This window comes from Mauremys reevesii, linkage group 15 (genome assembly GCF_016161935.1).
Source record: "Mauremys reevesii isolate NIE-2019 linkage group 15, ASM1616193v1, whole genome shotgun sequence".
Lineage (NCBI taxonomy): Eukaryota > Metazoa > Chordata > Testudines > Geoemydidae > Mauremys > Mauremys reevesii.
The window spans coordinates 14386721-14511108 of record NC_052637.1 but is presented as its reverse complement, the minus strand read 5'-3'; the positions used below and the strand labels follow the sequence as shown (position 1 = coordinate 14511108).

Here is a 124388-nt window from a genome sequence, read left to right as displayed (position 1 = left end):
CAAAACTGGCTGGTGACAGGACCAGCAGGAAGTCAGGAGGCCCTAAGCCCCAGGCAGTACCCATGGCCATCCCTGGGCAACACAGTGTGTAGGGAACAGCACTAGCAGGAAGTCCCCTGTGATCACAGCTGCCCCTGGGGAACCCCATAAAGGGGGATCCCCACCATGAATGGGAAGGTGCAGAAAATATCAAACAGCCCCAGGTGATACTGCCTTTTCCAGTGAATCTCCACTAGGCTGAGAGAGGGACAATGGGTGTCCCCAGCTCTGGCCCATCCATTCCCCTCACCATCTGCTGTCGGATCCATGGAGCACACTCTGCAGGGGGGTCAGTGCCACAGAAACCTCTGAGCCCATTCACATGGAAGCAGAGGACCCTGGTGCAGAGGTTTCCTGTCAGAGCAGATCTGGGCAGGGGGACACGAATCATCTCAGTATTTGGTAACTTTTCTTCATACCAGTTTGTGTTGAAAGGCTCCTTGTCTCTCCAGGCAGGAATTGTTGTAACCTTCAGACTTTACAGCAATAAATAATACGGGTAGCACCATAAAACGTTCCCTTATCAGGTCAACGGTTGCTTGATGGCCAGTGACAAATTAACTGTCTGGCACTTGGGAAGTTTCATTCTTAAAAAGAGAAGGAAGAGAAGTTAGAAAACTTCATCTAACGTTGAACAATGTAACAATAGCGGCAGATACTGGCTCACACAGGGGACAGGATAAGGGTACAGAACCCCTCATGGGGCAAGCTCTCACCCTACCCCAATCAACCCATCTCCTGCTGCCACCCACGTGCCCCTTGTGCCCTCTCCCAGTGTCCCACCCTTCTCTTATCTTAGCCTGTTCCCTTCTATCCTTGGCAGATCCAGCCTCAGGATCCCCCCACGTGGTCTGTCTGTTCCTGATGCTGGGAGCGGGAATCAACACTCCTCAGCTCGATGCTTCAAACCTGTGAGCCCCCATCCCACTCCCACTGGGTGAATGGTTAAAACCCCCACTGACATCAGTGGGGGCTGCAGCCGGGCCCCATGTGGGGACCTCCCATGTGATTGCCAGTGGCTCAGTATCACACATGGCACCAGAGAGATGTCAGGGCAAAAATCCAGTCACCTCAGCCTGTTTGCCCCCAAAATCCAGTCACCTTAGCCTGCTGTCCTCCCTCTACAAGGGCAGAACCAGGCTTTTAAACCTGGTGATTAAATGGGGATGTCCCCTCCACACCGTGTTTACACCATGTCAGCAGCTCAGTGACATGCAGGTTACTCCCCAGGGTGGAAATACCCTGATTGCCAAGCAGGAGGACACGAGACCTTCACTGTCTGCTATTTCTCCCAGCACCTGGTAAATAATTTGCCTGACTGATCTGACCGCACCCAGTCTCCCCACCCAGTGCAAAGAAACACTCAAACTGAACTTTCCCATCATCCTGTGTCATTTGTGACCCGACTACAATCTGTGATTCTGTTTAACAGCAGGAGACGGGAGCAGGTGGCAAAGGAAGGAGTGCAGACAATGAGCAGAGAGGTGTAAAAGCTGAATATACCCTGTAGCTCGGGATCAGAGGCGGATGCATAGCTCACATTCACCAGTGAGTTAAAAGTGCACTGAGAAGATTTTTCTTCTTCCTCAGGAGAGGCGGGAATATCACAAAGCTTATGTAGGCAGTCAGGGTTATGGAAGTTTTGGAAATTTCTGCCATTGTAAATGCTACAGAACACTAAGGATTCAAAGCCCCTCCCATTTCCAACCTCCCTCTGCTTTCTAGGGCAAGCATTGCCCAAATTCTCCTGGCCTTAGTCCCTGAACTGTCCTTGCATGCAGTGAAGGGACTCTGCAGACCAGCAATACAGACAGACTTGCACAACTGATATTAAATTCCATGTTGGAAATGTCAGGCAGATTTTGCTACCAGTAGCAGTTACTGACTTTCATGGTGCCCTGTCACAATTTGCTACACCTCCCTCCTTTCTAATGGCTCTAAGGATAGTAAATTCTAACAAATGAGGGTACACCTCTCAAAAATTTTTACCATCCCCATCCTCTGGTTCCATGGTAGCAAATTGTGACAGGGCCTCAACCATCTGTCACAATTTGCTCTCTCTCATCTCCAGTGTCCTCTGCTCCAGGGGTAGCTAATTGTGATGGATTAGGTCAGGCAGCTCCAGTTCACATGGAGGATGGTCCTCTGGGCTCCTGACTCCTTCATTGGCCTGCCTGCCCTGTCAATCAGGTTGACCTGGAGAACTTGGCCTCTCCCCATTGGCCCTGGGGACTGCCAGTCTTAGGATCTTAATTTCTCTTCAGCCTTTCCCCTTTCTTTCCAGAGAGTGCCAAACCTCCAATAAGTTTCAGTACAGGGCCAACAGCCCCTGTATAGTCCCCCATTTCTGCCACATCCAGAATGTCCACATCAGTACATCCAGGTCCCACATTAACAACATTTACAAGCATTTTATATATATAAACATTTAACATATTTAACATTCTGTGTCCACTTCTTTATCTTACACATGATAACATTCACTAATACAATGCACAAAACCAATAACATAATCATCTGCAAATGTAATGGATCGGTCACCTTGCTTAGTTTCCTGGAACCATCTTAACAGTAGTGGTTCATTACCCATATTTTCTATTCCCCGTCCCTGAGTAACACTGGGTCAATTTGAGGGATCTGACCATTTTCATCAGGCTTTGGGTTTGCTCTACTCTGTTCCCCTTGGGACTCAGTTTATGTGACTAGAACCACACTCAGACTGGTTTCAGTCTCTTCGGGGCACACTGATCTGTGCCCCCTGTGGTCCCTAATCAGACTAAGAGTGCAATGTTTTAGCTGGTCCCTAGGCACTACTCTCTCAGGACCTCTTCCTCCAGGCCGGATGGTGTAAACTGGCAGATTGAGGTTGTTGTGAGAAAGTACAATGTGGAGATTTGACTCCTGCTTGTCCTGTATTTTATTACATCCCCAGTGTGTATGGTTACGAATTAGGACAGGGTCAGCAGGTCTGACAAGAACCCCACTGGTCTTGTGATCAGAAGTCCTCTTCCTACTTTGGGCTGTGTCTTCAGTTGTGCTGGGAGCAACTTCACAGGTTGTCTTCAGCCTGTCATGGTGACCTTTGACCCAGTCCTCCGAACTGGTCAGCTCATCCTTAGAAAAGATTGTTGATGCTTCTCTAGCAACATGCTTAAGGGCTAATCTACACTAGAAGCTCTACGTCTAGTAAAGACTCTCTATGGCGATGGGAGAGAGTTCTTGTAGGCATAAAACTCCACCTCTATGAGAGGCTGTAGCTCTGTCAGTGGGAAAAATTCTCCCACCGATATAGTGCTGTCCACACTGGTGCTTAGATCAAAGTAACTACATCAGTCAGGGGGGTGGCTTATTCACACCCCTGAGCAATGTAAATTATACTAAAGTAAGTGATAGTGTAGACAAGCCCTAACTTAACCATCTGTGACAGGAATCAACTCTTGCAGCTCTGCTTGAACTGCAACTGGCAATTTGTTCTTCATTCTCTCTTCTTATCACTCGCAGCTCATCTTTATTCTCTTCAAAGGTCATCTGCACCCGAGGAACCACATCCGGTGTACCTCAGCAACTCTAATTCGAGGATACAGCTCCTCAGCCTTCGCACTTGAGTTTAGAAGACTCACTGGTATTCTTCCTTTCATGGCATTTGTCAGTACATTGGCTGGCCAGAACCCATTAGGTTGGCTTGCCCAAGATGCGAGCTTTACAAGCACTTGATATCCACCAGTATTTCCTGGTACTCAGCAGCATTCACAAAGGATCTTCCCTCTCCAGGGAGGAATAGCCACCTTCCAGAATAGCCACCTTCCGGATGACTGGAAAAAGGCTAATATAGTGCCCATCTTTAAAAAAGGGAAGAAGGAGAATCCGGGGAACTACAGGCCAGTCAGCCAAACCTCAGTCCCTGGAAAAATCATGGAGCAGGTCCTCAAGGAATCAATTCTGAAGCACTTAGAGGAGAGGAAAGTGATCAGGAACAGTCAGCATGGATTCACCAAGGGCAAGTCATGCCTGACTAACATAATTGCCTTCTATGAGGTGATAACTGGGTCTGTGGATGAGGGGAAAGCAGTGGATGTGTTATTCCTTGACATTAGCAAAGCTTTTGATATGGTCTCCCACAGTATTCTTGCCAGTAAATTAAAAACGTATGGGCTGGATGAATGGACTATAAGTTGGATAGAAAGCTGGCTAGATCGTTGGGTTCAACGGGTAGTGATCAATGGCTCCATGTCTAGTTGGCAGCCGATTTCAAGCGGAGTGCCCCAAGGGTCGGTCCTGAGACTGGTTTAGTTCAATATCTTCATTAATGACCTGGAGGATGGCATGGACTTCACTCTCAGCAAGTTTGCAGATGACACTAAACTTGGAGGAGTGGTAGATATGCTGGAGGGTAGGGATACGGTACAGAGGGACCTAGACAAATTAGAGGACTGGACCAAAAGAAACCTGATGAGGTTCAACAAGGACAAATGCAGAGTTCTGCACTTAGGACGGAAGAATCCCATTCACTGTTACAGAGTAGGGACCAAATGGCTAGGCAGCAGTTCTGCAGAAAAGGACCTAGGGGTTACAATGGATGAGAAGCTGGATATGAATCAACAGTGTGCCCTTGTTGCCAAGAAGGCTAACGGCATTTGGGGCTGTATAAGTAGGGGCATTGCCAGCAGATTGAGGGACGTGATCATTCCCCTCTATTCGACATTGGTGAGGCCTCATCTGGAGTACTGTGTCCAGTTTTGGGCCCCACACTACAAGAAGGTTGTGAAAAAATTGGAAAGAGTCCAGCGGAGGGCAACAAAAATGATTAGGGGGCTGGAGCACATGACTTATGAGGAGAGGCTGAAGGAACTGGGATCGTTTAATCTGCAGAAGAGAAGACTGAGGTGGGATCTGATAGCTGCCTTCAACTACCTGAAAGGGGGTTCCAAAGAGGATGGATCTAGGCTGTTCTCAGTGGTACCTGATGACAGAATAAGGAGCAATGGTCTCAAGTTGCAGTGGGGGAGGTTTAGGTTGGATATTAGGAAAACCTTTTTCACTAGGAGGGTGGTGAAGCACTGGAATGGGTTATCTAGGGAGGTGGTGGAATCTCCTTCCTTGGAGGTTTTTAAGGTCAGGCTTGACATAGGCCTGGCTGGGATGATTTAGTTGGGAATTGGTCCTGATATTCTATGATTCTATTCTATGATTCTATGATTCTTCTGTCTTCCAGCCACTTTCACATTTCCAGTCTGCCCCAAGGGGCCCAGGGAATGGCTGTCTCTCTGCTCAAGCCAGTACCCTACTCTGCACAGCATTCTCCTTAGAGAGCCTGTGACAGTTAGTCCTCCTGGTTCCTTCTCCTGGCAACAGTAGCTCCTTCAGCTCACTAATGATGTGCATCCCTAGAATCCCTGGGACTCCATCTCCCAGATTACTTCCTTCAGAGACCTTGTGTCATAAACAGATAGTTAAGGGTTAATGTCTCTTTTACCTGTAAAGGGTTAAGAAGCTCAGTAAACCTGGCTGACACCTGACCAGAGGACCAATAAGGGGACAAGATACTTTCAAATCTTGGTGGAGGGAAGTCTTTTGTTTGTGATCTTTGTTTGGGGGTTGTTCGCTCTTGGGACTAAGAGGGACCAGACATCAATCCAGGCTCTCCAAATCTTTCTGAATCAGTCTCTCATGTTTCAAACTTGTAAGTAATAGCTAAGCAAGTCGTGTTAGTCTTATTTTTGTTTTCTTGTAAATGTTCCTTTTTGCTGAGAGGATTTTACCTCTGTTTGCTGTAACTTTGATCCTAAGGCTAGAGGGGGTTCCTCTGGGCTATATAAATCTGATTACCCTGTAAAGTATTTTCCATCCTGATTTTACAGAGATAATTTTTACCTTTCTTTCTTTAATTAAAATCTTTCTTTTTAAGAACCTGAGTGATTTTTTCCTTGTGTTAAGATCCAAGGGGTTGGGTTGGTGTTCACCAGGAACTTGGTGAAAAAGCCTCTCAAGGCTGCCCAGGAAGGGGAAGGTTTTGAGGGGACAGAAAGTGATCCAGACACTGAAATTTCTGGATGGTGGCAGTGTTACCAGATCTAAGCTAGTAATTAAGCTTAGAAGTGTCCATGCAGGTCCCCACATCTGTACCCTAAAGTTCAGAGTGGGGGAGGAACCTTGCCATCTTGTCTTTCTGGATCAAAATACATTTTCCTGGCAGTGTCTGACCCATGTTCTCTATATCTGTTTCAAGGCACCCTACCACTGGGATTGCCATTCCATTAGCTGCTGTTAGATGTACAAACCATGTACTGTGCGTGGTCAGCTCCTTGTCCTTCAAATATTTCTTAAAATGCGACTCAGTAATGGTGGTGACTTCTGAGACAGCATCTCACAAACATCTGGTCTTCACCTCTGCTATAAGTACTTCATCAGTTAAACAGTCTCCAAATGTTCGCTCACAGAAGTCACTAGATATGCTGGCGCTGTTTATGTTTCTTCCAGCACTGTCTGCCGAGTGATTTTCCACCAAGTACAGGCCTAGGAATCCTTCTGCCACTGCTTGGCCTTCTACTGTAGGTGGGGCACCAGGAATGAGTTTTGGTTTTGAGTGCCTGGCACTCTGGTCTCCTTCTCAGTGGACATTCTTGGCTAGTAGGCCCTGGCCCTTCACAAGCGTAGCAAATGTACCATAAGGCAGCTTATGTTGACCTAACTATGAAGGGCCATATAAAAAGGAGCAGCAGATCAGGGTAGAGGGCTGTTGGGTTGTGTAGCCTGATTTGGAGTGTGTTAGTGGTGTTAATTTAATTTACCCACTTAATTTAATTTTATTTAATTAATTAATTTACAACTAATTGATGATATTAATAATAATTATTGGATATTAATTAGTATGGGTTTGGCTCACTGTAGTGAGGCGGCCTGGCTCCCGGACGCACCTGAGAGGGAGGAGCCGGAACAGCCGCCCCAGTGGGCGGAGCTACTGCCACCTGTCCCCGCCCCCTGGAAGTCAAGGGGCGGGACAGGAAGTATAAAGGCCCAGCCCCAGCGCTCAGTTGCTGCCTGGTGGCCGGAGAGGACAGACGCTCCTGACCGAGCTCCTGCTGGACTGAGCCTGCCCCGAGCCCGATACCCTGAGGAGGACTGGCCGAGCCTGCCCCGAGCCCGGTACCCTGAGGAGGACTGGCCGAGCCTGCCCCGAGCCCGGTACCCTGAGGATGACTGGCCGAGCCTGCCCCGAGCCCGGTACCCTGAGGATGACTGGCCGAGCCTGCCCCGAGCCCGGTACCCTGAGGATGACTGGCCGAGCCTGCCCCGAGCTCAGTACCCCGAGGAGCTGATCGAGCGTCCCCCCCGACCGGAGTCCTGAGGAGCAGCCCGAGCTAGCCGGCTCTCAGCACGCCGAGGAGCCCATGGTGTGGGACCCAGCGCTGGACACCAGTACTGAGCAGGTACCCATGGAGGGGGAAATGGAAAGTAGCCAGGGGGTAGCTGACCCCAGTCTGGCTACAGCAGACTTTGAGCCGATGTTGGTGTGTTGCGGTCAGGACCCCACTGACACAGCAGCAGACTGACTGCTGCTGTTAGGGCCCCGGGCTGGGACACAGTGGAGTGGGTGGGCCTGTGTCCCCCCCTGCCACCCCACTCACGGGTGGCAGTTTCCCCCTCACACCAGCGCTCAGACAGAGAAGTCTGGACTTACTGCTGTTTGCTCAGCTCCTGCTTGAGGACCTGAGCCCTTGAGCTACTGCTTGTTGCCCCGCCCTGACCCAGGGCTTGGGCTTTACTGACTGTTTGTTTTGCTCAGCTCCTGCCTAAGGACCTGAGCCCCTGAACTGTTTGGTTTGCTCAGCTCCTGCTTCAAGGACCTGAGCCCCTGAACTGTTGTACTGTTTACTGCTCAGCCCTGCCACAAAGGGCCTGAGCTCATTGAACTGTGTGTTGCTCAGCCCCTGCTCCAAAGGGCCTGAGCTTAAATTACTGTTTATGTTGCTCAGCCCCTGCCTGAGGGTCTGAGCCTAGAACTGATGCCCCGCCCTGACTGAGGGCTTGGGCTTAAATTACTGACTGTTTGTTTTTGCTCAGCCCCTGCCTGAGGGTCTGAGCCCTTGGACCTTCGGAGACTGAACTGCTGATTTAGGCCATGTAGTGACGCGGCCTGGCTCCCGGCCGCACCTGAGAGGGCTGAGCCCCCATACCGGACTCTTACACTCACCAATATGTTTGATCAGAAGATAAAGTTTGTCCTGATCAGGCTTCACAGAGTTTATAAAAGGAACTTTGGGGTCATGACAGGAGCTTACACTGAGACAGATATAGTCATAAAGACCTTTTTATTAAAATCAATGAAATGGTAAGCAAATGGTAAAACAGTTAGGATTACAGAGTTACAAGAATCACAGTTCTTTAAGAGATATATCTATGGTAATACAATATTATAATCTGCAAACATGGTTAATACTCACACTCTGTTTTAATAAACTGCTGGAAGATACAGGCCACGCCTGTGGCAATTTCCATTTTCACACCTCTGGCAGAGGAAGCTATTGCAGAGCTATTTGCTCTCTATTTTAACTATGTATGCTTTCTATAAAATGAAATAGAGACTTACAATTTGAAAAGGAATAATAATATGGCCTATTAATAGTTAATAGCCGTCGTAGATGAATAGCATCAATACGTAATTGAAGGTGAAGGCAATGAAGAGTAGACGAGAGCAGATAGATGGGTAGATTGCCTGCCTAATGGTGAGCTGCCTCACCTTTTTATAGGGCGACGGAAATCCTTCCTCCTATGCCCAAATTTCATCCTTCCCCCATGGAAATGTTAGGGTACCCTTGCCCCATAGGCTAGTATGTATGTGCATATGAATGACAGGCATGTACACATTTGTGGTGTACTTGTTAGATTTGTGGGCAAAAATCCCCTTTTTCCACCCTTTACTGTTATTGGTTCAGTCAAAGGTCTCTAGACATCTGCGTAGGTATTTTGTCTATTATTACTTTTCTGAGTAAGGGTCCAAAAATGTGCTAAAGTTGCTTCAGCGTCACATACAGGATGTTTGGCCTGTAGGTCTCTTGCATTACAGCCAAACTTATTCTTAATATAAATCTATAAGCCTATTACATTAAATACCCAAATTTATTAGAAAGATATATTTATACAGACCAGCAGATTAATCCTTAGGGCTACAGTTTAGCTGCTACTGGGAGCTGGAGGAGAAAGGACCACATGCCAATACATCCCAGAATGGTGCTCACTTTGTTTTCCAACAATATTACTTCATTGACTCATATTCAGTGTATGATTCATTCAAACCCCCAGATCATTTTCTGCAGTACTCCTTCCTAGGCAGTCATTTCCTAGTTTGTATTTGTGCAGCTCATTAGTACTTTGCATTTGTCCTTGCATTCATCCTATTTATTTCAGACCATTTCTCCAGGTTCTGAAGATCAATTTGAATTCTAATCATAATCTCCAAAACACTTGCAACTCCTCCCAGTTTGGTGTCATCTGCACATTTTATAAGCATACTCTCCACTCCTTTATCTAACTCATTAATGAAAATATTGAATAGTACTAGACCCAGGCCTAACCTCTGCAGGACCCCGCTAGGTCTGCACCCCCAAATTTGACAGTGAAGCATTCATAATTATTCTGAGTGTTTTTTCAACCAGCTGTGCACCCACCTTACAGTAATTTAATCTAGATCACATTTTCCTAGTTTGATTATCAGAATGTCATGTGGTGACTGGTCATATGCCTTACTGAAATCAAGATATATCTTTGCTGCTCCTTCTCCCCATTCATTAGGCAGGTAACCCTGTCAAAGAAGGAAAAATAGATTGGTTTGGCATTATTTGTTCTTGACAAATCCATGTTGACTGATACTTATCAACTTATTTTCTTCTAGGTGCTTACAGACTGATTATTTACTCCATTATCTTTCTGGGTACTAAAGTTACCTGGGTTGTCCTTGTTTGGCCTTCTCCAGTTCTCTGGGACCCCAACCATCCTCCATATATTCTTGAAGATAATTGTTAATTGTCAGAGATAGATTCAGCTAGTTCCTTAAGTAATCTAAGGTTACGTCTACTCTTGCAGCTGCAGGGTGCCTGGAGTTAAATCTGCCCTCAGAGACAGCAGCAGGGAAAGTGCTGCCATGTGTTCACACTGTCAACTCCAACCGCAGTGGTGTGGCCACATTTGCGGCACATGCAGCGGCTTTCGGAACAGTGCATTATGGGCAGCTATCCCACGGAGCATCTCTCCCCATTCTGATTCTGAAGCTGGTGGGAAGGGAGAGGGGGGTCGCGGGGCATTCTGGGTCCTGTCCCAATGCCCTGTTGTGCATCGCTTCGAATCCCAGCAGTCTGTTTGCTTCCTTCTGCATTTGGCACCATCTTTCAACTGCTTTTGTACAGCATGCGCTGTCTTGGAATGGATCCCGGACTGTTCAGGAATATGCTGATGGGTCTCGCCAGCACGTCACCAATGGCAGTTGAGTTATTCCTTAAACTACAAAGTGACAGTGAGAAGTCCAATGAAGAGGTCGATATGCATAACACATACGACACAAGATTGTCTGTGGAATTCATGGACATGCTGACCACCGTGGAACTCCGCTTTTGGGCTTGGGAAACACGCACTGAGTGGCGGGATCATATCGTCATGCAAGTCTGGGATGACAAGAAGTGGCTGCAGTATTTTCAGATGAGGAAAGCCAGTTTCATGGCACTGTGTGCTGAGTTTGCTACGTATGATGCACTGACTAGCAGTGCCTGTCACTTTTCTGGGCTATGCTTGCTTTTAATTAATGCAATAAAGAATGTTTCAAAAACTAGAAAAATGCATTTATTGAAAAGAAATACAACTGCTGGAGAAACAAACATGGCATGACACATCTGTACTGTGTGGGAGGAGGAAGGGTGCGGGGTGGGGCATGGAACAATCACAGATTTGCTTATGTCCTGATATCATATTCAGCCTTCCTGTCTGTGCAGTGCACTTCAGGCTGGCTAAACTGCATGGGGATGGGGGTTGAGTACAGTGGGCAAGGGTTGGAGTTTGAATGGGTGGATGATGAAGGTAAAGGTGATGGAGGCAGCTGGTCGAGATAAGAAAGTGGATGTTGTGGAAAATGAGTTGGTGGTGACATGAGTGCTCAAGAGAAAGAGTTTTGGGGCAGAGGCTTCGTGGGGGAGGAGGGCGCGGATCTTCTCCATCTGCAATGCTACGAGAACCTGCACTGAGTCTGCTTGGTGCTCCATGATGCTTAGGAGCCACTTCATGGCTTGTTGCCGGTGATCTGCATTCTCCTGCCAGACTCTCCTTTTGGTCTCCCGCCACTCCTGTGCTTTTTCATTTTCAGTAAGGGACTGATGCATGACTTCATGCAGAAGATCCTCCTTGGTTCTGCGTGGCCGCTTCCTGAGGCTGCGCAGCCATTCGGCCGTTGATAACAAGGATGGATGGGATCACAAGGTTGCATCTGTAAAGCCAAAATGCAACATTTTACAGAGGCAGCATTGTTCACACCAGACAAAGCAATAATTTGGCTGAACTTAAACACAAGCACAGCTCACACAATAGCTCAAACAGCCTGTTCCAAGGCGAGCACACCTAACCCACAACAGCCTCAAAATGGTGAGTAATCACAGGGGCACGGGGGACTGATTATTCCAGGGCCATACTGTCCTCTGGGGTCCTGTTTCTTGGGGGGAGCCAACAACTGCTGGGGGCCCCTATACTCAACACTGTCCCCACATTTTCCACAGGGTTTGGCCTAGAAGATATCTCGCTGCTGAGGGTGATCTGGAAAGCAAGGGAGGGTCTTCTGCAACAATGTGGCTTCCACCCTGGCCCTTATGCAGCCTGCCTGTGTGCAGCAATGGTCCCCCTCCACTCATGGCACAGTGGCGTGGCGCAGTGCTGGGACAAAGAGCACGGTTTCTCTGCCAAGGAACCTGCACAAGCGCATTGCCCAGCTTCTGCATGAGACCTTTGAGATCACCAAGGCTGATTACAGCGATGTGAGAGAGTACATCAACGCCCTGTTCCTCATCTAGGCATGTACACAGCCTCAAGCCTTCTTTCTGCAACCCTCCTCTCACCAACAGCCCTCACCCAACAACTCCCTTCTCAATATAAAAGCCACTTACTGGGTGCCTCCATTGCTGTTTGTTCTTTCCCAAGCACCATCTCCTGCAACTGGCTACCTTCCTCTGGGCTTGAAAATAGCTCCTGGATGCGTACATCCATGGGTGCTGGGCCGTCCTCTGACTCTGGGCCCCCCTCCTCAGAACCCTCGCTCCTGCTTTCCTCCTTCTGGTTCATTGTATTCCGGGCTGGCACAGCCTCTGAAGAGTTCATGGTGCTCTTCAGAGTGGAGATGCGGTTGCTCCCAAGTATTGTGTCCAGCTGTTTGTAGAACCAGCAGGTTGTGGGAGCAGCACCGGAGCAGTGGTTTACCTCCCATGTCTTGTAGTAGGCACTCCGCAGCTCCTTCACTTTAACCCTGCACTGCACTGCGTCCCGGTCATGGCTCCTTTCAATCATGGCCCTTGATATCTGCCCATAGGTATCTTAATTCATAGACTCATAGACTTTAAGGTCAGAAGGGACCATTATGATCATCTAATCTGACTTCCTGCACAATGCAGGCCACAGAATCTCACCTATCCACTCCTGTAACAAACCCGTAACCTATGTCTGAGTTACTGAAGTCCTCAAATTGTGGTTTGAAGACATCAAGCTGCAGAGAATCCTCCAGCAAGTGACCTGTGCCCCATGCTGCAGAGGAAGGCGAAAAACTTCCAGGGCCTCTGCCAATCTGCCCTGGAGGAAAATTCCTTCCTGATCCCAGATATGGCGATCAGTTAAACCCTGAGCATGTGAGCAAGACTCACCAGCCAGCACCCAGGAAAGAATTCTCTGTAGTAACTCAGATCCCACCCCAGCTAACATCCCATCACAGACCACTGGGCATACTTATCTGCTGATAATCAAAGATCAATTGGCAAATTAATTGCCAAAATTAGGCTATCCCATCATACCATCCCCTCCATAAATTTATCAAGCTTAGTCTTGAAGCCAGATATGTCTTTTGTCCCACTACTCCCCTTGGAAGGCTATTCCAGAACTTCACTCCTCTAATGGTTAGAAACCTTCGTCTAATTTCAAGTCTAAACTTCCTAGTGTCCAGTTTATACCCATTTGTTCTTGTGTCCACATTGGTACTAAACTTAAATAATTCCTCTCCTTCCCTAATATTAATCCCTCTGATATATTTATAAAGAGCAATCATATCCCCACCTTTGGTTAGGCTAAACAAGCCAAGCTGTTTGAGTCTCCTTTCATAAGACAGGTTTTCCATTCCTCGGATCATCCTAGTAGCCCTTTTCTGTACCTGTTGCAGTTTGAATTCATCCTTCTTAAACATGGGAGACCAGAACTGTACACAATATTCCAGATGGGGTCTCACCAGTGCCTTGTATAACGGTACTAACACCTCCTTATCTCTACTGGAAATACCTCGACTGATGCATCCCAAGACCGCATTAGCTTTTTTCACAGCCATATCACATTGGCGGCTCATAGTCATCCTGTGATCAACCAATACTCCAAGGTCCTTCTCCTCCTCTGTTACGTACAACTGATGTGTCCCCAATTTATAACTAAAATTCTTGTTATTAATCCCTAAATGCATGACCTTGCACTTTTCACTATTAAATTTCATCCTATTACTATTACTCCAGTTTACAAGGTCATCCAGATCTTCCTGTATGATATCCCGGTCCTTCTCTGTGTTAGCAATACCTCCCAGCTTTGTGTCATCTGCAATCTTTATTAGCACATTCCCACTTTTTGTGCCAAGGTCAGTAATAAAAAGATTAAATAAGATTGGTCCCAAAACTGATCCCTGAGGAACTCCACTAGTAACCTCCTTCTAGACTGACAGTTCACCTTTCAGTACGACCCGTTGTAGTCTCCCCTTTAACCAGTTCCTTATCCTCCTTTCAATTTTCATCTTTTCCAATTTAACTAATAATTCCCCATGTGGAACCATATCAAATGCCTTACTGAAATCAAGGTAAATTAGATCCACTGCGTTTCCTTTCTCTAAAAAATCTGTTACCTTCTCAAAGAAGGAGATCAGGTTCATTTGGCACGATCTACCTTTTGTAAAACCATGTTGTATTTTGTCCCAATTACCATTGACCTCAATGTCCTTAACTACTTTCTCCTTCAAAAATTTGTCCAAGACCTTACATACTACAGATGTCAAACTAACAGGCCTATAGTTACTCGGATCACCTTTTTTCCCTTTCTTAAAAATAGGAACTATGTTAGCAATTCTCCAGTTGTATGGTACAACTTCTGAGTTTACTGATTAATTAAAAATTCTTGCTAATGGGCTTGCAATTTCATGTGCCAGTTCTTTTAATATTGTTGGATGAAGATTATTCTCCCCCCCCCATTTATTCCCATTAAACTGTTCGAGTTTGGCTTCTACCTCGGATGTGGTAATATCTACCTCCATATCCTCATTCCCATTTGTCATCCTACCATTATCCCTAAGCTCCTCTTTAGCCTCATTAAAGACTGAGGCAAAGTATTTGTTTAGATATTCGCCAATGCCTAAATTCTCCTTAACCTCCACTCCATTCTCTGTGTTTAGCAGTCCCACTTCTTCTTTCTTTGTTTTCTTCTTATTTATATGGCTATAGAACCTTTTACTATTGGTTTTAATTCCCTTTGCAAGGTCCAACTCTACATGGCTTTTGGACTTTCTCACTTTATCCCTACATGTTCTGACCTCAATAAGGTAGCTTTCCTTGCTAATCCCTTCCATCTTCCACTCCTTGTAGGCTTTCTGCTTTTTCTTAATCACCTCTCTGAGTTGCTTGCTCATCCATCTTGGTCTACAACTCCTGCCTATGATTTTTTTTCCCCTTTCTTGGGATGCAGGCTTCTGATAGTTTCTGCAACTTTGACTTGAAGTAATTCCAGGCCTCCTCCGCCTTCAGTCCAACGCACTTCTCTAACTAATTTCCTTAATTCTTTAAAGTTAGCCCTTTTGAAATAAAAAACCCTAGTCCCAGATCGATTTTTTGTTTATTCTTCCATCTAGTTTGAACTGAATTAGCTCATGATCACTTGAACCAAGGTTGTCCCCTACAACCATTTCTTCTATGAGGTCCTCACTACTCACCAAAACCAAATCTAAAATGGTATCCCGTCTTGTTGGTTCTTCAACTACTTGGTGAAGAAATTCATCAGCTATCACAATTCCTACAGGTGGAGCACAGCTGATACTGGACAGCCTCCACAAATGTTGATGAGATCCAGCACCTTGGCATTGCTCCATGCTGGGGATCACCTGGTGCATGGAGGCATGGTCACCTGGAAAGATTCACTGAGAGCACTCCACACCTTGCTGAGCAAACAGGAAGGGGATTTTCAAAATTCCCAGAGAATTTAAAGGGTTGGTCTGATGGTTGGTCACCTGAGGGCAGGGCAGTAGAGTTCAAACTGATGACCAGAGTGGCTAGAAGAGGCATTGTGGGACACATCCCAGAGCTGGTCAGAGCACACTAATAGACCAGGGCATCCACACTGGCACCATGGCACTCCAGCCGGGGCGCAGCAAGCGTTATGCTTCTCATGAAGGTGGATTGCCAGGAGCGCTCCAGCTGCGGAGTTGGGGCACTCTACATGCCTTGCCAATGTGGACACCTCAGGAGTTACAGTGCCCGGGGCTGATGTAATGTGCTCTAACTTGCATGTGTAGACAAATCCTAAGGTTAATTTTGCCAGGCCCTGCCTAATTGAATACATCTAAATTATCTAAATATTCTTTAACCTGTTCTTTCCCTATTTTGGCTGGCATGCCTTCCCCCTTGCTGTTAATATGATTTATGTTAAACATCTGGTCACAATTAACCTTTTTAGTCACGATTGAAGCAAAATTGACATTAAAACCCCCAGCCTTCTTGATGTCATCAGTTCTTAGCTCTCTTTCACCAATGAATAGAGAACCTGCTCTTTTTTCATCTTTCCCTTTATACTGATGTATTTATAGAACAACTTCTTATTGCCTTGTGTGTCCCATGCTAGGTGTCACTCATTTTGTGCCTTAGCCTTTCTGATTTTGTCCTGACATGCTTGTGCTAATCTTTTGTTTAGTTTTTGTAGGATTCTTTTTTGATTTTCAGGTCATTAAAGAACTCCTGATGAAGCCATGTTGGCCTCTTACTATTCTTCCTATCTTTCCTTTGCTTTGGGATAGCTTGAATGGGTTCAGTTGCCCTGCACGTGCGATAACACAGCCCTTCATTATAACTGGGCAGTGTGTGACTCAGCAAAGTTAATCAATGGGGCTTAGTCTGTGCCCTGGGGAACTGGCATCCACACCACAAAGTCCACCGTCATGACTAGTGCTGGTGTTTTCTAGAAGTCTCAGCAGACAGGCCAGGTATCCCTTGGACGTGGAGTGTGAGAAAACTTTCATCCCCAGAGGCCCTGCCAGGCCAGCAATGTCCCAGACTGTGCAGCTGCATGAAGGGACAATGGCCCAGGCTCGGACAACCTGTTGTATTTTGGCTGCACAAGAAAACTCATCAATTACCTCAGGTCTCTAGCTGAGAGTCTGCAGCGCCCAGCCCTGCCACACCCCTAACAAGCAGGTAAGTGTGAAACTTCCTTTCCCTCACCCACAGGAGACAGAAGCCTTGGAGGACAGTGCCTTTACATGCAATTTATTTTTATGTTACTGATTCTCAGAGAGCAGGAGAAACATGGCAGAGCTGAGTGTCACCTGCCAAAGTGAGTGGGTTGGTTCCAAATCTGTCACTCACTGGCACTGCTGGGGATGTTTCTTTAAGAGAACTTTGATCCTTGTACTTTACTCAGCATGTGACAAGGATTCCTGTTTCGATAACTTCCCAGCTACTGAGTTACTTTCATTTCTGAAGCTGGTGGGAGCAGCAGAAAGAGGCAGCAATTCCATTCAGTTACAAAAGCAGTAAATTAACAAAAGACACAAATGAACAGGACAGAGTCAAACTCCTTGGCTCTGCATCTCCTGTGCTGAATGGATGAAACCGCCTCAGCAAAGGGAGGTTTCACAGAAAGCAGGAACTCTCCCTAGGGGATGGCTGTGGATGCTAGAAAACTGAGAGCTTCCCCAGGACCCTGAAGCTGCTTGGAAGTGTCCCTGCAGGACTTGGCAGGTAAGAGGGCCTCCATCCCTAGAACTACAGAGTAGCTTGATATTTCCTCATCCACACACTCACTCAGATGCGCTGTCAGTGTCACAGGGCCCCTCTCCCAGGTTTGTCAGGAGTAAACTGCTGCTCCCATACTTCGAGTGTAAATTTGGCTGCAGAAACGCGCACACATGATGATCTGTCATGAATATAAGGGGAAGGTAGCAACCTTTATGTATACCAGCCCATTCATTTAGCTATAAAGACCTTCTTAGCTTGTTCTGAATTGCTTTACCTGTAAAGGGTTAACTGTTTCCCTGAAGATGCTTAGAAAAAACCCACAAACAAACAAGGGAGGAGTTGGCAGAGAGCTGAGACCCAATGAAAATCAAAGATACATTCAAATTGGGGACAACAGTTTCCTTTTCTCAGCAGTCTTTGGTTTTGGTCTGAGTCTTCTCTCTCAGAACTGAGAGGAAGTCATCAGGTACAAAATCTCCTAAAACCATACCTGGAATAATCCATCTAAAACCACAGAAATGTGAGTGGGGTAAAAAAAAGGTTTAGATAGATGCGATTAGACTGTTTGTTTGTTGGGCTTTTCTCTGTGCTTTCATAGGATTTTTTCATCTTTTTCTTTTGGTAACCAAAGCTGAACCCGGAGAGGAATTCTGTGTGTATTAAATTCTAGCACTCTGTAAAATCTATTACCATCATGATGTTTTCAGATGTGGTTCTTTATTTTGTTCTTATAATAAAATTTACTTTTTTAAAGAATCCTTTGTTTCCAAAGTCCTTAAAACAAAGGGTTTGTCTGTGCTCACCTTGATAAGACAACTGGTTGGTATTTTATTCTCAAGCCTCCCCAGGAAAGGGGGTGAAGGGCTTAGGGGAATATTTTGGGGCAATAGGGATTCCAAGTGACCCTTCCCTGAGTATTTTGTGTAAATCACTTGGTGGTGTCAGCGATACCTGTCCAAGGCAGAGGACTCTCTACCTTGGAGGAGTTTTACCCTAAGCTGGTAAAATATAAGCTTAGGGGATCTTTCATGCGGGACCCCACCCTCTGCACTTGAAGTGCCAGAGTGGGGAATTTTAGCCTTGGCATGATCAGTAAGTGTTTGGTTTTGGTAACACCACAGTGTGCTTAGTCCAGTCCAGTCCCACAATGAGGCAGTCTCTCTGCCCCACAGAGCTTCTAGCCTGAAGATGAAGAGAAGGTTTTTCCCTTTGCTGGTTCATGGGGCTTTAGCAGAGCCTGGGGCTTTGCAGTAGAGCTCATTTGCTTGTGTTGTTTTGCTGCCTGATGGGAGCTATAATTAGTGAATAGCTTCCTTAAGTGATGGTATGGTCGTGTGTGGCTCCTCTTCCTTACCACTGGATGGATTCATAAGAGCACTTAGGTGTCTGTCACTTTAGGTACCTAGAAAAAAATCCCAGAATCAGGACACACTGGAATTCACAAAACTCTGCTCATCTGCAGCCAAACCCTGCAGTGCCTACAATCACTTGGTGCCTAAATTTTTGCAGTAACAGTTTACGGGTGCTTATTTTTCTGCCTCTGAGCATTTTCCCTATGCTGATTCTCCCAAATACTCAAGGCTCACTCCCTATGCCAACCAAGGGGTAAAGACACCCCAAGGCTGTGGCCAACTCAGCTGACATATGGAGGAAGGTGGGTTCACAGCCCTCCTCACTCCCTGGAAGATGAGTGGGAGGGGTAGTGGCAGGTTCCCGTCTCAGTTTCAACCCTCAAGGCGTTGGGGTGGCAGGAGAACACAGAGGCACATGGAATCTCCCCATGTGCATCCTGCTAGTGTCATCCAAAAGATAAGACCCAAGGGAGGGTGTGAAACTGCTCTGAACTGTGTTATGAAAACAGTCTGAGTAATAAAAGTCTGTGCTCTAAGAATCTTGAAATTGCCTGGTAGAAAAGCTACCAAGTGGATGGGAAATTGGTTATGGCATCTATGGAAAACATCTGTGGTTTTACCTGAACTTGGAAGGCATCTGAGTCCCAAGGTAGCAGGAGATATGAATATTCCCAAGTCACTGGTTGAAAAGAGATCATTCCGTTTGATCTCAAAGGGGAAAGAGATGTGACAAACTGGGAACTGTATGTAATATTTTTATGAACTATCTGTATGACTGTGTACCTATCACCTTGGCAGCACTGTCCAGTGGGGGAAAGAATTGATTTTCTCCCTGGGACATGGGACATGAACGCAGGTATCTTAGTCATAGAGCTGCTTGGACTTTCTGGGCTGGAATCAATACACTGGAATGGCCGACCCTACAGAGACAATGGAAACCACAATGGCTAAATAAATATTAACACTGAGCTGCAGGGGCAGCTGAACATGGGAGCACAACATGGCTGTGTCTGGAGATCAAAGAGGAGAGATGTCAGGGTTAGGTTCAGAAGAGCAGGGTACGCAGACACAGAGCGCTGCTGGAATGGAGAGACAAAGAAGACAGGGCAGGTGAGGATGGTCCTGGTGACAGCCTGGCTTCCAACTAGAGGAACCATATCCTATGCCTGCCTCTCTCATTCTAACCCAAAGACTTTTGGATTCTGCATACCTGATGACCAATAAATGGTTCTCTTGTTTTGCAAAGGCTGCCTGTGTCACTATAAATACTCACTGAGACCTCTGAGCCCTTAAGGGGCCCAGTACAAACTTCCTGCAGGAGTCTGGCTGGACTGGATTCACTACAGGGAGCCACATAGAGACACAGGGATCGCTGCTGCCTGATGCTCCAGTCTTGGAGCCTTGGAGGCCGTGGGACTGCCCCAGTAGAACTGTGTGGGTCCTTGAGGCCTGGCACACTGAAGGGGTCACTGCCAGGTTACAAGCTGGTTACAAGCTGGGTATAGACGAGACCCTGTGAATCTGTGGATCCTTGGCAATGCTGCCAGGTGTGTGTGAGAGCTTTTGCCCATCATTGTGTTTTAATATCCATGTCACTTCACTGAGATAACAGAACAAGGCAGCGACTGCTGAAGAGGGAGAATCCTTGGGCCAGATTCAGTCAAATTGGTGCATGGAGTGGTTACAAGTAATGAGGCATAAAAGTCAGAATTGGTTACAAGAAAATTAAAGTAAAATGCAAGTAACGCGTAATTTAACAAGCTAAGTGAAGTCAAAGCAAAAGTCTCTCTTACCACATATTCCAGCAGTCTTACTAGCTGAATTCCTATCAGTCAGAATCCGCCCCCCCCCCCAGCCCAGTGCTGCTTCCTTTGCTTGTCAGGTGTTGTTGATGCTGTGGGTAGAGAGGAAGGGAGAGAGAGAAAAAATTGTATAGGAAAGGAGAGCAAATGCCCCAAGTTCTCTCCATTTGATTTTGTTGATACCTGAGACATTGGCTTGCCTTTTGTTATTGGACAACCAGATTGTGACCTCTCTCTAGATTTAGAATTTGTCTTAGTAACATCATAGAGTAGAATCTTATAACTTTACTTACAATGTTGCTATGCATATTTTACCAGGACAATAATAATCAGCAAATTATGAGTTTTCAAATGATACCTCATGAGGCATATGTAGTACAAGATTTATCATAGTCCTATGAAACAGGTAAACATGGAGGTTGAGACTGTTACAGGCATCCTTGGTGCAATGAACTGGAAAGACTGCCTGGGTCACTGTAGGACTGACAGAGACATTGGAAGACTGTACCCCAGAAGGGGGGAAAGTGACCTATCCGAAGAGCTAATCCCCAGGGTGACCAGCAGGAGGTGCCAGACAAGGGGGGAGTGGAGCACCCCGAGACAGAGTGCGTAAAGAAAGATTCTGGGGGAGAAAAATTGGCCACTGGCCTGAGCTTCACCATGATACCGGCCACCCCCAGCATCTCCTAGGATCCCAGCCTTTCTCACCTCAATCCTGAGAGATGTCCTGACCAGACCAGGCCAGAGAGAGGGACCCTGATGGCATCACCACCTCCACGGGCTCCAGCTGAATCCCAAAGACCATCTGGGATGTGAGATTCTGAGTCTATCTTTCTCTCTCTCCCACTGCCTCCAAATGACCTTTTACTTCCCTACCTCATTTTTAATTTTTTATCTCTCTCCTTTTTCCTTTTGTCTAATACGAGTCTGACTTAGTTGGCCAAGACAGCATATTTTGCAACACTCCTGTGTGCCTGTTAAAGCAAAGCCCTAAACAGCCTGCTTCTGGGAAGAAGTTTGATTGCTTGTTTGAACAGTGTGAATTGGGAGTGCTTTGTTCCAGCTGGGCCTGACTGTTATAAAAAGGCAGTCAGCTGCGAACCAGCTGAGTAGCGAACAGCAGAGAGGCAACCAGAAGGAGTTTGCCTGGGAGTCCGCCTGGAGAGAGCCTACTGAGGCTCCCCTCTCGCAGGTTTCTCTGAGTAGCTTCTGCCACAAGTAAGGAAGCTCTTAGAAGGAAGAGACTATGGATGCTGAGCGATCCGCTGTTGTGACCTGCACAGGATGCACCATGTTTGTCTTCCTTCCACAGGATAGAGGCGACTTTGTCTGTACAAAGTGCAAGCTGATCTCCATATTGGAAGAGAAGATCCAAGGTCTGGAGAAACGAATATCAACCCTGCGTACCATAAAAGAAAATGAGGATTTCCTGGATAGACGTCAGGATCAGCTTCAGCGGGCACAATGTTCTGAAGATTCAGAGCAGGCTACGCAGCGGGGACAGAAGGCCAGCGAGGATAATTGGCGGCATGTGACTTCCAGAAGAGGAAAGAGTACCAGAAACACAGATGCAGGTGAGCAACCGTTTTCATGTTCTCTCCGCAGGTACTAGTGCAGAGAGTGGAGTGGAGGATACATCTGAGGGAACAGAGCAGAAGGAGACTCCACTGATTGGAAGGCATGAGATGCACCGTCCTAGGGATAGGGGTTTCACGACCACCACTCCCAAGAGGAGGGGAAGGAGGGTGGTGGTGGTCGGGGACTCTCTCCTCAGGGGGACTGAGTCATCTATCTGCCGCCCTGACCAGGAAAACCGAGAGGTGTGCTGCTTGCCAGGGGCTAGGATTCAGGATGTGACGGAGAGACTGCCGAGACTCATCAAGCCCTCGGATCGCTATCCCTTCCTGCTTCTCCATGTGGGCACCAATGATACTGCCAAGAATGACCTTGAGTGTATCACTGCAGACTACGTGGCTCTGGGAAGAAGGATAAAGGAGTTTGAGGCGCAAGTGGTGTTCTCGTCTATCCTCCCTGTGGCAGAAAAAGGCCAGGGTAGAGACCGTCGAATCGTGGAAGTCAACGAATGGCTACGCAGATGGTGTCGGAGAGAAGGGTTTGGATTCTTTGACCATGGGATGGTTTTTCAAGAAGAAGGATTGCTAGGCAGAGACGGGCTCCACCTCACGAAGAGAGGGAAGAGCATCTTTGCAAGCAGGCTGGCTAACCTAGTGAGGAGGATTTTAAACTAGGTTCACCGGGGGAAGGAGACCAAAGCCCCGAGATAAATGGGGAAGTGGGATATCGGGAGAAAGCACAAGTAGGTGAGTGCAAGAGGGGAGGGCTCCTGCCCCATACTGGGACACCAGGACGATCAGTGAGTTATCTTACATGCCTATACACAAATGCAAGAAGCCTGGGGAACAAGCAGGGAGAACTAGAAGTCCTGGCACAGTCAAGGAATTATGATGTAACTGGAATAACAGAGACTTGGTGGGATAACTCACATGATTGGAGTACTGTCATGGATGGATATAAACTGTTCAGGAAGGATAGGCAGGGCAGAAAAGGTGGGGGAGTTGCGTTGTATGTAAGAGAGTAGTATGACTGCTCAGAGCTCCAGTATGAAACTGCAGAAAAACCTGAGAGTCTCTGAATTAAATTTTGAAGTATGAACAACAAGGGTAATGTCGTGGTGGGAGTCTGCTACAGACCACCAGACCAGGGGGATGAGGTGGACGAGGCTTTCTTCCAGCAACTAACAGAAATTGCTAGATCACAGGCCCTGGTTCTCATGGGTGAATTTAATCACCCTGATATCTGCTGGGCGAGCAATACAGCAGTGCACAGACAATCCAGGAAGTTTCTGGAAAGTGTAGGGGACAATTTCCTGGTGCAAGTGCTGGAGGAACCAACTAGGGGAAAAGCTCTTCTTGACCTGCTGCTCACAAAGAGGGAAGAAATAGTAGAGGAAGCAATAGTGGATGGGAACCTGGGAGGCAGTGACCATGAGATGGTCGAGTTCAGGATCCTGACACAAGGAAGAAAGGAGAGCAGTAGAACAGAGACCCTGGACTTCAGAAAAGCAGACTTTGACTCCCTCAGGGAACTGATGGGCAAGGTTGCCTGGGAGAATAACATGATGGGGAAAGGAGTCGAGGAAAGCTGGCTGTATTTTAAAGAATCCTTATTGAGGTTGCAGGAACAAACCATCCCGATGTGTAGGAAGAAAAGTAAATATGGCAGACGACCAGCTTGGCTTAACCGTGAAATCCTTGCTCGTCTTAAACACAAAAAAAACAGCTTACAAGAAGTGGAAGATTAGACAAATAACCAGGGAGGAGTATAAAAGTATTGCTCAGGCATGCAGGAGTGAAATTAGGAAGGCCAAATCACACTTGGAGTTGCAGCTAGCCGGAGATGTTAGGAGTAACAAGAAGGGTTTCTTCAGGTATGTTAGCAACAAGAAGAAAGTCAAGGAAAGTGTGGGCCCCTTGCTGAATGAGGGAGGGAAACTAGTGACAGAGGATGTGGAGAAAGCTAGTGTACTCAATGCTTTTTTTGCCTCTGTCTTCACAGACAAGGTCAGCTCCCAGACAGCTGCACTCTGCAGCATGGTATGGGGAGGAGGTGACCAGCTCTCTGTGGAGAAAGAAGTAGTTTGGGACTATTTAGAAAAGCTGGACGAGCACAAGTCCATGGGGCCGGATGCACTGCATCCGAGGGTGCTAAAGGAGTTGGCCGATGAGATTGCAGAGCCATTGGCCATTATCTTTGAAAAATCATGGTGATTGGGGGAGGTCCCGGATGACTGGAAAAAAAGCTAATGTAGTGCCCATCTTTAAAAAAGGGAAGAAGGAAGATCCAGGGAACTACAGGCCAGTCAGTCTCACCTCAGTCCCTGGAAAAATCCTGGAACAGGTCCTCAAGGAATCAATTCTGAACTACTTAAAGGAGGGGAAAGTGATCAGGAACAGTCAGCATGGATTCACCAAGGGCAAGTCATGCCTGACTAACCTAATTGCCTTCTATGATGAGATAACCGGCTCTGTGGATGAGGGGAAAGCAGTGGATGTGCTATTTCTGGACTTTAGCAAAGCTTTTGATACAGTCTCCCGCAGTCTCCCGCAGGCTTAACAACCATGTAAAAGAAGCAGTGAGAGATAAAAAGACTTCCTTTAAAAAGTGGAAGTCAAATCCCAGTGAGGCAAATAGAAAGGAGCACAAACACTGCCAACTTAAGTGCAAGATTGTAATAAGAAAAGCCAAAGAGGAGTTTGAAGAACGGCTAGCCAAAAACTCCAAAGGTAATAACAAAATGTTTTTTAAGTACATCAGAAGCAGGAAGCCTGCTAAACAACCAGTGGGGCCCCTTGACGATGAAAATACAAAAGGAGCACTTAAAGATGATAAAGTCATTGCGGAGAAACTAAATGGATTCTTTGCTTCAGTCTTCACGACTGAGGATGTTAGGGAGATTCCCAAACCTGAGCTGGCTTTTGTAGGTGACAAATCTGAGGAACTGTCACAGATTGAAGTGTCACTAGAGGAGGTTTTGGAATTAATTGATAAACTCAACATTAACAAGTCACCGGGACCAGATGGCATTCACCCAAGAGTTCTGAAAGAACTCAAATGTGAAGTTGCGGAACTATTAACCAAGGTTTGTAACCTGTCCTTTAAATCAGCTTCGGTACCCAATGACTGGAAGTTAGCTAATGTAACGCCAATATTTAAAAAGGGCTCTAGGGCTGATCCTGGCAATTACAGACCGGTAAGTCTAACGTCGGTACCGGGCAAATTAGTTGAAACAATAGTAAAGAATAAAATTGTCAGACACATAGAAAAACATAAACTCTTGAGCAATAGTCAACATGGTTTCTGTAAAGGGAAATCGTGTCTTACTAATCTATTAGAGTTCTTTGAAGGGGTCAACAAACATGTGGACAAGGGGGATCCAGTGGACATAGTGTACTTAGATTTCCAGAAAGCCTTTGACAAGGTCCCTCACCAAAGGCTCTTACGTAAATTAAGCTGTCATGGGATAAAAGGGAAGGTCCTTTCATGGATTGAGAACTGGTTAAAGGACAGGGAACAAAGGGTAGGAATTAATGGTAAATTCTCAGAATGGAGAGGGGTAACTAGTGGTGTTCCCCAAGGGTCAGTCCTAGGACCAATCCTATTCAATTTATTCATAAATGATCTGGAGAAAGGGGTAAACAGTGAGGTGGCAAAGTTTGCAGATGATACTAAACTACTCAAGATAGTTAAGACCAAAGCAGATTGTGAAGAACTTGAAAAAGATTTCACAAAACTAAGTGATTGGGCAACAAAATGGCAAATGAAATTTAATGTGGATAAATGTAAAGTAATGCACATTGGAAAAAATAACCCCAACTATACATACAACATGATGGGGGCTAATTTAGCTACAACGAGTCAGGAAAAAGATCTTGGAGTTATCGTGGATAGTTCTCTGAAGATGTCCACGCAGTGTGCAGAGGCGGTCAAAAAAGCAAACAGGATGTTAGGAATCATTAAAAAGGGGATAGAGAATAAGACTGAGAATATATTATTGCCCTTATATAAATCCATGGTACGCCCACATCTCGAATACTGTGTACAGATGTGGTCTCCTCACCTCAAAAAAGATATTCTAGCACTAGAAAAGGTTCAGAAAAGAGCAACTAAAATGATTAGGGGTTTAGAGAGGGTCCCATATGAGGAAAGATTAAAGAGGCTAGGACTCTTCAGTTTGGAAAAGAGGAGACTAAGGGGGGACATGATAGAGGTATATAAAATCATGAGTGATGTTGAGAAAGTGGATAAGGAAAAGTTATTTACTTATTCCCATAATACAAGAACTAGGGGTCACCAAATGAAATTAATAGGCAGCAGGTTTAAAACAAATAAAAGGAAGTTCTTCTTCACACAGCGCACAGTCAACTTGTGGAACTCCTTACCTGAGGAGGTTGTGAAGGCTAGGACTATAACAATGTTTAAAGGGGACTGGATAAATTCATGGTGGCTAAGTCCATAAATGGCTATTAGCCAGGATGGGTAAGAATGGTGTCCCTAGCCTCTGTTCGTCAGAGGATGGAGATGGATGGCAGGAGAGAGATCACTTGATCATTGCCTGTTAGGTTCACTCCCTCAGGGGCACCTGGCATTGGCCACTGTCGGTAGACAGATACTGGGCTAGATGGACCTTTGGTCTGACCCGGTACGGCCTTTCTTATGTTCTTATGTTCTTATTCTTGCTAGCAAGTTAAAGAAGTATGGGCTGGATGAATGGATGGTAAGGTGGATAGAAAACTGGCTAGATGGTCCGGCTCAACGGGTAGTGATCAATGGTTCCATGTCTAGTTGGCAGCCGGTATCAAGTGGAGTGCCCCAAGGTGCTGGGGCCGGTTTTGTTCAATATCTTCATTGACGATCTGGAGGATGGTGTGGACTGCACCCTTAGCAAGTTTGCAGATGACACTGGGAGGAGTGGTTGATACGCTGGAGGGTAGGGATAGAATACAGAGGGACCTAGACAAATTAGAGGATTGGGCCAAAAGAAATATGATGAGGTTCAACAAGGACAAGTGCAGAGTCCTGCACTTAGGACGGAAGAATCCCATGCACTGCTACAGATTAGGGACCGAATGGCTGGGCAGCAGTTCTGCAGAAAAAGACCTAGGGGTTATGGTGGATGAAAAGCTGAATATGAGTCAACAGTGTGCCCTTGTTGCCAAGAAGGCTAATGGCACTGTGGGTTGTATAAGTAGGGGCATTTCCAGCAGATCGAGGGACGTGATCATTCCCCTCTATTCAGCACTGGTGAGGCCTCATTTGGAGTACAGCGTCCAGTTTTGGGCCTCACACTACAAGAAGGATGTGGATAAATTGGAGAGAGTCCAGCGGAGGGCAACCAAAATGATTAGGGGGCTGGAGCACATGACTTATGAGGAGAGGCTGAGGGAACTGAGATTGTTTAGCCTGCAGAAGAGAAGAATGAGGGGGGATTTGATAGCTGCTTTCAACTACCTGAAAGGGAGTTCCAAAGAGGATGGATCTAGACTGTTCTCAGTGGTAGAAGATGACAGAACAAGGAGTAATGGTCTCAAGTTGCAGAGGAGGAGGTTTAGGTTGGACATTAGGAAAAATTATTTCACTAGTAGGGTGGTGAAGAACTGGAATGGGTTACCTAGGGAGGTGGTGGAATTTCCTTCCTTAGAGGTTTTTAAGGTCAGGCTTGCCAAAGCCCTGGCTGGGATGATTTAGTTGGGTTTGGTCCTGCTTTGAGCAGGGGGTTGGACTAGATGACCTCCTGAGGTCCCTTCCAACCCTGAGATTCTATGATTCTAAGTTGCCAGATCTCAGTGCCCAGGTCCCACCATGTGCTGGGCTTGTGTTTCTCCAGCAGTGAAATTGCAAATGAGGGTCCACGCCAGAGACAGAAACTGTATTTTCTCTCTTTGCTGGTTTTGTCTCTCCCGTTTTGTGTGTTTGTCTTGTTTTGTCTTCTTAGCAAATATGACTGGATATTATCAACAACAGCAACAACAACAGAGTCAGCCCATGTCAGTAACTTCTTCTCTTTTCCTCACAAAGCAGTTAGTAATATGTATGCCGTGTAGTTGTAGCTATGTCAGTCCCAAGATATTAGAAACAGTTGGGGTGAGGTACATCTTTTATTGGATCAACTTCTGTTGGTGAGAGAGACAAGCTTTTGAGACACATGGAGCTGTTCTTCAGGTCTCCATCTTTATTCCCATAATTTATTACCATCTAAGAGACTGTCAGATAAGAGGCTTTTTCCTTTTAAAAACTCTCTCCAGCTAAACGGAAAGGAAACCAGGGATGTTGTTAAATGAAAGTCTAATTTAATATTTTATATTTCAAATGCTTTAACTGTTTTTCTTTCTTTTTCTATATCTTTAATAAAAGATTGAAAGGATTTGTTATGGTACATTTGCCATGGTGCTAATCAGGCTGAGGTCTCTGTGTACCAAATCCAAGCCCATTTTAACTGTTTAATGTTGAACAGTGACAGGGTCATGTTAACACCTTTGACTCTTTGGGCCCCTATGGGTACGTCCACATGCAGCAGTAAGTCTCAGTCTGGATCAACAGAAAGTATAGACATACCCTATATTACAGCTAAATTTATACAACACTGTTATTCCAGAAGACAATTGCATTGTTCCTGTTTACCCAATGCACTGCAGAAGTGGGCTAACACAGAAACAAGGCATTCTTACTCCGAAATTAGTGTCCACATATGGATTTATTCTGGAATAACCATTAACCTTAGCACAGGTGCAGCTCCAGGGAGCAAGCGCTAGTGCAGACGGGCTGCCAGCTACTGCTGGCATTTTAACCTCAGTGATGTTTGACCCTGTTTGGAGCTAGTGCAAACTAGAGCTATGGGGAGAATCCCTTCCCAACTCCAGGCATTGCACAACCCGGCCAGTCACTGCACGTCTGATTTTGTTTGATTCTTCTGATCCCAGACCCAGCTACGATGACGGGGAAGGTTCCTTCATTCTCCCGCGGCTCCACAGTGAGCTCCACTCTGCTCGGCTACGTCGCTCTCTGCCTCACTCTACAGGTTCACAGGCTGGTGTCAGGTAGGAGCTCCGGCCTCCTCGATGGGTTTGCTGCCTGTTCTCACACAGCTCTGCTGCCCTGCAGCTCCTCACACATGCAGAGAGAAGGGACCATGTCACCCCTTCCAGGGTTACCCCCACTGGACACCCCCACAGCTCAGGGCACACCCAGAATATCCCTCCTCCTAATGCTGTCTGGTGGATTCCTGCCAGCCAAACCCCTGGGTGAAAACTCCCATTGACTTCAGTGGGGCCTGGATTTCTCCCTGGATTTGGTGTTTCCACTTCCCTTATGGTTCTTGCTTTAATCTAGCACCAGCCTCCTCTCCGCGCCTTCCTGCTAGTGTGAGAGTGTCCCCCTCCCACCCCATCTCCTCCTGCCACCTGGCACATTCACTGACAATAACCTTCATTGACACAGAGCCATGGTTACCGGGGGGTTCACTTGTCCTTCGAGAGCATTGAGTTCAGCAAACTCAAACTGCTGAAAACCAGGACATACGGAGGTAAAGCATATGCCAACACAACCTTAACTCTGCCTCCTCCCCAGAGCTTGCACCAGCCACTGGGAATTACCTGCATGCATCCAGCTGCAGTCACTGTGTTAGGTGTAGCTGGACTGAATGGTGGAGACATTAGCTGGAGCAGCTTGGTGGAGCTGTTGCTGTGATGTGAGGTGATCTGGGTCAGAGCTCCCCCAGGCATGTGAGGAAAGGAGAGAGGTGCATGTCTACCTTGAGGGATCTAGTATCCCCCATTTCAGCACTGAGCTGTGTAGTTGTGTCAGTAGTAGGGCTCAGGGGTCTGTTTCCCCATCATCGTAGCTGGTTCTGTGTGTTCAGTGATGGGTAAGCGAACATATAGTGCCAGTATAGAGGTATATAAAATCATGAGTGATGTGGAGAAAGTGGATAAGGAAAAGTTATTTACTTATTCCCATAATACAAGAACTAGGGGTCACCAAATGAAATTAATAGGCAGCAGGTTTAAAACAAATAAAAGGAAGTTCTTCCTCACGCAGCGCACAGTCAACCTGTGGAACTCCTTACCTGAGGAGGTTGTGAAGGCTAGGACTGTAACAGTGTTTAAAAGGGGACTGGATAAATTCATGGACCTTTGGTCTGACCCGGTACGGCCGTTCTTATGTTCTTATGTTCTTAGATGGAATCCTGGGAGTGAGGGTGAAGGGGCTATTAAAGTGTGGGGCTGTTTCTGGGCACTAGCTCTGTGTAGAACAGGGTCGGTAGCTCCTGTTCAGAGCAGCTCCCCTAAAAACAAGTTTCCCCTTAGCAAGGAGAAGGCCTTTGACTCTGTGCTACAGTTGTCATATGCCCTGATCCCTGAGTGATGTGCACTATCTGCACAGGCAGAGTGCGGGTCTGTGTGCAGTGGGTGTGTTGCAGGGATCGGCAATCTTTGGTATGCAGCTCGCCAGGGTAAGCCCCCTGGCAGGCTGGGCCAGTTTGTTTATCTGCCGCGTCCGCAGGTTCGGCCGATTGCGGCTCCCACGGGCCATTCTTCACCGCTCCAGGCCAATGGGGGCTGTGGGAAGCGGCGCAGGCCGAGGGATGTGCTGGCCTTTGCTTCCTGCTGCCCCCATTGGCCTGGAGCGGCAAACTGAGGCCAGTGGGAGCAGCAATCAGCCAAACCTGCAGATGTGGCAAGTAAACAAATTAGCCCAGCCTGCCAGGGTGCTTACCCTGGCGAGCCGTGTGCCAAAAGTTGCTGATCCCTGGTGTATTGGATCATCTCTAGGAGAGATCAGAGTTAAGGTTGCTTTGACCTGTACTTTAACTTTGCATTTGCTGGTGTTCAGAGCCCTGAGTTTTGCTGAACTGTTTTCTGGAAGGACCTGAGATATCTCTGGGAACCTTAACTCCGCATTAGCAAAGATTTTTGTCAGTGTCTTTTCTAGTTCCTTGAACAGAAAGAGGACTCCTTGTAGTAGATATTAATGGTCATTTAGGCAGTTGTAGTTCTCACTTAGATTTGCAGTTGATACATGACTGTGGCTAGATAATAACACAAAGCCTTAACCTTTATATAGTGCTTTTCATCAGTAGAGCTCTAGGAACTTTATTCATTATCCCCATTTTAAAAATGGGGAAACTGAGGCACAGAGCAGTGACAAGACTTGCCCAAGATCACCCAGCAGGCCAGTGGTCTCTCCACTAGGCCACATGGTTGCTATGTCGTTCCTCCGCACTCCTCGCCCTGCCTGTACATTTTGTTACAGTGCAGTGGGGATAATGGGATTGTGCTTTGAAGGGTTTACAGTGTGTAGTTGCTAACAGGGCTGGTGCGAGAAATCTGAGACACAGCCCATGTCCCAGCATCTCAACAGTTCCCTGGTGCTTACAGTGACTATAAGTGTGAGAGAAAACAGCTGAGCCTGACTCCTTCTCCATCCTCTGCCCCACCATCCTTCACAACATGTAGACCCTCTTCCCCCTCCACCATTCCAGCTCTCCCTCCCCTTCCCTCACCATGAAGCCATTAGTTAGCACTGTCGAAGCCTTTAATATGTAAGATGTTGCTCCTTGCTGTCTCCAGATGGGGTAGATGTACCTGCGCTAGCTCTGATCAAGCTGTTGTGCTATAAATGGCAGAGTAGCCACAGTGGCACGATCAGCCTCCCTGAATATATACCTAGGGTCCTGGGCAGGATCATACCTGGAGAGCTAGCCCATCCCCCCGCTCACACCACCATGGCTACACTTTCTCACGCTACTTCAATCAAAACTAGTGGGTGCATGTCTCCCCACACTGGAAATTACAGCTCCAGCTCCCGCTGTAGACATCCCCATCCAGTGTTACCAGCTCGCAGAACTTTATCACAAGTCTCATGACATTTGACGTGTTTCTTAAAGCCACAGCTCCTGGAGGCCTGTGATTAGGTGAGAATCTCAACTTTCATTTTGTTATAAAGGAAGTTTCTGTCCCTTGTGCTTGGAAATGTGACCCAAGGCAACTTTAAAGGTTCAGAAATCAGAAGTCAAAGAACAACCCCAATTTTATGATTTTTTCAAAAATCTCTATTTTTAAGCCAATCTCATGATTTGGGTGGGGGGCCTGACTTGGCAATATGCATCCTGCTGCACTCACATTCCTGTGTGTCTTGGTTCCGCTCCACTTTAATTTTCTTTTTCCCCTGACTCATTTCACAGCACAGTTCACAGTGACTGGACCTGACCATCCAGTCACTGCCTCCCTAGGTGGGGAGGCCATCCTGCCCTGCCACCTCTCCCCCAGGATGAGCGCTGAGAACATGGAGGTGGGATGGTTACGATCCCAGGACTTTGAAGTCGTGCACCTGTACCGTGATGGGCAGGATCAGTACAGAGGGCAGATGCTGGAATATCAAGGCAGAACTGAGTTCTTGAGAGACGACATCACCAATGGGAGAGTTTCCCTGAGAATACGCGATATCCGACCCTCCGACAATGGGCCATATGTGTGTTTTTTTCAGTACAGTGTCTTTTATGAAGATGCTTTATTGGAACTACAGGTGGCAGGTCAGTAACTTGTTGTGATACTTTGACATCTTCAAAAGGGTAATAAGTGGAGTCTAAGGGGTTATTGTGAGATGCCACCTGATGTGTCTCATTATAGTGGGGCAGGAGCTCTGGTCTGGTTAAGGTTTATTCTAGTTCACTGTTTAACAGCTGTTTTGTCTAAGGGCTCTAAAATCCACACGCATACTCAGATTGTCTTGAAAATTGCTGTGACACATTGGAGTCTGGGACAGGGTTAGTGGGCTAAATTTGAGGTCATTAGAGCAAGGAATTAATGATATACACAAACACCTAGGTGATATTGACATGTTGTGGTTATTACAAATTTTTTGTGCACACCGGGGGCCAGACAATAGCTGATCCTCCCCATGCTGATGTCACCAGCTGGGATTGATCTCGGCTTGTGTCTGGCACCACAGGGTAACAGCGGTTGCTACACAGAGTCCTGTAGCCCAGAGCCTGGTATAAGAATGGGAGAACTGAGGAATTCCCCCACCCCAAGGACAGGGGAATTCAGGAGGCCTGATACCTGAAAACGCTGCCAGAGAGACCAGCAAGAGCACATGTGTAGCTAGGTCTGTAACCAAGACAAGAGGTTTAGGTCAGATGCAGTGAACACCAGATTGCTGACAGTCCCCATGGCAAGAAGACACCTCTGTGCACTTCTACTGGCACAGCCTACAGACCTCAGCACTGAAATCATAGAATCATAGAATTCAAGATCAGAAGGGACCATTATGATCATCTAGTCTGACCTCCTGCAAGATGCAGGCCACATAAGCCGATCCACCCACTCCTTAAGCAAGCGACCCCTGCCCCATGCTTCGGAGGAAGGCGAAAAACCTCCAGGGCCACTGCCAATCTACCCTGGAGGAAAATTCCTTCCCAACCCCAAATATGGCGGTCAGCTGAACCCCGAGCATGCGGGCAAGACTCTCCAGCCATTCCCTCTGGAAAAAGGCTAACAATATCCTATCATTGACCCATTGTACTAATTACCAGTGTGGCACTTAATTGACCTATTGACTAAGCCCGTTTATCTCCTCCATAAACTTATCTAGCTTAATCTTAAAGTCATGGAGGTCCTTCGCCCCCACTGTTTCCTTCGGAAGGCTGTTCCAGAATTGCACTCCTCTGATGGTTAGAAACCTTCGTCTAATTTCAAGCCTAAATTTCCTGACTGACAATTTATATCCGTTTGTCCTCGTGTCCACATTAGCACTGAGCTGAAATAATTCCTCTCCTTCCCTGGTATTTATCCCTCTGATATATTTAAAGAGTGCAATCATATCTCCTCTTATCCTTCTTTTGGTTAAGGAAAACAAACCGAGCTCCTCAAGTCTCCTTTCATACGACAGGCTTTCCATTCCTCGGATCATTCTAGTGGCCCTTCTTTGTACCCGTTCCAGTTTGAATTCATCCTTCTTAAACATGGGAGACCAAAACTGCACACAATACTCCAAATGAGATCTTACCAACGCCTTATATAACGGGACTAGCACCTCCTTATCCCTACTAGAAATACCTCACCTAATGCATCCCAAGACCACATTAGCTTTTTTAACGGCCACATCACATTGCCTACTCATAGTCATCCTACGATCAACCAGGACTCCTAGGTCCTTCTCCTCCTCCGTTACTTCCAACTGGTGCGTCCCCAGCTTACAACTAAAGTTCTTGTTAGTCATCCCTAAATGCATAACCTTACACTTCTCACTATTGAATTTCATCCTGTTACTAATACTCCAGTTTACAAGGTCATCCAAATCTCCCTGGAGGATATCCCGATCCTTTTCCGAATTTGCAATACCTCCCAACTTGGAGTCATCCGCAAACTTTATCAGCCCACTCCTACTCTTGGTTCCCAGGTCAGCAATAAATAGATTGAATAAAATCGGACGCAAAACCGAACCTTGAGGAACTCCACTGGTAACCCCCCTCCAACCCGACAGATCACCCTTCAATACGACCCTCTGCAGTCTCCCCTTTAACCAGCTCCTTATCCACCTCTGGATTTTCATTTCGATCCCCATCTTTTCCAATTTAACCAGTAATTCCTTATGCGGTACCGTATCAAACGCCTTACTGAAATCAAGATATATTAGATCCACCGCATTTTCCTTGTCTAAAAATCTGTTACTTTCTCAAAGAAGGAGATCAGGTTGGTTTGGCACGATCTACCTTTCGTAAATCCATGCTGAAATTTGTCCCAGTTGCCATCGGCCTCAAGGTCCGTAACCACTCTCTCCTTTAAAATTTTTTCCATGACTTTGCATACTACAGATGTTAAACTAACAGGCCGGTAGTTACCCGGATCACTTTTTTTCCCCTTCTTGAATATAGGAACTATATTAGCTAATCTCCAGTCAAACGGTACAACCCCCGAGTTTAGAGATTTATTAAAAATCATCGCTAACAGGCTTGCAATTTCACTCACCAATTCCCTTAATATTCTAGGATGTAGATTATCCGGGCCCCCCGATTTACTTCCGTTTAGCTGTTCAAGTTTGGCTTCTACCTCAGATACCGTAATGTCTACCCCCATATCTTCATTCCCATCAGTCCCTCTATCACTATTCTTTAGCCCTTCATTAGCCTCATTAAAGACCGAGGCAAAATATTCATTCAGATATTGTGCCATTCCAAGATTATCCCTAATCTCCACTCCGTTTAAAGTTTTATGCGGTCCCACTTCTTCCTTCTTGGTTTTCTTCCTATTTATATGGCTAAAAAACCTTTTGCTATTGGTTTTAATCCCCTTCGCTAGGTCCATCTCCACCCGGCTCTTTGCCTTTCTCACTGCTTCCCTACACCCTCTGACCTCAATAAGGTAGGTTTCTTTGCTGATCCCTCCCATTTTCCACTCCTTGTACGCTTTCTGTTTTTTCTTAATCACCCCTCTGAGACGCTTGCTCATCCAGCTCAGTCTAAAACTGCTACCTACGAGCCGTTTTCCCTTTCTCGGGATACATGCCTCTGACAACTCCTGCAACTTCAACCTGAAGTAACCCCAGGCGTCATCTGCCTTTAGATCCCTAAATATGTTAGTCCAATCCACTTCCCTAACTAGTCGCCTTAATTTAGTAAAGTTAGCCCTTTTGAAATTGTATACCTTAGTCTCAGATGCAATTTTGATTATCCTCCCATTTATTTTGAAATGAATTAGCTCATGATCACTCGAGCCAAGGTTGTCCCCTACAACTATTTCCTCAACAATGTCCTCGTTACTCACCAAAATGAGATCTAAAATGGCATCCCCCCTCATCGGTTCAGCAACTACTTGATGAAGGAATTCATCAGCTATCACGTCTAGGAAAAGCTGAGCCCTATTATTATTACTAGCATTTGTTTCCCAATCTATATCCGGGAAGTAAAGTCCCGCATGATCAAACAGTTCCTATTAGTATTTACCTCCTTAAAAACATTCAAGAGCTAGATCCAGGCTAGATCCCGGCGGTCTATAGCACACCCCAATCACTATCCCAGGGGAGGCTCTAGTAGTTTTCTTCTCCAATGTGACCATTGCCCAAACAGACTCCGTATTATCCATTGCATTGCTAGTTATTTCGTTACATTTCACCTCATTATTGATATACAATGCTACTCCCCCACCTTTACCTTTGCATCGGTCTTTCCTAAACAGCACATACCCTTCCATACCTGTACTCCAGTCATGGCTACCGTTCCACCATGTTTCGGTTATTCCTACGATATCCGGTTTCAGTTCCCGGACCAGGAGCTCCAGTTCCTCCATTTTGTTACCTAAGCTTCTCGCATTGGTGAACAAACATCCTAATTTTTGCTGTTTGGCTCCTCTCACCCTTTTCACCCAACTCGGTAGGGACACAGTACTACCAGTATGACCTGTCGATCTAGTATCCGTCCCCCTCTTCCTTACACCTAACCGTCCCCTCTGGCTATATCTGTTGTTATCCTGTTGTTCTCACTCCCAATGTATCAATTTGGCATGGAGAGCACCTGGACCTCGCCCAACCGTCTCCCCCAAGTGTCTAGTTTAAAGCTCTTTTAATCAGATGAGCCAGCCTCCCTCCTAGAAGTCTACTTCCTTCCCTACTTAGGTGGAGCCCATCCCGTGAGAACAGTTGTCTGTCCCCAAAAGCCTCCCAGTGCCCATACATCCCAAAGCCCTCCTTGTAACACCACTCCCTCAGCCAACTATTAATCGTCACGATCCTGTCACCCCTTTGGCGCCCTTCCCTAGGGACAGGTAGGATCCCACTGAAGATCACCTGAGCCTCAATTTCCTTGAGCGTCTTACCCAACCTGGCATAGTCTCCCTTGATCCTCTCTAGCAAGAATCTAGCTGTGTCATTCGTTCCTACATGAAGGATGATCAAAGGGTTCTTACCTGCTCCTCTTAGGATCCTTTTCAACCTCAGGTCCACATCCCGTATTTTAGCGCCCGGTAGACAGCACACCCTTCTGTTCTCCGGATCGGCCCTGGTCACAGGCCTGTCCAACCTTCTCAGTATGGAATCCCCAATCACGTAGACCTGCCTTTGCCTGGGGACAGTGCGGTCCTCTAACCTATCCTCCGTCCCCCCTGGTTGCAAGCTCCTTCCATTCCTATCATTCCTTGTGGTTCCCGTTAAGCCATCCTGTATCCTCCCTTGGCCCACACTTGGTGCTGCCTCCATAGACTCCTCCCCTCTTTCTATCGGACTAGCCGCTCTTCTCTTTTTCCTTGGCCTCCCACCGTCAGCTACCACCTGCTTTACCCCTTCCTCATTCTCCAGACCTTCGAACCTGTTCCTTAGCTCTATTTCTCCCTCACTGGCTCTCCTTTTTCTCGGCCTGCTTCTCACGGTCACATGCTTCCACCGCCCATCTTCTTCATCCGGTGGTCCCCCCTCGCTGGCCTTAGCCCCTGCTTCCCCCTGTGCCCTTGGGCATTCCCCTTCGGTCACTGCTTGCCATTGCTCCATCAGCTGCTCAAACCCCCTTCTATGCTCTACCAGGGTTTCTACCTGCAGCTCTAGGCCTTGGATCTTTTCCTCCAGCAGCTCTATTAGGCGGCACTTCATGCATACATAGTACTGTTCTGGGTCCCCCGCTAGAACCATGTACATACCGCAGCTGCTGCATGCTCTCATCCTCGGTGTGTCCTCCGCTGCTTGGCTCATGGCTGCTGCTGTCTCAGCCTCGCTCGGCGTTCCTACCTGGGGAACTCAGGGGACACGGCGCCGCCCCCTTCAGCCTCCCCCTGTAAACTCCCACTCAAACTCCCCTGTTAGCAGCCCTGTTGGCCGGCTCCTGGGCCACTGCGATCAGCTGTGCCGCTGCCTGGCTGGGCGGCCGCTTTTATAGGCCCCCTCCTCCGCCTAGCTCCGCCCCCTAATCAGGGCTCAGCGGTCTGCCCCGACAGAGAGAGACACAAGCACCCCAAAGACAGACGCAAACACAAAATACCTGGCTCCTCCAATGGGAACTCCCACTCAAACTCCCCTGTTAGCAGCCCTGTTGGCCGGCTCCTGGGCATATGTAACGATCCCTCAAGGTACATGCACCTCTCCTCATATCGCAGTGACAGCTCTGCCAGCCTGCTTGAATTAATCCCTCCTCCTGTCACTACAATGACTCCAAACACAGTCTCCGTCATGCCTATGTATTATGGAACCACCCTCACTGAACTGCTCTCAGCGCTTATTGCCAGCCCAGGAGGCAGAGTTAAGGTTGCAGGGCTGGGGTGATGTGTGCCATTACATTGTATGTCTTGGGTTTCAGGAGTTTAAGTTTAGCTGCTCTCTGCATTTTGGAAATGAACAAAGCCCTGCTGGGCAGCCTTACTTCTGCATTGAAAGTAGTTTGTGGGCATTAATATGTAACTATAGACCTCTCGTGGCCAAGATGGAGTCTGCTCTGCAGAGCAGCTCTGGCCAAGAACAGGCACGAACTGGAGCACAGCAGGGTAACTCCTTCCACTCCAAGGAACAGGATTAACTGAGACTCCTCATAAATCTAGACACAATCTTATCATGACATCCACACAGCAAATACTTTACAAACAGCACCAACAAAATTAGCATCAAACATACAGATTTCTTCAGTACCAAATGGTTCACAGGCCACACACCCTGTGCATTTAAAACATACGCTGCTGATTTGGCATTAATGCTACCACATTGCTCTGAGTTGAACCAGCAGCAAGCACCCAGTTCATCCAAAAAGCTGGTATCCGTCTTTTTGTGATTATTTTCTTGATGCAATCAGTTAAAGCAGGCCTGTGAGTATCAGCGCTCAGGGCAGAGATCTTCACCTCCCCTCTGGGTTTTTAACTGAAGACTTTGGTACTTTTTTCCTTATATTGGGAATGGAATTGTCTCCCACTCTTTGAGATGCCCTACTGAGCATATGGCAAGAGTTCGTTAACTTTTTCCTTTGTTCATCCATGCTATCCACACACCCCACCCTTACCCAATTCCTACAGCTCAGGGGGACTCTTCTGCAGATATGCAGGGTCTTTTACCAGTGAAAGACCCTTACACAGTAATATCCTTATCCTCTATTTATTAACAATTACCAAGCAGAATACACATGCTAAGCATACAGTGCTATACTCACCAATCTTCCAGGTGAGTTCTTCTCCTTCCAGGTCTTTTCTTCTTATTCTTCTTCTGTTCCTTCTGCTGGTCTCCTTGGACCCCAGGTTATATAGTGAAGCTTGAGTCATGCTTAGCTTAACCAATCATTTTACTAAAATATTACAAAATATTCTTTGATCAGTCCTAACATACCGTGAAACAATTCTTTAACCAATCATATTACATCACCTTAGTTGATTTAAGTCTTGCAAAATTAGTTACACAACAGACAGAAACTATCAAAGAACCAGACAGATAAGCAATAGAGAAGCAGGGACAATAAAGGCAAAACAATAATGAAGTAGAGGTTTCACACCCACAACTATTGATAAGTGATTCCTTGCCAGACAGAAGGCCATCAGGCAAAGTTTTCATTAAACATCTTAAGAGATTCCTGGCTTATCTGGTGATGGTGGATACTATTAGGACAGGATCTCCTTCTTAACAGCCCAATATTACATTGTTTTAATGTAATTTAGATGGAATGTGAGGATGGGACTTTCTGCTTCTTGGCTCATGGCTGCTGCTCTCCTAATGTGGCTGCAGAAAAAAGTCCCCAGACCCTAATCCCTGATTAGCTGGAATCAGTGAACTGTTTAAAAAGGAACAGATGCTGAAGCATGGGGGATGGGATGGGGGGGATTACATATAATTTCCACCATAGGCCCTTTAACCTCAGTTTTTGTCTGTGGCTCTTGGGCATTTCCCATGAGTCTGTCAGACCAAAGCCTTGTGAGTCATGCCCATGTTGGGAGCATAGGCGCCGACTTATATGGGGCTCTGGGGCTTTAGCCCCATGAATAAATCCCAAGCAGGGGCTCTGCCCCACCAATGTTTTTTCTCCCCTGCTTGGAGCGCCCCCCCGCCGCTGCCGCCGCCGCCGCCAGGGCTGGAGAGCTTCCCCCCTCCCCTCCCCGCCCGGCCCCAGAGAGCTTAACTGCCTGAACGCAGGCAGCTGCGTCTGCGTGTCTCAGTCTCTTCCTTGCCGCTCAGCAGTCAGCAGTGAGTGCAAGCAATAGTTGGAGCTGGGTCTCTTCCCGCCCCCCCGGTCCTGCCTGGATCGGCCCCGGCCACCGTAGGTCTCCCCCTGCCGCCGCGACCCTGCCTGGAGCAGGTCCCAGCCCCCGCCTGCCACCCCCCCTTCGCGTTTCCCCCCCCTCCGCCGCGTTGTGTTGCCTGCCTGACAGAAAGCAGCCGCGTCTCTCCCCTGCCTGCTCTGTGCTGCCCGGAGGGCTCCCAGCAGATTTGCTGTCTGCTGCCGCAGGGTCCTAGTGCCTGCCCTTCACCACTACTGGCAAGGCAGGCTGCCCTTACCCTGAGCCTCTCCAACCCCAAACCCTCAGCCCCAGCCAGAGCCCTCATGCCCCCCGCACCCTACGCCGCAGCCCCAGCCCTGAGCCCCCGCATCATGAACCCCTCATCCCCTGCACCCTAATCCTCAGCCCCAGCCAGAGCCCTCATCCCCTGCACCTAATCCTCAGCCCCAGCCCTGAGCGCCCCACATCATGAACCCCTCATCCCTGCACCCTAATCCTCAGCCCCAGCCAGAGCCCTCATCCCCCGGCACCCTAAGCCTCAGCCCCCGCCCCGAGCCCCTCCCCACCATGAACCCCACATCCCCTGCACCCTAATCCTCAGCCCCAGCCCTGAGCACCCCCACATCATGAACCCCTCATCCCCAGCCCCACAGCCCTCACCCCACACTCCAAACCTCTGCCCTAGCCCTGAGCCCCCTCCTGCATCATGAACCCCTCATCCACAGCCCAACCCTCTTCCCTAGCCCTGAGCCCCCCGCATCATGAACCCCTCAGCCACAGCCCTCACCCCCCACCCCAACCCTCTTCCCTAGCCCTGAGCCCCCCCGCATCATGAACCCCTCATCCACAGCCCTCACCCCACAGCCCAACCCTCTTCCCTAGCCCTGAGCCCCCTCCTGCATCATGTACCCCTCATCCTCAGCCCCACAGTCCTCACCCTGCACTCCCTCCTATCCCCAAACTCCCTCCCACTTCCCACACACCCCTTCCCAACCCCAAACTCCATCCCAAAGCCTGCACCCTTCACCTCCTCCTGCACATCCACCCCCTGCCCCAGCCCAGAGCCTGCACCCAGCACCCTTCCTGCACCCTAATCCCCAGCCCAGGATCTGCACCCCAGACCTCCCCCGCCGAGCCCCCTCCCAGAGCCTTAGGCAGGTGGGGGCAGAGTTGGGGGGGCGGAGTTGGGGGCGGGTTCTGGGCCCCACCAAAATTTTTACAAACTTGCCACCCATGGTTGGGAGGGGACTCAGTAGCCTGTGCTCTTCTGGGCAAGAATCCCATGGGGAAGGCTCCAGACATCCCCTCTCTGTCTCTCCTGGGAGGTTGTTTCCATCTCTGGGCTGGTCTGTGTGAAATTTCCAAACTCCCTGAGGGCCTCTCTGCATACGCACTGACACAACAATAGTGAAATCTCTTTGAATTCATACCTGGTTAAGGTACAAGATTCTTGCTTCAGATTAAGAGAATTTTATTTCAGTTTAGCTTGTCAGTACTAAAAAAACCCAAGTGTGATCTGGTGTGGGAGGCATGACAACCTGTCATTTCCTTCTATCTAGTGTTTGTGTTTCTGTTTTGCTGAGTGTATTTCCTGGCTTTCGGAAGTGCCAGTTTTCTGCTATCCACTTCTGCATTTAGGGGGGGAGGGATAGTTCAGTGGTTTGACCATTGGCCTGCTAAACCCAGCATGGTGAGTTCAATCCTTGAGGGGGCTGCTTAGGGATCTGGGGCAAAAATCAATATTTGGTCCTGCTAGTGAAGGCAGGGGGCTGGACTCAATGACCCTTCAAAGTCCCTTCCAGTTCTATGAGATAGGTATATCTCCATTATATATTTTGGAAGGGTACAAGGCCCTGCCAACACAACCCAAACTCCTCTATTACAAGGTTTTTTATTTGTGAACTATTTTAAGACTTGTCTACATATACATGTGCACTGCTTTCAATGAATTAGTACAAACATCTATGTAGACACTTAAATGGGTTTGGAAATGGCTTATATTGCTTTAGCTTGAATCAATTTCTTCTTGATTTGAGTGTCCACACAGGGGATTTGCCCTGGATTAACTAAACCAGTTTAACTAAACTGGAGCAAGTTTGTGCATAGAAAAGCCTTGACATTAACATTTATTTTACTGTATATCAAATATGAATCTGGCCAGATCAACTGACCATCCACACTTACGAACTCTCAGTCAATTATTAGTTTAACAGGAAACAGCTTTTGATAACAGTGTAGTAAAACTTTTGGCTCTTTACTGGGCACTGTAGGATTATCACAAGTTCATTTATTTCTTTTGTAGGTTTGGGCTCTGATCCTGTCATCTCTGTGGAGGGACATCAGGACGGAGGGATCCGGGTTGTGTGTCGATCATCCGGATGGTACTCACAGCCCGAGGCTCAGTGGAGAAATCTCCAGGGGCAGATCTTACCATCAGCCTCTGAAAACATTGACCAAGAGGCCAATGGCCTGTTTCAAGCAGAGATTGCCATTGTTATAACAGAAAAGTCCAACCAGAAAGTTTCCTGCTATGTCAGGAATCCCCTACTCAACCAGGAGAGAAAGACAGCGATTTCCCTAGCAGGTCAGTGCCCGTCCATGCCGCACATGGATAGACCGAGATGTTGCAGACATGGGCGGAGAGTATTTATCATTGTGTCTCCTATTTATTGGCCTGAAACTTCAAGGTGCTGAGCACATCTTGGAAAGTCCTGAGCAACCTCAGTTCTCTTTGGAGATGTCTACACTGCAGTTAGATACCTGCTAGTGCCCTATGCCAGCTGGCTCAGGCTAAGGGGCTTGGGCTAAGGGACTGTTAAACTGCAGTGTAGACATTTGGGCTTGGGCTGGAGACTGGGCTCTAGGACCCTCTAAGCTGGGGGAGTCCCAGAGCTCAGGCTTTAGCCTCAGCCCAAATACCTACACTGCAATTAAACAGCCCCTTAGCCCGAGCCCCTTGAGCCTGAATCATTTAGCATGGGCCAGCTGCAGGTGTCTAATTGCAGTGTAGACCAGGGGTCTCAAACACATGGCCCGCAGGCCGCATGCAGCTTGCGGAGCTATTTCCTGAGGCCTGCCATAGGTGCCAACTCCCCCCTCCCAGCACACCACGGCCCCGCTCCTCCACCTACCTCCCAGTGCTTCCTGCCACCAAACAGCTGTTTGGAAGCGCTTACTACTTTCCAGGAGGGAGGGGGAGGAGGGAGGTCATGGCATGCTCAGGGGAGGAGGCAGAGAAGAGGCAGGACTGGGGCAGGGATTTGGGGAAGGAGTTGGAATAGGGGCAGGGAGTGGGAGTATGAGCTGTATGCTATTCTGGTTTATGCATCATCAACAGAACTTTTGACTATGAGTCTAATCCAACCCCCATTTAAGTCAATGACATTCTTTCCATTGATTTCAATGGGAGTTAGACAAGACCCTAAATTCCCAATGCAGAATATAGTACCGGTGAAGAAGTGTAAGCAAGAAGGAACACTGCTGGACTGAAATTACAAGGTACATTTGCAGACCTGTGTGAAGGGTTCCACTCACCGCAGGAGCCCCTCCTGGTGGGTACCCCACCCTTTTAGGCCTCTTGTAAGAATCCCTAATCCAGGACAGAAACAAAGGGTTTACTCTCCTCCTAACCACCTCCTTGTCTCTAGCCAACTCCCTTTCCCTCTAGGAAGTGGTTGCAGACCTACGCCCTGCAGCCTCCTTCCTGCTGTCACTTGCTGGCTTTATCATCCTAGCCCAGGTCTTTCCCCTGCTGGGCTTCATCTTCCATTAGTTGTTATCAATCCCTGGCTTCCCTCCAGATGCAACATATAAGGTTAATTGGCCCTTTCTGGCCCACATTTGCCCACCCAGGGCTCGTGTGGGATGGATGCCCCATCACAGGCTGACAGAATTTTTTTTTAAGTCATACAATTAACAAATTAACGCTGCCATCTAAGTGGCCAAAAATGAAATGACTGTCAAAATTAGCACTGACTTTTTGCATTACAGTTTTAAAGTTAATGCGTTGACTTTTAATAGCATACTATATTACTCTTCATTTTTTACTATACTTTTGTATCGTTGTATGAAAAGGTTTCAGTGATGCGGCCCTCAGGCCAATTTATCAGTCCTCATGTGGCCCTCATGGTGATTTGAGTTTGAGATCCCTGGTGTAGACGTACCCTTCAACTCCAGTAGGAGCTGAGGGTGGTTAGCACCTTGCAGGTTGGGACAACATTGGCCAGATTTTCATAACAGCTCAGTATCCAGCAATCATCCTTCTTCTCAGTAGGGTGTGGGGGGGGGGGAACACTCCCTTGTTCTTGCTCTATAGCAAAAGTTACAGGAAAAGTTAGTTCGTGGCAAGCTGGGGTGTAAATCTGCCTCACACTAGCCTGCCACACACTAACTGTCCTTGTGGACCCCGCCACATGCACTAACAATTCCATAGTGCGCTTTGATCTGCCCCACTTTGAAACGGGAACAGATCAAAGTGCACCAGGGAACTTTTAGTGCAGTGCAGCAGGGTGCACTCAGCCAGTTAGGGCACAGCAGGCTAGTGTGAGGTGGATTTACACCCCAGCCTGCCATGCACTCCCTGTGCCTATAGACGAGCCACCATAAAGCAAGATGGGGTGAGTTGTGCCCGCTGCCTTAGGGAGCAGCGACCCTGCTCTGTTTTGGGTTCGTGTGTCTTAAGGTTCTGGATTCTAAGACATAAAGTTGTGTTATGCAGCAACCTTCCAGCAGGAGTATTTATGTTTGTATCTAATGTCTTTGGGTGCTTTGACCATCACAGTTCTCAGTGGGGGTGGGGAAGGGAATTCTCCTCTGTTGTCAGTGAAAGCTGCTGGGTGCTGAGTATTTATGAAAATATGGGTAATAAAGTCATTTTTCCTGAACAGCACAAGAGAGCTCTCTGGATATGGCCTGTGCGTCGCCAGGGGCGGCTCTAGACCCCAGCGCGCCAAGCAGGCGCGTGGAGCGGCCCTTTCCCTGGGGGGCGGCATTTGGCTCCGGCCGACCTTCCGCAGGCATGCCTGCGGGAGGTCCACTGGAGCCCAGGACGAGCGGGTCCCCTCTTCCCACTGGAGCCCAGGACTGCGGCGGGTCCCCTCTTCCCGCGGCTCCGGTTGAGCTCCCGCAGGCATGCCTGCGGCAGCTCAAGCAGAGCCGCGGGACCACAGCACCCGCCAGAGTCAGGTCCGCTTGTCCCGGGCTCCGGTGGACCTGCCGCAGGCATGCCTGCGGGAGCTCAAACAGAGCCGCGGGAAGAGGGGACCCGCCGCGGGACCGGGGAAGGGCGGCGCAGCGCGCCGCGCTGCTTGGGGCAGCCAATTTTCTAGAGCCGCCCCTGTGCGTCGCTACTTAGATTACATCTGAAAATACTAGTAATAAAAGTTGAGGCCTAAAATAGGCAGAAACAAATTAGGAAAAAAGGTTGTGATTTTATGTATTATTATCTACCAAATAATTTGGTTATTATTGAATGAATATTTCAGCACTATAATAGTAAGACTGTTGTATTTGTAAAGCACTATTCATCTGAGGTCTCATAGTGCTACAATGTTGGTTAGTCTATGATATACCCAGTATTACTTGATTGCTGTGTTCACAGCACACACACGGAGAGTTACAAACAAAACATAAATAATGTTCCCAAAAGCTGCAATGTAGCACTGCTTTATTTCTAAGAATCCAGAACTCTAACATGCCACAGCCAAATACAGAGAGAGACAAAACAGGCTGCTCCTTAAGGCAGAGAGGCAGAACCAAACCCACCCTGCTCTAGGCTGGCTCTTTGCAGACTGACTGCAGAGGACCCAGATGCACACTCCCAAAAGAGCCCTTTAGCCTGCAAGCAGGACCAGGAATCCCCTCAGGATTTCAAGAGTCAGCTTGTTACTTTTACACAGTTTTCAATACACCACACTAATTACTTAGCAAAGAACCCTCTAGTCAGCCATTGCTCCAAGGCCCAGGGAAGAGAACTCTGGAGGAATTTTTACTCTGAATCTATAGGCTCAAGTTTTGTTTTTATTAAAATCCTGCATTAGTGTATTTTGGTCCAGACACTGTCATGTAGCTGAGCCCCTGGGAGCACAGGGGAGTTGCAAGTATCAGGAAGCTGGTCATAACTCTCTGATTCTGAGGGCCAGTCTGCACTGGCTGCAGCCTTGGGATCACTTAGAGCAGCCTAGGGAATGCTGAATTTATGCCAGTGGGCGATAGGTGTAGCATAATGGAGCTGCCCCCTACCCCCTCCCTATCCCCAACACACCCCCTCCCATTAATTAACCATGTTAAGTAACCAGGCTAAAGCTTGGGCTTCCACTGGCTTAATAATAAAGCACAAAGCAGCCACATCTCCCTGTGTATTTCCCTGTGAGAGTCTTTTAACTAGTCCCAGCGTCACCACTGTCCCAGTGTCCTGCCTTCATTCTGCACGTGTTTGCTCCCTAGTCAATGGCACTTTCTCTTGCAGAGCTGTTTTTCCCACGAGTCAATCCCTGGACGGTGGCTCTGGGGGTGATCCTGCCTCTCCTGGCTGTTCTCATGGCCCTAGCCAGTTACTGCTTCTGGAGGCAACGCAAAGCGAAAGGTGATGTAATGAAAGGGGTGAGGGGAACATGGTGAGAGACAGACAGAGATTTAAAAAACAAACTAAAAGTAAAGAGACAGGGATTAAGGGGCTTTGATTCAGTGTTCGGAAGAGTTTCAGGCAGTGGGAGCCAGGCTGAGAGTGAAGAGGGAGCTGAAGAAAGTATGATCAGGTTTGAACCAAGATGTGCCAAATGGTTTCAGATCTCACTCTGGGATCCAGAGCATATGTGACTTTGAACTGTTCCCTGGGGATCCACACGGCTCTGTTTGAAACACCATGTGGGGCTCAGTGAGCTGAGCCTGGAGCCCCAATATATGGAACTTGGCTGCTGGCTAGAAAAACAGAACGCAAAGTAGAAGAGGGGTTTGTTAGGGCCCAATTCTTACCCCCAGTCAGTGCTTGTGAGTAGGAGCTGTGGATGAGCAAAGCAGTGGCTGTGCAAATGGAAAGGTTAGAACTTATCTACACTCAGATTTGCTCTGCCTGAGATCCAAATATTTTATTACAACTAATGTTTGGAATCAAATTCATGTTACACAGGTTTAAAGAAAAGGCACTGTACACATCTGGGGTTAAACTTGGGTATGAAAAATTAAAAGTCTTGGTTACAAAGCTGATGAGATATGTAGGGTACATAGCAACCATTGCCCCAGACTGAGGTCTATGAGTTTTTAAGGGGTAAGGAATAAGTGTTCTGGGGTACATCACCCATATTGTGTATAGAGTCAAAGTCAGTAGCAGTAAAGTGGATTGGTACATGGGTGGAGTTTGTCCCTTGGTCCGTCAGTGTCTGGAGGGTCTTCTAGAGACAGATACAGTCTGTCAGGGAAGGAAATGGGTTATTTCCCTGACTGTGTCCCTTGTCGGCGGTCTGGTTCTAGTATTGTCGGTGTCCTGTGATGTGTTCGGTGTATATGTCCCTCATTAGCCGGGCATAGCGCCGACCAATTTCGCACGCTCTGAGCACCGGCTCGTTGTTGGAGTCCCACGCACCCAGGGCTCCGACGATCAGGGCATAGATCTGGACCTCATAACCCTGGGCTCTCAGGGTGTCAGCCAGCAAGGTACACAGGGCAATGAACTCTCTATTGTAGCATAAGTGCTCAACTGTAGCTTTTTCTCCAGTCGCAGAAGGCAGAACTGCCCTTCAGTGATCTATATGTTTATAGCAATGCTGGAATTTTCACAGCTGCCTAAGGGGTCTGAATGCCCAATTTTTGTTGAAATTAATGGATACTGAGTGTGCAAACCCCCAAGACAGCTGTGAAAGTCCCACCCAGAGGGTTTTCTCACCTGAAGGGCTGTGAAAATGATGTAGAAATGTACCAGTGTCGGAAGAATTGGGAAGGGGAAATGTCTGTTCCAGTGATTTCCCAGTGGCGACGGAAGCAGGTAATTAAGAGAAGCAGAAAGGAGCTTTGTACTTGTGAAAGCTGGAACTGGATGCTGCACCTTTAGAACTGTCACCTTCAGCACCAGGTGTGACTGGTTTAGTTAGTGGCTTTAGTTAACAGATACATTATGTGGGTTGAGTGCATGTTTAGGTGACAGGGGTACACTCATTTTGAGTTGTATGTAAAAGTCGTGTATATGCCCAGAGAGAGAGAGAGAGAGAGAGAGAACTCTGTTGGGCTCATTTTGAAGCATTAAACAATCAGAACAATTAACTGTCACTGCCTTGTTCCTGGGGCCTTTCAGAGAATTCTCCACACTAGCTGCCCTGGTGAACTGTGGCTCGGATGCTGTAATAACACAAACACACTCAGGATTTGCACAGCTGGTCTGAGACACTGCTCACACTGGGCACAAGATGGTCTCACTCGGGCTGTTCTCAGCAATGACTGACAGACATGACGCTACCTCCATTTCCAGCAGCGTTGGTACCCCAGGGCTGGCACATCAAGGGGACGAGCTCCCAGTGGGAAAGAGCTGATTTTAGAGGCGCTGCCTGTAGGGGCCCATCCACACCCCCATCCTTGGCTCCTGCTGACCTGAGCACCCAGCTAAAGAAAGGTCTCTCCACCCTGTTCTTAGCTGGGACCCTCCCCATCTGCCCAGGCCCTAGGGGGAGCTGTTCCCATGTAGCACTAGGACCAGGGGACAGGCACCTGCCACAGGGTCAGGAGTTGGCCTAGAATGTAGCCAATCAGACCCCGTCCCTTTCCCAGCCCAGTTCAGTGCCCCATTCCCATCGCTCACTTCCATCCTCCATCCCAACAGTCAGGAGCTGGAGGCGGGGGGAAGAGCTAGGGCTGTTCAGGGGATGGGCCAGAGGGGAGCAGGGAAGGAATGGACAAAAAAAGAGACCTTATCTCCCTTCCCCTCCCCTCTCCACCGCCCGCAACAGCCAGATTAGACAGGAGTGTGACAGGGCCCAGGCGGGGATGCTGGCTGCAGGGATGTTGAGACAGATCTGTCTGTGTGTCCTGTGTGTCAGTCTGTCTGCCTCACTTTCATAGTTACAGCACAATTACCGTACGTTAATAGCAGGAACTGCGCCTTAAACATGATGGTGAAATCTCACCTCTCGCCCTTTTCTCCCTCTAGAAACTCTGCGATCGGATAAGGAGAGCGAGAAAGGTCAGTGTCTGGGCCCATCACATTACCTGGCAGTAGAGTTATCCCCGTAAACGCAACAGGGTGAAATCTTGCCGGCTATTATTAATTATTAATTAATCATTGGAACAAATTACCGAAGGTCATGGGCGATAGGTGGAGCCTCTCTTTGGGGAAGCTAGCCCCAGCTCCACCTCTTTCATGCATGCCCCCCATCACAGTCAGAGCCCCAGGACCCCCACCCTTCCACCACACCTGGAGGAGCCCCAAGCGCCCCCTCCCTCGGCTGGAGGAGCCCCAGGCCGGCTGAAGCCCCGAGCCCTCCCCTCCCACCTGCCCAGAGCTACCCCGGGTCAGCTGTAGCTGTGCTGTGCCTCCCCTTCCCAGACCCAAGCTGCCTGGGGAAAAACATCTCTCAGGTCTGGAAGAAGCTTTTGCTATGCCCCATGCAGATTCCGGGGCGGCTGAAGAGGTGCTATGTGCTACTCATCTTCCTGGGTTCCTCAGTAATCTCCAGTCCAAGGAAATTAGTGATTGAACCCAGGAAGCTGAATAGCACATCCCACCTCCTCAGCTGCCCTGAACCTGCATGGGGTGTAATAAATCAAAAACTTCCCCCCAAAACCCCACAAACAGAGGTCTGGTGGCCACGGCAGTGGCAGGGGAGGCTGAGCTTCTCCTACCCTATTATACCCACTGCCCATGCCAAGGGTCATGGTGGATTCTCCAGCACTGGCAGTTTTTAATCAAGATTGGATGTTTTTCTAAATGATCCGCTGTAGGAGTTATTGTGGGGAAGCCCTCGGGCTTGCATTATGCAGGGGTCAGCCTAGGTGATCACAATGGTCTCTTCTGGCCTTGGACTCTATGAATTGATGCATCATCTCTCACCCTGTTCTCTCTCTAGAGACCCTGCTGTCTGAACGGGAACAAGAGAAAGGTCAGTGTCTGGGCCAGTTACAAAATTAACATTATCCCCATAAATACGACAGGGGGAAGTTTCACCTCTCCCTCTTTTCTTCTTCTAGAGGCCCTGCGATCTGAGATGGAGAGACAGAAAGGTCAGTGTCTGGGACCAATAGGAGTCATGTCATGTCAGTCGAGTCAGCTCAGTCGAGCCAACTTAACTCAATTGAAAATCCCATTTACTGCCAGTGGAGTCACAGTTTAACACCTTGAGCTCAATTTTAGCAGGTGGAGTTACAGTCTGTTTGAATGAGTGATGGGGGTCTCCATATCGGCACCAGGGCCCAAGTAGTGAGCTCAGGGGCTGCTTATGCTGACACAAAGAGGCTCTGATTCATTTGCTCTAATAAACCCCATGAGAATTACAGAAATGGCACCTTGAGCCCAGAAGCCTGAATACACTGTCCCAGCTCGGTCAGTCTCGTTGCTGGAGACTGTGGGTACGTGTACAGTGCAAATAACCACCTGTGGCTGCGAGTCTCAGAGTCTGGATCAGCTGACTGGAGCTTGCGCTGCAGGACTAAATCTAGCAGTGTAGCCATTCCTGCTCTGAGACATCCCCCTTTCCTCCTTACTGGGTTCAGAGCCCAGGTTCCAGCCTGAGTGGGAACATTTGTACTGCATGAGCCTCACAAGCCTGGCTCTGAGACCAACTGCCACGGGGCTTTTTTTTGGTGCGTGTGTGTAGACAAACCCACAGAGACTTGTCCAGTATTTAACAGGATCCCTCACTTGGGAACCCGCCGTGTTCTGGCCCTTCCATGCCCATGTAATGTGGGAGGGGGCAGGATTTCACCTTCAGTGACCACACGCACCCACAACCTCAGCTCCAGCCTGCAGCGACTCCCCAGAATAACCGCACAGGTCTGGTCAATGCAGAGCAGTGTGTGTGTGGGGGGGGGTGTCTATATTAAATTTAACTGATTTTTTTAAAGGCATGCTAGGGTTTTTATTTTTTTATTTTCTCCTCATAAAGTTACTAAGGGGCAGAATTAAGGTTGCTTAGGTGCCTTAGCTGCATTTCTACTCCATGACATGTTTGGATTTCTTTTTAATTTAACCTTAGTTCTGTATTTCCTGAGTTTATAATGCTTGGTTTGAGGATAATTACAAGATCCCGGTAATGTGCTTTACCCTTAAATTACAAGTACGTCCTCTCCACCTTAACCCCCACTAATCATAGACTTATAGGACTGGAAGGGACCTCAACAGACCAGTTAGGCCAGTCTCCTGCACTCCTGGCAGGAACTAGTATCATCTAGACCATCTCTGGCAGGTGTTCGTCTAACCTGCTCTCATGATGGAGATTCCACAACCTCCCTCAGCTTTTATCTCAGAATCTCATTATGGTTGTGATCTACAAAGAACCTTAGGCACCTAAACTCCAGCCTCAATCCCCATTTTAGGAACCATGATCCACAACCCCCTACTTGGCTGACACCTACCCCTGTAGGCACCTAAATTCACTCAGGACATAAATCTCCGTGTAAGTTCTCACACTGTCTAAGTTTCTGCCTCGGGGTATGAAGAGTGCACTGCTGCCTTATTCTAGACATTTGGGCACCTATCTCCCACTTGTGCCCCCGGCAACACATAAATTGTGGGGAGGAGCATCTAGCTCACCCATGGGGCCTGAGCCAGTAGATGTGTTCGGAGGCCACCCAACAGCAACAGCACACAGAACTGAGGTGAGAGACAGGGAGGTGCGTGAACCACTCCTCCACCCCCTGCCCCCTTCCTGAGCCCCTGCCTGAGTTCTGAGTGCCCCATCGAGGCTGCTGGCCCCCCAAGTGCCTCCAGCCCCCGTGCCTAGCAGCCACTGCCAGAGGGATGTGCCAGTCACTTTTGGGAGCCACCTGAGGAAAGCACTGCCCACCTACCCCCCCTGAACCCCAACCCCTTGCCCCAGCCCAGAGCCAGCACCCCACACCCAAACTCTCTCCCAGAGCCTGCACTCCAACCCCTGCCCCAGCCCAGAGCCAGCACCCGCATCCAAACTCCCTCCCAGAGCCTGAACCCCCTTCTGCACCCCAATCCCCTGCCCCAGCCGAGCCAGCACCCAAACTCCCTCCCAGAGCCTGTACCCTGCACCCCCTCCTGCACCCCAACCCCCTGCCCCAGCCCAGAGCCAGCACCCCGCATCCAAACTCCCTCCCAGAGCCTGAACCCCCTTCTGCACCCCAATCCCCTGCCCCAGCCGAGCCAGCACCCAAACTCCCTCCCAGAGCCTGTACCCTGCACCCCCTCCTGCACCCCAACCCGCTGCCCCAGCCCAGAGCCAGCACCCCGCACCCAAAATCCCTCCCAAAGCCTGTGCCCCAACCCCCTGCCCCAGCTCAGAGCCAGCACCCCGCACCCAAACTCCCTCCCAGAGCCTGCACCCCAAACCCCTGCCCCAGCCCAGAGCCTAAACCCCATCCCACACCCAAACTCCCTCCCAGAGCCTGCACCCCACATCTCTTCCCAGACCTCAATCCCTGCCCCTGCCCCTGCCTGGTGAAAGTGAGTGAGGGGGAGAGCGAGTGTCAGCGGGAGGGGGATGGCATGACCAGGGGGCAGGGCCTCAGAGAAGGGGCGGGGCAGGGGGCATGCCAAGTGTCTTTGGGTTTGTGCCATTAGACAATTGGAAACGTTACCAGATGGGCATATAGAAGCCCTGGCCATGCTGGAAAAGCACGGCCAGCAGCGCAGCTGGAAGCATGGCCCAAATGTCAGGTGGAGTGTGTCTTCATGGGCTCAGGTTGTCTGTGCGTGGGGGCCCCATGACTGTTCGGAATTGCTGTCAGCGGCCTGACCACTCCTATCTCCATTAAATCCTCGCCTTTCACAGCTCCCTCCTCTCCCAGTTCTCCTCCTGCCTCCCATCACTCTGTGTCTGTTCTGTTGGGTGGGTCTCTTCCTGTCTCCCGCTTTCACAGCACATCCCCAAAGCTCAGTGCTTGTCCATAGTGGTTCTTACGGACACTCACGGCATCAGATACCACCTCTATGCCAGTGACTCTCAAATTCCTGCTCTGCTAAAGACTGTTCCCAGGCCTCCCATCCCACATCTCAGCCTGTCTGACATCTCCTCCCCGTCGATGTCCAGAGGGCAACTTAAGGTCAAAGCTCTTTCGGCCCCCCTCACAGCCCACCCCACTTCCTAGTTTCTTCATCTCTTTGGATAACACCATGAGCCTGGGGGCTGTGACAGCTCTACCTGCCTCCCATCCCACACACTGGGCTGCCCCAAGCTAGGTACCAGGATATCTGCCCCTTCTCTGGGCCATGGATGGTGGTCCTTAGGTGGGTGTGAGGCCTGAGCTGGCTGCAGAGTGGAGCGGGAGGCCTGGGGTCTGGCTCGAGGTGGCTTCTTATAGGAGGGGCTGGGAGGTATTTCCCCTGCCCTGGCTGGGAGAACCGCTCCACGATGTAGGCCGAAGTTGGGGCAGGGGGAAGGTAGCAGAAAAAATCTGTCCTGTATTATTTAAATATAGTGTTGGGCATCCTAACAACATCTCCAGTCACTCAGACCAGAAATCTGGGCATCGTCTCTGACTCAGCCTCTCGCTGGGCTGCACGTCCTGACCTCACCCCAGTCTCCCTGCTCCTGCGTATATCACACGTCATAGATGCAGCCTGTTGTGTCTGTCCCTCTCATTCACCTCATTCATCTCACATCTCCACTGCTGTGATCTCCTCCTGCCCAGCCTTGACGCCAGCCGCTTTGTCCCCTCAGCTGCACCCAAAGCCCGGCTGCTGGGCTCAGCCCTCAGGCTCGTCTCTCCTGCCACTTCCACCACTTAGTTCCACTGAGGCCCCTCCAGCACCGCTCCAGCACAAGCTCCTTGGCTTTGCCTTTAGGCCCCTCAACTCAACATTTAGACCCACCCTGTCTGAGCGATTGGCGCCGCCTTCCCTCTTCCAGTGATGGCCGGTTCCAGGGGTTCACACACGCAGGGCCAGTGCAAGGATATTTTGTGCCCTAGGCAAAACTTCCACCTTGTACCCCCCTTGCACATTGGTTAATTGAGGGCAAATCCCAACGAGCCTTTATAGACCCCGGGGCCAGCCTGCCCAGGGGCTGCTTCCCAGACCAGGTTCCCTCCGCCCCGCCCCCTGAACTCCCCCCCATGTACTCTCCCCAATCCACCCCACCCCGGCATCCCCCGCTCCAAATCCACTCACTGACTGTGCTGGGCTTGGGCCACTGCAGCAGCTCAGCAGGGAGGAGCCGCCTTCCAGAGGCACCAGAGAGCAGAGCGTCCTGCTTGCAGCAGCGGCGAGCCCCAGCCATGGAGGAGCCAGCATGGTGCAGGGGGGGCAGCATCCCTGCAAAGGCGGCAGCACTGCTAGTGGGGAGTAACCGTGCCCCCAACCCTTTCTTCCCAGGGGGCTCCTGCAGTCTGCAGCGGATGCATGCGGGTGCCGGCCCCCATGCGCCTCCTGGCTGCCCCCTTGCCTAGAGCTACCATATTTCAACAATCAAAAAAGAGGACGGGGAGAGCCCTGCCCTAGCCCCCATCCACTCCCTCCCACTTCCCACCCCCTGACTGCCCCCCTCAGAACTCCCAACTCCCCCACCCCCTACCTAAGCCTCTCTGTTCCTTGTCCCCTGACTGCCCCTCCCTCCTGAACCCCACCCACCCTAACTGCCCCCCTAGGCCCCTACTCCCTACCTGTCCCGTGACTGCCCCAACCCTTATCCACACCCCCACCCCCCGAAAGACCCCCAAGACTCCCATGCCCCATCCAACCCCTCCCCTCTCCCTGACAGGACCCCCAGAACTCCCAATCCATCCAACCCTCCCCCTGCTCCCTGACTGTCCCCTGGGACTCCCCTTACCATGCCCATGCCGGTCAGACACTGGCTCCACGTGGAGGCAAAACACACTGCCGTGCGCACAGCCCCTCCCCTGCAGAGTGCTGAGGTAGGGGAGGGAGGGAGCTCTGGGAGGGGCAGCGGCGGCGGCTCACACACCCGGGAGCAGCAGAGCCCAAGCGTGGCAAGCGGGGAGCTGGGGGGCACATGGGGCTGCCACCCGTATGCATCTGCTGCAGCCTGCAGGAGCCTCCCGGGGTGGGCAGGGCGCCGGGCCACAGCCTGGGCAGGAGCGGGTCAGCATGGCTGCTCCCCGCTAGAAGTGCTGCTGCCATTGCAGGGCTACTGCCCCCTGCACCGCGCCGGCTCTTCCATGGCTGGGGCTCACCGCCCCCGCAAGCCTCCGCTCTGGCTCTCCGGTGCCTCCGCTTTTTGGTGCCCCCAACCTCTTGGCGCTCTAGGCGACTGCCTAGTTCGCCTAGTGGTTGCACCAGCCCTGCGCACACGGGGCCAGCACCCTCGGCGCCACTTCCAGGGGGAGCTGTACTGCCACTGGGCTTTTTATTTTGTTTTTCTCCTAGCAGCCAGCCTGGGCACTGGGTAGGGTGACCAGATAGTAAGTGTGAAAAATCTAGACACATTTAGTGTGTGCGGAGGGGAGGGGGCGAGAGCGGGGGATAGTTGTATATATAAGACAAAGCCCCTAATATTGGGATGGTCCTGATAATATTGGGGTGTCTGGTCACCCACAGCCTGGGTCACCCGCCTGTCTGCCTCTTCCTGAAACACCTCAGTGTTTTCTCCCCCTTCCCAATCCATGTACAGAAAAACACCTCATCGGTATTTGTAAAGCTGCCCCCTTCTCTCTTCAATCCCTCCTCCAAACCCAGCTGTGCTGTGGCCCCTGGAATCTCTCCTGGCTGGGCATGTGGTGGGCCTGGCCCTGAATGTGTGTGTACAGGACCTAGCTCAAAGAAGCCCGGCCCTGAGTGTGTGTGTGTGTTCAGGACCTAGCGCGATTGGCCCTGGCCCTGAGTGTGTATGTACAGGTCCTAGCACCGTGAGGCCTGGCACTGAGTGCGACCTGTAGATGCTACTTGAATGCAAATAACAATGTGCAGTGGGGCAGGAGACTGGAGTTATGGCCCAGGGTGGGGCTTAAAGGTGTGTGTGTGTGCGCGCGCGCATGCGTGCATTCGCATGCAGAGGACGGGGAACGAGGTGGGGGGGGTTGCAGGGACCAGTGTGGCACGGCCGGAGACGAGTAATGGCATGGAGCCAGGAAGCCCTGCTCTCTGGGCCAGGTTAACCTGTCCAGTATCTGAGGTGTATAACACAGTAGATATAACAGATGGGGCAGGACAGCTTCAGTCCATTCACCCATAAGCAGCCGGCTCCTGTACTGTGCTCTGCTTAGTGCCTTATGGACAAATCTTCCAAAACACTCGTATCACCAGTGAGGGAAACGTCGCTTTTAGCTTGACTGTTGCCCATTAAGTTTTGAGACTCAACATTAACTCCCGATGTCTTTGACTTTCCAGCGGAATACGAGGCAGCGAAAGGTGAGGGCATTTATACTAGTTTTGATTACGCTTTAAATTGGAAAAGGAACACTCAGAGCTGTGTGTGCAAAGATGTGTTAGTGTAAAACATTAATGTGTTACTGAGACGGGTAACGTACATGACAAGGGGAAATCCAGATGTTACCCAGACATAATGGATGGGAAATTTTTGGAATTGAAATATGAATATTAACAGTTTTATTATTCACAACATTAACCCTTGGAAATACCTTTAAAAAGCAAACAAACAAACATCACTTACTGACACTGGAGAGACCCTGTAACAAGAACAATGATTCTTTTATACCAATGGGACCCAGCCTGGTGAGCTCCCCGTGGATGTTATCCTGCACCCCTAGGTCTCCTTGGAGCAGGATTGGGCCCTGTTGGCTTCCACACACAGCAGCTGTAGGATCAGCCACATGGGTCTGATCCCACTGAAGCCAGCAGGAGTTGCAAGCACTCAGAAACCTTGGGGTCACCCAGCATCACCCAAAGGATGGAGTCACTTATGAAGGAAGAGTTCTTTGAGCTGCAGGCCCAGGTTCTCTGCTGGGCCAGGTCTTGCTCGAGGCGGGGGGTGGGGGCAGGGCGGGAGCTGGTTCTGGCTCCTGGTTCTCAGGCTGCCCCAGGGGCTGCTCTGATTCACTCCAGCTGGCCGTGGTCCCTGAAAATTGGTGATGTTCCCTGCCCTGCCCCAGCACACACACCCCAGCCCCTCCCAGTCCTGACACTCCCCCTACACAGGAACCAGATATGCTGCTTTATCCCATCTGGGCTCTCCCTATGGCAGGGGAATTCTCTGATGTCCAGGGCCTGGTTCCAGCCAGTTTGCACCATCCCTGCACACAGTGACTGGAGCAGAGGAAAGAACTGGGCCCCTTATCACTAATGGCCCCATTCTGCCCCCCGGACTCACATGAGTGATCCCCACAGGTGCAGCCCCATTGATCCCTGCAGGTCCATGACCTGCTTGGGGTGGGGGCAGTGAGGGAGCTGGTTCTGGCTCCTGGTTCTCAGGCTGCCCCAGGGGCTGTTCTAATTCGCTCCAGCTGGCTGTGGGCCCTGAGAATTGGTGATGTGCCCTGCTCTGCCCTGCTCCAGCACACACACACCCAGCCCCTCTGAGCCCTGACACTCCCCCTACACCAGGATGGCAGGGGAGGGGGGCAGTTGACACAGGAGCCAGCTATGCTGCTTTACCTCAGCTGGGCTCTCCCTTCAGCAGGGGAATTCTCTGATGTCCAGGGCCTGGTTTCAGTCAGTCGGCACCATCCCAGCACAGTGACTGGAGCAGGGGAAAGAACTGGGCCCTTTATCTGTCCCGCCCCCCCCCACATGAGTGATCCCCACAGGTGTGGCCCCATTGATTTCTGGGGGGAGGGTTTGCAGGATCAGATGCAATAAAGGAGAAATAACTAGTGATTAGGATCCCAATCCTGCTGTCCTTACTCAGGCAAAATTCCCACTGAGGCCAATGTAATGTGGGTTTAGAACAGGGCACTTTTGTTACTGAGAATCTCTCCTGCTGATTCGTTTATGTTCTTTTTTCCCTTTTCTCTCCTCTCGTTCCCATGGACCCTCTGGCAGAACTGGGTAAGCTGCTTCTGGTTGTGGGGTTTGTTTTTAACAGTTTGAGACTTGCTGAGTCTGCATTTTGTTTGTGTAAATTCTCATTTCTGATTATTTCAGGACTCACCAGAGCCCAAGGATATGCAGGTAACTAACTCTGATAGTGCCACACTCTCAAACCTATTCCTCTGGGATACTCGGTCGCTGCTCAGTCCTCTTACAGCTCTCACAATATCTAAGGGGTTGGGCAAAATGTGATTGTGTGAAACTTTGAAGAGCTTGGTTATTCACAGCCCCCCAGGGTACCTGCTGGGGGCAGGGGGGAGCTGCTACAAACAGATAATTGTTTAACTGCTCTCTGCTGATATTTTAAGCCTCTAGTTAATACATTGTTTATTTCAATACTGGCCATTGTTTAGCAGAAACCTCCAGCCGATGATCTGGATGCAGTGGCAGAGAGTGGGTGGAGGGCAGAGGGGCAGCTGGTGGCTCTAGAAGGGTTGCCGGGGTGAGGAACAAGGAATTTAAACCTCCTCTCCCCACACTTAGGGCTTCTCAGCATGGGGAATTCATGGGGAAGAGCCCAGAGTAGCTAATGTGGAATATTCTGCACTTGTATCTTCCAATGGAGATTAACCCAAAGCAGACAAGGGCACTCTAAGCATGGAATCAGAGTGTAGGCACAGGCAGCTAGTGCTGATTAGCTGTTCTGCACTAGCTACTCAGGGCTTTCCCCTATGTAGAAAAATTCTTAAAGTTACTTCCAAGCAGAGGTGAAAGTGAACCGGGGTACCCCGGTGCAGTGCACCGGTAAGAGATTGGCCGGCTGAGGGCGGCGCTCTGGATGCTGCCGGCAGTGTAACACTGGGCGGTGATGGGCATGGGCGGCCCATCCCTCCCCTTCTACCCTCCTCCCCCAAACCACCGCCCCCTGTGACTCCTGGCCCCAGCAACCAGACGACCAGGGGCAGAGGGGTGAGGCCTCAGCCCAAGCCAGCACCCACAATCCTAAGTGGCACTGCCCCAACCCCCTGCCCTGAGCCCCCTCCCCAAGGGGCAGTTGCCATAGGACAGTGCCTGTAAGAAATGTAAGTTACTTTCACACCTGCTTCCAAGGGAAAGAGGAGAAGCCTCCCACCAGCCCCCCTCCCAGGGACCTCAGGCCCTGACTCCCCCCTGCTGTGGCAAAGCTGGGCCTAGATCTGCTGGTTCCTAGATCAGCATTTTATCCACAAGAGCATCCATTCACTACCCCGATAACAGACAGGACACTGGACTGGCCAGGGAGGGGCAGTGACAGGGGAGGGCTTGGGGAGCAGAGCCTCGTGAGGCCAGGGGACTGTCATGGAGCTTGGGTCTCATGTCCCACCATAGGACATGGACCTTGCATATATGCACTGTGCTAGTGCCCAGTGCCTGGGTGTGTGAATTAAAGCAGCACAGGAGTGTGGGGGGCAGTCGGAGCTGGGAAGCGGGTGAGAGCAGGGTGTTCTGAGGCAGGAAGGAGGAGGAGGTGGTTGGATGATGCTCAGCAGCAGGGAGTTTGTTCAGGGTGTAGCGGGAGCTGGTGGGAGAAGGGAACAAGGGGAGAAGGAGGGTGAGTGGGGCTGGTAGTGGGGGAGCAGCAGGAGGTGTTGGATGAGGGGTGGGCAGGGCAGAGCCTGGGGGGTGGGGACAAGGAGTGGAGCCAGTGAAGGGGACAGCAGTGGGTGTGAGGGGGCCTGTAGCCCAATCTAGAGATTCCATATTGATTATACCAATTACTTATGAATTTGTAGTTGTCACTTTGAGGGGTTTTGTCCCAAGATCAGGCCCAGTATTATTTAAATCATGACATAGTCGGGAACCCCACTGTGCACAGCTGCACACTCACACTCTAGGAACTCTTAGATTTACAAATAGTTTATTAACACATTTAGCAAAGTCACACACACCCCAGCTCGGGAAGGAAGACAACCATTCTGCAGCATCTCTATCGGCACATTCATATATTTAGATTTTTTTTTGCAAAAGAACCTAAAACGTGAGCCATTGATGTTTATGTGGTGGGCCAGAGTGAGGAGGAGGAGGAGTTGGTGGCAGTGATCAGGACAGACTGGCAGCGCAAGGCTAGAGTCAGGAAGGCCAAATGCTCCTTCTGGGTTATTTCAGATCCCTGCCATTGCCAGCCCTGCTTCCCTCCTCACCCTTGCTGCATCCAGCCCAGCACAGTCTATGGGCACAGGGCCCTGGGCATAGCTGGGCTCTCTGGGACATTTCACACCCCTGGCCCCTGAGCCTGTGGAGATCCTGAGCCCGTCTCCTCGATGCCTCATTCTAGGGAATCTCCAGCCCCTGGGGAGCCTCCTGCCACACTTCCCCCTGCCGGGCAGGGTCCTGGTCCCTGAGAGACTCAATGGCTGTTCCCAGATGGCCAGAGCCATTGGTGCTGGTACTGCGCTTACTGCCAGAGCTCCCAGCCCCTGACCCAGCCTGGCCTGTTGTCCCAACACTGACCCCTCCCCTGCAGGTGGGGACGCTGCTGCTCTCAATGGCTGAGCTGATGCTGCCTCTGCTGCTGCGCTCGCAGGCTCAGCCTGTGCCAATGCCAATGCGGCATTGCTGGGGCTGCTCCTTCCCTCAGCACCTGGGTTAATAATAATAGATATACCAATCTCCTAGAACTGGAAGGGACCTCAAAAGGTCATTGAGTCCAGCCCCCTGCCTTCACTAGCAGGACCAATTTTTTGCCCCAGATCCCTAAGTGGTCTCCTCAAGGATTGAACTCACAACCCTAGGTTTAGCAGGACAATGCTCAAACCACTGAGCTATCCCTCCCCCCTGGGTCTGGGTCAAAGGGCAAGTGAGTGGGCACGGACCTGCTCAGAGACACACGCCCTGTGCTGCACCCAGAGGGCAGAAACCAGCCAGGGCCGGGTATCATAGAATATCAGGGTTGGAAGGGATCTCAGGAGGTCATCTAGTCCAACCCCCTGCTCAAAGCAGGGCCAATCCCCAACTAAATCATCCCAGCCAGGGCTTTGTCAAGCCTGACCTTAAAAACCTTTAAGGAAGGAGATTCCACCACCTCCCTAGGTAACCCATTCCAGTGCTTCACCACCCTCCTAGTGAAAAAGGTTTTCCTAATGTCCAACCTAAACCTCCCCCTCTGCAACTTGAGACCATTACTCCTTGTTCTGTCATATGGTACCACTGAGAACAGTCTAGATCCATCCTCTTTGGAACCTCCTTTCAGGTAGTTGAAAGCAGCTATCAAATCCCCCCTCATTCTTCTCTTCTGCAGACTAAACAATCCCAGTCCCTTCAGCATCTCCTCATAAATCATGTGCTCCAGCCCCCTAATCATTTTTATTGCCCTCCGCTGTACTCTTTCCAATTTTTCCACAATCTTCTTGTAGTGTGGGGCCCAAAACTGGACACAGTACTCCAGATGAGGCCTCACCAATGTCGAATAGAGGGCAATGATCACGTCCCTCGATCTGTTGGCAATGCTCCTACTTATACAGCCCAAAATGCCATTTGCCTTCTTGGCAACAAGGGCACACTGTTGACTCATATCCAGCTTCTTGTCCACTGTAACTCCTGTGTCCTTTTCTGCAGAACTGCTTCCTAGCCATTCAGTCCCTAGTCTGTAACAGTGAATGGGATTCTTCCATCCTAAGTGCAGGACTCTGCACTTGTCCTTGTTGAACCTCATCAGGTTTCTTTTGGCCCAGTCCTCCAATTTGTCTAGGTGTGTATCCTATCCCTTCCCTCCAGCGTATCTACCACTCCTCCAAGTTTAGTGTCATCTGCAAACTTGCTGAGAGTGCAGTCCACGCCATCCTCCAGATCATTAATGAAGATATTGAACAAAACCGGCCCCAGAACCGACCCTTGGGTCACTCTGCTTGAAACTGGCTGCCAACTAGACATGGAGCTGCTGATCACTACCCATTGAGCCCAACAATCTAGCCAGCTTTCTATCCTCCTTACGGTCCATTCATCCAGCCCATACTTCTTTAACTTGCTGGCAAGAATACTGTGGGAGACCATATCAAAAGCTTTGCTAAAGTCAAAGAATAACACATCCACTGCTTTCCCTTCATCCACAGACCCAGTTATCTCCTCATAGAAGGCAATTAGGTTAGTCAGGCATGACTTGCCCTTGGTGAATCCATGCTGACTGTTCCTGATCACTTTCCTCTCCTCTAAGTGCTTCAGAATTGATTCCTTGAGGACCTGCTCCATGATTTTTCCAGGGACTGAGGTGAGGCTGACTGGCCTGCTGTTCCCAGATCCTCCTTCTTCCCTTTTTTAAAGATGGGCACTACATTAGCCTTTTTCCAGTCATCCAGGACCTCCCCTGATCACCATGAGTTTTCAAAGATAATGGCCAATGGCTCTGCAATCACATCCGCCAACTCCTTTAGCACCCTCGGATGCAGCGTATCCGGCCCCATGGACTTGTGCTCGTCCAGTTTTTCTAAATAGTCCCGAACCACTTCTTTCTCCACAGAGGGCTGGTCACCTTCTCCCCACACTGTGCTGCCCAGTGCAGCAGTCTGGGAGCTGACCTTGTTTGTGAAGACAGAGACAAAAAAAATTGAGTACATTAGCTTTTTCCACATCCTCTGTCACTGGGTTGCCTCCCTCATTCTGTAAGGGACCCACACTTTCCTTGACTTTCTTCTTGTTGCTAACATACCTGAAGAAACCTCTCTTGTTACTCTTAAAGTGCCACCACACTTGGATTAACCCTTTCCTTCCACCCACCCCACCAGCCCTGGCCAGTCAGTGCCACTCGACTGCCTTCACTCTGACCCCAGGGACCCAGGTCTAGCAGCTCAGGGGGGTCACTGGGTGAATGTGTGGGGCAGAGTAACCAGGGCTCCCTGCACCCCAGAGTCCCCGTGTGCAATGGAGAAGGCCTCGTGCTGCCATACAGACCTTAGGGTCTAGACAGTGAGTGTTATTGATATAGAGCCCATGCGTGAGTCAAGTGCTGCAGAGACAGAACAAGGGGCTGCCGCCCCATAACGGCTCCTAGTCTGAGTGCAGACAAGGCCCCTCAAGGGGAGCCACAAACGCTGAGATGGTGCAATCCCAGCGCAACCTTGGGCCTGTCTGGCTGGGTCAGATGGAGTATTGTAGTGACCCTGCTGGCTCCGTGCTGGGCCCTGGGTCACCCTCAGTTCAATATCCAGCCATCCATGGGCTCAGTACGCACAGGGCAGGGGCTGCCAGAGGGCAGGGGCAGCAGGCTCAGAAACACTGCAGGCTGCAGGGAAGAGGGAACAGCCTAGGAGCTGGGATGGGGAGGCCAGGAGTCAGGTGGGAGGCACCACCCTGTGCCGAGTTGCTCCAGGCTCTCACTCAGGGACGCAGGCTCCATTGGGCCCAAGCAGACAGACTGGAGAGAGTGAGGCTCCGTCTGTCTGGGGAACGGGCAGCAGTTCTGTTAAATGGGGGCCAGCTGTGCAGACTCATTATGGGGTGGCACCCTCACTTACCACCCTCAGCTGGCTCTGGGTGGCCCTGCAACTGCCCTGCCTCAGTTTACTCTCTCCAGCCCTCCTTAAACTGCTCCCCACAGTCCAAAAGGGCTGAGACAAAAGTCCCCTGCTGGGGTCCACTCTGAGTCCTGGTAATCCCAAAATAAAATCTTTTCCTTTACTCTGCTCCAGCCTCTGGCTCTAATTCAAGGTCCTCACTCTCCTCGAGTCAGGCGCCCCCAACCCTCGATCCTGGAGCCAGGTTCGGTTCAGACTTTACCTTTGTTCCCTGCAGCCCTCACCTGCAGGGCTCTGTCCTCATACAGCTGCTGTTTCTATCAATGTCATCTCTGGCAGCTCCTCCCCCTTAGAAGAGCTCCTCTCTCTAGACACACCCCTTCCTGGCTCCTTGCTCTGTGAGCTCTCCTAGGATCTCCTCTCTTCAGCAGTTTCCCATTTCTGGGATCCCTCCAGCTGAGCCCTGGTAACCCTTTATCAGGCTCATTAGCTGTTTAGCTGCCAACCAGCCACTTAGGGATTTAATTACTTCCAGGTGGGGCTGGGTTGCCTGGGTCTCCCTTACAGGAGCCTATCATAGGTAGGCTGGGCCGTGACTCCCCTTAAAGGGCCGGCCCCCATGACCTCCCTTCGCCCAGTCTACCTAAAGGCAGGCTTGACCATGGCTAACACTTGGTTATGTTGTGCAGCCAGGGGGGACTTCCTGCCCTTCTGCCACAAGGAAACCTACAAGGCCCTTGGCCATATTTTTATTCTCATCTGAATTGTGAAAAAAAATGAAGAGACCAGGAGTTGTGTTCCCCATAGTCCTGTGTAGCTCATGTGACCGGCAAAATCCCCCATAGTTTTCAGCATGGCCTAGTTCAGAGCAACTTGTACTCTGTGAGCCAGGCCCTCTGGCCATAGCAGAAGTAGGCAATAGCACCGGGCTTCCACCATTGCCGTCATGCTGCTGTAACAGATACGGGCTGGCTACAGAGCTTCCCCCGCAGCCAGATACACACCAGACGTGCTCATCACAAGGCCCTTTAATGCTCTGCCAGGTATGACTGAGGTTAGCGTAAATAAGGTCAGTTACACACAGCCCCTCCTAGCTACAAGGTCCCTCCAACAGCTGCCTCCCAGGACACACTCACACAAATGCCCTTTGGAGTTAAGTTTGTCTTTCATTCAGAGAGCTCCTGATTAGTATCTCTAATTACTACTGAGCACAGCTTTTTTCCCTGCAGCCTTCAGTAAATGAGCTCTGGGAGCACATTTCAGATCCTCTTCTGTCCACATGGCTGGTGTAATGTTAGCAGCTGGGGAAGTGCCTTTCTGTTGCTCCCCTTTTCCTGTAGGATGGACTTCGGTTTAGCCCAGCTCTGGTTTGGCTTGTGTTGCTCTTTCGGGTCTCTGCAGGGAGAGGTCCCCTGTCTCTTCCCTTTCTATTTCAACTTTCTCTTGGACATGTGTTTTATGGTGACTTTTCCCTCCAGCTGGTGGAATTCCCACCTCAGACAGTCCATCTTCCACGCAATGGACCTGTACCTCTGCACCCACCACAGCGCTGTCCTTGTCTCCAGCTGGCTGGTGTAGCTCGCTGCCCAGCTGCTCTGTTTTCTGGAGAAGCCGCACCTGCTCTCTGACAAAATTTCATCTCTTTCCACAAGGCCTCTGGGCTCTCCTGCTTTGTATGTGTGTCAGAGCTGAACTTCGTTCCACACTCAATCTTAAGCTGGTTCTGGAGATTAGTCAGCTCCTTCTGCAACAACAAACATTGCTGTTTCCCAGTCACCTTCCATTGCTGAGACGGGCTCCTGCCAGTGCTCCTGCTCCCGCTGGATGGCTTGGGCTGAGATCCAGTCCCTTTTCAGTGCATCTCCTCTAGGCCTGGAAGGTGCTCGGCTGTGCAAGGCCTTCGGCCCTGCTCCCCTCAGCTGCAGCAACCTTTTCTTCTAGCTCTTCCCAGACCGTTAGTGGGTGGGTTTGCTGGGTCACTGTAGAGGACACGGCCACTAGTGCAGCTTCCTTTGTAGCCAGCACCTCTGTATCTGTGCTTGTTGACATCCAGCCCTTGAGTGTGTGATCCACTCGTTCCACTAAAAAGCCTCCCAGGACACCCGCAGCATCACTGCACTCCCCTGTGTAAATGCAGCCTCCTGGTGATTTATTGCTGGGCTCTCTTATCGCACACACCAGAGCCCTCAGCCTGCACCTCTGCCCCCTCCTGAGCCCTCAGCTTCTGTCTGTCTAGTTCTTTAACTTATTCCAGGAGCTGTTCCTTCTCCTCTATTAGCAAATGTCTATATTTGATCTAAGAGGTGAGATTCCCAGCTCATGTAGACATACCTGAATTAGCACCTAAAAATAGCCATGTGGCCAGGGTAGCACAGGTGGCAGCTTCAACTACTGCCTGAGTAGAAACCCTCCCAGTCCCCTTGGTACGTACTCAGGCAGCTGGCCCGAGCTGCCCTTCCTAGCCAGGCTACATTGATTCTATTAGCATGCGAGCTTCACTGTGCTAGCCTGAGCAGAGTTAGTGCAGGTACGTTTACATGAGCTGGGAATCTCACCTCCCAGCTCAGTTGCAGACACCCTCTGTTTCCAGGTGGGGGAGGGGGCAGGTTTCTTCCTTCTAAGTGGTGTGGCAGGCTCCTGTGTCCCAGCAAACCCTGCTCTAGTTTCCCAGCCACACCCCTCACATCCTGCAGCCCTTTCTGGGCCCCTCCTTCGCAAGGCCTAGGGCCTGTTCAAGCCCTTACGGTTTTGGTTCCTGGGTAACTTTCCTCTGCATGGCTCATTTCCTACCTTGGCTGTCTTGAGACTGTTGTTATCCAGCTCCCTGATGCTTTGCACCTCCAATAGCTGAACTATTCTGGTCTCCAGGTGCTGCTGCTTCTTCTCTAGGGCCAGGGCTCCTTGACCAGGGGTATTGGCAATTCCAACTGCCACTTCCTCCCTGTGGGGTGGTGTCTGGTGCTTGGTACATTCAGCAGCTGTGAGTTTCTCCTCTATTTGAATAATCTCATCAGTCTTTCACTTACGCAGGTGCTGGAGCTTTATCTTTAACGGCTGGGCTCATTGGGAGCTAGAGCAGAATTTCTTCTGCTGAAAGCCCTGTTTCTTTTTCGGTGCTTTGACCTGTTTGCTCTCCGTAGCCTCAACCTGGTGGCTTCTCTCCTGCTCTGTGAGTAGCTCCTTCTGCCTGTCCTCTGGTCACTGGGTTTGCTCCTGTTGCTTGGCCAGTTTCAGTAAGAAAACCCGCACCTGGGCCTGCAAATTACAGAGCTGTTCAATAGCCCTGTCAGAGCCCTTGTCACACCCCTCTCTTGGGACCACCAGAAATGCTGAATCACATTTAGCTTCTGCCTCAGCTCCCCTGGCCCAGAGAGCCGGCTGTCCACTAGAGCCGCTGGTTGGATCATTTTCCAAGGGAGTCCTTTCAGGTTCTTGAGGGAAGCTACTCAAATGCCCCCAGTTCCCAAGCTTTGAATTTGGGAGGGAGGCTAAGGTATCCCTGGTAAGCAGAGGGACGTCTGAAACCCATGGCTGGCCTCTCCCTCTGAAGCTCATACCCCAGGGCCTGCTTTCCTAGCAACCCATTTTACCCAGTACTAGAAACTCTCACTGCCCCATAACAACAGCCCCGATCCCCTCTGCCCCAAATCCAAAGTTCTGGTAGAGCAGCATCTTTTTCTGTGTCCCTTTTCCCTGCAGTCAAAACAAATTAACCCTGGGGGGGGTCACTCTTTCCAGCCCAAAATGGGTTTCCCACAGTCCTGAGCCTGACCTCCCCATGGTACATGGGTACATTTATTTGTATTTAATAACCTGGGACTCCTCTGTTCCCCAAATGTTCTAGGAAACCAGGCCAGTCTCCCCGTCCTTGCTCCTGGAGGCAGCCCCATATCATGTGACCGTCCTGCCCCCAATCAGTGCACAGCATTGGACCAGCCCTGTCTGCGGTGGGTCAGGGTGACGCTTTCCAGTCACTGGCCTTCCTCAGTGCGTCGCTGTGGGGTGCCTGGGAACGTCCAGCAATGGGAGCTGGAACAGCCATGGCTGTTGCTGGCCCTCCAGACACCAGCTTGGGAGAGTGAATGTCCCTCCGGCGTGGAAGGTGTCTGTGCCGTGCTGCTCTGTCAGCCCTCCAGTCCTGGGCGAGTCTCAGAGCCGGGGTGACAGACGTCGGCTTTTGGGGTTTGTGCTGCAGCATTAAACACAGCTGTGCAGATGTTGTGTCTGGGGCTGGAGCCTGGGTTTGAAGCCCCCACTTACTCCCTGGGCTGCAGAGCCCCAGCTCCAGCCTGAGCCAGAAGGTCTGTACGGCTCTTTTTAGCGCCATAGCAGGATCCCCACAAACCTCAGTCTGTTCTCCCGGCTCTGAGACTCGCTGCCATGGGCTGTGTAGACGAACCCAAAGTGTCTCCAGAGTCTGGGTTTGAAAGTTCCCAGCGTGTCTGACCCAGGGCCGGTTAATGAGAGCGAGGGGGGTGGCTGGTGCGGTTGTTAGATGGAGACACCTAAGCCCTGGCTGGGGCTCTGAGACGGTCTCGGTGACCATTATCCTCTCTGGGAGACTCCCAGGTGCAGCTGCAGAGGGTCTGTGCTGCTCGCAGAGTCCAGGGGACAAATCGCTCTGAGCAGAGAGTTCAGGCTGGAGCCGAGACTCCATTTTCAGCCTGGTTTGGGGTGAGATCAGGAGCTGGGGGCAGAGGGGAATTTTCCTACCCAGGGCAAATTTAATGGCAGCTCTGGGGTGTTTCATAGCCGATGCCCTGAGCCCGTAACTCTGCATTGCTGGGGATGTTGACAGTCACTCACTGCAAGTCATTGGGGTTTGGGCTCCTAAGTTGCTCAGACAGGTTTGCAGTGGAGCTGGGTGAAATGTTTTGGCCAAATAGTTTATTTGCTGCAATATATTATTTTGGATCGACTGAAACTTTGCAAATCCGTGTTGAGTTTGCTGAATGGTTTGAATGAACAGAAGATGCCACCGCTTCCCTTCTAGCCTTTAGCCCAGTGTCTGGGCCCTCAGCTGGGAGCTCCAGGTTCAATCCCCCCTTTGATATGTGGGGCAGGAATTGGAATGTGGGTCTCCCCCCCCACCCTCAGGTGAGGGCTGGAACTGCTGGGCTTGGGGTGTCTGACGTGGGGCTCCCTCAGTCCCTCTTGCTGAAGACACCCCCGTGTCTAAACACAGCCATGGGCCAGAGCGTGGGAGTGAGAATGACTCTGCAGCCCAGTGGGTCGGGCTCCACCTGGGAGCTCAGAGTCCAGCTCCCCTGCCCCAGTGACCCTGTAATTATTGATCCATAACCCCAGTGAGGTGAGGGGTTACGGTCCCTGGCACAGCAGTGCCTCAGCCATGTCAGTGCCCCCGTGCAAACCCCTAGTGCAGGCACGCTGCGCGGGTGTGAGCTGGGACTGGCCCTGGTGCAGCATCTCCCAGATGGAGAGGGCAGGAAGTGAGGAAATGCCCCCTCCTCTCCCCACTGCCCCAGCCTCATTAGTAATGGCCCCTGTTCCCCCCATTACCCAGTTACACCTCCAAGCATCTCCCCACTTCCCATCCCCCCACTGTCCTGCCCCCACCCAGGAGCCAAGCCCAGATCCACTTCCCATGGCCTGGGGGAGGGGCTGGGCTTGGCGAGGGAAGGGGCCAGCTGTGGAGTTTGCCTGGCTGGAAGGTGGTGCCCGTGGGGCCGGCCGGCATGGAGACTCCCAGCTCCACCCCTGGGGCAGGGCTGCCTGGCCAATTTGTGTGGGGACGGCACCAACCTGCTCTTAGTAACAAACCAACCACACACGGCCCCAAAGCAACAGAGATGCAGGCCTGCCCCCTTCACCCCTCTCTGCCCCCTGGCACCTACCAATCTCCTCATCACCCTCCAGCCCCTAGTTCCTGCCCCTCCCTTCCCTTTCCTCAACCTCTGTGCCCACCTGGCCCCTGCTTTTATCCTCCATGGCTCCACTTTGCCCCACCCCCTCCCTTCACCCCCTTTCTGCTCCCATGGTCGCCTCTCCACCCACTTTGTCACATGCCCCCTGCCCAGTCACATGCCCCTTCCCTCCACCTACCTCTGCCCCCCTGGAGCCCACCCCCTTCCTGCCCTCCAGGGCTGGCACTTGCCCCCTCTTCCAAACACTCTTTGCATCTGGTGCCCACCCATCACTTCAGTCTCCCACTCGCTGGCCTCTGCTCTCCCCTTTCTCCCCGCTCACGAATACCAGCTCTCCCCTCACCCCCATCTGCCCCTAGTGCCCACCCCAGCTTTCACCCTCCTCTGTTGTCCTGGCTCCTGCTCTTCTCACTCCCCTCAGTGCTCCTGGCACATGCCCCCTCCCCATCCTCTGCCCCCCTGACACCCGCCCCTTCCCTCGCCCCCCTGTGCCCAGCTCTCCTCTAGCCCAACTCTGACCCTCTGGCTCCTGCCCCGTCCCAAGCCGGTCTCCTAACACCCTCTACTCACCTGCCCTACCTCTCTCCTCACCCCTCTCTGCCCCTGGAGCCCACCCCTCCTCCCTCAGCCCTCCTTGTGTCTGCCCCTCTGCTCACCCCCTCAATCCCCCTTTCACCTGCCCCTCCCCTTCCCCCTTCCTCTCTGGTGTCCCCACACCATCCTCTGCCCCCATCATCCATGACTCCATCATCCATGCCTTCCTGGTGCCTACCCCTGCTTTCACACCATCCGGCTCCTAGTACCCACTGATCCCCTCCCCCGTCCCTCCTGTTCCCTGCCCCGTCCTGTCCCCCTTCTGTCACCCAGCACCTGCCCCTCTCCCTGCCCCTCTGGCACCCCCCTCTTACCTGGCCCCTGCACCCCCAATGCCTCCTCTTGCCCCTTGTTGGCCACAGTGCCTGCCCCTTTCCATGCCGCACGACTGTCCCCAGCACCTGCCCCTACCCCTGCCCCATAGCTGCCTGCCCATCTACTTGTCCCCTCTACCCCTGACTTTCACCCCTCTCCTCATGCCCCTCTAGCCCCTGGCACCCGGCCCTTCCTTGCCCTCCCACGACGTGATGACCACCCTTCCCTCAATCTTCATTTGCCCCAGTGCCTGCCCCATCTCATGCCACATCACTGACCCCTCAGTGCCCACCTCTCCCCACTCTGGCTTGTCAGTGCCTGTCCCTGACCCCCTCCCTCCCCTCACCCTCTGGCACAAGCCCCTTCCCTTGCCCCCACCCACCCCTGGTGCCTGCCTCTTCCCTTGTACCCCCTCCTGCCACCTTCCCTTAGTTCTTCCTGCACCCTCCTGTCGCCCCTCTGCCTCCCTGACATCTGCACCCCTCACCCCCTCTAGTGCCTTGGTACCAGCCCCTTTGTTCACTCCTCTGCCCCCCTGAGGCCCATCTCTACTCTCGCCCCCATCTGCCTCCATGGTGCCCGCTCCTTCCCTTGCCCCCTCGGCCTGCCTGGTGCAAACCTCTTCCCTTGACCCACTTTGAGCCCCCTGGTGTCAGACCTTCCGTCCCCAATCTCTGCCCCTGGTGCCCACCCCTCCCACACCCTTTCCTAGCCTCTGGGTCCCACCCTCCCCTCATCCTCCCTCTGGCCCCTGGTGCCCACATCTCCACACCTCTGTGCCCCCCTAGGGCCCGCCCTTCTCCACACCCCACTTTCTACCCCATGTGCACCTGTTCCCTTCCCCCGCTCTGCCCCCTGGTGCCCACCCCTCTCCTGACTCCCCTCCTTACATCTGCCCCTCTGCTCAGCCCCTGCATCCCTCCTGGTGACTAGCCCTTCCCCCGCCCCACCAGCACCCACCCCTACCATCATGTCCCTCTCCCCCTTGATGGCAGCCCCTTCTCTCAGTCCCCTGTTTCCCCCTGGGGTCTGCCCCACACCTTGCCCCCATGGCCCTCTGTCACCTCCCTACCCTTCAGCCCTCTTCCTCCCCTTGTCACCCGCACCTTCTCCCTCCCCCTCCTTTTCCCCAGGTGCCCGCGTCTCCTTCTACCCCCTCTGCCTTCCCAGTACCTGCCCCTCCTCCTCCCCACCCCACTGGAGCTCCCCCCATTCCTTCACACCCCTGGTGCCCGCCCCTTCCCTTGCTTCTCTGTACCTTGGGGTCTGTCCCCTTCTTCTGCGCTGGCGCCCACCCCTCCCTCCCCCCTGCAGCCCCCTGGAACCTGCTCTTCTCTTCCCCCAGCCCGTCCTCCTGGTGCCCACCATTTCCCTTGCCCCCCCTTGCACTTGTGTCTGCCCCTCCCCTCCTCGCTCCACCCTTCACCCCTGCAACCCCTTTGAATCTGCCCCCTTCACCCTCCCTGCCCTCCTGGTGCCAGCTCCTCTTGCCCCTCATTGCCCTTGTGCCTGCCCCCCTCTGCCCCTCCCCCACTGCCCCATAACCTGCCCCTCCCCTTTCCTCTTCCACCATCAAGCTGTCCCCTCCCCCATCCCTCTGCTGCCTTCCCCTCCCCTCCCTTCCCCCACTGACACCTTCCCACCCCCTCCCCGGCATCTGCCATTTCCTCGCAGGCAGAGGGGCCCTGACTCCTCAGACAACAACCCCCTTCCCCGCACAGTGATTAACAGGGACGCAGGTTAATTTCCCTTTGATCCCAGTGACCAGCCCCTGCCCCCGGCCCTGACTCTGTGACTCTCTCCCCAGTGGACGTGACTCTGGATCCAGACACGGCAAATCCCAAACTCGTCCTGTCTGAGGATCGGAAACATGTGAGATGGGGAGACAAACGCCAGGATCTGCCCAACAAGCCTGAGAGATTTGATCATTGTTACTGTGTCCTGGGTGCTGAGGGGTTCGCGGGTGGGAGGCGTTACTGGGAGGTGGAGGTGGGAGACAAGACAAGCTGGGACCTGGGGGTTTGTAGGGGATCTGTGAGGAGGAAGGGGCAGGTCACACTCTCACCTGAGGATGGATACTGGGCCGTGTGGCTGCGGGATGGGCGATACCAGGCCCGCACCTCCCCCCCGACCCCCCTCCCCGTGAGCGTCAGGCCCAGCCGGGTGGGGATTTTCCTGGACTATGAGGCGGGCGAGGTCTCGTTTTACAATGTGACTGACAGGTCCCATCTCTTCACTTTCACTGACACCTTCTCTGGGACGCTCCACCCTTATTTCAGTGCTGGTTACAAAGCTGGGGGTACAAACGCGGCTCCCCTGATCATCTGCCTGGTCCCAGCTCAGGCCGGAGGGAATCTCGGTCCCTGACAGTGACCCCGCGGCACAGACTGGCCCCTCCCAGCCCTGCTGCTCTTCCCGCCCCCTGGTGGTGGAGGCCGGTTACTGCAGGGAACTGGACTTTTTGTGCTGCCCAGATGCTGCCAGTTTCCCTTTTCAGCTGGAGTAGAAACCCGGACACCTGGCAACCCCAGCCCAGGCTGGGTGAATGGGACCCACTTGCTGGAAGGAGCCAGAAAGCTTCCCCCCTACCCCCGTTCCCCCTGTGTTTGCTGCACCCCTGGCACAGGGCGATGCTGGTAAGAAAAACTGCCAGACAGCTGGTGGGTTTTGCTGCCCTCACCTTTCCCCGTCCCCTGCCCAGGGGTAGCAGATGGTGGTGGACGGGGGTCATTCACTCCTGTCAGAATTTTCTGACCCTGTGAAATCTCAATGCAAAATATGAAAAAAAAATTAGAAACTGTTGTTATTGTAAACAAAAACATTTCCATTTACATTTCAACAGTATTTCAGAAACAAGCCTCTAAACATATTTTTAGAAATGGAATTATTTACATTTATTTTTTTATTTTTCCCTCAAATCTGTATTGAGGTTTAACTTCTCTACATAGCATCATTTGTATTTCAACTGTGTTACTTCAGGAAATCCAAAATATTTCTCTTATCAAAATAATTATTAAAAACTGTCAGACTGGGTTGTTCAGTTACAATGTACATGTGTCATAAACATCACAACTACACACGTGCAGCTGCTCTCTCTTGCTCTCTTTATTGTCTTGACTGGTTCTCTCTGGAAGACAGGGCACGTACACCCACCTCCTGCACTACAGCTTTGAAAATTAATAGGTGAAAAAATGATAGAATTAATTAAGCAATATATTTAAGTTAACTCACACAAGATTATAAAATAGTCTTTGAACTTCTGTCAGCATTAATTCATATGATTTTTAACTTTCTAGCTACATATAATTGGTAATCAAGACATGATCCTTCCTTTCTTGTTCTCACATCAATTAACAAAACATGGTCCCTAACCTCAAATGCTCTCTTCCTGTAGATAGAAATCTCTTCTACAATATCCTTTTTTTTAGTTTATTTTTCTTTAGAAATATTATTTGCAGGCAATGTACTGTCAGTGTCCACTGTTGATTTCAATGTACTGCCAGGCTCTTCATGTTCTTGGTTCTAAGGATGCAACAAATGTATTTTTGTAAAAAAAATAGAGAAGGGGATGTATTCCCTTACTGAATCATCACAAATTAACTTAATTGTATTAAAGATGCTGGCACTTAATGGCCCATAACATGAAATTTGGTGAAGCTTTATTGGGAAACCTTTCTTCTCGGCCATAAATCAACTGAAAGGGTGATATTTTTGTTGTCATGTGAGGTTTAAAGCACAAAGAAAATAAAGTTGCTCCAGGAAATTCATCACAGTTCCTCTGGGTTCTCTGTCCTCCACTTTCCTGGATGATGTGTACAAATAGTGACTGATTGGTCTAATTCCTTGAAATTAGCAATTGAACCTCATTTCCCGAAGATCTAGCTGAGCACAGTATGAGGGGAGGCACATTGCATGGCATTGCTAGGACTACTTCTTGTTTTAAATGTGATGCATTATGAACATTTTCAATGTAATAATTTAGTTTTGAAAATTTATTCGTGCCCTAAACATACCTTGATTGTTTGAAAATAAATACCCTAAAGTTATCTTGTGATGGATTCATTTGTGTTTTTATCCAGTCTGCTGCTGTCTAGGTGGCATGGGCTGCTGAATGCAGGGCTGGCTCTAGGCACCAGCAAAACAAGCACGTGCTTGGGGCGGCACATTTTCAGGGGTGGCTTTCCAGCTAGCCTTTCCCCCCACACCCTGCTTGGGGTGGCAAAAGCCTAGAGCCAGCCCTAGCAGCAGCAGCGCATCCTGTGCAGGTGGCACCCTGGGGCCGCTGTGGTTCGTGTCAGGGAGCAGCGCCAACACCTTGTGGCTGAGCCAGGCAGGCTCCAAGCGTGGGACACTTGGGCTGGGGACCACCCCACGGGGCGCACAGAGCTGCCTGCAGGTGCCGCAGGGCAGCTGCTCCCCAGCGCCGCAGCCAGGGCTGGGCGAAGCGGCCCGAGCCGCCCAGGGGCTGCGACAGGGTGGCCAGGAGCAGCAGCAGCAACGGGGACATAGAGGGGACTGGTACCCGGGGCACTGCCATGCGGGGCCTGCGTCCCACTCTCCAGGGCTCCACTCCCTCTGGGGCTGCCCTGCCCCTGCCCTGGCTCCTCAGCCCCCTGCTGGGGCGGTTCCCCCGGCTCTGCCCTCCCAGATTCTGGTTGGTCCTGGAGGCGAGAGCCCTGGCTGGAGGGACCCTGGGCTGAGGCATGGCCTGGGAGCCCTGCTGCTTACCCTGACCCTGCCAGCACTGGACCGGCTGGAGGCGAGGAGGGAGCGGGTGGAGTCTGCACTAGTGGTGGGGAGCCCAGGGCTGGGGTGGCAGCGGGTTGGGGGGGAGAGCCCAGTGCTGGGGCAGCAGGGGGTGCAGGTGGGGGAGGGCACTGGTGGGAGGGGTGAGAGCCCAGGGGTGCAGGGGGGAGCCCAGGGCTGGGGTGGGGGCAGCCAAAATTTTTTTTACTTGGGGCGGCAAAAAACATAGAGCCGGCCCTGGCTGAAGCTATCTGTTTTTCCTAGTTTTTAACATGGGGAAGTGTTAATCTAAAAATAGATAATTTTTCCTAAAATTTCCTTCAGAAATATCTATGTTCCTTTTCCTATTTCCCGTTGAATTATATATAATTACTGTGATTTCTTATCCAATCTTATTGCATTATTACATGGGAAAATATGTTCACAAATAGTAAAAACTATGTTGTATATTAACATATCTGACAAGACATAAAAGTTTGTTGTCACTAACAATTTACAGCATGAAATGTCATGAAGAGATTGCAGGCAATGTTCATTTTTAAATTTCTAACTATGAGTGCTCCTGCATCAGTTCCTGCAACCCCTGGCTGGCAGACCTCTGTGTGAATTAAGCAGCAGGGAGTCTGCCAGGGAACCTCCCACAAGTGTCTTTAGTACCATTTATCATACATCACAAGCAGGGGCGGCTCTAGCGTTTTGGCCGCCCCAAGCAGTCATGCGCGGGAGGCGCCCCGGAGCCGCGGGAGCAGCGGACCTCCCGCGGGCATGACTGCGGAGGGTCCGCTGGTCCCGCGTGGCTCGGCTGGACCCCCCGCGGCTGCGGAGGGTTCGCGGACGCGGCGGCTCCGCTTGAGCTGCCGCAGTCATGCCTGCGGGAGGTCCAGCCGCGCCGCGGGAGGAGCGCCCCCTCCGCAGTCATGCCTGCGGCAGGTCCGGTCATCCCGGGGCTCCGGTGGATCTCCCGCAGGCATGACTGCGGCAGGTCCGCCTGCTCAGCCTGCCGCTCACCCCTGCTGCAGGGGACGCCCCCTAGATTTGGCCGCCCTAGGCACCAGCTTGTTTTGCTGGTGCCTAGAGCCGCCCCTGATCACAAGGTAGCAGCAGTTACGTGAAGGCCCCTTCCTGCTCCCTGGTTCAGCCTTTCATACTACTGTTTTCTTCTCAGCACTGAGCTAGTGACCTCATCAGGCTCCCTACAGGTGCAAATGATCCGCTCTACCCTTCAAAAGCCAAACTACTCAGTCCCTCCTACTCTAACTGCACCCGGTGCCCTGGGTGCTCTCAGTGACCAGCGTGCCGGCTTCGAAAGGGCTGAGTTTGTAGCTGCTATCAGCCCCCTGTCACACGGCCATGATTGTGTAGGTGGCCATGTAGTGAAAATAACACCAAATGTAAACAGTTACCTCATTATTATATTCAGAACCCAGATCTGCCAGTATCTGCTCTGGACAGCCATGTCGATATATAATTTTACATATCCTCTTTCCACCTCACATGCCATCAAGTTGGAGCACATTAAATCAGTCCCAGGTACTATAGCTCTCGAGGTGTTCACATTGGCAAGGCACATAGAGTGCCTCGACTCCACAGCTGGAGCACTCCTGGTAATCCACCTCAACGAGAGGCGTAGAGCTTTCTGCGCCCAGGCTAAAGCGCTGCAGTGCCAGTGTGGACGCCCTGCTCTATTGCTGTGCTCTTGTCGGCCTCCGGGACATGTCCCACAATGCCTGTTCTAGCCACTCTGGTCATCAGTTTGAACTCTACTGCCCTGGCCTCAGGTGACCAACTGTCAGACCCACCCTTTAAATTCTCTGGGAATTTTGAAAGTCCCCTTCCTATTTGCTCAGCAAGACATGGAGTGCTCTCTGCGCATCTTTCCAGGTGACCATGCCTCCACGCTTCAGGCGATCCTCAGCATGGAGCAATGCCGAGATGCTAGTCCTCATCAGTGTTTGGGGGGAGGAAGCTTCCAGTCCCAGCTGCGCTCCAGCCATAGGAATTACGATACTTATGGACAGTTTCAAGAGCCATAACCGAAAGGGGCCATGACCGGGACGCAGTGCAGTGCAGGCTGAAAGTGAAGGAGCTGCGCAATTCATATCACAAGGTGCGGGAGGCAAACCACCGCTCCAGTACTGCCCCCATGACCTGCCGGTTCTACAAAGAGCTGGACGCAATACTTGGGGGCAACCCCACTGTGACGTTGCACTCCATATGTTTATGGAAATATGCTTATGAATGTGAATACAGTAACTCATCGCTTAACATTGTAATTATGTTCCTGAAAAATGTGACTTTAAGCGAAACAGTGTTAAGCGAATCCAATTTCGCCATAAGACTTAATGTAAATGGGGGGGTTAGGTTCCAGGGAAATTTTTTTCACCAGAAAAAAATCTATATATTATATAAATATATACACACACAGTATAAGTTTTAAACAAACAATTTAATACTGTACACAGTGATGATGATTGTGAAGCTTGGTTGAGGTGGTGAAGTCAGAGGGTGGAAGAGGGTGGGATATTTCCCAGGGAATGCCTTACTGCTAAATGATGAACTAGCTTTTGGCTGAGCCCTCAAGGGTTAACACGTTAATGTAGCCTCACATTACAAGGCAGCAGGAATGGATGGAAGGGAGACAGCAAGCATGGCAGACAGAGGCAAAGACACACACCCTGTGTGTATTGGAGAGAGAGAGAGCGCTGCGCACTGCCCCTTTAAGTAACCTGACCCCACATTGTCTTTTTAAGTGGATCTGGAAGTTGAGACAGCAGCTGCTGCTGCCCCAAGCTCTCTCTGTCTCTCTCCGTCTGTGTCCCCAGCCTGCTCTAGATGGAGAAGGGGTAAGTGGGGTGCAGGAGCAGGGGGGAGGGGGACACCCTGACACTAGCCCCCCCCCCCCATCCACCCCCTGCACAGCAAGCAGGAGTCTTCTGGGAGCAGCTCCAAGGCAGAAGGCAGGAGCAGCACAGGGCAGTTGCGGGAGGGACAGCTGAACTGTTGGCAATTGCTAGCCTGCTGGGCAGCTGCTGCACAGGGAAATTAGGGGAGTGGGGAGCTGATAGGAGGAGCTGATGGGGGGCTGCCGGTCCACCCTGGTTCCAAGCCCCCCACCAGCTAGCTGCAACAGGCTGCTCTTCTGCAAGCAGTGGACAAAGCAGGCGGCTGCCAAACAACGTTAGAAGGGAGCATTGCATTGCAAAACTTTAAACGAGCATATTGCCTAATTGATCAGCAATGTAAGAATGAAACAACGTTAACCGGGACGACTTTAAGTGAGTAGTTTCTGTATGGAATAACTGGAATATGCTTTATGCTAAATATGCCATGTAACATATCTCTGCAAAGGTTATGATCTATTGAATATATTCATCCTATTTATATGCATGTATCATTTTCATATCTAAAGTTATGAGCGTTGGCTCTAGTCTAGTATGTTAAGTGTTTGCTGTGGGAAACACATAAGGGAGGGTGAGCCAACCTATTGTGAAGACTATTCAAGTAAATTGGAAGTAGGTGACTAACAATGGATGGTGGGAGACACCAATCCACATGTGCTAAGCTAACATGTAAACAATGGCATCAGCCTGCAGAAAGCTGAATCATTCATGGACATGTGACTTGCCCATGTGGCTCCAAACTCCATCTAGCTGCTGTAATCTTGCAAAGGGGTTTCCTCCCACAAGGCAGAGAATATAAAAGACCCTGGAAACCCCTCCAGTTTGTCTTCAGCTGGTTCAAGATTGCTGGACCCAGGCCATAAACTACAGCTTTGGTCTGAAAAGGATTGGGCCCCGGCTAGGAAAGAATCCTGTCTGTGAAAGAAGCTTATTGGAATAGCTTTGAGGGTGAGATATTACTTGTAATCAGTTTCTTAATGTATTTGGCTTAGACTTGCATTTTGTTTTATTTTACTTTTGTGACCTTCCTTGCTCTTTCTGCTATTACTTGAAACCACTTGAATCTTACTTCTTATACTTAATAAAATCACTTTTGTCTATTAATAAACCCAGAGTAAATGATTAATACCTGGGGGAGCAAACAGCTGTGCATGTCTCTCTATCAGTGTTATAGAGAGCAGACAGTTTATGAATTTGCCCTGTATAAGCTTTATACAGAGTAGACCGGATTTATTTGAGGTTTGGATTCCACTGGGAACTGGGTATCTGGGGGCTGGAGGCAGGTAACTTGCTGAGCTGTTTTCAGTGAAGCCTGCAGCTTTTGGAGCTTGGCGCAGACCCTGGGTCTGTGTTGGTCAGGCTAGCGTGTCTGGCTCAACTACATGGGGTTCTGGGGGGCCCAGGTGGCAGGGAAAATGGGCTCAGGGGTGATTTCAGCAAACCAGGTGACAGTCCCAAGGGGATCTCTGTGACCCAACCTGTCACACCCACCTCCACTCCAAGGAGCACCATGTACACTTCACAGGCCATGCCAGCCCAGAGTGCAAGGAGCCAGGAGGAGGAAATAGGGAGCGAGAGTTCTGAGGAGGAGGGGAGCCCAGAGACAGAGGATGACTTGGCATCCATAGATGCATGCATCCAGGAGCTGTTTTCAAGCCCGGAGGAAGCTAGCCAGTCACAGCAGGTGGAACTTGGGGACTCGCAAAGATCAGAGGAGGCACCTGGTAAGCGCCTTTGATTTTGGGAAGCAAGTTGCTGGGGGTGGGTTAGTGGGGTGAGGAGAGTTGCAGAAAGCAGGCGTGGATCTGTGTGGTGCCTAGAAGCGGAACAGGGCATTGATGCATCTCTCACATCTTGGCAGTCGGCCTCACAGATCTCATCAAAGGTCTCATGCAGATACCGGGCAATCCGATTCTGTAGGTTCCTCAGCAACACTGCTGTGTTCATTGTCTCATTAAGGGTAACTTTCCCATGTCATTCTGCCATAAGGGGTGGCGAGACCATTGCTGCACAAAGGGCCAGGGCGGAATCCACAGTCTTGCAGAAAACCCTGACTTGCTTCCCTGCTCACCCTCAGCAGCGAGATATCTTGAGTGATTAATACAGCCTGTGGAAAATGTGTGGATAAGTATAAGGCCCCCTGCAGTATCAGCTCTCCCCATTATACGTGGTCCCTGACCAATGAGTTCCCCTGGCCCCTGAGGTTACTCACCATTTTGGGGGTCTTGTGGCTTAGAATCATAGAATCTCAGGGTTGGAAGGGACCTCAGGAGGTCATCTAGTCCAACCCCCTGCTCAAAGCAGGACCAATCCCCAACTAAATCATCCCAGCCAGGGCTTTGTCAAGCCTGACCTTAAAAACCTCTAAGGAAGGAGATTCCACCACCTCCCTAGGTAACCCATTCCAGTTCTTCACCACCCTCCTAGTGAAAAAGTTTTTCCTAATATCCAACCTAAACCTCCCCCCCTGCAACTTGAGACCATTACTCCTTATTCTGTCATCTTCTACCACTGAGAACAGTCTAGATCCATCCTCTTTGGAACCCCCTTTCAGGTAGTTGAAAGCAGCTATCAAATCCCCCCTTATTCTTCTCTTCTGCAGACTAAACAATCCCAGTTCCCTCAGCCTCTCCTTATAAGTCATGTGTTCCAGCCCCCTAATCATTTTTGTTGCCCTCCGCTGGATTCTTTCCAGTTTATCCACATCCTTCTTGTAGTGTGGGGCCCAAAACTGGACACAGTACTCCAGATGAGGCCTCACCAGTGCTGAATAGAGGGGAATGATCACATCCCTCGATCTGCTGGAAATGCCCCTACTTATACAACCCAAAATGCCATTAGCCTTCTTGGCAACAAGGGCACACTGTTGACTCATATTCAGCTTTTCGTCCACCGTAAGCCCAGGAAAGAAACAAGCACTACTAGTCAGTACACTATATGGAGCACTAGATACCTACTAGCGTTACAACCACTGCACTCCTGTGCATGGCACCAAACATTACTGGCTTTCAGCATCGAATTGCTGCCTCAGAGCATCCCGAATCCTCACAACCCCATGTTGTGACCCTCTAATGACCCTGGACTCTGGCTGCTCAAATTCAGCCTCCAGCCACTGAGACTCAGCGCTCCGGGGGTCGGAGTGAAACTTTCACCCTTCCCTTCACAAATATTATGCAGGGTACATCACGTGGCTATAACCATAGGGATGTGGGCATCAGCCAGGTCCAGCTTCCCATACAGACATCGCCAGCAGGCCTTTAAACAGCCAAAGGCACACTCAGCAGTCATTCTGCACCTGTTAAACTGCTCCTTGCTGCTGTCACGGCTTCATGAGCCACGACATCAAGGGGTAGGTGAGATCTCCCAGAATCACAATAGTTATTTTGTTTTCCCCTACAGTGATCTTCTGGTCTGGAAGAATGTCCCCACTTGCAGCTTCCTGAACAGGCCTGACTTCCAAAAGATACGTGCATCATGCACCTTTCTGGACCAGCCTGCATTAATATCCATGAAATGCCCACGGTGATCCACAAGCGCCTGGAAAACCATTGAGAAATACCCATTCCGATTAATGTACTCGGAGGCTAGGTGTAGCTAGAATTGGAATATGCGTCCCATCTATCGCCCCTCCACAGTTAGGGAAACCTATTTGTGCAAAGCCAGCCACAATGTCATGCACATTGCCCAGAGCAATGTTTTTTCTGAGCAGGATGCGATTAATGGCCCTGCGCACTTCCATCAACATGAGTCCAACAGTCGACTTGCCCACTCCGAACTGGTTAGCGACCAATCGGTAGCTGTCTGGAGTAGCCAGCTTCCACAGTGCGATCGCCACACGCTTCTCCACCAGTAGGACAGCTCTCATTCTCGTGTCCTTGCACTGCAGGGCTGAGGTGAGCTCAGCACACAGTCCCATGAAAGTGGCTTTCCTCATCTGAAAGTTCTGCAGCCACTGCTCACCATCCCAGACGTGCATCACGGTGTGATCCCACCACTTGGTGCTTGTTTCCCAAGCCCAAAAGTGGTGTTCCATGGTGGTCAGCACATCCGTGAATGCCGCAGGCAATCTTGTGTCATAGCTAGTACACGTGGTGATTCCTCATCTCTAGTTTAAGAAGTAACTGGACTGCCATTTGTGATGTGTTAGTGAGACCCATCAGCACATTCGTCAACAGTTCAGGATCCATTCCTGCAGACCGAAGAGGCAGACAGAGCGCACAGTACAAAAACCATTGAAAGATGGCACCAAGTGCAGATGGAGGCAAAGGGGCTGCTGGGATGCAAAGAGATGCATGATGGGGCATTGGGACAGGACCCAGGATGCCCCGCGATCCCCCCCCTCCACCTTCCCACAAGCCTCGGTGGCAGAAGAGGAAGAGGTGCCCTATGGGATAGCTGCCCGGAGTGCACACGCAAGTGCCTCATGTGTGGCCACGCCATTGTCCTGGCAGCTGACAGTGTGAACACACAGCAACGCTTTCCCTGGAGTGCTCTCTGAGGGGTGGTTTAACTTCCGGCGCTTTACATCTGCATGTGTAGACATGGCCTTACTGGCTTAAGCTACACCAAAATAAACCACTAGGGACCACGATAAGTGCTTTGATGTGCAAGTGTGGTCACGCTCGAGCGCTGGGAGAGAGCTCTCCCAGTGCTCCAGGTAGTCCACCTCCACGAGGGGAGTTGCTCGGAGCCTGTCCCCACTAGACAGCACTCAAACTTGCTGCGCTCGGGGGGAGTTGATTTTTCACAGCCCTGAGCCAGCAAGTTAGAGCGCTTTAACTTGCCAGTGTAGACATGGCCTGAAATTGTTGTTTAAACCAATTTAGTTAAACCAGACCAAATCCCTGTGTGGATGCTCCTCTTATTTCATTTTAAATACATCTTATGGAGGTTTACATTAACCTGATTCCTAATTGACTTGAGATAAACTGAAATAAGCCTTGTTCAAACTGAAATAAGAGTGTCCACACGGCCTTTTGCACAGGTTTAACTAAATGAATTTAAAAACGTATTTAAGGCTCATCTCTAGGCAGGCTGTTTGTCTGGTTTAAGTTGGACAGTGCTGGTTTTGGAAAGGTTTGTCCCTGTCCAGTGCCATACATGCGTTTGTCTGGTATCATTATGGAGGACTGTAAACGGGGCGGTACTCACCCCTGCCGCGCCTCCTGCTGGTTGGCCGCAGAATGTCCCTCGGTCCAGCCCTGGAGCGCCCTCAGCAGGCTGGTGACCCGCCTGTTCTTTGGCCCCGGCGTCCCTCCCTGGACCCGGTGCCCCCTATCTATGGTTGGGTCTCCCCCTCCCAGGGGAACCCCACGCTTCTATCCCCGCCTTGCCTCAGTAGTGGCTACTGACAGTCATGGTCTAGCCCCACACCCTGGGGCAGACTGCAGTATCAGCCCACTCATCACAGGCAAGGGGGTTTGGACCTGCTGCTTTGTCCTACCCCTGGGTTGCCCTCTGCAACCCCCAGTACCTACTGGCCCACTGCTAGGCCGCAGCCTGGGGCTTTCCTGGCTAGAGCTTCCCTAGCTCCTCAGCCTGTCCCCCAGCCCTGCTTCCCTCAGGTATCTAGCCTCAGCCTCTAAGCAGCCAGGCCCATCTCTCTCTGAAGCAGAGAGAGACTCTCTGGGCTCTGGCTTCCCTGCTTCTTATAAGCCCCAGGGCTTCAGTTTGGGGCGTGGCCTCCAGCTGCAGCCACTTTCCCACTCAGCCCAGCTCTGTCAGGCCACTTTTAACCCCTTAAAACCCCGGAGCAGGGTCCACCCTGCTACACACCTCCCCCCTTAAAACCCCCACCCCTGGGGATAGGGAGGTTTCTTGGCCTGGCTCACTCGCCGATGTGCCTCCAGTGCCACACGCTTCTTCTCTGAGTCCTCTAGCCGCTTCCTCAAGCGGACCTCCTGATCCACGACGGCCGCGTATTCTTTAGCAAGGGCCACCCCACTTGCTTTAGACTCACGGAGGGCCTGCTCCGCCGCTTCAAGCCGTGCCCGTAGACTCGAGACCCCCAGGCCCTCTTCCCTCAGGGTCTGGGATCCAGTGGTGGTCTGTCCCAGCACCACCTGTGTCCCCTTTGTCGCTCGGGCACGTTGTTCCTGGGCCCCAGCCTCTTGCTGGGCCCACTCCGTCTGGGTCTCTCCGTCTAAGACAGGCGGGGTGATGGTTTGGGTCCCAGCCACCTGCTGGGTCCGCAGAGAATCTCTTTCTGCTCGCAGGCTCCCCAGCGCTTGGAGCAGACTGCGTGTTTCCTCCTCTATTGTCTGGGTCCCCACCGTAGACCTCCCTAGTCCTATGTGGGTTCCCACATCGGTTTGGATTCCCACCTCAGCCCTCTTGGCCCTTGTGTGGGTTCTCTGTTTAAGGTGGGGCCTCTCTGCCCCAGCCCCCTTCTCTTTAGGGGCCTCAGCCTTCACCACCCCTTTCCTGGGGCTGGTCTCGGACTGAGCCTTCGTTTCAGGCACTTCCCCTTTCTGCCTTAGGGGGCAGTGCCTCTTTATGTGGCCCTTGGTGTGGCAGTGAAAGCACCGCCGGCGCCTTCCCCTTGCCACGGCCCTAGTTCTGGTTGTTTGGGCCCTAGCCCTTTCTTCTGGGCTGGCCCGGGCCTTGGGGGACCTATGAGGGCACTCCCTCTTTAGGTGTCCCTGCTCCCCACAGGTCCAACAAGTTTGGAGCCCCCCTGTTAAGTTCACAGGGGGCACTCGAGTCTTGCCTGGGTGAGGCCTCTCTGCCCCAACCCAGTAGGGGCACACTCTTCTTAAATGTCCCCCTCGCCCACAGGCGAAATAGTCTTTAGGCCCTGGCACTGGCGTCCAGGCCAAAGTGCCTGGCCCCCACTGAGGTCCGTGTGCCTGCCCCCGCAGCAGCGGAAGCAATCGTGCTTGCTGCTCGGCGAGCCGGGCCACACAGGCTCTCCAATAATAGTCCATCGTTTCTTCAGTCTCTCAAGTCTCAAAGTCCAGGCAATAGTCCACCGTCCTCTGGGCAACTGTCCCCCAGTTCTTGCCCAGGCCCTTTGTATCAGGGGCGGTTCGAACGGTCCCTGGTCAGGTGCCACTGTAAACGGGGCGGTACTCACCCCTGCCGTGCCTCCTGCTGGTTGGCCGCAGAATGTCCCTCGGTCCAGCCCTGGAGCGCCCTCAGCAGGCTGGTGACCCGCCTGTTCTTTGGCCCCGGCGTCCCTCCCTGGACCCGGTGCCCCCTATCTATGGTTGGGTCTCCCCCTCCCAGGGGAACCCCACGCTTCTATCCCCGCCTTGCCTCAGTAGTGGCTACTGACAGTCATGGTCTAGCCCCACACCCTGGGGCAGACTGCAGTATCAGCCCACTCATCACAGGCAAGGGGGTTTGGACCTGCTGCTTTGTCCTACCCCTGGGTTGCCCTCTGCAACCCCCAGTACCTACTGGCCCACTGCTAGGCCGCAGCCTGGGGCTTTCCTGGCTAGAGCTTCCCTAGCTCCTCAGCCTGTCCCCCAGCCCTGCTTCCCTCAGGTATCTAGCCTCAGCCTCTAAGCAGCCAGGCCCATCTCTCTCTGAAGCAGAGAGAGACTCTCTGGGCTCTGGCTTCCCTGCTTCTTATAAGCCCCAGGGCTTCAGTTTGGGGCGTGGCCTCCAGCTGCAGCCACTTTCCCACTCAGCCCAGCTCTGTCAGGCCACTTTTAACCCCTTAAAACCCCGGAGCAGGGTCCACCCTGCTACAAGGACACCATTTTGCAGAGCTTGCCATGCTGCTTCTGCCAGCATGACCTTGGACACACCGGTGGGGGCAGGGTGGCACGCTCTGCAAAATGGCATCCTCCATACAGCGTGATTTCACATGCATGGTGCCAGCAAAATCATGACGGCAGGGCTAGGGTCACACCAGTGAAGACAGGTTCATCCTGTTCCTGAAGTTCTGGAATGTCCAGTGTTCCAGGTATGGTCAGTGGCCACCCTACTTGTCTACACAGCGGGGTTAAACTGGATTAATTTGAAGTGATCTGATTTTAAAATGTATGCACGCACACACTGCAACCCTCCACATCACACTAATTCTGTGTTTATTGTGAACTCCGGAGTCCTCTTGCAAAGGGGGCTACCTATTCTTCAAATAGTTCTATCCATCTATTATCTGTCTGCACACAATCCTGCTGCGCATCACTTTGACAGTCCTCCAGTTGCTATCCCACACTGCTGTCCAGGCAACTGTTACTGGCCTGTTTACCTGTGTGCCCTCCCCTGCTCTGGTGTCTAGCTCCCCAGATGACCCAACCCCTGTTTAAAAGTTGGGATGGGGCCAAATTTTGCCTATTTGTTCCTGGGTTTGAGTATATCACTATTGCTGCAATATTACCCCACAAGTCCTATGACACCCCTTGAGCAGCCTCTGGGAGCTGTGCTGAGACCTGGATCTCATCACCATCGGGTAAGGGTCGTTGGTTCAGGAAGCTCTTGTAGCCAGTCACTGCCATAGAGATCTGGGTGTGGACATTGCTAAGCTGATGCCCATGAGGGGGTGACTGGGATGCTGACCAGTGCCTGATACACACAGTGACCAGCACGAGAGAGACCTTTATCTGCCCTGATAGACACCCCACTCAGCATTACCCACCAACAGGGCTGTATCTGTGCAGTGGGGGAGGAGGTAGCAGGGGAGTCAGTCTGGGGACCATTAACTGTGTTATCTGACTCTAAGATGGGAACATCTCTGCATTTCCAGCCTTTGGGGGAGTCTCTGCCCATGGAGGGGAGTGAAACCACCACAGGGGGCAGCAGTGAGTGAGTTTAGCCCCCCTCCCTCACACTGGGGTAATCATAGAATATCTGGGTTGGAAGGGACCTCAGGAGGTCATCTAGTCCAATCCCCTGCTCAAAGCAGGATCAACACCAACTAAACCATCCCAGCCAGGGCTTTGTCAAGCTGGGCCATAAAAACCTCTAAGGATGGAGATTCCACCTCCCTAGGTAACCCATTCCAGTGCTTCACCACCCTCCTAGTGAAAAAGTTTTTCCTAATATCCAGCCTAAACCTCCCACACTGCAACTTGAGACCATTACTCCTTGTATTGTCATCTGCTACTGTTGTATCTTTGGGGGCTGCAGGTTTAGGAAGAAATCACTTGAGACAAGAGAGTTGTAAGCCTTAAAAAGCAACCATTTATTTGCACACACTGAACTAACCAAATCAGCCAAAACTGGCTGGACTATACCCTAATAATCTAACTCAGTCGCCATAGCAACAACAAGGTGCTATTACCACGACAACCAAATACACAACAGCTACCACCAAGAACAGTCTAGATCCATCCTCTTTGGAACCCCCTTTCAGGTAGTTGAAAGCAGCTATCAAATCCCCCCTCATTCTCCTCTTCTGCATACTAAACAATCCCAGTTCCCTCAGCCTCTCCTCATAAGTCATGTGCTCCAGCCCTCTAACCATTTTTGTTGCCCTCCGCTGGATTCTTTCCAGTTTTTCCACATCCTTCTTGTAGTGTGGGGCCCAAAACTGGATACAGTACTCCAGATGAGGCCTCGCCAATGCCGAATAGAGGGGAATGATCATGCCCCTTGATCTGCTGGCAATGCCCCTACTTATACAGCCCAAAATGCCATTAGCCTTCTTGGCAACAGGGCACACTGTTGATTTATATCCAGCTTCTTGTCCACTGTAACCCCTAGGTCCTTTTCTGCAGAACTGCTGCCTAGCCATTCGGTCCCTAGTCTGTAGCAGTGAATGGGATTCTTCCATCCTAAGTGCAGGACTCTGCACTTGTCCTTGTTGAGCCTCATCAGATTTCTTTTGGCCCAGTCCTCTAATTTGTCTAGATTCCTCTGTATCCTATCCCTACCGTCGAGCGTATCTACCTCTCCTCCCAGTTTAGTGTCATCAAAACTTTCTGAGGGTGCAGTCCATGCCATCCTCCAGGTCATTAATGAAGATATTGAACAAAACCGGCCCCAGGACCAACCCTTGAGGCACTCTGCTTGATACCGGCTGCCAACTAGACATGGAGCCATTGATCACTACCCATTGAGACCAATGATCTAGCCAGCTTTCTATCCACCTTAAAGTCCATGTGGCTCTCATACTCCTAAAAAGAAACAAATGACAAATGCTGTTGTGTGACTTATGTAACAGGCTGTGAATAGGTTTGCAAAGGAGTGTGAAATTTGGAAACAGGAGAAGGAAAGTTTGCAACAGGAGCTGGAGAAGCTGAAATTGCAAAATAAGGAGATGAAAAAAAAATTGCAAACTGCTCTGATGCCAAATGTAACTAATGTCCAGCAGATGGCTGCTTTAACTGAAACTTGTCAGGAATTAAAAAACGAAAGTATAAATTGAAGGCTGTAGCAGGGTGCTGGTGCAAAAACACCTCATTAGCCCCTGCCTAATCAGCTCCAATTGGGGAAACAGATTGGGGCTGATGGAAAAGGCCTGATGTTGGCCTGAGAATTGGCAACACCTGCTGGCCTGACAAGCCAAGAGCTATAAAGGCTGGGAGCGAGCCAGGAGGAAGGGGGCAACAAGGGAGAAGTTGGTCAGTGAGGAAACCAGAGGCCTTGTACCTGAAGGCTGACTCTGCCTGAAAAGGAGGTGACTAATCCTGCAAAGCTTGTATATAGATAGACATGGGCTGTGGGATAACCTTAAGTAAATAAAGACACGGGTGTTGCACAACCCTGAAGCCTCTCTCAGCCTTATTGAGGGTGGCAAGCAGGTCCCAGGAAAAGGGGCAGGTTGTGGACCCTGTTACAGAGACAAAACAATATAAAGGGGCTGTGTCAGTTTTAACTGAACAAGTTACAAAGTCACCTGGAAAAGAGAATCATAAGAAATGCATTGAAGTAATTAATAAGCTGGCGTCTGCTTTGGTGGCTAGAAGAATTATTTGTAATTTGGCTTTTAATCATAATCCCTGAACTGATGAGGATTTGGAAAATGCTGTGAAAAAGTGTCAAAGGGAAAAAGTACAAGAGAAGGAGGAGGAATATGTAAAGCCAAGCACTCCTCTACCTCCATATAAATATATGAAAGAGGGAAAAAATGGAAAAAGGGGGTGTGTGTCATTACAGTTTGGCAAAAAGTATGGGAGTGAAGCAGCAAGTCAGCCTGCGTACCAGAACATTGATATACCCATAAGGAGTCCACAGGTGATTAAAAAACAAAGATATAGAGCTAAATACAATACTGATGGTACAATGGTAAAGGATCAAGAAGGCAGCGAGGTGTTTAAACTCCTGCATGAAGAGGATGAACCTCTTTAATCAGGGGAAAAAATAAAAAGACAGCCAGCGTTGATGGTTCAAATACCTAAATCCCCTATTGAAAAAGACAACTCGCAGACATTAGCAAAGCAATTAGGCCCCTTGACTCAAAAACCGTGTCTGAGCTGGTTAATGGGATACACAGTTAGAAAACATTTGGATTCAGGAGACTTAAGGGAGCTGGTAATAACTTGTGCTGGCCCCACGGGAGGGGTGGTAGTGTTAGCAAAGCTTGAGATGGAGTCAAACTGAGAGGATAGAGAGGCTGCAGTACAAGTGATAGCTCGGTATTTCTGAACCCCTTCTGAGTTAAAGTCAGTTTTGCTAATGCATCACGAGGAGGGAAAGTCAGTTATGGCTTATTGTGCTACACTGTTGTTGGCAGGTTCTGTAGCTGATATAAAGGAAGGGCAGGTAACAAATTTGTTATATAATGGTAGGGTGACCAGACAGCATGAGTGAAAAATCAGGATGGGGGTGGGGGGGTAATAGGAGCCTATATAAGAAAAAGACCCAAAAATCAGGACTGTCCCTATAAAATCGAGACATTAAGGTGTTTATAGAATCTCAAAAGGAGTTGGATCAGGCTAAATTAATTAAGATGGCCCAGGAGGCAAAAAAGGTAGTAAGCAGAATAAGTGGCTCCTCCCAGAAGGCAGTCAGCGAGGTTTCTTACAACAGCCGAGCAGGCTACAGGGGCCCTAATCACGCTAGTATGGGACTTGGAGCAGGATGACCCAACAGAGGGTCCAGTGAAGGATCAGCGTGAGCACAAATATGGGCTTTACTCCAGGAGAAAGGAGTGGATATGGTTCATTTAAATGGACAGCCTTTAGAGGTTTTGTTAAATGCTGTGAGTGATTTGGCAGGGAACAAGTCACAGCCCATGCCACAGCCTGGGGCTAAGGCTGTTGAGATTGTGGAAACAGGTACGGGAGATCTGGTCGGCTCTTATGGCTTGTTGTCCCAGGAATTGGCTCAGATGGATGTGGCAGCTTCCCATCAGGGAACCCCTGCCCCCAAGATTGAATGTTAGTGGCTAAATTGCAGCCACACACGTAGCTGCTAGACCTTACGTGGAAGCGGGGTAGGTGGGGGCGAAAGGAAACATACAATGGTTACTAGCATTAATTGATACAGGAGCGGAGGCAACTCTGATTAAATTGGTGCAGGAGGATGTGCAAAAAGGACAAATTATTCCTTTATTTGGCTTTCAGGGCAAAGGAGTAAAAGGAATTTTATTTTAAAAAATCTGTCATGGGTGATAGGGCACAGTAAGTTTTGGACAGATACAGTGATCTGTAACAGTATGACTGAAAATGCTACCTTAGGTGCAGATGTGGTCAGTGAGGAGCTGCCAAAATCTTAACAACCGGTTCCCTACTGGGTCTTCGGCGGCAGGTCCTTCATTCGCTCTGGGTCTTCAGCAGCACTTCAGCGTCAGGTCCTTCAGTGCCATCAAAGACTCGGAGCGAGTGAAGAACCCGCCGCCAAAGTGCCGCCAAAGACTTGGAGCGCCGCCTGGTGAGTAAGCCTCACGTGTTTTTTTTACGTGTTTTTTTTTTAAGTCATCCCTGCCGGGGCCCTGGCAAAACTGTTCAAATCGGGCCCCACACTTCCTAAAGCTGGTCCCGCACATCAGGGTTGCAAAATTGTATCAGGGGCCAGGTAGGGAAGGCTGTGCCTCCCAAAACAGCTGCCCTCCCCATCCAACACCCCCCCCCACGTCCTGCCCCCGACTGCCCCCCTCAGAACCTGCAATCCATCAACCCCACCCCTGCTCCTTGTCCCCTGACCACCGACTCCCAAGATCCCCCCACCCTAACTACCCCCCCAGGTCCCCACCCCCTACCCAACTCGCCCCGCTCCCTGTCCCCTGACTGCCCCGACCCCCTCCACAACCCTGCCCCCTGACAGCCACCCCCCAAAACTCACTGTTGAATAATAGCTAACTGCATCTCCAAATATAATACATATGTAGCCAATAAGTCAGATTTAGTAGTCTTTATTGGATTCTGACATTTATTGCAAAATTGAACTAAGTGCTTTGATGAAGCAGTTTTTACAAGCACTAGTAGGAATTGAAGCTACCAGTTACATTAATTTAATCTCTGTTCTGTGGATATGATGAAAAGCTTGGCAAGAATTTAGACAGTAGCCATGGCAAATGTTACAGAACACCATCGTGGGGTAGGGGATTATATAGCTACTGCCAGTGGCTGTAAACAAAAGAAATGATGTTTTAACAATTAGCCAGTGAGAAACTACAGTATTTCCATTATTATACAAATAGGTCTTAAAGTCATTGCCTTTCTTCCTGATGTGTTAAAAGCAATTACAGTGGTTAATAAAATTCAAAGACAAGTTTTGTTTTTCCTATTCGCAAAGTGTAAAGGACAGATCCTCTTTAGAATGCTGGGTGATACAGTCTTACCATTATCTCTCCAGCTATTTTTCTATGTAAAATAAGTTACATATTTAACCCTGTCTGAAACAGAGAGAGAGAGATTAATATGACTAGATAATATAGGCTTTAAAAACAGAACTATAGAATGGAGAAAATGAGGCAAAAATAGAAAGGAAATGTAGAGGAGAGGATTTTGCTAGGGGAACAGCTGCTAATATTTAGAACATACAGACAGGCAACTCACTGCCCCTCCCCCATCCCATCCCTCTCCCCCAGCCTTGTCACCCCCCAATTCCTCCCCCCATGAGCCTCATCATCCCCCAATTCCTCCCCCCGCCCCAGCCCCGTCACTCTCTGATTCCTCTCCTCCCCTTCTTACCTTGGGCTCCGCAGGCTGCCAGCCGCGGTCTGATTCCCCTCACAGCAGCGGCAGCTGCTGCTGGGAAGCGACAGACCTCTGCTTGCCGTGGGCTGCGGCAGGCTGAGAGCTGCAGTTTGATTCAATCAACCTGCCAGAGCCCAAGGTAAGAGGAGACTCGGAGGGAAGGAATCCGGGGGGTGACGAGGCTCGGGGGGGGGAGAGGAATTGGGGGTGACGAGGTTCAGGGGGCTGTGGGGCAAACCGGGGGAAGGTAGCACTCCGGCAAAGGATGCTTGGTCTTCAGCTGCACAGAACGAGGTGTCTTGTCTCCCAGCAGCAGCTGGGGTTGCTGGCTGTATGGTAACCCTAACAACCAGTTCTAAACCGGGCTGGCTCCTAAATTTAGCAACCGGTTCCTGTGAACCGGTGCGAACAGTCTCCAGCTCACCACTGCGTACATACCTTCTGTAATGGATGAACCAACAGTTAATGTACACATTATTTACAAGGGGAAATATACAGGAAGCCTATAAAGGGAAGGGAAAGATGGAGTTGGAGTGGATACTTCAGTAACACCATACAACTCGCAAGTAACACAACCCCTAGAGTGGATTGCCCTGGATTGATGAGTCCAGTTTATTCCACAGTAGTGGGCTCCGTGAGGTGGAGGACCCCATCTACCTTGATGAGATGTTGCAGGCCTGAAGCTGCTGGAGTGTGATGAGGTGATGAGAGTGCTGATTTGCCCAGGAGTCTAACCTCTCTGCTGCAGCAATAGGCGTTATTCACAGTGGACAAAGTCCCCACAGTGTACGGAGGCTCCTCAGCGTTTCCCAGGCCAGTTGCTCTCTGCCCGAGTTCAGCAAAGCCCTTTGAGGGCAAAAGCGGCAACACATCAGGCAGGGGGAGACAGTCAGGGGATGACCCGAGCTCCCCTGGGGCAGGGGGAGACAGTCGGGGCATCGCCTATGCTCCCCTCAGGCGGGTGAGATAAGACAGTTGGGGCATCACCTGCGCTCCCATCAGGTGGGAGGAGACAGTCGGTGCATCGCCCGCGTTCCTCAGGCAGGCGGGATAAGACAGTTGGCGCATCGCCCGTGTTCCCCTCAGGCAGGGGGGAGACAGTCGAGGATTGCTCCATTTCCCTCAGGAAGGGGGAAACAGTCTATCCTCCTCTTAGCCCCCCTCCAATTGGCTTACCCAGCCTTCCTTCCTCTAGGGTTCACCCAATCATAATGCTCAACACCCTTGATGAGGTTAGCACACTCCAGTCCTCATTACCCAGCAACATGCTTGGCTCCCTTTTTCATCAGACCCATTACCCACATGACAAGGATATTACCCAATTCCTGCACGCTCCGGACTCCTCCCTCTTTAATGTAAGAGTATTGGGGGTGGGGGGAGAGAATCTCACCAATACATTATTGTCAAATTGACTATGGTTAAGAATCCAGCATGCTACCAATTCAATCTGAATTGTTTTGCAACTTCTCTCGGAAGATCATTGCATTGGTATCATAACAGCTGAGGCAGAATCTGTACTTTCTGGCCTAGCTGTGTCAGCCACATCTTCCCACTATGTGATGCTAGGGTCAGTTGTAATGGAAGCAAGGATGCAAGTCTCAGTGGTGCTGACACAAGTCGGTGTCTGTGGCTGTACTGTAGGATAGGTGTTTTCGTTAGGCATCTCTGGGGTAGGACATCCTGCTGAACCTGTTCTTAAAAGCTGGTTTAGGCAGGCATTCTGTGAAAGACGTCAGCTTTCTTGTGCATAAGTTCAACTAATCTGTTTTGTATCAGAATCAATAATAATAAAAATGAAGGACTTTTATGCTCAGCCAGTCCAGTTGAATCCATGTCATTCTCTATTAGTGGATCCTTTTACTCCACAACCTACAGGTTCAGCATATGCACTTTATTTATGTTACCTTCACTTCAATAAGACCTCAGGGAGAGAGGATTTTCATTGTATGTTTTTAGTAGCACTGAGGTTTTCCACAACTTCACTTCTGTAAGTAGCCTTTGATAATCCTGCTATGAAATAAGACAGAGCACCTCCTGTATTAAGCTTTATTTCAAGTCTAACTTCATCTACATTGTAAAGAATTACAAACAACATTTTGTTTTCTTCTAAATGTGACAGTTCTGGAGATGCTATAACTGTCCCAGGGCTTGTCATGACTGCAAAGTTAACTCTAGTTATAGCTCGAGTGCTGCCCCTAACTTGAGTCACATCCACACAAAACCCTTAACTTGAGAGCAGCTCAGCTGCCTGCAGAATGAAGAATCATGGGATTCATACACGAGTGAGAGCAGCACCGGTGTGGACAGTGGACACAGTAACTCAGGTGTTATTTTGCTGTGTGGCTTCTCTCACTCAAGCTTGGCTAGTTTATGAGAAGTAGCTCATAAACTGGAGTTAACTCTGCAGCCAAGACATAGTCTCACTGGGCTCCATGTTGTCTCTCAATATCAGTGGGACAGTCCTCTACTGAGCTATGGTACAAGCCCGTTTTCCCCAAATACCAGGCACTTTTAACCCTACCAAGGAAGACTCCCCTCCCCTGCATTCCCTGAGGCTCCAGAGAGGTTAATTCAGTGGTTCTCAAACTTTTGTCCTGGTGACCCTTTCACATAGCAAACCTCTGAGTGCGACTCCCCCCCTTATAAATTGAAAACATTTTTTTATATATTTAACACTATTATAAATGCTGGAGGCAAAGTGGGGTTTGAGGTGGAGGCTGACAGCTCACGACCCCCAGCAATAACCTCGTGACCCCCTGAGGGGTCCTGACCTCCAGTTTGAGAACCCCTGGATTAATTTAATTTTAGCACCCTGTGTCCATTCACATGCATGTGCTGTTTTGAGCATTTCAGTTTTGACAACATAGGCTCATCCCAGATTCTGTAACAAGCTCAAATGCTCAGTTCATGAAGTATATGTACATAAACTATACTAAAGACAAACCCACAGTAACCGTCTCCAGTTTGTGAGGGACCACATGGAGCCAGTCTCTAGGAAACAGGTAAATGCATGGAGATTAAGTCCATTAATGGCTATTAGCCAGGATGGGTAAGGAATGGTGTCCCTAGCCTCTGTTTCTCAGAGGGTGGAGATGGATGGCAGGAGCGAGATCACTTGATCATTACCTGATAGGTTCACTCCCTCTGGGGCACTTGGGATTGGCCATTGTCAGTAGACAGGATACTGGGCAGGATGGCCTTTGGTTTGACCCAGTATGGCTGTTCTTATGTTCTAACCTAAATGAACCCAAAGTTATGGAGACAGATATGAGTCAAGGAAGCCAGCAGAGTATCAGAAACCTGGAAAAATCTCTGCCTGGATGGGCTCAGGTGTTTGGTTACAAGCTGAGCTGGTTCAAAAGTTTTGGATTTTTTTTAAGCAGATTTTTTTTATTGTTTCTTTAAACAATCAAACACAGCAAGCAGCAAATATTTGGCCACACACTTTGGAAACCTCAAACCATGTTCAGGTTTTGGCAGACTAATTTCAGCTTTTCAATTAAAAAAAACAGCACATTTTGAAGGAAAGCAGACATTGTCCATGATTTTTGTTCTGCTTTTTCAAAACCCCTAGTTTTCGATCCAGAAAAAATTTTGATGGAAAATATTTGTCCAACCCTTTTAATGAGCTTTAGTGCCTTTTAGCACTAGCTGATGCTGAGAACCAGTGATACCTTGTAAAGAAGTTTTCTCAAAACTGGGTTTGTGCCGAAATACGGAAGGTTTATTTTTCCCAGGGGTGCCCGTGGGGGGGAGCAAGTGGGGCAATTTGCCATGGGCCCCGCAAGGGCCCTCAGGAGAATATAGTATTGCAATTTTTTTATAGAAGGGGCCCCCAAAATTTCTTTGCCCCAGGCCCCCTGAATTCTCTGGGCGGCCCTGCCAGTGGGCCAGCCGCTGCTTTAGCCCCCTTTTATAGCAGGGAGCAGATTCTGTTGGCAAGGGAGGGCAGAGGCTTCTTCAGCCCATGTTACTGAGCACGTCCGAACCCAGGCAGCTGGGTAACAGTGAAGAACTAAACCTCCTCCTCCCTCCCCCGACAGAAATAATCGGAAGCAAAACACTCCTCCTTATTCTGCAGCCGAGGAGGGCGACTGGGGAGGTCTCAGAGGGGATTTGCGCATTTCACAGCCTGATTCCGCAGGCTCTATCCCCGCAGACAGACTCTGGGCTGTCGTTACATCCGGTCCCGGGGAGGCCTGCAGCCCGGGTGGTTATCGGGGAACACAGGAAGCAGGGCTGGGAGCAGCAGCAGCTGAGAGCCGCATCCGGCGCTGGGGCGAGGGAAGTTCAAGCTGGGGAGCGTTAATGGTAGTCACAGAGGGCGAGAGACTGCACCGCTCCTGCGTTTGAGTGATCAGTGACCGAGGCGGCTGAAAGAAGCTGCTGCCGCTGCCTCCGCCTCCATTGTGAGCCGGGAGTGCGCCGCGCCGCTCCCCAGCGGGGTGTGTGCGGGGCGAGCCCTTCCCTAGCGCCCCTCTGTGCCCAGCCGGGGGGACTCTCTGCGGGGGCTGGAACCGGCCCCTGGGGCAGCCTGGGGCTCTGCCGACACCAGCCCCTGAGCCGGAGCCTGCAGGTGAGGGGAGAGACCCGGGGGAAGGGCTGGGGCCGGGCAGGAAAGTGACTCTGCACCAAAGCCCCCCCCCCCCCCAGCTCTGCTCCCAGGGGGTCTGCGAGTCCCAGAGCTGCTGCCCTCGCTGACCGACCCCCCCCCCGGTTCTGCAGGAGCCGAGGCAGCTCCGGGGAGCGAACGCCCCAGCCCGAGGGGAGGGGGCGGGAGGGAGACAGGGGCAGAGCCTGGCAGGGGCAGCAGGAGCGATCAGTGGGGAGGGAGGTTCCCGGCTCCCAGCCCAGCCCCATTCCCTGCAGCACCCCGGGGCACATGGACTTTCCTGGGAGAAGGGGAGGGGCAGGGAGGGGAAAAGCCAGTTCCTGCCTCTGCCTGGTGCCCGGCGCTGCTGGGGGGATGCGCTGCCCTGGGGACAGTGTCGGGGGATCCCCCAGAGCGGCTCCTTTGGTTCTGCTCCTTTCTGGGGTTTGGCTTAAAGTCTGTGTTACTGGAGGGTTTAAACATGTTTCAGTGGATTTAGACCTAATGCTGGGTGGGGCTGGGCTAGACAGCAATAAAGAGTCTACATTTAAAGTACCTTTCTGCGGAGAGAGAGCCTGGGGAAATCGGTGTGAAATGGACTAAAACCTCTTCTATAACCTGCCCCATCGCCCTTCTCGCCTTGACAGGCTGCAGAATAATGCCCACATCTTGTTCCCGGTTGTCCCAGCCTCCCAGGGGACGGGGAAGGGAACAGGCTGTAATGGAACCAGTGCAGGTAGGTGATTTTCAGGGAGGCCGTGGGCTTGGCCTGCATGTGGAGGAGGGAAGAACAGGAAATGAAAAACCTTCTGTTGCATAGTTTGCTCTTTACACAACACACAATATGGAGAACCCCCAGGGGCACAGCTGGGTTTTTCTCACGATACACAGAAGTGCAAGGTCTCGCCAGCTGTGTACATTGACTTGGTCTGGTTTCTGGCAACTCCTAAGGAACACAGTGAGGGCTGCCTGAGGGCTCACAAACTGTTTAAAGGGATATTACCCACTTTCCTACACACTGTCTACTCCTGCCTCTTTGATGACGGAGAACATTTAAAAAAATAACAGCAATATGTTACTATCAATATGTTGCCAGCACAGAATGCCCGAGGACAGCAACAGTGGTTCGTTGCCCGGTGTGCTTCGCTCCAATAAACACACCAAGGTGGAGAAGCAGACAAAGTTTATTTGAGATCTCAAAGCGGGATGCTCGGAGACAGACACGTCTCAAATCAAGCACCCAGCTACAAGCAGCTTTTCTCTTTTTATACATAACTTTAGCTAGGCCTCTTCTATCTCCCCCTCTCCCCCCACCTTTCATTCCCATGTAGCAAATACACTTTGCAATAGCAATTACATTAAGCAGTTAAGTCATACTTGGCGGGAACCAGCCTAGCTCATTAGTAATTCTTCTTTGAACCGTTATCTTGTTTTATTTCTTTTGATCTGTTATTTTGCTCCTTAGCCAGAGGCATACAGGCCTCATTATTATTTCCTAATACCGGCGTGAGTGAGGTTGCACCTGATAACTAGCTGTTACACATTCCATTCGCTGTTGCTAGCTTGTTAGGTCGATTAAAGTTCAAACATGGGAGCACTTTGGTTTATTCAGGCCTACTACAGAAAGGCTTCATTGACACTGTGGTTTTCCACCCTCCTGAGTTACCTAGAGTCATGCCTAATGACACCAACAAATACTCCTATTACTAGAAGACTGAACACTTTGTTGCTTCTGTAGGCCAAACTCATTGCACACATCAGGGGCTTCTGGCATCTTTCATTCCCCTTGGCCCCCATAAGTGTGCCATCCTCCCATCCCTATTTTAGGGACTCCCTGCAACCCCCCCCCCACTCCCTCCCTCATACTAAGTGTCTGTGTCCCCCCTTCCCCAGGCCAGAAACCCTGATTCTTCCTCCCATGTCCTCCCCAATCCCCCTCTTTCCATATATTGTTTCCCCCATTCTCGCATTTCCCCTAAGCCAGGAGAGCTATGTGCCACTGTAACAGGACCAGCCACCTTCTGAGCACCCCGTCAGAGACTGAGGTTGTGCTGCAAGTGTCCTACCTCAGTTTCCTCTCTTGGTTCCCCCATAAACTCAAAGAATTCTCTCTCTGTTCAATAATATTCCTCCTTAGGGTCTGTTTTATTAGCAAAATGTTCAAAATTAACCCCACAATATCTTTGTGTCCACCCCCTCCAGTCTTAAACCGCACACAGTCACTTCCTGACACATTGACCCAAAACTCCCAAGGTCTGCCTTGCAGGAGCCTGTCTCGCTCTTTGTCACGGTTTCCTCTTCCTGTCGTCTCCTCTCCTCTGGCTCTTTCTAGAGCCCTCCACCACGCCCCTTGAGAGGCTATTAATGAGACACAGGCGGGCTGGACCAGTTCTTTCCTCAAGGGCCCAGTCCACCTTGTGACAGCCGCCCTATTCCTTCTCTCCCCTCCCCTTGCTTAAGGCCAATAAAACAGGAATAAAAATGTGGCCGCTTTTGGAGAGGCACTTTCTGTGCCTGCCCCCTGTGGGCAGAGGAGCTGGCTCTCCCCTTTGTAGCCCCATTGTTGGAGGACCTGGTTCTCCCAGCCACAGCCCTGGGGCCAGAGGAGCTCGCTCTTCCCAGGCAGCTGGAGGGTTTGGATCTCACCCCAGAGCTGGAGGGGCTGCTGTTTCCTGCCCCACCCTGAGCCCGGAGGAGGTCGCTCTTCCCAGGCAGCTGGAGGGGTTGGATCTCACCCCAGAGCCGGAGGGGCTGTCGTTCCCCGTCCTGGGGCCAGAGGAGCTCGCTCTTCCCGCCCTGGAGGAGTTCTGTGCCCACACTGATTGGGGGGGGGGCTGCCCCTGCTTGCTCCCCATTGCACCCGCCCGTGCCCTGTTGGCACCATTAGTAATGAAATACTGTTCCCGCTCTCCAGAGGACGAGCCCTCTGCTGTCAAACAAGTCCGTTTTCCCCAGCCAGAGATTTTTTTTAACCCTTTATTTGTCCCCACTCAATGAGCAGTTTACTGACAGTCCCACTGGCTACAGGCAGTGGTTTCCTTTGAGTTCCATTTCCACTGGGCATCTGCAGTCACTGTCTATTCCACTGCGTTTCTGGATTCAGATCCCATCCCTGTTGCCAGCTGGGTCTTTTGCTCTTCAAACAAGACAAAGAACTTGGAAAAAGCACACAGGCAGAGTTGGATTCCAAATAGCCATGTTTACTAAATACCCACCGACACCCAGGGCCTAACTACACACACTGCTGCACTGATTTCTTGAGGTTTTTAAAACTAGCGCACAGTGAGCGCTACTAGAGAGCTCACAAACTATTTTAAAGAGATACTAACCTACCCTTATACACTACACTATCTTTAATGTGGGCCCTGAATTTGTGGGACAAGCACAGTAAATTACTATACTTGAGAAAGCAAATGCCTACAAATGTTGATATCCGAAGCCTACAACCAGAATGCAGAACTCGGAAGCCGTGAGTCGCTCCGGAAAGTCAGGAGATGGGCATAGATTCATAGGAAGTCAGAATGGACCATTGTGATCAGCTAGTCTGATGTCCTGTATAACACAGGATTTAAGACTCTCCCGAATTAATTCCTGTTTGAACTAGACCCTGTCTTTTCAAAAAACATCCAAACTGAATTGAAAAAAATGCCACTAATGGAAAATCCATGGTAAGTTTTCCCAGCAGTTAATCACCCGCACTGTTAAAAAGTTTTGCCTTATTTCGAGTTTGAATTTATCCATGTTCAACTTCCAGCCATTGGATCTTGTTATATGTTTATCTGCTAGATTGAAGAGCCCATTGTCAAATTTCTGTTCCCTGTGTAGATATTTATAAACTGTGATCAAGCCCCTTAACCTTCTCTTTGTTAATTAAATGCTCCTGCAGTCTTTTACTACAAGGCAGGTTTTCCAAAGCTTTAATCATTCTTGTGGCTCCTCTGAATCCTTTCCAATTTTTCAACACCCTTCCTGAATTGTGGGCACCAGAACTGGCCACAGTAGTCAAGTAGCTGTCGCAGAGCTAGTATAACCTTTCTATTCTTCCTCGACATTCCCATGTTTATTCATCCAAGGATTACATTAGCCCTTTTGGCCATACCGTCATTCTGGGAGCTCATGTTCAGCTGATTATCCACCATAACCCGCAAGTCTTATTCACTGCTTCCCAGGATAGAGACCCCCATTCTGTGTCTATGGCCTGCATTCTTTCTTCCTAATTGTATGAGTTTATATTTGGTTATATTGAAATGCAAATTCTTTACTGACACTCAACTTACTAAATGATCCAGGTTGCTCTGTAACGGTGATCTGTCCTTTTTGTTATTTACCACATCTCCAATCATCTGCAAACTTTATCAGTGATGAGTTTGTTTTCTTCCAGGTGACTGATAAAATTGTTAAATAGCAATAGGGTCATAAACCAATTCCTGTGGGACCCCGCTGGATACACACCCACTTGATGACGATTCCCTGGTTACAGTTACTGTTTGAGACCCACCAGTTAGCCAGTTTTTAATCTATTTAATTTCTGCCATTTTAATTTGATATTTTAGTTTTTTAACCATAATGTTGTGCAGTACTAGTCAAACACCTTTCAAAATTCTAAGTATGAGCAGCAGTATTACCTTTATCAGCCAAACTTGTCATCTCAAAAAAGGTACGAAGTTAATCTTCCAAATATTCATGTTGATTTGCTTTAATGACATTACCTTCCTTTAATTCTTTAGTAATCAAGTCCCATATCAGCCGCTCCATTCTCTTGTCCAGGATCAATGTCATGCTGACAGGCCTATAATTACTCAGGTCACCCTGTTTACCCTTTTTAAAAATTGGCACAACATTAGCTTTCCTCCAGTCTTTTGGAACTTCCTCGGTACTCCCAGATTTTTTGAAAATCAACATTAACTACTCTTCAGCTACTCCTTAGCCAGCTCTTTTAAAACTCTTGGATGCAAGTTCTCTGGATCTGCTGATTTAAAAATGTTTAACATTAGTAGCTGCTGTTTAACATCCTCCAGATATACTAGTGAAATGTTATCATCATATGAGACAATATCATTTAATTTTTTTAACACTCCAATCTTCTCACCAAGTTTCAGTAATAACAAGTAGGTTGATTTTTTTCTCATTAACAATCAATTCCAATTTCGTTTGTTTTTTACCCAGACTCCTAGTGTGTAGGCAATTAAAGAATTTCTTCTCTTCGTGTCTCTTGGTGCCTTGAATAATTTTGTTCTCAACATCTTGATCTTTTGGTCTGAGTGCTCATTTGTTTTCTCCTTTTGTTATTAGTTTAATGCCCTCTTGACTACTCTAGCCAGCTTGTCACCTAGCAGGTTGGTTTCCGTTCAACAGATATGGAGGCCATCCAACCTGTACAGCCCTCTCTTCCCTCTAGAAGATGGTCCAATATTTCATAAAACCAAAACCTTCCACTACTTATCTAGCCAGTGGTTTGCTTTCAGAACCTTCTGCCTCCCTTCGCTCCCAGGACAAGAAGCATCTGAGACTGTCACTTTCATGGTCCTTTCCATTAGCACCCTTCTGGTTTCTCTGAAGTTGTCTGTAATTGGTGAGGTCCCGCATGACACAGTGTTATTAATGTCGATACGGGCCATCACCACTGGATCCTTGCCCACTGACTCCAGAAGCCCTCCCTGATCTCAGTGTGACTCCTCATGTCTGGGCTCCGTCCTGTTGCCTGCCTGTCCCTGGCAGAATGTTCTTTCCATTCTTCTTAGTACAGAATCCCCAACAAGGATCGTCTGCCTTCCTTGCATGGGTGGAGATCTCTTTGCAGGCATGCTTGATTGTCTTGTGGCAGGCATCCTCAGGTCTCCATTCTGTTTGGTTAACTAGATATTGGAGTTTCCACACTGAGAACATGCAATGGGATACTTCTAGCTGTGTGGAGTTCCTTCTGGTCCTCTTCTCTCTGGTGTTCATGGTTTGCCCATCCTCAAATGCCTCCAGCTGTGGAGAATGTCACCTGGTCCTCCTGCCTCAGTGATTACAAACTGCCATGCCTCCTTCTCTTGTCTCCTCCTCTCTCTGGTTCTGTGGTGGCCAGTTCCAGTCTTGAGTCTGGGGTGCTGGTGCTTCCTGAATTTGGTTGTCCAAGAACTCCTCAGCATCTCTGTATCTGTACTTGTCCTGCCAAACCACTAATCTTTCTTCCAGCATAGCCACCAACTTGCACATCATCCAGAGGAAGTTTGATGTGACCTCCTTCAGGAAAGAAAATGTGGCACATCTGTTGCAAGTCACAACCACTGTTCCATTGCTGGCCATGTAAAACTGTACCTAGAAGAAACCTCTCACACTCCCTCCAAAAGTCCCCTGTTTGCCTCTCTAGTTCATCTTAAAAAACACTAGCGTTTACATTTTGCAGCAGGTGTATTTGCTTTCTGGGTTTTCAGCATTGGGGCAGGGCCCCTCCTTCCCACCACCTGGGGCTAAGCTGCCTGGCCCCAGTGTTTGTGTATTGCATTGCAGCCACAAAACTTCCACCTGCAACTGTACACATGTAAAAATTAAACCTCCCTGCCGCTGCTCACAGGGGGACACCAACTACTGACCCTCCCCTACCGCTGGGAAGGGGGAGCTGCCCTTCTGGCCCTCTCCACCCCTTCCCTTCCCATTACTTTGTCTCCACTCTGCCCCAACCAATGTCTTCCTGCACGGTCTCCAGTCTCTTCCCCACCTCCCCTATATTCATCTGTCTTCCCCTTTACGGTCTCCTATTTCTCACACCTGCAACTCCATATGGAGCTGCAGGAACATGACCCTCTCTGACCCTACGAATCCCCCTCAGCCTCCCTCTGACCCCCACACATTTCCATTTATCTTCATAGTTTCCTGTCCAGTCTCCTAACTAGAGTCACAGCCATGCCTGAGGAGAGCAGGGCTTCAGTCTCATTGAAAACCATAGGAGTTGGTGGCCATCTTTACCAAGGGCAGCCTCACTCTCACTTCCACATGCCAAAACTGCAGGTGAATGGGGGCCATCTTCAATCAGGGCAGTTTGACTCCAGCCCCCTCTCCTCCAAAGTAATGGGAACATGTTGAAAAAGGGAACATGTGTGAGTTCTGTGCCAGGAATCATGAGATTCCTATGAGAGTATGGGAAATGTCCAAAACTTCCAACTAAATATTGTGAGACTCGTGATAAAATCACCGGAGTTGGGAGCTCTGGGCATCACGGTTTCGCCACAGAAACTGTGTGTTTTTAATGACAGTTTTGAGAAATCTCCCCTTTCCCAGGGCAGTTCCCTGCTCTCTGTGGGGAGGGGATTTTCCAGCCCTGCCCATGACTGAGCTGGTGGGATTATGGCTGGGGGAACAGGTCCTGAGAGAAGGACTCTGGCTGTTTCAGGGGCCGGTGACCTTCGAGGAGGTGGCTGTGTATTTCACCAAGGAGGAGTGGGCTCTGCTGGACCCCAGTCAGAGATCCCTCTACAGGGACATCATGCAGGAGAACTATGAGACTGTGACATCTCTGGGTAAGGATTCCTGTCTCCTTGGTTATTAGAAGCTGGGGAGTCTCTGAAGATTCTGGGTTGGCTTCTGTTCAGGGTTCTTCCCTGGTCCCTTAGATTTCAGGGGGATTCCCCAGAACCCATGTGAAAGCGTCTGCGACCTCTATGCTCCTCCTATGGGAGAGGAGATACTGAGACACAGTAGGGTGCTAATACATCCCCATCCCCATTCCCGGCATGTCCGAGAGAGAGGATGGATGGTATGTTCCTATCTGTGTTTTTAAATATGGGCATACATTGGTACGCAGAAAGATGTTGTGTGTCCCTCCCTTCCCAGGACTGGCTCTATACCCGGAAAGGGCTCTGGTCTCACCAGGGTTACAGAGAGGTAAGAGATTGCACAACTGTGCTTTGCCAGAGTCATATAATCCCAGAGGCTCCAGGAACATTTTTTTTCATCTGTTGAATTTATACAAGGGCACCCACCCAACCCATCTCTGGGTCAGCATAACTAAAATTCTTGTCTCATCTGTTTTGTTTTCCTGGAGCAGGCTTTCTCATTGCCAAACGGGATGTGATCTCCCAGCTGGAACGGAGGGAAGAGCCGTGGGTCCTGGATCTCCAGAGCTCTAAGGAAAGAGAGATCCTGAAAAACATCCACACAGGTGAATGGATGCAGAAACCACCCGCCATTGATGTCAACAGCTGGGATTCCCACAAAGGCCCCATGAGCTACCTCAGTTCTGTCTCATCTCACCCAGCTCAGGATTGTTCCCACGAGGTGTCATGTGAATCATGGCTTCCCGCCTGCCCTGCCTGACACCTGGCTGTAGCTCCCTTCACCCAGAGTTGTTGGATGAGATGTGGAGGCAGAATTGGTTCCCTCCTCTCTTCCAGAGAAAGGTTTTGGAGGAGGGGACATTCAGCTCCTGCTTTTTTCAATCTTCCCAGCAGTTATTTTGGTTTGCTGACTTTGCACTGTCCTTTCTGGGGTTCCCTTTCATCCCAGATCAAGTTGATATTCATGTCTGAATTTTCCCTCTGTCCCAGGAGGTAATGGGACGGTGACTGAGAAGGAGGTGGAGAATTCTCAGCGGGAAGGTCTCGAGCAAGTGGAACAGCATGGGATGCAATCAGGAAGAGCTGAAGGGAACAGTCCCTGCTCAGGACTCCAGGAAGCAACCTGCAAGAGTCAGCTCAGGCCAGAGAGACAGCTAAGAAACCACCGCAGGAAGAAGCAGGGTAAATCCACTCACCGTGGAGTTTTGAAAGATCTTCCCAAAGACACGATCCAACCAGGAATCTGCACTAAAGAAAAAACTTATGATTGTGCTGAGTGTGGGAAAAGCTTCAGTCGGAGCTCTACCCTGATTATACATCAGAGAAACCACACGGGGGAGAAACCCTATAACTGCCCCGAGTGCGGGAAAAGCTTCAGTCGGAGATCTACCCTGATCATACATCAGAGAGTCCACACGGGAGAGAAACCCTACAAGTGTCATGACTGTGGGAAGAGCTTCAAGCGCAGCTCAGAACTTCTTTCACATCAACGAACCCACACGGGAGAGAAACCCCATAACTGCCCCGACTGTGGGAAAACCTTCAGTGATGGCTCAAACCTCATTAAGCATCAGAGAATCCACACAGGACAGAAACTCTATAACTGCCCTGAGTGCGGGAAGAGCTTCAGTCGGCGCTCACACCTTATCACTCATCAGAGAATCCACACGGGAGAGCGGCCCTTCTACTGCCCTGAGTGCGGGAAGGGGTTCAGTCGGAAGGCTCATGTCATTATACACCAGAAAACCCACACTGGAGAGAGACCCTTTAGCTGTCCTGAGTGCGGGAAAAGCTTCATTCGGAGCTCAGACCTCACTATACATAAAAGAATCCACACCGGAGAGACACCTTATCAATGTTCCGTCTGTGGGAAAAGTTTCAAGCAGAGCTCAGAACTTATTTCACATCAGAGAATCCACACAGGAGAGAGACTTTATAACTGCCCCGACTGCAAGAAAAGCTTCAGTAATAGCTCTGACCTTATTGTGCATCGGAGAATCCACACAGGAGAGAAGCCCTATAAATGCTCTGATTGTGGGAAAAGCTTTGGTCACAGCTTGGCCTTTATTAGACACAGGAGAATCCACACTGGCCTGAGGCCCTATAACTGCCCCGAGTGCAGGAAAAGTTTTGCTCAGAAATGGCACCTTATTAGACACCAGAGAATGCGCAATGGAGAGACACCCTATAAATGTTCTGTCTGTGGGAAAAGCTACAAGGCAAAGGTCTCCCTCATGTCCCACAGAAACTCCACACAGGATAGAAGGCAGCGAGAGCTCTCCCTGTGGGGCAATGGGTCTGTGCTCCCCTGAAGCAAAGCGTAAACCTGCTGCAGTTGAGGATGGGCTGAGCGGGGGCAGCAGGTAGGCGGATGGTTTGGATTTCAGTGAGGGCAGCTGGTGGGGCCAGAGGAGGGGGAAATGCTGGGCACTGGGGAGATGAGTCATTTCAGGGTCTAGGGGGAGCAGGCGATGGAATTAGTGGGGAGACATTTGTGCAAGTTCCATATGCGCTTTCCAATTCAGCAGGGAGGTAAAAATTCCCTGTTGCCATCCAGTCATCCTTGCAGCTCCTAAGGCCCTTGAGGACAGATGCACGGGGACATTCTGTAGGGCAGCACCAAGCCGTCGTATGGGGCTGTAGTTATAAGGCAGCCGAGAGCTACTGCTCTGAAGTAACAGGATTTCAGAGCAAGTCTCGATGTATTGAACATCCCTGTAGACGTGCGGGGGGAGGAGGGGAGAGAGATGCACTGGACATTGGGGGGAGATTCCCTAGAGAGGTTTGATTGCCCGGTGAGAGCCGGGGACTTGGGACGTAGCACTCCTGGGTCTGGCTCCTGGCTCTGAGAAGAGTGGGGTCAGGTGGCTAGAGCAGGGCAAAGGAAGTGGGAGTTAGGACATCTCAGTTCAGTAGCCAACCCCCCTTGTGTGACCCCCGTACCAGTCACTTCCCCTCTCTGTGGTGCCCTTCCTCCCGTCTCTGCCCTGGGGATAGTAATAGTCGCCCACCTCCGTGGAGAGTTGTGGGCTGTCACTAATCATCATGTGTTCATCGAGTCTAAGGCCAGAAGGGACCATTGTGTTCCCCTAGCCTGACCTGCATGGCGCAGGCCATAGGCCTTCCGTGAATTAATTCCTGTTTGAACCAGAGCAGATCTTTTTTTAAAAAACATCCAGTCTTGATTTACCAGTTGCTACTGATAGAGAATCCACCACAACCTTTGGTAAGTTGTTCCACTGTTGAAAAGTTTGTGCCTTATTTCTAGGCTGAATTTGTCCAGCTTCAAATTCCAGCCATTGGATCTTGTTAGATCTTTGTCTGCTAGGCTGAAGAGCCAATTGTCAAATATTTGTTTCCAAGATATTTACTTAGAGACTGTGATCAAGTCACCTCCTAATCTTTTCTTTGCTAAAGTAAATAGCTCAAGGTCCTGGAGTCTTTCACTATAAGGCATATTTCCCAAGGCTTTAATCATGCTTGTGGATTCTCTCTGAACCCTCTCAAGTTTATCAACAACCTTCTTGAATTATGGACTCCAGAACTCGACATAGTATTCAAGTAGCTGTCACACCATTGCCAAATATGGAGGGTAATAAAACTTCTCTACTACTCAGTATTCCCCTGTTTAGACATCCAAGGAGCACATTCACCCTTTGGGCCATTGGCAGGTCACATTCAGCTGATTATCTACCATGACCCCAAAGTCTTTTTCGGAATCACTGCTTCCCAGGATACCGTCCCCCATCCCTATAACTGAGGCCTGGATTTTTTGTTCCTAATTATATTAGTTTATATTTGGCCATACTGAAATGCATATGGTTTGCTGGCACCCAACTTTATAACAGTCCCCAATCTGTGTGTCACCTGCAAACTTTATCAGTGATGATTTTATGTTTTCCTCTAGGTTACTGATGAAAATGTTAAAAAGGATACCACAAAAAACTGACCCCTGCAGGACCTCACTAGAAACACCCATTCAATGATGATTCCCAGTTTATAATTATATTTTGCGACCTGTCAGTTAGTCCGTTTTAAATCCATTAATGTGTGCCATGTTGATTTAAACCCATTTAATGTGTGCCATGTATCATTCTAGTTTTTTAATCAAAGTATCATGCAGTGCCAAGTCAAATGTCTTACAGAAGTCTAAGTATATTCAATCAGTACTATTACCTTTATCAACCAGACTTGTAATTTTATTACAAATAAATCAAGTTAGTTTGACAGGATCTGTCTTCCATAAAGCCATGTTAATGAGGATTCATTATATTACCCTCCTTTAATTCTTTATTAATCAAGTCCCGTATCAGCTACTCCATTAATTTCCCCAGGATCTGTAAGGCTGGCAGTCCTACTATTGCCTAAGTATCCCATTAACCTTCCAAGCACAGCATTAGGTTTCTTCCAGTCTTTTGGAACTTCCTCAGTGTTTCAAGAGTTATTTTAAAATCAACATTAATGGTATAGAGAGCTCCTCAGCTAACTCCTTTAAAACTCTTGGATACAAAGTACAGAACAGAAATTATTGAATGTCTGCTTTTCTGCATTATTATTGATAATTCTGCTATTTCCATCTAGTCAGGAACTAGTACCATTGTTAGGACTCTTAGTTCTTAATATACTTAAAAAAACCTCTTTCTTATTGTCCTTAATTTTTCTGGCCTTGGAGTTCTGCTTGTGTCCTTTTGAGTCCCTTCTCAATTTTCTACAATTTCTAGCTTCTGATTTATGTTCATTATTATTAGCTTTCCATTTGTTAATATACTGTTTTCTTATTTTTATAGCTGTCTTCACTTCTTGAAGCCAAGTTGTTGTGTTTTAACCAATTGTGGAATTTTGGACATCTAGTAAAGTATTCTTATCCCTGGTTACCATTTACATTTTTCTGTTTAAATTCTTTCTTGCAGCTGATTTGTCTCATCATTGTTTTCAGCTTTGTGAAATCTGTCCTTTCAAAGCATCAAGTATATACAGTATTGGCTGAGACTTATGATGTTTGCATGTAACAAATGTGATTGAGTTATGATCACTTGTTCCTAAGCTACCACTGATTTTTAGTTCTGTGATCAATTCCTCCTTGTATGTCATGATAGGATCTAATATAGAATTCCCCTGTGCTGGATGCAAAACTTTGAGTTAGGAAGTTGTCATTTATAATATTTAGACACTCCAAGGATGTTTTATTAGTGGCTGCATGAGACCTCCCACATATGTCACTCAGACTGAAGTCTCCCGATCATGTAGCTTTTTTCACTACATATTAAAAGGTAGATACTTAAGGATTCAGTCATCCTGTTGTTCCCTAGTGTGATTTGATGGTCTGTAGCAGACACCAACTAGTACCCCAGCTTGTGGTTTATCTGTTATGATCTTGATCCATAAGCATTCAAGATCATTTTCTTCCTAGTTATCAGTAACTTAGAAACAAGTCATGCTATTTTGACAGAGTGCCACTCCCCCTTCCTTTTGTCCACTTGATCTTTCCTGACTAGGTGATAACCATTGATTTTAGCATTCCGCTCATGTGCATCATCCCATCAGATTTCGCTAATAGCAACAATATCAAGTGTCTCATGACAATAATACAAAATGGGAAATGACTGCCTAGGAAGAAGTATTGCAGAAAGAGAGCTGTGGGTCATAGTGGAGCACAAGCTAAATATGAGTCAACAGTGTAACGCTGTTGCAAAAAAAAAGTTAACATCCTTCTGGGATGTATTAGCAGAAGTATTGTAGGCAAGACACAAGAAGTAATGCTTCCACTCAACTCCGTGCTGATTAGGCCTTGTAACAGGGTGCTGGTGCAAAGGCACCTAATTAGCCCCTGCTAAGCCAGCCTCAAACAGGGGAAGCCTGGTGCCTGGCCTTTAGAACTGGCTGCACCTGGGGCCTGAGGATTCAAGGGCTATAAAGGCTGGTTGGCAGCCAGAAGAAGGGGGAATGGCCAGGGGAAGGTCAGTCTCCAGGCTGAGGGCAGACTCTGTTTAGGAGAGGAGATTATCAGGCCTGCAAGCTCTGTACATAGCATAACACTGGTGGTGGGAGAATGTTGTGTAAATAAAGCCACGGGTGCTGCATAACTGGAAGCCTCTCTGAGCTTTATTGGGGCAACCAGTGGGCCCCAGGAAGAGGGGCGGGCAGAGGACTTGTCACAGGCCTCCACTGGAGTATTGTGTCCAGTTTTGGGAACCACATTTCAAGAAGGATATGGACATATTGGAGGAAGTCCAGAAAAGAGCAACACAAATTATTAAAAGTCTAGAAAACGTGACCTATGAGGGAAGATTGAAAAAACTGGGTTTGTTTAGTCTGGAGAAGAGAAGACTGAGAGGGGACATAACAGTTTTCAAGTATGTAAAAGGTGGTTACAAGGAGGAGGAGGAAGAAGAAAAAGTTTCTTAACTTTTGAGGTTAGGACAAGAAACAATGGGTTTAAATTGCAGCAAGGAAGGTTTAGGTTGGACATTAGGAAAAACTTCCTAACTGTCAGGGTGGTTAAGCACTGGAATAAATTGCCTAGGGAGGTTGTGAAATCTCCATCACTGGAGATTTTTAAGAGCAGGTTAGACAAACACCTGTCAGGGATGGTCTGGATAATACTTAGTCCAGCCTCGAGTGCAGGGGACTGGACTAGATGGCCTCTCGAAGTCCCTTCCAGTTCTATGATTCTATGAATATTGGCATCTTCAGCTAGAACGTTTCTTTATTATTACTGTATTTTATTATTCTGCCACTGTCTCCCCTGACAAGAGAGAGCTAGGGAAGAATGAGTGTTTTACTGAGTCAAAGGGTTTTAGCTGGATTCCTTTGTCCCTGATTTCAAGCAGAGACTCAGAACACATTGGGATTATTCCTGAAATGACTGTCCTGGGAGGGAATTCTCCTTGCCTCTGGATGGTGGGGGTGAGGTCTTGTGTTTCTTGACATTTAGATTTTGGTTGAGTCTTTAATTTCACATTGAAGTTTTTTCAATATTGGTTTCTGCTTTTCTGACTAAAAGATTTGTTGCAAACCCTTCGTCTCCCTGAGCATCCTGGGGAATTTCCTCAGTTCTTGAGCTTAGCACAAGGCTGGATACGCAGACACCTCCAGAGAGGGAGCAGCTTGTCTCCTCACCAGCAGCATCTCCAGAGTCTATCCTCTCTTTCAGCTCAGTGAGGAATCCAGTTGCTCTCGGGCAGAATCTTGACATTTCCCCGAGGACACAGAGCAGCTGAAGGGCTCTCAGAGATCCTGGCTGGACTCCATCCCAAGCGTTTGCTTCCCAGCGGGTGTCTGGCTCCTGCTTCTAGTTTTTTGTTGCTTTCTGTGATACTAACTCTGTGGTGTTGCAATTGTCTGTATTGGGGAAAAGGGGATTTATCCCCTAGGCACATTGCTGCCCTGTTCTCTGTCCCAGATGCCAGCTCCATTGATCTATAAATTACATGAGTGGAGTGAGGCAGATACAGGGTAAGTGTTGGGAGCTTGTGGGAGTCTGAGCAGGGTGCAGGGTGATTTGTGGGGAGCAGATTGACCCTGAAGAGTTTAGGAAGATGTGTGGGCTTGGCAGGGAAGATGTAATGGAAGGAAATTGGGGTACAGGGAGGAGGTTTAGGAGGCTTCAGGGGAAGGTGTGTAGGAAGGACAGTGAAGAGGTGCAGGAAGGAGTGTGAGGACTAAGTGGGCAGGGGCATGTAGGGATATAGAGAGGTGAGAGGTAAGAGACTGAAGGGAAAGAGGTGAACATAGGGGGTGGGGCAAGCATGCAGGAGACTAGCTGAGATGGAGAGATGATGATTTGTTGGGGAAGCATCAACATGGTTTTTGTAAAGGGAAATCATGTCTCACCAATCATCTAGAATTCTTTGAGAGGGTCAACAAGCATGTAAACAAGGGTGATCCAGTGCATATAGTGAACTTGGACTTTCAGAAAGCCTATGACAAGGTCCCTCACCAAAGGCTCTTATGCAACACAAGCAGTCATGGGAGAAGAGAGAAGGTCCTCTCATGGGTAGGAACGGACTGTTCAGCTTGGAAAAGAGACAACTAAAGGGGGATATGATAGCGGTCTATGAAATCGTGAAGGGTGTGGAGAAAGTAAGGAAGTGTTATTTACTCCTTCACAAAAAACAGGCATCACCTAATAGGTATGAAATTTAAAAGAAACAAAAAGAACTACTTCTTCACAGAATGCAATCAACCTGTGGGATTCATTGCCAGGGGATGTTGTGAAGGCCAAAACATAATCAGTTACGATCATGGAGGATAGGTCCATCAATGTCTATTAGTCAAGATGATCTGGGATGCAAAACCATGCTCTGGATGTCCCTAGCCTCTTGCTGCCTGGAGTTTGGAGTGGACAACGGCATGAATCACTCAACGATTGCCTGGTCTGTTCATTCCCTCTGAAGCACCTGGCACTGGCAACTGTCAGAAGACAGGATACTGAGCTACATGGACCATTAGTCTAAGTATGGTTGTTTGTATGTAATTCAAGGCCCACATTCAAAGAATCCAGCAGAGATTTCATGTTCTGTTCTTCTCCCCTTTTCCTTTCCTCCCCCTGAATCATTTCCGACCAAACCTTCCAGCAGCTGCCGGACAATCTACTACCTGAGTATGTTCCACTGCAGCCATTTCCCTACCCTGTCCCCTGGGAGGATGGATGATCTGGATCAAAACACGGATGTTATTCTGCAGCCTGTCAGGGTGATGAGGGAGGGTTCAGAAGGGGCTTTAGTTCATTTCACACCCCGATACCCCCACCCCAGGCTCTTTCCCTGCAGACAGAGGATCTAGACTCTGCCAGGCTGGGAAAACATTTGCTCACTTTATTACTCATGTGAGCCAGCATCAGCCTTTGAATTTACACCCACAGTTATTTCCAGCCATTCCTCTCCTGAGTGTGCAAAGGGCATCGTGTGCACAGCTACAGCTCTGTGCCTGCTGCACTGCCCTGGCTGGGGGCACGTTCAGAGGCTAATTCACAGGCATGTGTCACTGTTTTGCCCCTTTCAGGTCTGGGTTTGGGCAGTGCCCATTTTCTGTGGGAAACCAACTAACTCATCACCCCGACACAGCCCTGCCCTTCTCTAGGGCTTTCCCTGGGGGGCTCTCAAACGGCTTCACCCCCATTCACACACCTTCCGCCCCTGGGCAGAGGGTCTGGCTCAGAGCCAGACCCCGAGACCTGCCCGAGGGGAACAGACAGCGGGGACCCAGCACCCTGTGCCCCTGGCTGGAGCTTTTCCCCAGAGATCGCCCAGCACTGTGCAGAGGGGCCCGGCCTCCCCTCCCAGCTCCAGCGCAGTCCCCCCAGGTCTCTGAATCCCCTGCAGGCTCCAGCTCTGGAGCTGGGGCAGCAGAGCCCAGGGCTGCTCCAGGGGCCGGTCCCAGTTGGGCTGGGCACAGAGTGGGGTTAATCCAGGTCTCCCCCCAGCATAGATCCCGCTTCAGCCGCTGCTCGGTCCTGCTCCCAGACAATTGAGGTGGCGGCAGCAGCAGCATCTGACCTGGGAAGCTCCAACCCTGAGCAGAGCGAGAGGCAGCGAACGCAGCCTCCCATCCCCCAAGCAGCCACCAGAGCAGCCCCCAGAGGCCCCTGGCTAATGAAACCCTCTGCCTGTGGGCTGAGAACGGGGCACGTGTCTGGATCCGGCCTGACTCCTTCTCCCAGCCTGGGAACGTGTCCCGCAGAGCAGTGCCCCCTGCTGTGGGTCCCAAGATAGTTAAGACCAAAGCAGACTGAAGAACTTCAGAAAGATTTCACAAAACTAAGTGATTGGGTAACAAAATGGCAAATGAAATTTAATGTGGATAAATGTAAAGTAATGCACATTGGAAAAAATAACCTCAATTAGACATAAAATATGATGGGAGCTAATTTAGCTACAACTAATCAGGAAAAAGATCTTGGAGTCATCGTTGATAGTTCTCTGAAGACGTCCACGCAGTGTGCAACAGAAGTCAAAAAAGCAAACAAGATGTTAGGAATCATTAAAAAAGGGATAGAGAATAAGGTGGAGAATATCTTATTGCCTTTATATAAATCCATGGTACGCCCATATTTTGAAAACTGAGTACAGATGAGTACATCTCAAAAAAGATATACTGGCATTAGAAAAGAAGGGCAACTAAAATGATTAGGGGGGTTTGGAAGAGGTCCCATATGAGGAGAGATTAAAGAGACTAGGACTTTTCAGCTTGGAAAAGAGGAGACTAAGGAGGGTTATGATAGAGGTATATAAAATCATGAGTCGTGGAGAAAGTGAATAAGGAAAAGTTATTTACTTATTCCCATAATATAAGAACTAGGGGCCACCAAATGAAATTAATGGGTAGCAGGTTTAAAACAAATAAAAGGAAGTTCTTCATACAGAGCACAGTCAACTTGTGGAACTCCTTGCCTGAGGAGGTTGTGAAGGTTAGGAATATAACAGAGTTTAAAAGAGAACTGGATAAATTCATGGAGGTTAAGTCCATTAATGGCTATTAGCCAAGATGGGTAAGGAATGGTGTCCCTAGCCCCTGTTTGTCAGAGGGTGGTGATGGATGGCAGGAGAGCGATCACTTGATCCCATTTCTGTGCTTATTTCATTTAAATTAAGATGGTTAAAAACAGCATATTTATTCTGCACAGTATAGTTTCAAAGGTGAATTAAGTTAATGTTCAGTTGTAAACTTCTGAAAGAACAACCATACCATTTTGTTCAGGGTTACAAACATTTCAGAGTTATGAATAACCTGCATTCCCGATATGTTCATAACTCTGAGGTTCTGCTATATTTCAGGAATAATCCCAATGTGTAACAACATGAGCAGAGCCTCTCCCTGCAAACAGGGTCAAAGGAAACCAGATAAACTTCCCCTTTGGCTCACTAAAACAGTTTCCTAGCAGGAAGATTCAAGGGAAGGGCCACTTGTATAAGGTCACAAATGTAATAATAGCAGAGCTGGGAACGGAACCCGGGAGTCCTGATTCACAGTGATCTCTCTTGTTCTAGCCCATTAGAGCCTACTCCTCATGCAGACTGCAGAAGAGAACCCAGGAGTCCTGATTCCTAGTCTTTCTGCTCTCACTATTACACCGTACTGCCCACACAGCAACAGTGCAGTACCCCAAAGATACCACCCCACAGATAACGTCCCACACATTCCCCGATCTGCAGCCCACCTCTCTGTATCCAGAAATATTCCATACACTGAGCACTGCTCTGAAATCCTGACACTTCAGATCAGCAGCTCTCACTGCCTCATAGCTACAGGCCCCGTTGCTGCCTCCCAGAATAATGTCCCCTTATCCCCACCACGAAGGGCCGTAGGAGCTACAGAGATGGTCAGACACAAACTGCAACCAGGTATTTTTACCTCTTCTCTACATTGGAAAGTGTGTGTGGATTCCACACAAATGTCTCCCAACTAATCCCATTGCCTGCTCCCTCCAGACTCTGAAATGACCCATCTCCCTAGTACCCAGTGTTTCCTCCTTCCCTGGCCCCAACCATCAACCCACCTTCTGATCCTACCCAGACCCTCCTCAAATGCAGCACACTTTAACCATTATTCCATTCCAGGGGCTACTTAGGCACCTGAAAACGCCAGGGTTTTTTTTTTTTTGCAGGTAATAATTTAGAAATGATCTGACAGGAACACGGTTCCTAATTCCTATCTGGTAAAGGCCAGGCATTCACAAAGGAACTGGTGTTTCTGTGTCACAGCCAATGGACCTGACCCAAAGCCCATTGTTGGCAAAGGAAAGATTCCCACAGACAAGAGGGACTAGATGGCAGAATAAATGACCACACTGGGGAACTGCCATTCACTGCAAAATTAGAAAGTTGGAAAAAATGATAAGTTTTTGTTACCTGAAACTGGGCCAGCTAGTAAGCTAGTGAGGACTAATGACCCACCAGAGTTTGGCAGAAAGCAGCACATTTATTACACTGATAGTTAAGCTCAAAAAAAAAAAAAAAAAAAAAGTGTGGTGGGGGGAGGGGTCACACTCACGCTCCCGGGACAAGCACAGCACTGGAGATGTCAGGATCCTTCAAGATAAGTGTCCCACAGTGCAGTGATGGGGTGTGATGAAGGTAAGTCTTCCCGAGGCACGATGGAATGCAACACGGCGAACCACTGGGCAGGTGGTCCGAGCAAAGGGCCTTAACAGGAGGTACAAGCTTGTGAGTGCACTGCTGAGCACATGGCCCCTTCCCCTTTTAAGGACCTGATCCTCATGGCCTGTGACTAGAGAGGACTTGGCTGCGTTTAGTTGGTCACACTCCACCTCGGGCAGTGTCCATGCAGCGTCCATGCATTGGGTGTGTGAGTGCTGCCCAATTAGAGTCCCAGACACCTTGTCTACCTGGGAGCTCTTCTGATCTTCCAGCTGTTCAACCAGCCCATTCATCCCAGAAGCAAGAGGGAGAGGGAGGGGGAGGGGGTATTCAAAGAGGGAGAGGAGACAAATGTGTGGTGGGGGGGAGTGTAACAGACCTTCTGAGCATACAGGTTATACACAGCATAGTAATACAGAGCATACAGATCACTGCTGCTCCTACAACAGTTTTAAGTGTAATTTAAACAATATTTGTGGTGGTGGCAGCTCAGGCTTGTTTCTTCACAGCAGGGAAAGATTACAAGTTCTCTGATCTGCATTAGGCGACCCTAGGCGGTTGCTGAGGGCGCCAGGATTCGGGGGTGGCATTTTGTGTGCTCCCCATGGGGTGCACGGGAGCTTCCGGTTCTGCTCCCGTCACGCCGCCAAAGAAGGACCTTCTGCCGACGTGCCACGGGAAACAGCGGCAGGCAATTGAGCAGCTCAATGACTGCCGCTGTCGCCTGCGGCATTTCGGTGGAGGGTCCTTCTTCGGTGGCGCGATGGGAGTGAAACCGGTAGCTCCCGCGCGCCCCATGGGGAGCGCACAAAATGCCACCCCCCAAATTCTGCCTAGGGCACCAGAAACCCTAGCGCCGCTCCTGGTTCTGCAGCACGGCTCTTGCACCCTGTGCTTTACTTTCTGCATTTATCTACGTGTAGACAACAGAAAAAATCAGTTCTACAACTTTTAATTCATTTCACTTGTAATGTCCTAGTGCACCAATGTTTAGGTTTCAAACACTGCACAGGAATCTTCGTCTAAGAACTATTTTCACTCAGATATGTCGCCTTTTTAAAAAGGTTTTGGAACCTTCAGTAATCTATAGTTTTATAACTTTTTTTTTTTAAAGCTAAGTTATTGGCGCTGGAACGAGGGGTACTGGGGGTACAGCAGCCTCGGGCTTGAAGTGGTTTCCATCACATACAGGGCCAGCACAGCTGCTACATGATCTGTAGATTATTCTTGGGCATGACATTTTTGGAGATCTTTCTAATTCATCATGAAAGACATTTTCAGATTATGTTTTGTAACTTCGTCTTTCACCACTAACATAAATGAGCTGATGCTAAACTACGTGGGTTAAAATAAACATTTTAAAGTTTATCAAGGAGGAAAGTAGCATTAGAAAGAAAGTATGTGCATTAATTAACAAAGGAAGGGGGTGAAATTAATGATGGCTCAAAAGTAACTGAGGTACCAAACTTTAAAAACAAATCTCTTAAAAAGTCACTACATAAGTAAACGTTGGATGTTAGCAGCATGGATCTACAGATTTTGGCAGCCAATTCTTACTAATTGTTCAGATTGGCTTGGGTTTATGTGCCCTGAAGGGTTAATACAAATAGTGATGTGTAATCGGTCGGTCGGGGCTCGACCCTCCAGCGGGCAGGAGGGGAGCCGCACCGACTCACTTCTGTTCGCCTGCTAGCTATTAGGAGTCACGGGGAACAACGTTAGATCGCCGGGCCCTCTGGAGCAGGGCAGGGCAACAGCAGTTCAATAAGCCCTGGCCCTCTGGAGCAGGGCAGGGCAACAGCAGTTCAATAAGCCCTGGCCCTCTGGAGCAGGGCAGAGCAACAGCAGTTCAATAAGCCCTGGCCCTCTGGAGCAGGGCAGAGCAACAGCAGTTCAATAAGCCCTGGCCCTCGGGGGCAGGGCAGGGCAACAGCAGTTCAATAAGCCCTGGCCCTCTGGGGCAGGGCAGAGCGACAGCAGTTCAATAAGCCCTGGCCCTCTGGAGCAGGGTGGGGCAATAGCAGTTCAATAAGCCCTGGCCCTCTGGGGCAGGGCAGAGCGATAGCAGTTCAATAAAACCTGGCCCTCTGGAGCAGGGCGGGGCAACAGCAGTTCAATAAGCCCTGGCCCTCTGGGGCAGGGCAGGGCAACAGCAAGAGGCAGAGCTCAGGCCCTCTGGCAGGGCTGAGCAGCAGTTCAAGTCCATAAAGCCCAAGCCCTCAGTCAGGGCGGGGCAGTAAAACAGCAGCTCTAGCTCAGACCCTCAGGCAGGGGCTGAGCAGCAACAGCCAAGTGCAAGCTGCTATGCCAGAGCGCGGGGTTGAGGGGGGAGACTGCCACCTGTGAGTGGGGTGGCAGGGGGGACACAGGCCCACCCACTCCACTGTGTCCCAGCCCGGGGCCCTAGCAGCGGCGTGGACCCGCTGCAGTCAGTGGGGATCCTGGCCGCAACACACTGACATGGGCACATCAGTGCCCTCAGCCGGACAAGAGTCGGCTACCCCCGGGCTACACTCCATCTCCCCCTCAAGGCCTACCTCGTCCGTCCCACCCGGTTCAGGCCAGTCGGTCTGCATCGGCTCCGGTGGAGGGCTTGGCGGCAGGTCCGGTAGCTCCTCTGGGAAGTTGGGCCAGGACTGCTCGGGCGGCTCCTCTGGGTAACAGCAGGGCCTAGGGGGCTCCTCCTCGTAGCGGCGCCGGCAATCCTGGGGCTCCTCCCAGCACGGGCTCGGGTAGGCTCCGCGGGCTCCTCTGGGTAGTGGGCGAGGGGAAGCTCCGGCCAGGCAGGGCAGTTACCTTGGGCCGAGGAGGGCTCCCAGCTGGGAGCTCCCGCAGGCACGTCTGCTCCCGGCGACGGCTGGGTGTTGACTGAGCTTGGGCATGCGCCTTTTCTACTTCCTGCCCCGCCCCTTGACTTCCGGGGGGCGGGGACTGGGGGCGGAAGTTCCGCCCACTGAGGTGTTGGCAGGGCAGCTCCCTCTGCCGGGCAGGAGGGGAGCCACACCGACTCGCTACACACCCCCCCCCCTTAAGTCTGGCTCCCGTTCATCGGGACCAGGCTCCTCCATCTCTCCAATACGCGACAGGAAGTCCGCGTTGGCATGGTCCTTGCCAGCCCTGTGTAGAACAGTGAACGCATAAGGCTGCAAGGCCAAGTACCACCGCATGATGCGGGCGTTATTGTCCTTCATGCGGAGTAGCCATCAAAGGGGGGCGTGATCTGTCACCAGTGTGAAGGGGGCCCCCAGCAAATAGAAACGGAGGGCCTCGCAGGCCCATTTAACGGCCAGCGCCTCCTTTTCCACCACGGAATAGTTCCTTTCGCCTGGGAACAATTTCCTACTAAGGTAGAGTATGGGGTGATCTTGACCCTCCACATCTTGAGACAGAACTGCGCCCAACCCCACCTGGGAGGCGTCCGTCTGTAGAATGAACCCTCGGTTGAAGTCTGGGCTGTATAGAACGGGTTCTTGGCAGAGGCAGTGCTTCAGCCGTCGGAACGCTGCCTCGCAGTTCGCGTCCCAGCGCACCTGTCTGGGGCTATCCTTGGTCAAGAGCCCCGTTAAGGGCGCGGCTATGGAAGCAAACTGGGGAATGAAGCGTCGATAATATCCGACGATGCCCAGAAACTGACGAACGTGGCGCTTCGTCGTTGGTTTTGGACAGTCCAGTAGGGCCTGTACCTTCCCCACGAGAGGCCGCACTTGGCCCCCTCCGACTGTGTAGCCCAGATAATTCGTCTCCTGCCAAGCGATGCGACACTTCTTGGGGTTAGTGGTCAACCCCGCTTGCCTGAGTGACCTTAGGACTGCCGCGACCCGGGGCAAGTGCTCCTCCCACCGACGACTATAGACGACCACGTCGTCCAGGTAGGCGGCGGCGTATTCGTGATGGGTCTGTAACAGGCGGTCCATCAGCCTCTGGAAGGTCGCCAGGGCCCCATGAAGACCGAAGGGCATCCGGGTAAATTGATAGAGCCCCGAGGGGGTGGCAAAGGCGGTCTTTTCCTTCGAGGCCTGGTCGAGGGGGATCTGCCAATACCCCTTACTGAGGTCGAGGGTTGTAATGTATTGAGCTTCGCCGAGCCGATTTAGTAACTCGTCTACCCGGGGCATCGGGTACGCGTCGAAGCGTGAGATGGCGTTAACTCTCTGAAAGTCAATACAAAACCGTCTGGAGCCATCTGGCTTGGGTACGAGCACCACGGGGCTGCGCCACTCGCTCTGGGATGGTTCCACGACCCCCAAAGCTAGCATCACCTGGACCTCTTCTTCGACGTCATTTCGCATTCGATAGGGTAGGGGCCGGTTCGTTTCACGGATCACCTTCCCGGGCTCCGTCTGGATCGAATGGCACACCAGATTGGTCTGCCCTGGGACAGCGGTGAAGGTCTTCTGGAATGCTCTCAGGAGACAATTAGCCTGCTTCCGCTGCTCGTCCGTCAATGATTCGCCCAGCGCTGGTGTGAGGTGTTCCTCGGGCCGGGGTACGCTAGGCCCTAGCTCCGGTTCGGGGGGGGACATGGGTTAATTAGGAGGCCCTCCTGTTCCCGCCAGGGCTTTAATAGGTTGACATGATATCGTTGGGTCGCCTTGCGCTTGCCCGGCTGACGAACCTCATAGGTTACGGGTCCGGTCTTCTTAACCACCTCATACAGCCCCTGCCAGCGGGCCAGTAGTTTAGACTCACTGGACGGCAGGAGCAGCAAGACGCGGTCCCCTGGCGAAAATTCGCGGACCTGGGCTCCTTGGTTGTAGGTCCGCTCCTGTCGGCGCTGGGCCGCCCTCAGATTTTCTCTGGCTAGGGTTCCTGCCTGGGTAAGGTATCCCTGTAACTGGATGACATAGTCTAAAAGACCTTGGGTCGGGGAGGTCGTCTGTTCCCAGGCTTCCCGCAGCAGGTCTAGGAGTCCCCGGGGGCGGCGACCGTAGAGAAGCTCAAAGGGTGAGAACTGTGTCGATGCCTGGGGAACCTCCCGGATCGCTAACAGCAGGGCAGGCAGGAACTGATCCCAATGCCGGAGCTCCTCGGGAGGGAACTTGCGCAACATGCTTTTAAGGGTTCTATTGAAGCGCTCCACTAGTCCGTCCGTTTGCGGGTGATAGACGGTCGTGCGGAGTTGCTTGATCCCTAAGATGCCACACACCTGTTGGAGCAGCCGAGAGGTGAAGCTGGTCCCTTGGTCCGTCAGTATCTCCCGGGGAAGTCCCACCCGGGCGAAAATCTTCATCAATTCCCCGGCGATGGTCCGGGCCGTAATACTCCTCAAGGGGATGGCTTCTGGAAACCGGGTGGCGTAGTCCACAAGGACGAGAACATGCTGAAACCCGGTCGTTGTTTTGGGGAGCGGACCCACGAGATCCATGGCGACCCTCTCAAAGGGTATCTCCATGAGGGGCATGGGAACCAAGGGTGCCCGGGGTACTCCTGGAGGTGCCGCTAGCTGGCATTCTGGGCAGGACCGGCAGTACTGCTTTATATCCTGGTGGATCCTGGCCAGAAAACCGCCCCAGAACCCGGGCTAGGGTCTTCTCTTGCCCCAGGTGTCCGGCGGCCGGGACGTCGTGAGCCAGCTTCAGCACGGCCCGCCGATGGCACTGGGGAACCAGTAGCTGAGTCCGGGGCTCCCGGGTCCGCGGGTCCCGGTCCATCCGGTACAGGCGGTCCCGACGCAACTCAAAGTGGGGCCACTGAGTAGCTCGCTGGGGTTCAATCACGGACCCGTCTATGGCTGCAAGTTGCTCGTAATAGGCGCGGAGGGTAGGGTCCGTCCTCTGGTCCTGGCAGAAGTCACTGTCAAAGCGGGGCCCCTCCGGGGGCTCCCGGTGTGGTTCCTCCTCTCGGGTGGGTCCCGGCCCTTCTCCTATGGTGTCCGCCGGGTCTTCAGACAAGTGTTCCGGGATGTCTGCTTCGAAGACCGGCTTGACCCGCAAGAGTTCCTCGAAGGCGGGCCAGTCCCGCCCCAGGATGACAGGGTAGGCCAGGCCCTGCGCCAGGCCGACTACCAGATCCCGAGTGACCCCTTCAACCGTCAACGAGACTCTGGCACTAGGATAGGGCTTGACATCCCCATGTATGCATTGTAGCTGGATTGTTCCTAAGCGGGAGTCGGCCGGGGGTCCCAAGTCCTGGCGCACTAGGGTCTGGCCACAGCCGGAGTCAATTAGGGCCCGAGCGGACTGGTGGCCGACAACCACCGGGACAGTTAGCTTGGGGTTCTGGGGCAGTCGCGCTCGGTTGTGTCCTGCCCAGACCTGGCCGAAGCTACAGTCCATCCCTGGACAATCCCGCTGCAGGTGCCCCCGCTTCCCACAGCCAAAACAGGGGCCGAGCTCAGGTCGCCGGGTCCGAGGGGCCATTTGGGTCGGCCCGCGAGGCGGGCTCCGACGGGGCCCCAGGGCGGATGGGCGTGGGCCTGGTCCGAGGGGGTGTCTCCCGGCCTCGGGCCCGGGGTTCCGGGTGGCCGTCCGGTCCGTGTCCTACCCGCCGGGTTTCACTGGGGGATTCCCCCTTCCTTTCCCCCCGTGGGGTGTCTGTCCTGACCCCAGGAGGGTGGCAGGGGGGTCCTACCACCGTTTCAGCAGCTAGGAAATCCTCCATCCGGCTTACGGCCTCGGCCAGAGTCGTGGGCCGGTGACGTAGGACCCATGCCCTGCCCCGGGACAGCAGGGTGTGAACAAATTGTTCGAGGACGACCTGTTCAGTAACTTCCTCCGCCGTCCGCTCGCCCGGTTGGAGCCACCGCCGGCAGTTCTCTTTTAGCGTCTGAGCGACCACGCGGGGCCGAGCTCCGGTGGGGTACACCTGGCTTCGGAACCTCTGCCGGTATGTCTCCGGGCTGACGTCTAGCGCGTCTAATATGGCAGCCTTTACTCGATCATAATGTCGGGCGTCCTCCGTAGGGAGTCCTTGGTACGCGCCGCGCGCCCCGATTAAATAGGGGCAGTAGCGTGGCCCACTGGTCCCGGGCCCAGCCGGCGACCAGGGCCACCCGCTCGAAGGTTACTAGAAAGGCCTCGGGGTCATCGTCCGGGCCCATCTTGGTTAAGCGGAGGGGGGCCACCATCTGGGGTGGTCCTGACCCCTCACCGGCGGGTCCCTCCGCGGGACGAGGGTGAGCGACTAGCAGCTGTTGCAGCTGGGCCCCCAGCTGTTGCAGCAACTGCTGCTGCTGTTCCAGCTGGGCTGTGTGCAGGCCTTGTTGCAGCTGGAGGTGGGCTGCATCCCTCTGTTGCTGGTCCTCCCGCTGGGTCGCCTGCTGCTGCTGCTGATGCTGCAGCTGGGCGGCCAGCTGCCGCTCCTGACTTTCCACGATCAGCTGGATTATGCGCTCCATCTCCATTTGGGTATTGGGGCCGACTTGGCAGTCGTTGGCCCCTCTTCTAGCCCTTTCTCACAGGGCTTAGGTTCACGGTCCCTGGTCAGGTGCCAATGTAATCGGTCGGTCGGGGCTCGACCCTCCAGCGGGCAGGAGGGGAGCCGCACTGACTCACTTCTGTTCGCCTGCTAGCTATTAGGAGTCACGGGGAACAACGTTAGATCGCCGGGCCCTCTGGTGCAGGGGCCGGCCAACAGCAGTTCAAATAGGCCCAGGCCCTCTGGTGCAGGGGCCGGCCAACAGCGGTTCAAATAGGCCCAGGCCCTCTGGAGCAGGGCGGGGCAACAGCGGTTCAATAAGCCCTGGCCCTCTGGAGCAGGGCGGGGCAACAGCGGTTCAATAAGCCCTGGCCCTCTGGAGCAGGGCGGGGCAACAGCGGTTCAATAAGCCCTGGCCCTCTGGAGCAGGGCGGGGCAACAGCGGTTCAATAAGCCCTGGCCCTCTGGAGCAGGGCGGGGCAACAGCGGTTCAATAAGCCCTGGCCCTCTGGAGCAGGGCGGGGCAACAGCCGTTCAATAAGCCCTGGCCCTCTCGAGCAGGGACGAGCAACAGCGGTTCAATAAGCCCTGGCCCTCTGGAGCAGGGCGGGGCAACAGCGGTTCAATAAGCCCTGGCCCTCGGGGGCAG

At 50.5% G+C, this 124388-nt stretch overlaps 2 protein-coding genes across 2 annotated transcripts; both read left to right on the top strand.

Annotated features, from left to right (window-relative positions):
• Window positions 1-28909: 28909 nt before the first annotated feature.
• Window positions 28910-73222, top strand: LOC120383038 (butyrophilin subfamily 1 member A1-like). Its single transcript, XM_039500676.1, has 9 exons — window positions 28910-29015; window positions 32162-32509; window positions 42451-42732; window positions 49282-49314; window positions 50198-50230; window positions 56599-56619; window positions 58210-58215; window positions 58312-58338; window positions 72285-73222. Exons 1-9 carry the CDS (start codon window positions 28910-28912, stop codon window positions 72842-72844), a joined length of 1416 nt encoding a protein of 471 aa, XP_039356610.1. The 3' UTR covers window positions 72845-73222.
• A 6411-nt stretch (window positions 73223-79633) lies between these two features.
• On the top strand, window positions 79634-106918 carry LOC120383105 (zinc finger protein 436-like). Its single transcript, XM_039500731.1, has 2 exons — window positions 79634-79847; window positions 105276-106918. Exons 1-2 carry the CDS (start codon window positions 79634-79636, stop codon window positions 106595-106597), a joined length of 1536 nt encoding a protein of 511 aa, XP_039356665.1. The 3' UTR covers window positions 106598-106918.
• Window positions 106919-124388: the final 17470 nt, after the last annotated feature.

Bases quoted from the DNA above. Each gene is read 5' to 3' on its own strand.
- LOC120383038 (XM_039500676.1), top strand. From the start codon at position 28,910: ATGACGGGGAAGGTTCCTTCATTCTCCCGCGGCTCCACAGTGAGCTCC. The intron at 32,510-42,450 runs GTCAGTAACTTG...TTTCTTTTGTAG, and splicing joins ATTGGAACTACAGGTGGCAG to GTTTGGGCTCTGATCCTGTC. The intron at 58,339-72,284 runs GTAACTAACTCT...CTCTCTCCCCAG, and splicing joins CAGAGCCCAAGGATATGCAG to TGGACGTGACTCTGGATCCA.
- LOC120383105 (XM_039500731.1), top strand. From the start codon at position 79,634: ATGTACACTTCACAGGCCATGCCAGCCCAGAGTGCAAGGAGCCAGGAG. The intron at 79,848-105,275 runs GTAAGCGCCTTT...CCTCTGTCCCAG, and splicing joins AAGATCAGAGGAGGCACCTG to GAGGTAATGGGACGGTGACT.